Genomic DNA, 126,605 nt, shown 5'->3' on the forward strand with positions numbered 1-126,605 from the left:
GAATAGTGGTACAGGAGAGTCTAACATATAACCCCTAACTTGAGTTCAGTCTTCGCCAATGAGAACCAAGAGGGGCCTAGTTTCGTCCTTCATGACTGGGGATAGGCCTTGATTCTAGGCCGAAGGAAATCCTCCATCCATCTCATTAGATCAGAACAGGATGGATCAACAGTGATTCAGATTACTGGTTTACATCCTAAAAAAAGGTAGTTGTGTTTTGCTGCATTATTTGTCTACCCATACGATGTGGATCATTGTCAGGATATTAGATGTATAAGCTTCCGTAACAAAAGGAAAGCCCTAAAAATTGTCAAAGACTCCTGCCACCCCAGTCCATCCAATGGGGAATACTGAGGGGTGAGGAATGGGGAATACTGAGGGGTGAGGAATAGGGAATACTGAGGGGTGAGGAATGGGGAATACTGAGGGGTGAGGAATGGGGAATACTGAGGGGTGAGGGGGTGAGGAATGGGGAATACTGAGGGGTGAGGAATGGGGAATACTGAGGGGTGAGGAATGGGGAATACTGAGGAGTGGGGGATACTGTCTATCTCACTCCAAGAGTGAGAAGCTTAGCATAAATGAACAGTTATCATTAAACTATGTCGTCAACAAACATCTGTGTTGCATTCCTGCCTTTCTTTATCGCCAGGGCAGCATCAGCTCAGCCTCTCTGCTACCGCACGGCAAGTCTAGGTCCAAGAGGCTTTTAAACAGCTTCTACCCCCAAGCCATAAGACTCCTGAACATCTAATCAAATGGCTACCCAGACTATTTACATTGCCCCCCCCTTTTTACGCTGCTGCTACTCTCTTTATTATCTATGCATAGTCACTTTAATAACCCTACCTACATGTACATTTGACTCTGTACCGGTCCCCCTGTATATAGTCTCGCTATTGTTATTTTACTGCTGCTTTTTAATTTTTTGTTACTTTCATTTCTTGTTCTTTTTTTGTAGTTTTTTTTTCTTAAAACTGCATTGTTGGTTAAGGGCTTGTAAATAAGCATTTCACTGTAAGGTCTACCTACACCTGTTGTATTCGGCGCATGTGACTAATAAAGTTTGATTTGAACAGAACACCATGGTTGTAATAGCACTTGAAACAGGAAGTTTGTAGATGTGTACAATGTGTTTGTTTTGGGTCCACACTGGTAAATTAACTTATATAAATTAGACAGTCACAGAGGATTTTCTTTTGTCACACCCTGATCTGTTTCACCTGTCCTCGTTGTAAATATGTTTATCATTTTATTATAGGCAGTTGGTTATGGTTGCTTGTGTTTCATAATAGACAGGTCTCAGAAAACCTCAGACAGCCTCTAGTCTACTGCAACATATCTCACTTTCACAAGATTATCACTGCTGAGGCCTGATCCCATACCTTCACTGCAGTCATATGGGTTTGCCTTTCTTGCACTAACACTCACACTTGTCTTTTCTTACTAGCATTGACTTTGCTGATATCTGCTTTATTGAGGAAATGTTTTACTTACTATGACTGTGATATGTGGTTGTCTCACCTAGCTACCTTAAGCTACTAACTGTAAATTGTTATTGATAAGAGCGTCTGCTAAATTACTCAACTTTAGAATGTAATGGAGGTTCCCCTCTGCCGTGTCGTGTTTCCACAGGCTGATTGAAATGAGGTTTTATCAACACGGGTTAAGAGGCTGAGCTGATGCTGCCCTGGCGATAAAGAAAGGCAGGAATGCAACACAGATGTTTGTTGACGACATAGTTTAATGATAACTGTTAATTTATGCTAAGCTTCTCACTCTTGGAGTGAGATAGACAGTATCCCCCACTCCTCAGTATTCCCCATTCCTCACCCCTCAGTATTCCCCATTCCTCACCCCTCAGTATTCCCCATTCCTCACCCCCTCACCCCTCAGTATTCCCCATTCCTCACCCCTCAGTATTCCCCATTCCTCACCCCTCAGTATTCCCTATTCCTCACCCCTCAGTATTCCCCATTCCTCACCCCTCAGTATTCCCCATTCCTCATCCATCAGTATTCCCTATTCTTCATCCCTGAGAATTCCCTATTCTTCATCCCTCAATATTCCGCATTCATCATCCCTCAGTATTCCCCGTTCCTCTTCCCTTAATGTTACCCATTACTCATCCCTCAGTATTCCCAATTCCTTATCCCTCAGTATTCCCCGTTCCTCTTCCCTTAATGTTACCCATTCCTCATCCCTCAGTATTCCCCATCCCTCAATATTTTCCATTACTCAGCCCTCAGTATTCCCCATTCCTCATCACTCAGTATTCCCCATTCCTCACCCGTCAATATTCTTCATCCCTCAATATTCCCTGTTCCTCAATATTCTTCATCCCTACATATTCCCCATTCCTCATTCCTAAATATTCCTAATTCCTCAGAATTTCCCAATCCTTATCACTTAGTATTTCACATTCTTCATCCCTCAATATTCCTCATTACTCATCCCTCAGTTTTCCCCATTCCTCAGTATTCCCCATTCTTCATCCCTAAGAATTCCTCATCCCTCAGTATTCCCCATTCCCCTTCCCTCAGTATTCCCCATTCCTCATCCCTCAGTATTCCCCATTCTTCATCCCTAAGTATTCCTCATCCCTCAGTATTCCCCATTCCTCATCCCTCAGTATTCACCATTCTTCATCCCTAAGTATTCCTCATCCCTCAGTATTGCCCATTCCTCTTCCCTCAGTATTGCCCATTCCTCTTCCCTCAGTATTCCCCATTTCTCTTCCCTCAGTATTCCCCATTCCTCATCCCCCGTATTCCCCATTCCTCATCCCTCAGTATTCCCCATTCCTCATCCCTCAGTATTCCCCATTCCCCAGTATTCCCCATCCCTCAGTATTCCCCATCCCTCAGTATTCCCCATTCCTCAGTATTCCCCATTCCCCAGTATTCCCCATACCCCTCCCTCAGCATACTAACTTCTTATACTCAAAGGCTAACAGCTTTGTAACTCTGATCCTACCTGTTTGGCCCTGTCCGGGGGTTTCATCGGATGGGGCCACAGTTTCTCCTGACCCCTCCTGTCTCAGCCTCCAGTATTTATGCTGCAGTAGTTTATGTGTCTGGGGGCAAGTGTCAGTCTATCACATCAGGAATATTTCTCGTCTTTTCCGGTGTCCCGTGTGAATTTAAATATGCTCTCTCTAATTCTCTCTCGGAGGACCTGAGCCCTAGGACCATGCCTCAGGACTACCTGGCTTGATGACTCCTTGCTGTCCCCAGTCCACCTGGCCGTGCTGCTGCTCCAGTTCCAACTGTTCTGCCTGCGGCTATGGAACCCTGATCTGTTCACCGGACGTGCTACCTGTCCCAGACCTGCTGTCCCAGACCTGCTGGAACCCTGCTGACCTGTTCACCGGACGTGCTACCTCTCCCAGACCTGCTGTTTCCAACTCTCTAGAGACAGCAGGAGCGGTAGAGATACTCTCAAAGATCGGCTATGAAAAAGCCAACTGACACTTACTCTTGTGTTACTGACTTGTTGCACCCTCGACAACTACTATGATTATTATTTCACCATGCTGGTCATTTATGAACATTTGAACATCTTGGCCATGTGCTGTTATAATCTCCACCCCGCACAGCCAGAAGAGGACTGGCCACCCATCATAGCCTGGTTCCTCTCTAGGTTTCTTCCTAGGTTTTGGCCTTTCTAGGGAGTTTTTCCTAGCTACTGTGCTTCTACACCTGCATTGCTTGGTGTTTGGGGTTTTAGGCTGGGTTTCTGTACAGCACTTTGAGATATCAGCTGATGTAAGAAGGGCTTTATAAATACATTTGATTTGATTTGATAGGTGTATGACTCCAGAAACTTTACATTGAAAAGGGTCCTTTCATTCACCCAAACAGGCAGTGCCTTTTCTCGATACATCCCCAGTCCGAGCTTTCTGAATCTGTCTGAATCCCTGGTTCAGATATTCCAGAGCTGGCTAAATCGCTGTTCCATCAGGCTCAGTGAAGTCAGTGGGGAATCTACGGGAGGAACAGGAGAGGGAGTAACTCATAGAAATCCAAAATATATTAGCAGACCGTTTACAACATCTTAAAAATGTACAACATCTCTGCTTAGATGAAGCCTGGGTTTCAGAAGCTTCATTTCACACAAACTCTTTTGATAAGGTGTCCCCCAAATGGCACCCTATTCCCTTTAGATTGCACTACCTTTTGACATTCTCTGTTGTACTTTATTGATTCCTGTCAGTGACACTCCGGACACAGTCCTCTGTGTCCCACAGAACGTTAAAAGATCAAAGATCAAAGCACATCTCAGCAAATAACTACTGGACGGGTAGCAGAGAGATTAGTTTATCGCTGTGGTGATTGGAGGGTTGAAATGGTCCAATGATTTCAGACGCTCCACATGTCGCTTTCTCTCAAGTTAATAATTGATGTCTCCTGGGTGAACTCTCTCGGGCTAATCACAGCATCAGTCAGAGACATAAATATACTGTATGTATTGTATAACATTCATTCTTACCGTAGGATAGATGGCTCACCCTCTGTTCGGTCACTACAAAGCTGACACACACACAAAAAAGCCTAGAGTACAAAGTTCACATTGTTGGCATTGGATTTTCTAATATACAACCATCTGTAAACCCTTAAAAAAGATATTAGAAGTTTGACGAAAAATGACAAAAGTGACACATATTGACAAAAGTAAATATGTGACAAAACATATTCCCAGCATTTTGAGTGATCAATTTCGCAACACTGTCAATGACACAAACTTGCCCAGAAACCTGTTGTCCTCTGTTTACTTTGCATTGACTTTGGCAGCATGCAGAAAGCAGTCTGAGCCTATACTCTTGTTATCTCCCTCCTGTTACGGTTAACCATACAGACCGTAGTTTGTATAAATAAGTGCCTCAGGCTGCCGTGCCCCATTATTCAATGTGCGCTACTATGAGGGGACTGGTTATTCTATCCGTCCTGACAGTGTGTGCACTGAACTGTGCCAGTGTGCCAACGCGGGACACCAGTGGACGCCACTGGAGCTGCGATGAGAACGAAAAAGAGCCAGGGGCGAGGTTGGCCATGCTCAGCATCAACAACAAACATTTCCATGGATACAAGTTCCAGCTCAGTAACATAACCTCCAGCACAGTGGAGAAGGTGGGTGCAGGAGGAAGGGGGGGGGGCTGCAAAAGGGTGTAGGGGTCAGGGGTTGATGGTGGGGGCTGTAAAGGAGTGTAGGGGTCAGGGGTTGATGGGGGGGCTGTAAAAGGGTGTAGGGGTCAGGGGTTGATGGGGGGCTTACATGGTGTTTGTTGGGATTGTGGTATCTTTAGACTGGACTGCATCTCAGTACTCTCAGGGGGTTTCCTTTATTAGTTGCCATTCCTTTTTCTGCACTGTGCATCAGACACACTTCAGACCACTGGGACGCCGTCATTGGTATGGGGGCATTTTGGAATGAGAGAAAGATAGGCCTCGTACAGTAGTTTATCTTATTTCTCTTCTCTCAGAACTTGTTGATCTTGATGAAAGTGTGTGAAGAGATGACGAATGAGCTCTTTTTGTCACTAATTTCATGTTCCAAAAGTTTTAAGATGAAAAGACCTCTCTCTCTACTTTCTTCTCCAATTCTTATTTCAGTGTTTTCTCTCCTTCCTAGACATATGGTAACAAGAGTAAGGGAGGAAACAGTATAGTCAACGTATTTTCACTGTGTAACTCGCTCTCTCCATCTCCGCTCTACCCTCTCTCCATGTCTCCTCTACCCTCTCTCCATGTCTCCTCTACCCTCTCTCCATGTCTCCTCTACCCTCTCTCCATGTCTCCTCTACCCTCTCTTCATCTCTCCTCTACCCTCTCTCCATGTCTCCTCTACCCTCTCTCCATGTCTCCTCTACCCTCTCTCCATGTCTCCTCTACCCTCTCTTCATCTCTCCTCTACCCTCTCTTCATCTCTCCTCTACCCTCTCTCCATGTCTCCTCTACCCTCTCATCTCTCCTTTATTCTCTCTCCATCTCCGCTCTACCCTCTCTTCATCTCTCCTTTATTCTCTCTCCATGTATCCTCTACCCTCTCTTCATCTCTCCTTTATTCTCTCTCCATGTCTCCTCTACCCTCTCTTCATCTCTCCTTTATTCTCTCTCCATCTCCGCTCTACCCTCTCTTCATCTCTCCTTTATTCTCTCTCCATCTCCGCTCTACCCTCTCTTCATCTCTCCTTTATTCTCTCTCCATCTCCGCTCTACCCTCTCTTCATCTCTCCTTTATTCTCTGTCCATGTCTCCTCTACCCTCTCTTCATCTCTCCTTTATTCTCTCTCCATGTCTCCTCTACCCTCTCTTCATCTCTCCTCTACCCTCTCTCCATCTCTCCTCTACCCTCTCTCCATGTCTCCTTTATTCTCTCTCCATCTCTCCTCTACCCTCTCTCCATGTCTCCTTTATTCTCTCTCCATCTCCGCTCTACCCTCTCTCCATCTCTCATCTACCCTCTCTCCATGTCTCCTCTACCCTCTCTCCATCTCTCCTTTATTCTCTCTCCATCTCTCCTCTACCCTCTCTCCATCTCTCCTCTATCCTCTCTCCATCTCTCCTCTACACTCTCTCCATCTCTCATCTACCCTCTCTCCATGTCTCCTCTACCCTCTCTCCATCTCTCCTTTATTCTCTCTCCATCTCTCCTCTACCCTCTCTCCATCTCTCATCTACCCTCTCTCCATGTCTCCTCTACCCTCTCTCCATCTCTCCTTTATTCTCTCTCCATCTCTCCTCTACCCTCTCTCCATCTCTCCTCTACCCTCTCTTCATCTCTCCTTTATTCTCTCTCCATCTCTCCTCTACCCTCTCTCCATCTCTCCTCTATCCATCTCTCCTCTACCCTCTCTCCATCTCCGCTCTACCCTCTCTCCATGTCTCCTCTACCCTCTCTTCATCTCTCCTTTATTCTCTCTCCATCTCTCCTCTACCCTCTCTCCATCTCTCCTCCATCCTCTCTCCATCTCTCCTCTACCCTCTCTCCATCTCTCCATCTCTCCTCCATCCTCTCTCCATCTCTCCTCTACCCTCTCTCCATCTCTCCTCCATCCTCTCTCCATCTCTCCTCTACCCTCTCTCCATCTCTCCTTTATTCTCTCTCCATCTCCGCTCTACCCTCTCTCCATCTCTCATCTACCCTCTCTCCATGTCTCCTCTACCCTCTCTTCATCTCTCCTTTATTCTCTCTCCATCTCCGCTCTACCCTCTCTCCATCTCTCCTCTATCCTCTCTCCATCTCTCCTCTACCCTCTCTCCATCTCTCCTTTATTCTCTCTCCATCTCCGCTCTACCCTCTCTCCATCTCTCATCTACCCTCTCTCCATGTCTCCTCTACCCTCTCTTCATCTCTCCTTTATTCTCTCTCCATCTCTCCTCTACCCTCTCTCCATCTCTCCTCTATCCTCTCTCCATCTCTCCTCTACACTCTCTCCATGTCTCATCTACCCTCTCTTCATCTCTCCTTTATTCTCTCTCCATCTCTCCTCTACCCTCTCTCCATCTCTCCTCTACCCTCTCTCCATGTCTCCTCTACCCTCTCTTCATCTCTCCTTTATTCTCTCTCCATCTCTCCTCTACCCTCTCTCCATGTCTCCTCCACCCTGTCTTCATCTCTCCTTTATTCTCTCTCCATCTCTCCTCTACCCTCTCTCCATCTCTCCTCTACCCTCTCTCCATCTCTCCTCTATCCTCTCTCCATCGCTCCTCTACCCTCTCTCCATCTCCGCTCTACCCTCTCTCCATCTCTCCTCTACCCTCTCTCCTCTACACTCTCTCCATCTCTCCTCTATCATCTCTCCTCTACCCTCTCTCCATGTCTCCTCTACCCTCTCTCCATCTCTCCTCTACCCTCTCTCCATCTCTCCTCTACCTTCTCTCCATCTCTCCTCTACCCTCTCTTCATCTCTCCTCTACCCTCTCTCCATCTCTCCTCTACCCTCTCTCCATCTCTCCTCTACACTCTCTCCATCTCTCCTCTACACTCTCTCCATCTCTCCTCTACACTCTCTCCATCTCTCCTCTATTCTCTCTCCATCTCTCCTCTACACTCTCCTCTACACTCTCTCCATCTCTCCTCTACACTCTCTCCATCTCTCCTCTATTCTCTCTCCATCTCTCCTCTATCCTCTCTCCATCTCTCCTCTACCCTCTCTCCATCTCTCCTCTATTCTCTCTCCATCTCTCCTCTATCCTCTCTCCATCTCTCCTCTACCCTCTCTCCATCTCTCCTCTATCCTCTCTCCATCTCTCCTCTACATCTCTCCTCTACCTTCTCTCCATCTCTCCTCTACCCTCTCTCCATCTCTCCTCTACCCTCTCTCCATCTCTCCTCTACCCTCTCTCCATGTCTCCTCTACCCTCTCTCCATGTCTCCTCTACCTTCTCTCCATCTCTCCTCTACCTTCTCTCCATCTCTCCTCTACCTTCTCTCCATCTCTCCTCTACATCTCTCCTCTACCCTCTCTTCATCTCTCCTCTACCCTCTCTCTATTGCAGGGTCAATCTGACTGTAAATTGCACCTGGAACTGGACCTCCAGGAAACAACCTGTCACATCATCAACCCAAAATCTTTTGAAGAGTGTGACATCCGTAAATATTATGAAACGGTAAGCCACTACACAATAATGTCCAACCGGACGTTTAATAATATTAGTGGTACATGCCAGTCCTGTAGAGAGAGACACCTGTAGTGGTACATGCCAGTCCTGTAGAGAGAGACACCTGTAGTGGTACATGCCAGTCCTGTAGAGAGAGACACCTGTAGTGGTACATGCCAGTCCTGTAGAGAGAGACACCTGTAGTGGTACATGCCAGTCCTGTAGAGAGAGACACCTGTAGTGGTACATGCCAGTCCTGTAGAGAGAGACACCTGTAGTGGTACATGCCAGTCCTGTAGAGAGAGACACCTGTAGTGGTACATGCCAGTCCTGTAGAGAGAGACACCTGTAGTGGTACATGCCAGTCCTGTAGAAAGAGGCACCTGTAGTGGTACATGCCAGTCCTGTAGAGAAAGACACCTGTAGTGGTACATGCCCGTCCTGTAGAGGTACATGCCAGTCCTGTAGAGAGAGACACCTGTAGTGGTACATGCCAGTCCTGTAGAGAAAGACACCTGTAGTGGTACATGCCAGTCCTGTAGAGAGAGACACCTGTAGTGGTACATGCCAGTCCTGTAGAGAGAGACACCTGTAGTGGTACATGCCAGTCCTGTAGAGAGACACCTGTAGTGGTACATGCCAGTCCTGTAGAGAGAGACACCTGTAGTGGTACATGCCCGTCCTGTTGAGAGAGGCACCTGTAGTGGTACATGCCAGTCCTGTAGAGAGAGACACCTGTAGTGGTACATGCCAGTCCTGTAGAGAGAGACACCTGTAGTGGTACATGCCAGTCCTGTAGAGAGAGACACCTGTAGTGGTACATGCCAATCCTGTAGAGAGAGACACCTGTAGTGGTACATGCCAATCCTGTAGAGAGAGGCACCTGTAGAAACAGATGACTAAGCAGAAATGTATATTGTGTTTCCCTCATGCAGCAAGTGAATGCCCACTGCAATGTGACCCTGAGCATCACAGAAGGCATTACAGAGGTCTCTAAACACTCCTGCAACACTGAACCAGGTATCTAACGTTACCCTAGTCTACAGCAGCGCACGCCACCAAAAAACACAGTACATGTGTCCTTTTTTTATACGCAGTACAGTAAGTGAGTAAGTCTACCGAGAAAAATGGTTGTGTGCATTTTTTAATCAAATTTAATTTGATTTGATGAAGTTTCTCCTGAGAAGATCGTCAGAATGTGTCCGGACTGCCCCACTCTGCTGCCCCTGCATAGCCCCGAGGGCCTAGAGAGTGTGAAGGCAGGCCTCAGGCAGTTCAACATGGACCATAACTACACCTCCTACTTCAAACTGATGGAAGTAGGGAGGATAACATCTGGGGTATGGTGATGTATTAGGATTCTCTCCCTGTACTTCTCTGGGTACACAATCCAAGTCCTATCTAGTCAAAACCGATCACTGTTTCAGGGATAAGTCTGAAATTATGTAACACACTGCTTAGAGTGTTCAAGGAATCCTACCACTGCCAACAGTGTAACATGCTATTTGGAGTGTTTGTTTGGGAAATCAAGTAGGTCTCCCCTGTCTGTCTAAACCTGTACAGATGTAGGATCCTAATTTGAGCCAGTTTGCTACAGCAGGAAAATAATCCTGCAGCAACAGAAAATGTAAATTATTATGTAGATTATAATGAATGGACATTTTTGTAGAAAAATTAAGTCTGAAATTTCAAAGTGGAAATTACAAACTTCAAATGCCTTTTTAAACCTCAAATACACTACCAGTTTTACATTTCCAGTTCTCCTGCAATAAAGTGATCAAATGAAGATCCTACATCTGTAAGTCATGTCTCTCTCCCTTTCCTAGTACATGATGATGACTGGAATGTACTACAACGCTGAGTTGGCCATCGTGGAGACTGAGTGTAATGCCAAGAGCAGGATAGATACACAGGCCTGCAAGCCACTGTGCCCCGATAAAGCTGTAAGGCAACTAGCTACCCTCCTCCTCATCGTACTCATACTCATCATACTCACTCCTCACGTATTACCATCATCATACTCTGGTCTCCTGTCTCCGCTCTGTCTCTGACTTTGGTCTCTGTCTCTGTCTCCGGTCTCGGTCTCTGACTTTGGTCTCTGTCTCGGGTCTCTGTCTCTGGCCTCTGTCTCTGACTTTGGTAACGGGTCTCTGTCTCTGGTCTCTGTCTCTGACTTTGGTAACGGGTCTCTGTCTCTGGTCTCTGTCTCTGACTTTGGTAACGGGTCTCGGTCTCTGACTTTGGTAACGGGTCTCGGTCTCTGACTTTGGTCTCTGTCTCGGGTCTCTGGCCTCTGTCTCTGACTTTGGTAACGGGTCTCTGTCTCTGGCCTCAGGTCTCTGTCTCTGACTTTGGTAACGGGTCTCTGTCTCCGGTCTCGGGTCTCTGGTCTCTGACTTTGGTAACGGGTCTCTGTCTCCGGTCTCGGGTCTCTGGTCTCTGACTTTGGTAACGGGTCTCTGTCTCCGGTCTCGGGTCTCTGTCTCTGACTTTGGTCTCTGTCTGCTGTCTCTCTCTTTCTCTAGCGCCATGGGCTCTGTAAATCCACACTGCTGGGGAATGGCCAGGTGGATGTCGACTGTGAGATCTATGAAGCTCTTGTAAGCCACTTTTAACACTCACATAAATACATCCCGAAAATATATAATTACAAAATATGGTGCCAGCCCTTCTCTAACGTCTGTCAATTCAAACTTGGTTCCTTTTGTTGTTTCCATGGCAGAACGCCAGTTCTCCCCGTACCCCTGGAAGGGAGTGTGGACACCCACCACACCGCTCCGGACACCACATCCATCCTGGCATCAAACATCACCTCCCTCCCTGGGTACAGAAGCCAGGCAAACCAGGCCCACTACCAGGTTTCCCAGAACGCCCTGGTGGCCCACCTCCAGGCGACGAAGTTCCACCCCCTGGTCCCCATAACCCACCCCCTGGTCCCCATGGAGAGTTCCCCTTCCCCCACTGCCACGGCTTTGTGAAAATCCCCCCCTCTATCCACCCTCTTTGCCCCTTCCCACCCCCCCATCACCCCCACCCATATCCTCGCCCCCATGGCCATGGGCCACCCCCAAGGCACTCTCTACCACCCCACCCTACACACGTTCTGGGCGAGGGTCATCCCCCACATGTCAAGGCATAATGTCAGTATTCCGATAACATTTCTAAATGGAGGATGGCTGAAATCAGGTTGACGTACACATATTCATAAGTAGTTTTGCCACCATGGTTGAAATAATGCCAATAATAAGTACAGTAACTATGTACTTTACTGCAAATTAAATGATCTGTTGTCTTTTCTGGCTTCTACTGCAGTCATGGCATTTCAGCTACGGATTCTCTCTGTTAAAACCAGCTTGAGTCTGTGACATTCTTGGATGACATTTTTTTTATTTTTTATTAATAAACTACTTAGTGACACTAATGTACTGTACTTGATGATACCAATGTACTGAGATATTTATGACTAACTAGAGGACAAGCACAGGCACAGGCACACACACACACACACACACACACACACACACACACACACTAATAAGCTGTTATACCAAGTCCATTAAGGTCATAGTTAGCTTAACCACTGTGGGTCAAAGTAACGGCTCAGTACAATGACACACGGCACATGGCCTTGTTCGTGGGGTAAGCACTATGCTAACATGACATGGAGAAGTTAAGTCACTCCCGTATCTCTAGAAATCAATCAAGTTTATGCATGAAAAGCAATTATCCAGATATGTAACTATCATTTAATCCTCTTGTTTTCGATTGGTGGATCCACTTTCAGCATAGCAAGCTAAAGAACCTCTGAAAATCCTTCTTTATTTAACAAATGAGAGACATATCAGTGTTTGGTAGTAGTGAATGACATGTAGTTCAACTAGTAATTTAACTAGACTTTGCAGTTGCTTGGTGGTAGTTGAACAAAATTTAAACCTTGGTCATTTTTATCAGTAGTTAGTTACTTTTTGTTGCCATGCAGCGGTGTAGCTAACTACTGGAACTACACACAACTTTTTTTTTGTTGCAAAAATAAAATATGGTTGAAGTAGGCAATCATTTATTTTATTTTTGGCTTCAGACCTGCCAAATTCTCACTTGAAACCTAGTTTTGATGTTTAAACCAATTAAGCTTACACCAATTAAACTAGATTTACTGGAAATTACTGATAATATGTTTGCATAATTTCCCACCATTTTGTCAGACCACAACAAACTAGGCAGTTCTAGAACAGAGCTTCTCTGTTAAACGTGTCTCTGGCTCCATCAGGTGGTCGGTTGCATCATTACAATCCATTTTGTCACTTATTTTCCTGCTGGTTGGGGAAACACTCTTCACGGCACTTCGATACCAAAGTTAATTCTACTAACCTGCTAGGAAAAATTAACGTATCAGTTTAGGACTGAGGTTAAGGTTAGGAAAAGGGTTAGGGTTAGCTCTTCTAATCTGCTACGAAAATCACTTTGTATCAAAGTGTCGTGAAAAGACTGGCCATGTTGGAGAGCATCAAAACGACTGCACTACCGACTGACTGATCTACGAATCACCTTGCATCATAAGTAACGACTCATTATTTGTAGATCAGTCAATCAGTCACAATGTACCCATGATACATTGCGGTTTTGACCCTCTCGTATATGCAGTGGTGGAAAAAGTACCCAATTGTCATACTGTAGTAAAAGTAAAGATGCCTTAATAGAAAATGACTCAAGTAAAAGTGAAAGTCACCCAGTAAAATACTACTTGAGTATAAGTCTAAAAGTATTTAGTTTTAAATATACTTAAGTATCGAGACTAAATGTAATTGTTAAAATATACTAAAGTATCAAAAGTAAAAGAATAAATCATTTCAAATTCCTTATATTAAGCAAACCAGATGGCAACATTTATTATTATATATTTTTTTAAATGTACTGATAGCCATGGACACACTCCAACACTCAGACATAATTGACAAACTAAACATGTGTGTTTAGTGAGTCCGCCAGATCAGAGACAGTAGGGATGTTCTCTTGTGTGAATTGGACCATTTTTCTTTCCTGCTAAGCATTCAAAATGTAACAAGTACTTTTGGGTGTCAGGGAAAATGTATGGAGTAAAAAAGTATATTATTTTCTTTAGGAATGTAGTGAAGTAAAAGTTGTCAGAAATATAAATAGTAAAGTAAATACCCCAAAAACTACTTAAGTAGTACTTTAAAGTATTTTTACTTAAGTACTTTACACCACTGCTCGAACACAGCCAGTGTGTCCCCTGCTGGTAGAGGACACAGGGCGCGTTCTAGTGGATCACTTTTGTCAATTGTCACAGCCTTTTAAAGTGTGTTGCATTATGGTAAAAAAAAAAAATACAGACTTTGCGACTACATGTCGACTGCATGAACTTTACACAAATCATGTGATGGAAGGTCATGCAGTTTTTGATGAAGTCACCTTCAAATCGCTGCAGTTGCATCACATCAACATCACCATTCAGCAATCACCTGCATTATGGGAGGTACTATTTGTCAATCATTAGGATGTTTTTGTTTGAACCACACGAACGTGGCCAAAGACATGACTGAAACAGGAACCAACTTTGCTGTGATTCTAAAGCTACAGGGGATACAAATGTTATTTTTATTTTATGTAACCTTTATTTAACTAGGCAAGTCAATTAAGAACAAATTATTATTTACAATGACGGCCTACCAAAAGGCAAAAGGCCTCCTGCAGGGACGGGGGCCTGGGATTAAAAAAATAAAAAATACAATATAAATATAGGACAAAACACACATCACAACAAGAGAGACAACACAACACTACCTAAAGAGAGACCTAAGACAATAAAATAGCAAGGCAGCAACACATGACAACACAGCATGGTAGCAACACAACATAACAACAACATGGTAGCAACACAACATAACAACATGTTAGCAACACAACATGGTAGCAACACAACATGGTAGCAGCACAAAACATGGTACAAACATTATTGGGCACAGACAACAGCACAAAGGTCAAGAAGGTAGAGACAACATTACATCACACAAAGCAGCCACAACTGTCAGTAATCGTGTCCATGATTGAGTCTTTGAATGAAGAGATTGAGATAAAACTGTTCAGTTTGAGTGTTTGTTGCAGCTCCTTCCAGTCGCTAGCTGCAGCAAACTGAAAAGAGGAGCGACCCAGGGACGTGTGTGCTTTGGGGACTTTTAACAGAATGTGACTGGTAGAACGGGTGTTGTATGTGGAGGATGAGGGCTGCAGTAGATATCTCAGATAGGGGGGAGTGAGGCCTAAGAAGGTTTTATAAATAAGCATCAACCAGTGGGTCTTGCGGCAGGTATACAGAGATGACCAGTTTACAGAGGAGTATAGAGTGCAATGATGTGTCCTTTTAGGAGCATTGGTGGCAAATCTGATGGCTGAATGGTAAAGAACATCTAGCCGCTCGAGAACACCCTTACCTGACGATCTATAAATTATGTCTCTGTAATCTAGCATGGGTAGGATGGTCATCTGAAGCAGGGTTAGTTTTCCAGCTGGGGTGAAAGAGGAGCGATTATACAATAGAGGAAGCCAAGTCTAGATTTAACTTTAGCCTGCAGCTTTGATATGTGCTGAGAGAAGGACAGTGTACCGTCTAGCCATACTCCCAAGTACTTGTATGAGGTGACTACCTCAAGCTCTAAACCCTCAGAGGTAGTAATAACACCTGTGGGAAGAGGGGCATTCTTCTTACCAAACCACATGACCTTTGTTTTGGAGGTGTTCAGAACAAGGTTAAGGGTAGAGAAAGCTTGTTGGACACTAAGAAAGCTTTGTTGTAGAGCATTTAACGCAAAATCCAGGGAGTGGCCAGCTGAGTATAAGACTGTATCATCTGCATATAAATGGATGAGAGAGCTTCCTACTGCCTGAGCTATGTTGTTGATGTAAAATGAGAAGAGATTGGGGCCTAGGATTGAGCCTTTGGGTACTCCCTTGGTGACAGGCAGTGGCTGAGACAGCAGATTTTCTGACTTTATACACTGCACTCTTTGAAAGAGGTAGTTAGCAAACCAGGCCAAAGACCCCTCAGAGACACCAATACTCCTTAGCCAGCCCACAAGAATGAAATGCTCTACCGTATCAAAAGCTTTGGCCAAGTCAATAAAAATATCAGCACAACATTGCTTAGAGTCAAGGGCAATGGTGACGTCATTGAGGACCTTTAAGGTTGCAGTGACACATCCATAATCTGAGTGGAAACCAGACTGCATACTGGAGAGAATACTATAGACATCAAGAAAGCCAGTCAGTTGATTATTGACAAGTTTTTCCAAATGAAAGTGATATTTGAGACCTCTCTCTAACCAATGAATTGTACACACGTTATGTTTTCAGTTTGTGAGTGTGTGATATGGAGGTATGGATAGGTTTATGTAGCCCCTTATACAGAAAAACATTTAGAAAAAATAGCAGCTATGAGACACTGCCATGTTGATCTGAGCCTTGCTCAGTCGGGGTCAATTACCTGTTGAGAGTTAGAACAGTAGAATACACACTCTCACTCAGATATCACTAACATGGCATAATGTGTAGAATTGCAGGAAATTTGCTTCAAAACTGAAAATTGCATTACATTTTTTATAAAAAATAATAAAAATGTCTCTCCACCCCATGGCAAAATGTGTAGAATTGCAGGAAATTCACTTTAAAATGTAAATGTTTCTCTCCGTTGTCAAGAGGGGGGGGTACTAAAATGTTTTTCCCGTGAGGTGGTCCAAGCACACCAAGACAGTTGTGAAGAGGGCACGACAATTCTATTCTATTCCCCTTCAAGAGACTGAAAAGATTTGGCATGGGTCCTCAGATCCTCAAAAGGTTTTACAGCTGCACCATCGAGAGCATCCTGACGGGTTGCATCACTGCCTGGAAGGGGCGTTGCCAGAATTTTGGGGCCCTATGAAAAAAAAACTACCGGTCCCCTAACATGGAAATCAGAATGTTTCAGATTAAAATAACGTACTGATCAATATGTGTTATTAAATGTACTAACTTGTAAAGGTCGGCGGTAGTAGTCGGCAAACCCTAGAAACCGCTGCACTTCCTTTACCGTGGTGGGAGTCGGCCAATTACGCACGGCTGAAATGCGGTCACTCTCCATCTCCACCTCTGACGTGGAAATGCGGTACCCTAGGAAGGAGACGGACTGTTGGAAGAACAGACATTTCTCAGCCTTGACGTACAGGTCATGCTCCAACAGGCGACCAAGCACTCTGCGCACCAGGGACACATGCTCGGCGCGTGTAGCGGGGTATAACAGAATGTCGCCGATATACACCACTACACCCTGCTCGTGCAGGTCCTGGAAAATCTTGTCTACAAATGCCTGGAAGACTGATGGAGCATTCATCAACCCGTACAGCATGACGAGGTACTCATAGTGCCCTGAGATGGTACTAAATGCCATCTTCCACTCGTCAGTCACCCTCCCGGATACGCACCAGGTTGTAAGCGCTCCTGAGATCCAATTTTGTGAAGAAGCGCGCCCTGTGCATTGACTCTATCGCACTGGCGATGAGAGGCAGCGGGTAGCTATACCTCAGTGATTTGGTTGATCCCTTGATAGTCAATGCACGGGCGCAGACCTCCATCCTTCTTCTTCACAAAAAAGAAACTCGAAGAGGCAGGTGAAGTGGAGGGCCGAATGTACCCCTGCCCGAGGGATTCGAAGACATATGTTTCCATAGCCGCCGTCTCCTCCTGTGACAGAGGATACACGTGACTCCTGGGAAGTGCTGCGTCTACCAGGAGATTTATCGCACAATTACCACCCCGTCGATGGGGTGGTAATTGAGTCGCCTTCTTCTTACAGAAGGCGAGAGCCAAATCGGCATATTCAGAGGGGATGCGCACGGTGGAGACCTGTTCTAGACTTACCACCATAGTAGCACCGACGGAAACTCCTAAATACCTCCCCGAGCACTCTGTTTCCACAAAATAGTGGGGTCATGACAGGCCACCCAGGGTATGCCCAGCACCACGGGAAACGCAGGAGAATCAATAAGGAAAAAACAAATTCTCTCTCTGTGACCCTCCTGCGTAACCATACAAAAACATGTGAGCAACAGGGGGCTCTGAGTGAGCCTGGTGCCGACTCACCTGCTGTCTCGACTTCCAGAGGAACCTCCCCAGCACCGACCAGCAGTGTGCCCTCTGCGGACACAGATGGTATAGGGAACAGCCCCTCCTCCGGTCGCCCTAAGCGTAGCACCTCCCAGCTCCATGGGCGTCGGAGCGATGGTGCTGGGGGATGGAACTGACAGGCCCCGATCCAGACGTCCGCGGGTAGCCAGCAGGTTATCCAGCCGGATGGACAGGTCCACCAGCTGGTCAAACGTCAGAGTGGTATCCCTGCAGGCCAACTCCCGACAGAAGTCCTCGCGCAGACTGCACCGGTAGTGATCGATCAGGGCCCTGTGATTCCATCCCGTGCTGGCGGCCAGGGTCCGGAAGTCCAAGGCGAACTCCTGTGAGCTCCTCGTCCCCTGCCTCAAGTGGAACAGACGTTCACCCGCCGCTCTACCCTCAGGCAGGTGGTCGAAAACTTCCCGAAAGCGAAAGGTGAACTCCGCGTAATGGTCCAACACCGCTTCTCCTTCCCCCCATACGGCGTTGGCCCACTCCAGGGCTTTCCCTGAGAGACAGGAGACGAGGGCGGACAAGCTCTCACGTCCCGAAGGAGCCGGGTGGACGGTCGCCAGGTAGAGTTCCAGCTGGAGTAGGAACCCCTGGCATCCAGCAGCTGTCCCATCATAATCCCTCGGGAGCGCAAGCCGAATCCCACTGGGACCGGGTGAAGGAGGGGTGAACGGTGGTGGCTGTTGTAGTGGTGCCGTTGGAGGCGCTGGCAGAACTCCTCCTCTTTCCCATCGGTCCATTGTCTGCAGCACGCGATCCATGGCAGTGCCAAGATGTTGCAACATGGTTGCATGCTGCTGGACGCGCTCCTCAACCGCAAAAGGGGGGTTGTTTGCTCCTGCTGACTCCATTTTGGGGTGCATGTTTCTGTAATGGTCTGGGTGTAGCTGGTGCAGAGGAGTCAGGCGCAGGACAGCAGAGATGAGTAAGAAAAGTAACTTCACTCAAAATTACCAAGTACATATAGTAATAACAAGCCCACGCAAAAGGACCGAAATACATAAAACAAACAACCACAAAAACCATGGGGAAAACAGAGGGTTAAATAATGAACATGTAATTGGGGAATTGAAACCAGGTGTGTAAAACAAAGACAAAACAAATGGAAAATGAAAAGTGGATTGGCGATGGCTAGAAGGCCGGCTGAACGCCGCCCGAACAAGGAGAGGGACCGACTTCTGCGGAAGTCGTGACATAACTATTAGCTTCTGCTGCTCTATACTACAATTGTACAGATTCTAGTTTCCACCTTCATCTTTTGCCTACACGAACAGTATTGCAAAAACGTGTGGTTACTAATGTTAACAAAAGCTTTTAATGAATAAATGACTAATGATCCATGTTTCAGATTAAAGAATTTATTAACAATTCTTATAAACAAGGCTACCCCTCTTCTGCCCTATGCATAAATCCTAAATATATGCCTAAATAACATACCCAAAATAACATTTTTTCCTGAACTATGTGGACTGCAGGCATAAATGTGGTACCTACAGAGAACAAGCATCTGTGAAACTACAACTGTAGTGTCAAGACATTATGTGGGCATTCCTGAGTAAGTTCAACAGGAGATAAACCATAGCAGAAAATACTCTGACATTATTTTGCCCATCCCCAGGCAGGCTTGGGTAAAACAGGTTAAGGCATTTGTCCTTGTGTTTGTTCCCTGTAAACAAAACTCAGATGTTACACTGCACCAAGAACCCAGCATCGAACCTTCTTGTGAGCAGACTCATTTATAATGTCTTTAAAGTTACATTTTCTAGCTAACTGGTGTTCATATGAAAGGATGGCAAGGCTGTTCAACCTGTCTTGGCACATTGTAGAGCTTAGATAGTTCTTTATAAGTTTCAGCTTACTGAAAGCACGTTCACCTCCATCAACTGTTACAGGCATTGTACAGAAAATTTGCAGTGCAATGCCCACTTCTCCAAAAATGCTCTTTAGCTGCATCTTGTGGATGGCATTCAGGATTTCTACAGGAGAAAGACCATCTGAAAAAGTGGCACCATATATCGTCTTTATGTCACACTTCATTTTCAAATCCATCTGTGAGATCTTTGGAGTACTTGTTTCTCAATTTGTGGCAAGATACACGAATTTGGTTTTCAGTCATTTTCCTAAATGTAAGTATTGGTGAAAACTCCTTGCATATAGCTGCAATAGTCTGGAACCGCATGTCCAACTGACTGATTATACTATCTAGAGCCACATTAAACACGAAATCCAGTGTCTGACTTCTGTTCATCTGCTATGTCATCTTCAGTCTCGTCAGGGAAACGTTTTCTTTTTTTCTGGCGGCTTCTCTGTTCACAGAGAAACTGAGTAGTACCACCCATTTCATTTGCCACCATGGAGGCTTCTGCCAGAAGAGCGTCCCATTGATTACACAGAGCCTGTATTTCTTCCTGCAGTGCCTTATTGTGAGGTGCTTCAGTGTACAGAGAAATATTTCCTGACTGAAGAATTAGGCTTCTATTCTCAATACACTGCAAATCTTTTACCCAGAAAGTGAGCAGGAAGACTGTCTTGAAAGACATGAAGTAGCTTTTCAGACCTTTTGCCTCAGATTTGGCTTCGTTTGTCAGGCTGCAGGTAGCAAGAAGCATGTCTAGGGCCTTGATGATAGACAGTAAACGAGTTGGTCCACTGGTCCGACCGCAGCAATACGGCACACTCCATCCCATGTCTGAAAGGCGGTTAAAGACAGCAGCCAGTCTTTTCCTTGTGAATGGCCCATCGCTCTGGGCTGGCACTGAACAGATTGTAAAGATTATTCACACAGCCAAAAAAGGTTGACACTTCTGGGAACGACTAAGCTGCATGTACAACCACAAGATTAAGAGTATTGGAGGCACAAGGTGAGTATGTGGCCAGTGGATTCTTTTGCAGTATGGGTGCTTGAACTCCCTTCCCTTTCCCTGACATATTTGCACCATTATCATAGCCTTGACCAGGGCAATCTGCTATGTCAATACCATGCCCTTCCAATGCACTCAAAATCATTTCAGAAATGTCACTGCCTGTCTTTTAAATTCAAGAAAACGTTCAATTATTTTATCTTTGTGTGCTTTTATCTTCGTTTTGGCTCTCAGGGCTGAGGTAATGAGTCAGTCCTTTCTTTTTGTCCCTGACTTCCTGTAAGTGCTGACGTAATAACGGGTCATAATTTGACAACAGTTCCAGTAAGCCTAGGTAATGTCCACTATGCACATCATTAAGATTGAGGGATTTCCCCCAGAATGGCAGATTCCTAGATGCTAAATATCCAAAATCCAAAATCCTGTTTTTATACATTTCTGACTGGATCCGTTTCTGCAGCTGTCTATATCTGATGGATATCTTATATCCATCATTAATATTCAGATAACCTGGCGATGGTTTACTTTGCTGATGAGAAAAAAGAACACATGGAATGCAATATAATGCCTTTACACTTTTACTTTAAATAAGCCAGTCTCTCTGCACCTTTTCTCTTCCATTTGCTGACTTACTGTAGTACTGTAAATAGTTGGGGAATGGCTTGCCTTCTGAGTCTGGGGGCATGATTTTATACAGTTCTGTCTCCTCACCACACCTGTTGGCTAGTCTGCGAACAATAGCTTATCTTTCATGGTCTTGTACTTTCTCTGGCCACAGTGCTGGATCATCTAAAACCTCATCTTCCTCACTTCGAATCTGTCCATACTTTTCCTTTTCCTTATTACTTGCTTGTTCAATCTCTTCTATCAGTCCTTCACTGGCACTGCTGCTACTCTTAAACTCCTCTTCATCCTTCCTGCTCTCCTTTGCATCAGAGTCTGTCTGACAGCTTTCTGCTGAGATTCCGCCTACCTGGGGCTCTCTAGGCACTAGGAAGTGAATAAACAAAGGGAATTTTAGGTTTAATGTTCGCTCCTACAAAAGATTACCATACTAAAAATCTACTACTGAAAGAAAAAATAACGTTTTAATTGTATACATATTACATAGAATACGTATTCAAGTATGTCTAAGTCATCATGTGTCTAGCTTTATAATTTAAAAATGGTCAAGCTTTGCTACTGCTACAAAACAACTGCCTCACCTCCAACGTCCGCTGTTTCAACTTCATGTAGGGGGCACACGTTGGGATATTTGTTTACAGCAGTAGTAGTAGTAGCATCTACAGTATGGATAGGTAAGCTACATGTTAGGTTTTAATTTTAGTCTAGCTAGCTAACATATATCACGCACATATTGGGGAATACAGTTATAATAATAGCTAAATAATAGCTAATTAGCTAGCCATAGCTGGTAGTGGTAGCTCAGCAACATTATGTTAATAATTACTGCTCTGACCAAGCTGAGTGAGTCCACGGTAGGCCGTTACCTGTAGTTAGAAGGCTATCAGGCTAGCTATATTGGCTAGCTAGGCTACTAAGTTCGGCAGGCCGTCTGCACTGACTTACCACTCAAATCCTTCTCCTCGTTTTTTTTTTCTGGGAAAAAAATGTAGTGAGTAATTTTTTTCCAGAATTTTGCTGTATTTGTCTCTGTTTCTTTTCTTTCCCTTTTTGGAAACCCAATTTCGTTTTTGAGGGGGGCATAGTGTTTAATTCTCCTGAATGCTTAGGCTACATGGCGGAGCAACTGTCAGATCAGCGGTATTTCTTATTTCTCCTCGTGGAGAATGGACCAAACCATGTGCATTATGGGGGGTACAAACGGGATGGTTGGGTAGAGATGTCTGATCTGACTATAGTTATAGGTTTTAATTTTCATCACAGATTTATTTGTCTAACATTTTTTAAATGATAAACAAATAATTTTCTCAACATTTAGGGTCCCCTACCAGGCTAGGAGCCATGAGTCATTCATGTTTCCCCCCCTTAACGATGCCCTGCCTGGTATGGCAACTGCTCTGCCTCCGACCAAGCCACTACAGAGGGTAGTGCATACGCCCATCACTGGGGCCAAGCTTCCTGTCATCCAGAACCTCTATACCAGGCGGTGTCAGAGGAAGGCCCTAAAAATAGTCAAAGACTCCAGCCACCCTAGTCATAGAATGTTCTCTCTGCTACTGCACGGCAAGCGGTACCGGAGCGCCAAGTCTAGGTCCAAGAGGCTTCTAAACAGCTTCTACCCCTAAGCCATAAGACAGACTCCTGAACAGCTAATCAAATGGCTACCCGGACTATTTACATTGCCCCCCCTCTCTTTTACGCTGCTGCTACTCTCTTTATTATCTATGCATAGCCACTTTAATAACCCTACCTACATGTACATAATTACCTCAACACCGGTGCCCCCGCACATTGACTCTGTGCCGGTACCCCCTGTATACATTCCTCTCTATTGTTATTTACTGCTGCTCTTTAATTATTTGTTTTTCTTATCTCTTACTTTTTTTTGTTGCATTTTCTTAAAACTGCATTGTTGTAAGTAAGCATTTCACTGTCTACACAAGGTCTACACCTGGTGTATTCGACTCTTTTCATGCCATTCCGCCCAGTGGGCGGTGCTAAACCACAGCGCGCATACGGTTGCACACGGCGTCGAGAACGAGCCGAGCACTCGCTCAAATCCAGATCGTGGATTCTATTCTATACGCTTTACAGGTTGGCTAATGCCACATGTGCACTACACATAGAGAATGATAGAGCCCTCTAGTGGCCAAGGAGGCAATATTAGCATGGGCTGCACCAATGAGTGCTTCCACAACATTAATGTACTCAACTGGGTGGGACTTCCAACTCCATTGCCTGATCCCTCCCGGTGACCCTGTTGGAGTCATGTCCAAACAGGTCATCAAGAGGGATTAGCCAATCGTAAAGAAGAGAATGGACTACTTCAAATTGGAGATAGCCTCAATGGCACTGCCCATGCTGTCACAGACGATATAATGGCACAGATAGAAATATGAGTCCTCTATCTATCTCTATGCTCTGTTGTCACAATATCTACTGTACCTCTATGACACTGCAGGACTTCAAAAAGCCTAACATCTCTGAGCTTCTCACATTAAATGACCGTATTTTCTGTAGTTTTTTTGTTGTTGTCTTGTAATGGATTACTGTTTCATCAGGGAGCCACAAAGATGAAGTAAACAAATGTCATCACTGAATTCACGTTGTTTGCTATTTCATGCAGCCACAGAATAGAAAGAAGCTAAACAAATGATTTTGTATTTTAATTTCGCATTGTTTAAAGTTGAGCAACCTGGTCTCTGAGCATTCCATATGTTTCTGTACGAGACTCTCAATTTAGTATGATATGTTACATTTGGTAGGTTACGTAAGAATGATGGTTACTGATAAGACAAAAAGGAAAGGAGGGTGGATGGGTGGGTTTATTACGCGAACGTCTAGCAACCAGCTGCGAGGTCGAATATCATCAAGGACAACTTTAGCATTTTAGCTAACCCTTCCCCTAACCTTAACCCTTTAGCTAACCCTTCCCTAACCTTAACCCTTCCCCTAACATTAACCTTTAGCTAACCCTTCCCCTAACCTTAACCCTTTAGCTAACTCTTCGCCTAAACTTAACACTTTAGCTAACCCTTCCCCTAACCTTAACCCTTTAGCTAACCCTTCCCCTAACCGTAACCATTTAGCTAACCCTTCCCCTAACCTTAACCCTGTTAGCTAACCCTTCCCCTAACCTTAACCCTTTAGCTAACCCTAACCTTAACCCTTTAGCTAACCCTTCCCCTAACCTTAACCCTGTTAGCTAACCCTTCCCCTAACCTTAACCCTTTAGCTAACCCTTCCCCTAACCGTAACCATTTAGCTAACCCTTCCCCTAACCTTAACCCTTAAGCTAACCCTTTCCCTAATCTTAACCCTGTTAGCTAACCCTTCCCCTAACCTTAACCCTTTAGCTAACCCTTCCCCTAACCGTAACCCTTTAGCTAACCCTTCCCCTAACCTTAACCCTGTTAGCTAACCCTTCCCCTAACCTTAACCCTTTAGCTAACTCTTCCCCTAACGTTAACCCTTTAGCTAACCCTTCCCCTAACCTTAACCCTGTTAGCTAACCCTTGCCCTAACCTTAACCCTGTTAGCTAACCCTTCCCCTAACCTTAACCCTTTACCTAACCTTAACCCTTTAGCTAACCCTTCCCCTAACCTTAACCCTTTAGCTAACCCTTCCCCTAACCTTAACCCTTTAACCTAACTGTTAAACTTAACCCTAACTATAACCCTAACCCCTAGCCTAGCCAACATTAGAGATCTAGCTATTGTCAGCCACCTAGCTAGAATTCGTAACATATCATACATTTTGCCAGTTAGTAACATATTGTACGTTTTGCAAATTTGTGACATATAATACGAATTGTAATTTGTGACATATCATATGAAATGGGTGATGGAGATCCACAAAATAATACATACCATACGAAACGTAACATACCATACTAAATAGAGTGTCTCGGATTTACATACAGAATGATACAAAATGCTCTGAGACCAGGTTGAGTTGAGAGATATCATTCCGCAAAGTTAAGGGACTGTACAATGAGACTGGGTGTGTAAATGGACCTCCAGGATAATATGGTAAAGTTGGCCTCATGGATAGGCCCTCGAACAAATAAATAAGACCAATGACCTCCAAAATCCACCAGATTATTTTTTTTTTATGAAACCAGCAACGCTGATACCAAATAAATGTCCTAGAAGCGTTTCATCAACTTTTAGATTGCTTAGCACACCAGTAAAATGAAATATCCACAGCTAACTGTGAAACATTTATAATACAATCAGCAGTTCACATGATCACAGTCACTGAAAAGGGGAGGGGGAAAGGCTCAATAATCTGATTTTGTTAATCTAAAAGCAAATAATAGATTTCAGTGATTGACAGTATACAGCTATTGTTGCATGTAGACTAAACCAATCTCAGTGAAATTAGATTAAATCTAGTAATGATCAGTTTAATATACTTCATTCAGTAGCCTAAATGTAGTAAATTGGCTTGATAGCAGCATTCATTAATGTTGTTGGTTGACTAGCAAGCAAATCTTGACGTTACACATCGTTGATTTTTGGGAAAACTGGTCCAGCCACTTGATAGCCAGCTATCATTAAAAAAAAAAGCAAAATGATATACTAATATTAAAGTATAAACCCACCATAGTGATGTCGGTTAAAGAGATATGAATGAGTTCCCAGGCAGAGAGTTATCAGATCAAAGTGGACGCGCATCAGACAATCCTTGCACTTTGAAACCCACACCCACGTGACGTATAACACAGCCCAGCGAAGAGTGTCCCCTGCTGGTAGACTTTCTCTTGACACAGAAATGACTATGGGCCCGTTTGAGTGCGAAGCCGAAAGTAGCCGACTGTAGACAGAAGTCGATGAGTAAAGTTGAGGAAGGTACATGTGCACCTGTGGCGAAAGTCGGACAACTTCTGCTGTTTCTAGGACAATGGCAGATATGTCATTCACCTTTGTTATTGGCGATGAAGTGGATGCTATCACAATTCCACTTCTACTACACGACGAAATTAGATACTAGCCCAAGCTCTTTCTAACATTCACAAGAATTGTATGGTGTTTTCTAAAAATATAACCAGGTAGTGAGAATACCAGAATGAGAATACTGTGTTTTTTGCAGCATATAGGATATGCTCTGTTGTGTGTCATTACTTCATGCCCTTGTACCTTACTCATTATTATTTGTGATTGTGTAACATAGAATTGTACCAGATGTGATTAAAATGGAGTCCACAAAGATTCTTACTGTGTGGTCATTGATCGCATGTCAACATCACTAGAGTCTGCAATATTATTTTATTACATTCTCAACCTTTTATGTTGCTTTTTGGTCAGTAAGCATGTAAAGAAACAGAATATGAATCAATCACATGAAGGACAAAACACTCACTGTACAGAAAAGGATTAGACTACATGTACATCAGTTCATGTACTGGGTAAACAATATGAACAGGATTAGACTACATCAGTTCACGTACTGGGTAACCAATATGAACAGGATTAGACTACACCAGTTCACATACATTACTGGGTAAACAATATGAACAGGATTAGACTACACCAGTTCACATACATTACTGGGTAAACAATATGAACAGGATTACACTACATAAATTCACATGAATTACTGGGTAAACAATATGAACAGGGTTAGACTACACCAGTTCATGTACTGGGTAAACAATATGAACAGGATTAGACTAGATGTACATCAGTTCACGTACTGGGTAAACAATATGAACAGGATTAGACTAGATGTACATCAGTTCACGTACTGGGTAAACATAATGAACAGGATTAGACTACACCAGTTCACATACATTACTGGGTAAACAATATGCCAAGCAGTAATATGCACTTGCTATTGACCCCACAACTGGTGTCTTTTATTTTTATATTTAACTAGGCAAGTCAGTTAAGAACAAATTCTTATTTACAATGACAACCTACCGGGTAACAGTGGGTTAACTGCCTTGTTCAGGGGCAGAATGACAGATTTTTACCTTGTCAACTTGGGGGTTCAATCCAGCAACCTTTCAGTTACTAGCCCAACGCTCTAACCACTAGGCTACCTGCTGCCCCAGTGCCTGGAGTACTTGCTCATTAAGGGCCGGTTTCCCGGACACAGATAAAGCCTCTAAAATTGCCAGTGTATAAATCCCTACAGTAACTAGCGTACAGTATGTTACATTTGATTCACACTTAATAAACAAATCGACACATTAGAATGTGTTTGGTGACAACAATATTACAGACAAGATATATTACAGGCTATAACAGTAACATCTAGATAAATACATTAGCTATATTGTCGCAAGTAGGATATTTTATTTATTTATGTTATAAATTTGGATCACATGTAGGCCTATGTAATTAGATTGTAAAGATACAGATGTATTTTAAGCTCTGAATACTCATCCACCCAAAACAGTAAACATGCATTGTTAATAAGTTAATAACCAATTATAGGTGGTGACATCAACCATTTATGAGCATGTTGTGCCTTTTGCTTCCAAAAAAAACTGAAGAAGGTTGTCTCCCACAATGCTTTCCGACTTTTCAGTTGGTGAGGAGCAACAGCAGAAATTTCCAGTCGACTGCAGTCGAAATTTCATGACCATTAATCACGTGATTTTTGTAAAGGTCAACATGTAGTCGCAAGTCTGACAATTTTATTACCCATAATGCAACACACTTTGAAAGGCGGTGACCAACGTTGATCAACTTCTTGACAAGAGTGATCCCGTCAATTCTTTTTGTGAATATGTGCCAGAATTTTGCCAGCCACATGAGATCCGCACAGGGTTTGAGTTGTGTTCATACCTCTGCACTGAGTATGGCATTGGGTATGTGGCCCAACAGTGAAAGTGAAATGGGAGGACCACAACACAGACTCTTTAGTTTATCTTCTCTTATGTTTAAGTACAGCATTTAATAGTAGAGTATCTGAATGAAATTTGGGGACTAAAGCTGGTTTAATGCTGGTTTAGCTGGTTTAATGTAGCCCCACATAAGGTCCGTGTGGGAAGATGTTCCTAAAGCTGATTGTAACTATATATAGACATGTTATAAAGTATGGACAGGCTTATTCATTCACATGTCATGAATTCACTATGACATTGTCATATTTGTATATTGTTTATTATACTTTTATTATGTAATAGATCATATGGGTTGGAAAGTGTTTTTTACTTAGACATAAATAAACTATTCCAAGTGAAAGCCAAAGGTCGTAGCTTTCTTTTTATCTATTTATTAATTTAACCTTTATTTAACCTTTATTTAACTAGGCAAGTCAGTTAAGAACAAAATGTTATTTACAATGGCAGCCTACCAAAAGGCAAAAGGCCTCCTGCGGGGATGGGGGGCTGGGATTAAAATGTTTAAATCAAATGAAAATATAGGACAAAACACACATCATGACAAGATTTCTATAGGGATAATTTTTCACTAAGTATTTTGGGAAAGGGAAAGGATGTAGTGAACTACTTTTTCAAAGTAACTTTAGTTAAGTAAATAATATTTTTCTTAAGGGTAGCTTTAGTGTAGCTTAACTTCTTCCAAGTGTGAAGTACTGTAATTGGTAGCTTGGTCAACTTTATTTTCAGAGTAGCTTCCCCAAACTGAGTAACACCCTTCCAATGACATTCCTACTGGTGAAACCAAAAATCTGTTCACGTTTTTTGATACTTAACACTTAAAAGAGCATGATAAGACATTCCTGGTCACTGTTACCTAAGGCTTCTGACAGGGCTGGGAGTTTCTGGGTAGATTACAATGGGACTGATAGGGGCCCTATGGGACTGATAGGGGCCGCATTCCTTGATAGGATCACAGAGGGGCATCGTGGGGGGGTTAGGGGTCATGTTTACTTGGGTTGGGGGTGGGACCCAGAACAGTGTTGTGAAGAGGGAGGGTGTGTGTGGGGGTGGAGGGGGTACATGGAGCTGTATATATACCAGCCCAACTGAACCATCTCTCCTCACCTCTCCTCACCTCACCAGCCCGTTCAGCGTGTGTGAGACAGCCAGTGGCCCGTCGGACCTCCATCATGATGAAGCAGTGTGCCTTGTTGTTGCTGGCGTGTGTGTATGCTCATGCCGTACCCCTGGAAGCCGGCACAAAGCCCGGGTCGTGCCAGGACGCCGTGGCCCTGGGAGCAGCAGGACAGGCCCTCGACAAGATCAACAAGGACCGCACAGAGGGCTACGTGTTCGGTCTGCACCGCCTCAGCAACGTCAACCAGATGGAGCATGTGAGTTCTGTTGCTTCTATGTTTTTCACTGTAACTCTACATGCGTGGTACTACGCTAAGTTAAAAAGGGGAAATTATTTAGCTACTGTCCTAAAGAAGAATCCTGTAACATACTCTGTTTGTAAATGCAATGTTTTTCAATAGGTTGTCAGTTTTCAGATTTTCACGCAGTGTTTAAATGGAGATAACAGAAATTGGGGTCTAAAAAGTATCATACAATACAATGTCGTCTGAGATATTCTCTATTTTATAGGTAGTGAAAAAGTGATATTGCCTACCGCTAAGACAGATGAGACAGATCCATACATTGTCAGCAAGGCCTTTTCTAAGAGCAGGGGGAGGGGGATTTGACTACAATTTGAAGTTATAGATGGTGACTTCAAAGACGTTTGTAAATAAAAAATAAAAAAATAAGGTATTCTTTCAATCCCCTAGTCTTTGATTTTCAGTACCAGCCACAGGGGAATGAATGTTGACTCCACTGTGCTGATTGGTTTGTATTTCTACCTGTTTCAGGGGGAAACAGGGGTTGTGTTCTACCTGACCATGGATGTGCTGGAGACTGACTGCCACGTGGTCAGCAAGAAAAACGCAAAGGACTGTGTGGTCCCCAAGGCTGAAAACACACCGGTAAGAACCCAACATACATATACAAAACACACACACCAAACACACACACATGCACACCAAACACACACACACGCACACCAAACACACACACACGCACACCAAACACACACACACGCACACCAAACACACGCACACACCAAACTCACACACACGCACACCAAACATACACACACACACACACACACACACCAAACACACACACACGCACACCATACACACACACGCACACCATACACACACACATGCACACACACCAAACACACACACACACACCAAACACACACACACACACACCAAACACACATACACACACACACACACACACACACACACACACACACACACACACACACACACACACACACACACACCAAACACACACACACACACCAAACACACACACACACACACACCAAACACACATACACACACACACACACCACACACACACACACACACACACACACACACCAAACACACACACACACACACACACACACACACACACACACACACACACACACACACACACACACACACACACACACACACACACACACACACACACACACACACACACACACACACACACACAGACAAACATAATGTCTGGAGGATTACTGTATGCCTCAATATTGACTTTACGCAGGGCCTTGGATCAAAATCGGCCCGTGTTTAATCAGTTTTTTGTCTTGTATGTATTTACTCACAGGTCTACGGTCAATGCAAGGCTGTTATCTACATGAACAGAGTCCATAGAGTGGTTCGTCTGTACAACTACAACTGTGTGGTCAGACCAGGTAAAGTCCACGGCTTGGTCCTCTCCAAAACATTCATTACAGCGCTTCCCACTTAACAACAGCACATTGCATCCATCCACCGTGTGGTAGTTGGGTGATGCACTGTCATGTTGTTTGCCATGTGGTTCTGATGACCCTGTGGGAGCATGGTGCTCAATACATTGGAGTTTTGGGTTTGATTCCCATATATGTACCACATATACTGAATATATGTTAAATGTAAATGACTGCGTATAAAAGCGTCTGCTAATAACCATATAACACGCTACATGTTTGACCAATGAAAGTGCCTTTCTAAACAGTGTACCTATTTGTATGTCCTTTCCCAGCGGCTGCGGCAAAAGTGGCTAAGCAGTGCCCAGACTGTCCCTCTGCCATGCCCAAGGACCACCAGGAGATCCTGAAGACGGCCACCCTGTCCATGGAGAAGTTCAACAAGGACAGCGGCTTGGCCAATCACTTCGCCATCCTCAACATCACCCGTGCACGGACATCGGTCAGAACACAACACTACACAGTACATTCCAATATAGCATAATTACGAACCAACACCACAACATAACATAACAATTCAACAAAACAATGAATCCCCTCACAAGCAGCAAATGAACTGGTTTCATATTGTGGTGTAATTATCTTGTTCTCATTACTCACCTCTGTTGTTTGGTATTGCAGATGGGCATGGCAACCTTCTACTTTGCAGAGTTCACCATCCAGGAGACTACCTGTGCCAACACCACCGACCCTTCCGCAGCCTCCAAGTGTCCTCTGATGGACTGCGAGTTTGCAGTAAGTGAATGACAGTACCATTGATATTTTTGTCAAACAGCATAAACCAGGTAGTAGCAGCATTATTACACCTGAATTATAGCCTAGATAGTGTTTAACAGTGTAAAAACTGTAATAACAATGTAATAACAATGTAATAACAATGTAATAACTATGTAATAACTATGTAAGAACCAGCATTTTAATTTCTCCCTGTCTCTTCTCCACAGCACAAAGGACACTGCAAGGGCTCCCACTCTCATGGCATGGGAGGCCAGGAGATTGTCACGGTCAACTGTGAGGTCTTTGAGAACGAGGTCAGGCACTCTCCGTTTGAAACAAGGGTTGAAACGTAGTTTTAGGTGCATAGAGGAAAACTCTAGTAGCTGGCATTCTTGTATGCTCCACAGTGTTCTTGTATGCTCCACAGTGTTATTTTGTGCTCCATCGGGTTCTTGTATGCTCCACAGTGTTATTTTGTGCTCCACAGGGTTCTTGTATGCTCCACAGGGTTCTTGTATGCTCCACAGTGTTATTTTGTGCTCCACAGTGTTCTTGTATGCTCCACAGTGTTATTTTGTGCTCCACAGTGTTCTTGTATGCTCCACAGTGTTCTTGTATGCTCCACAGTGTTATTTTGTGCTCCACAGTGTTCTTGTATGCTCCACAGTGTTATTTTGTGCTCCACAGGGTTCTTGTATGCTCCACAGTGTTCTTGTATGCTCCACAGTGTTATTTTGTGCTCCACAGTGTTCTTGTATGCTCCACAGTGTTATTTTGTGCTCCACAGGGTTCTTGTATGCTCCACAGTGTTCTTGTATGCTCCACAGTGTTATTTTGTGCTCCACAGTGTTCTTGTATGCTCCACAGTGTTATTTTGTGCTCCACAGTGTTCTTGTATGCTCCACAGTGTTATTGTATGCTCCACAATGTTATTTTGTGCTCCACAGTGTTCTTGTATGCTCCACAGTGTTATTTTGTGCTCCACAGGGTTCTTGTATGCTCCACAGTGTTCTTGTATGCTCCACAGTGTTATTTTGTGCTCCACAGTGTTCTTGTATGCTCCACAGTGTTATTTTGTGCTCCACAGGGTTCTTGTATGCTCCACAGTGTTCTTGTATGCTCCACAGTGTTATTTTGTGCTCCACAGTGTTCTTGTATGCTCCACAGTGTTATTTTGTGCTCCACAGTGTTCTTGTATGCTCCACAGTGTGTTTAATGGTTCAAACCACCATTTCAGTTATTAGGTCTTCATCTGGGTTTATATCCTTTGGTGTTAAATTACTAATGAGGTTACTGATCATGTGTATTGATTGATTGATTGATGATGCTGTGACTGATCCCCTGGTTGGTTGTTGTCCTGCAGAACTCAAAGAAGGAGAAGGCAGCTCACCTGTTGGGAGGAGAGACCGACCACAGCCACACCCTTCAGTCTGGAAAACACGGCAAAGACCACACCCATGATGCCTCCGGCGCTCACGACCACGCTCACGACCATGCTCACGACCACACCAAAGACCACGCTCACGACCACGCTCACAACCACACCAAAGACCACAAACACGACGGCGCCCGAGATCATAAAGATGGTGCCCATGGTCGCTCTCATGGCGATAGAGCTGCTGGCGGTCACGACCACGCTCACGCCCACTCTCATGACCACAGTCACGACCACGCTCACGCCCACCACGCCAAGGCCCATAACCACAGCACTGACACCGGACCACACCAGCATCACAACTACAAGCACGACGGCGAGGGCCACACTCACGAGCATGACCATGAGCTAGCCTTGGATCACGACCACAAGCACGCTCACCTGCACGAGCACGAGCACCACCACCATCACCACGAGCACCCACACGGGACCAAGTCCCACCACCCTCCCCAGGGAACCGTGACCGTCCTCCCCGCTCTGGGCCTGCCCATGACCCTGCCATCCTTCCCCGAACAGCCTGTGGGTGAGAAGGGCGCCACTCTGCCCATGGTCCAAGACCCAAAGATCCCTGGGATGAGCCAGCCCACCATCCTGCTCTTCCCCACCACTGTGTCTGCTCAATGCCCTGCTGAGGTCAAGGATGAGGACAACTTCGTGAAGGAGCTCTTTGCTGAGGACCCCCTCTTCAAAGCAGCTGCGTAACCAGTCCCTTGTCTCCAGGGAACTGAAACACAGAACTGATTATTCTCAATACCTACTAATGACCCACTGACACAAACAAGAACACAAAGTTACTTATGATGTTGTTCTTTGGAATTCACAGGGACAGGTTTCTGCATGTCAGATATTTAGCTACCTCTAAACCATTTTCACATTCACCTGTCTGCCTCTCTGTCTGTCTGCCCTCTCTCTCTCTCTCTCTCTCTCTCTCTCTCTCTCTCTCTCTCTCTCTCTCTCTCTCTCTCTCTCTCTCTCTGTCTGTCTGACTCTCTTTGCCTCTCTCTCTGTCTGTCTGTAAGCATCATGTTTGAGACCTGACTGTGTGTTCCTCAGAAAGAAAGGGATTGACAGCATTGTTGTGTATGTTTTTAATACTCTATCTATGCCATGACGGAAGATAGTTGTTGAGGTGGGTGTTGTTCTTAGCCTCAACAAAATAAAATAAACATCACTAATGCATCAATAGACTCCTATTTTTCTACAAGAATACAAGATTAAATGAAAACAAGCTTTATACCTAACAATACAAATCCACATCCAGACGCAACAGTATTGAGGATAAATGTTTCTATAAACCTGACCTCTACATGAAACCCCGCACTCATAAAAACCTAGTGACAGTGCCGGAGGGAAAAGTATACTGAAGTCACCTATAATGGTGCTACAATAATCAGAGCCTAAGTACGTAAATAGTTCTCACTATGTTGGCAGCAGAGCATCGTCTATCACATTCAACAAGATGTACAGTAGGCTATACAATACCTATATAAGGATATTAATGCTTTTATTGCCTAGAATAAGGCAAAACGCATACCCCTGGCTAGAATAAGGCAAAACGCATACCCCTGGCTAGAATAAGGCAAAACGCATACCCCTGGCTAGAATAAGGCAAAACGCATACCCCTGGCTAGAATAAGGCAAAACGCATACCCCTGGCTAGAATAAGGCAAAACGCATACCCCTGGCTAGAATAAGGCAAAACGCATACCCCTGGCTAGAATAAGGCAAAACGCATACCCCTGGCTAGAATAAGGCAAAACGCATACCCCTGGCTAGAATAAGGCAAAACGCATACCCCTGGCTAGAATAAGGCAAAACGCATACCCCTGGCTAGAATAAGGCAAAACGCATACCCCTGGCTAAAGTACCTAGAAGTGGGTTGGGTGGTATAAGCGGCTGCAGGTAAAAAAATAAATAAAAAGAAAAGTTGTGAAACTCTGACCTGAAGATACACATTACTGTTCTTACAATGCCAGGAAAACGTTGCGTCAGATGTGACTGTGAAAAGAAAACAGCATCTGGTCCAAGCTACTGCATGTGTATCTGTATAGATAAACCCTGTTATCTTCACCATGGCACCTCAGAGAATAGCAACAGGAGGATTGGAGACAAATCTAGAGCCATCACCATAACAACCACCCTGATTACATCACAGCTGTATCAATATACCCAAAAGGGGAGATATGTCTGTGTGTGACAGCCGACGATGGTGGAGGTATAAAGGCCCATTCAGGGTTTGAGACAGTGATGTTGAGGTGGGTTTGAGACAGTGATGTTGAGCCGGGTTTGAGACAGTGATGTTGAGCTGGGTTTGAGACAGTGATGTTGAGGTGGGTTTGAGACAGTGATGTTGAGGCGGGTTTGAGACAGTGATGTTGAGGTGGGTTTGAGACAGTGATGCTGAGGTGGGTTTGAGACAGTGATGTTGAGGTGGGTTTGAAACAGTGTTGTTGAGGTGGGTTTGAGACAGCGATGTCGAGGTGGGTTTGAAACAGTGTTGTTGAGGTGGGTTTGAGACAGTGATGTTGAGGCGGGTTTGAGACAGTGATGTTGAGGTGGGTTTGAGACAGTGATGTTGAGGTGGGTTTGAAACAGTGATGTTGAGGTGGGTTTGAGACAGTGTTGTTGAGGTGGGTTTGAGACAGTGATGTTGAGGCGGGTTTGAGACAGTGATGTTGAGGCGGGTTTGAGACAGTGATGTTGAGGTGGGTTTGAGACAGTGATGTTGAGGTGGGTTTGAAACAGTGATGTTGAGGTGGGTTTGAGACAGTGATGTTGAGGTGGGTTTGAGACAGTGATGTTGAGGTGGGTTTGAAACAGTGTTGTTGAGGTGGGTTTGAGACAGCGATGTCGAGGTGGGTTTGAAACAGTGTTGTTGAGGTGGGTTTGAGACAGTGATGTTGAGGCGGGTTTGAGACAGTGATGTTGAGGTGGGTTTGAGACAGTGATGTTGAGGTGGGTTTGAAACAGTGATGTTGAGGTGGGTTTGAGACAGTGTTGTTGAGGTGGGTTTGAGACAGTGATGTTGAGGCGGGTTTGAGACAGTGATGTTGAGGCGGGTTTGAGACAGTGATGTTGAGGTGGGTTTGAGACAGTGATGTCGAGGTGGGTTTGAGACAGTGATGTTGAGGTGAGTTTGAGACAGTGATGTTGAGGTGGGTTTGAGACAGTGATGTTGAGGTGGGTTTGAGACAGTGTTGTTGAGGTGGGTTTGAGACAGTGATGTTGAGGTGGGTTTGAGACAGCGTCGTTGAGGTGGGTTTGAGACAGTGATGTTGAGGTGGGTTTGAGACAGCGTCGTTGAGGTGGGTTTAAGACAGCGTTGTTGAGGTGGGTTTGAGACAGTGACGTCGAGGTGGGTTTAAGACAGCGTTGTTGAGGTGGGTTTGAGACAGTGATGTTGAGGTGGGTTTGAGACAGTGACGTCGAGGTGGGTTTAAGACAGCGTTGTTGAGGTGGGTTTGAGACAGTGACGTCGAGGTGGGTTTAAGACAGCGTTGTTGAGGTGGGTTTGAGACAGCGTCGTTGAGGTGGGTTTGAGACAGTGACGTCGAGGTGGGTTTGAGACAGTGTTGTCGAGGTGGGTTTGAGACAGAGTTGTTGAGGTGGGTTTGAGACAGTGTTGTTGAGGTGGGTTTGAGACAGCGTTGTTGAGGTGGGTTTGAGACAGTGTTGTTGAGGTGGGTTTGAGACAGTGATGTTGAGGTGGGTTTGAGACAGCGTCGTTGAGGTGGGTTTGAGACAGTGACGTCGAGGTGGGTTTGAGACAGTGACGTCGAGGTGGGTTTGAGACAGAGTTGTTGAGGTGGGTTTGAGACAGTGTTGTTGAGGTGGGTTTGAGACAGAGTTGTTGAGGTGGGTTTGAGACAGTGTTGTTGAGGTGGGTTTGAGACAGAGTTGTTGAGGTGGGTTTGAGACAGAGTTGTTGAGGTGGGTTTGAGACAGTGTTGTTGAGGTGGGTTTGAGACAGAGTTGTTGAGGTGGGTTTGAGACAGTGTTGTTGAGGTGGGTTTGAGACAGTGACGTCGAGGTGGGTTTGAGACAGAGTTGTTGAGGTGGGTTTGAGACAGTGTTGTTGAGGTGGGTTTGAGACAGTGTTGTTGAGGTGGGTTTGAGACAGTGACGTCGAGGTGGGTTTGAGACAGAGTTGTTGAGGTGGGTTTGAGACAGTGTTGTTGAGGTGGGTTTGAGACAGAGTTGTTGAGGTGGGTTTGAGTGGTTTTGTATGAAGATGAGCATAAGAGTGATGAAGATAGTACATGTGATGGATGTGCCTAATCCACTTCATAAACCTTTGATATGGATAGGATGCAACTTTGTTATTCAGACAGCCTTACTGGAACTGCACAGAGCAAAGCAATTACACTGTGCTGTTGAGGGAACATCCCTAATGGGCTTCCTCAGCCATTAAGCCTTTTCTGCATTTAACTACCAGTATACAAAAGATAAAATCACTGCATGGCATTGTTTGTCAATAGAATGACAAGTTCACTATTTAAACAGAAAAAGACTGGCACCCAGGCTACATGTTTCATTATTTGCAAACACGTTTTACGTTCCACGCTGGAAAACAAACACGTTTTACATTCCACGTTGGAAAACAAACACGTTTTACATTCCACACTGGAAAACAAACACGTTTTACATTCCACGTTGGAAAACAAACACGTTTTACATTCCACACTGGAAAACAAACACGTTTTACATTCCACGCTGGAAAACAAACACGTTTTACATTCCACGCTGGAAAACAAACACGTTTTACATTCCACGCTGGAAATCAAACACGTTTTACATTCCACGCTGGAAATCAAACACCTTTTACATTCCACGCTGGAAAACAAACACGTTTTACCTTCCACGCTGGAAAACAAACACGTTTTACATTCCACGCTGGAAAACAAACACCTTTTACATTCCACGCTGGAAAACAAACACGTTTTACATTCCACGCTGGAAAACAAACACGTTTTACATTCCACGCTGGAAAACAAACACGTTTTACCTTCCACGCTGGAAAACAAACACGTTTTTTCTTCCACGCTGGAAAACAAACACGTTTTACATTCCACGCTGGAAAACAAACACGTTTTACATGCCACGCTGGAAAACAAACACGTTTTACTTTCCACGCTTGAAAACAAACACGTTTTACATTCCACGCTGGAAATCAAACACCTTTTACATTCCACGCTGGAAAACAAACACGTTTTACCTTCCACGCTGGAAAACAAACACGTTTTACATTCCACGCTGGAAAACAAACACCTTATACATTCCACGCTGGAAAACAAACACGTTTTACATTCCACGCTGGAAAACAAACACGTTTTACATTCCACGCTGGAAAACAAACACGTTTTACATTCCACGCTGGAAAACGCTGGGGGAAAAAACACTAACACTGAGATGCACTGTACAGAAACAGTTACACCCAGAGTTCCTGATCCATAAAGACACAATACAATACAATACTTGTATACAATACTTATTGGTCCATTTGCATGGAAATACTTAATTTTTTTTATTTTATAGTACCCAACCTGCCACATAACAGGCTGTGGCAGAGCATGGGACTGTGGCAGAGCATGGGACTGTGGCAGAGCATGGGGCTGTGGCAGAGCAGGGGCTGTGGCAGAGCATGGGGCTGTGGCAGAGCAGGGGCTGTGGCAGAGCAGGGGCTGTGGCAGAGCATGGGGCTGTGGCAGAGCAGGGGGCTGTGGCAGAGCATGGGGCTGTGGCAGAGCATGGGGCTGTGGCAGAGCATGGGGCTGTGGCAGAGCAGGGGCTGTGGCAGAGCAGGGGCTGTGGCAGAGCAGGGGCTGTGGCAGAGCAGGGGGCTGTGGCAGAGCATGGGGCTGTGGCAGAGCAGGGGCTGTGGCAGAGCATGGGGCTGTGGCAGAGCAGGGGCTGTGGCAGAGCATGGGACTGTGGCAGAGCATGGGACTGTGGCAGAGCAGGGGCTGTGGCAGAGCATGGGGCTGTGGAGTACTTAGGTTTATTTGCTTAAGGTCACAATGGCGGTAGGTAGTATTCCTGCAGATTTCCCAACAGGCAGCTCGAGGCTACCGCCGCCCCCATTGAGTGAGGGCAAATATTTGTCTATTTCCACACCGAGCCCACCCCTCACTCAATGTTTAAATGTACGAAAAGTAATTGGTCAACTGCAGATAAAGCTGTATTTGCATGTCCTCTGGGGAAGAGGGCAAAGTTGACTAGCTGAGTCCCAGTAGGGGCCTTGGACTACCTCCCCTCCTCCCCCTCTCAGTCTGCATATAGTACGGCCCTGGGACACAGCCCAGGCGTCTTTAGCCTCGTTTCCTCATTAGCATTTGCGACCAGGCTAACACGGGGTGCTGTGTACAGTAAGGATGTGGGTCTGTGTGTGGCTGGTGGCCCTGTGTGTGTGTTGGCATGGGGGTAGCCCCACCCCGGTGACCCCTGCGGTGGGGTGCCAGGGCCCGGAGGTCCTGAGGGCGGCGGAGGAAGGCCTGGACCAGATCAATTCTGACCTCACCGAAGGATTCATCCTCAGCCTCAACAGAGTCTATGATGTCAGCCAGCAGACAGGGGTGAGGCTAGTCAACTAGCTACTGTATTGAACTGTACTACTCTTCCTGTTTAATAAAAGGGTTTTTCTAGTTAATGGAACAATGCAAGAGTTTTTTATTTTCCTGTCTTTTGAGCACAAATGTTACAGAAAAGATAGAGGTGAGTAAAGGTGCTGTGTATAGTTGTATAATTTCTGTTTTTACAAAGCACAACAGCGTGTATGGTTCTCTATTAGTAATTGATACTGCCCTCTAGTGTCCAAGAGAGGCAAGTTCTAAAGTGTTTGCGAAATCCTCTACTACCCGCCTAAAGTAAATACATGTAAATTGGTCAGTTATGAGAGTATTTGACAAATGAGAATATTTGAGCTGTTAAATTGCTATTGCACGCATTTTTGGGCTTTCCACTCCTTTAGTGGAGTATCTGCCTCCCTACCTCCACCTCTCTCCCCAGGAAGGAGCAGTGCTGTTCAACCTGACCATAGACGTGCTGGAGACAAAGTGTCATGTGATCAGCAGGAAGCCGTGGAAGAAATGTGAAGTAAAGGATGTAGATGACGTACCAGTAAGAAGTTTACCATATAGGGATGTATGGGTTTGTAGGGACCGGGGAGTTAGACTTATAGGGACCGGGGAGGTAGACTTATAGGGAGTAGGGAGTTAGGCTTATAGGGACCGGGGAGTTAGACTTATAGGGACCGGGGAGTTAGACTTAATGGGACCGGGGAGGTAGACTTAATAGGACCGGGGAGTTAGACTTATAGGGAGTGGGGAGTTAGACTTATAGGGACCTGGGAGTTAGACTTATAGAGACCGGGGAGTTAGACTTATAGGGAGTGGGGAGTTAGACTTATAGGGACCGGGGAGTTAGACTTATAGGGAGTAGGGAGTTAGGCTTATAGGGACCGGGGAGTTAGACTTATAGGGACCGGGGAGTTAGACTTATAGGGACTGGGGAGTTAGACTTATAGGGAGTGGGGAGTTAGACTTATAGGGAGTGGGGAGTTAGGCCTATAGGGAGTGGGGAGTTAGACTTATAGGGAGTGGGGAGTTAGACTTATAGGGACCGGGGAGTTAGACTTATAGGGACCGGGGAGTTAGACTTAATGGGACCGGGGAGTTAGACTTAATGGGACCGGGGAGTTAGACTTATAGGGACCGGGGAGTTAGACTTATAGGGAGTGGGGAGTTAGGCCTATAGGGAGTGGTGAGTTAGACTTATAGGGAGTGGGGAGTTAGACTTATAGGGACCGGGGAGTTAGACTTATAGAGACCGGGGAGTTAGACTTATAGGGAGTGGGGAGTTAGACATATAGGGACCGGGGAGTTAGACTTATAGGGAGTGGGGAGTTAGACTTATAGGGACCGGGGAGTTAGACTTATAGGGACCGAAGTTAGACTTATAGGGACCGGGGAGTTAGACTTATAGGGAGTGGGGAGTTAGACTTATAGGGACCGGGGAGTTAGACTTATAGGGAGTGGGGAATTAGACTTATAGGGACCGGGGAGTTAGACTTATAGGGACCGGGGAGTTAGACTTATAGGGACCGGGGAGTTAGACTTATAGGGACCGGGAGTTAGGCCTATAGGGAGTGGGGAGTTAGACTTATAGGGAGTGGGGAGTTAGGCCTATAGGGAGTGGGGAGTTAGACTTATAGGGAGTGGGGAGTTAGGCCTATAGGGAGTGGGGAGTTAGACTTATAGGGAGTGGGGAGTTAGACTTATAGGGACCGGGGAGTTAGACTTATAGAGACCGGGGAGTTAGACTTATAGGGAGTGGGGAGTTAGACATATAGGGACCGGGGAGTTAGACTTATAGGGAGTGGGGAGTTAGACTTATAGGGACCGGGGAGTTAGACTTATAGGGAGTGGGGAGTTAGACTTATAGGGACCGGGGAGTTAGACTTATAGGGACCGGGGAGTTAGACTTATAGGGACCGGGGAGTTAGACTTATAGGGACCGGGGAGTTAGACTTATAGGGAGTGGGGAGTTAGGCCTATAGGGAGTGGGGAGTTAGACTTATAGGGAGTGGGGAGTTAGGCCTATAGGGACCGGGGAGTTAGACTTATTGGGACCGGGGAGTTAGACTTATAGGGAGTGGGGAGTTAGGCCTATAGGGAGTGGGGAGTTAGGCCTATAGGGAGTGGGGAGTTAGACTTATAGGGAGTGGGGAGTTAGGCCTATAGGGAGTGGGGAGTTAGACTTATAGGGAGTGGGGAGTTAGACTGAATGCCAGTCATGGAGTTGTCATGCCAAACTTGACAATGGAGTAGGCAAAAGCATAAACAGATCTGGCACCAGCCTAGTGGAGAGTGGGATCTGTGAATTAAACAACTCTTACCACTCCACAGGTGTATGGGCATTGTGTGGCGTTTATCTCTGTTGGGAAGAGTGTGGAACTGCGCAGCTATAAATGTGCCATCCAACAAGGTAGAGTCTGTTTATATAGACTCAGTAGGGCTTACTTTTTCCTGGTCAGGTCATGAGGTCAGGAACAATATACAGTAGCTACTGTAACCACAAAAACCTTTCAGTTCAATGACTTACTGGTGCATTGAACCTTTGGTTTGACCAACGTGTAGCGATGACCTGTAGTGAACTGTAACCCCTAACCTTTGACCTTGTGTTCAGTGCCTGCCACGGTCATCGTCGACACGTGTCCAGACTGTCCAACAGTAGTGCAGCTGGATGACCCCATCATAGCGGAGACGGCCAATCTGATCCTCCAGAAATACAACAGAATGAATCGCCTGCCAAACTACTTCACCCTCCTCAACGTAACAGGAGCTAGCATGCAGGTCTGTGAGACCGTTGTATGTTGTAGACCTACAGTTGAAGTCGGAAGTGTACATGCACCTTAGCCAAAAACATTTAAACTCAGTTTTTCACAATTCCTGACATTTAATCCTAGTAAAAATTCCCTGTCTTTGGTCAGTTAGGATCACCACTTTATTTTAAGAATGTGAAATGTCAGAATAATAGTAGAGATGATTATTTATTTCAGCTTTTATTTCTTTCATCACATTCCCAGTGGGTCAGAAGTTTACATACACTCAATTAGTATTTGGTAGCATTGCCTTTAAATTGTTTAACTTGGGTCAAACGTTTCGGGTAGCCTTCCACAAGTTTCCCACAATAAGTTGGGTGAATTTTGGCCCATTCCTCCTGACAGAGCAGGTGTAACTGAGTCAGGTTTGTAGGCCTCCTTGCTCGCACACGCTTTTTCAGTTCTGCCCACAAATGTTCTATAGGATTGAGGTCAGGGCTTTGTGATGGTCACTCCAATACCTTGACTTTGTTGTTCTTAAGCCTTTTTTACCACAACTTGAAATATGCTTGGGGTCATTGTCCATTTGGAAGACCCATTTCGACCAAGCTTCAACTTCCTGACTGATGACTTCAGATGTTGCTTCAATACATCCACATAATTTTCCTTCCGCATGATTCCATCTATGTTGTGAAGTGCACCAGTCCCTCCTGCAGCAAAGCACCCCCACAACATGATGCTGCCACCTCCGTGCTTCACGGTTGGAATGGTGTTCTTCAGCTTGCAAGCATCCCCCTTTTTCCTCCAAACATAACGATGGTCATTATGGCCAAACAGTTCTATTTTTGTTTCATCAGACCAGAGGACATTTCTCCAAAAAGTATGATTTTTGTTCCCATGTGCAGTTGCAAACTGTAGTCTGGCTTTTTTGCTGGGTGTCCTTTCAGGTTATGTCGATATAGGACTCGTTTTACTGTGGATATAGATACTTTTGTACCTGTTTCCTCCAGCATTTTCACAAGGTCCTTTGCTATTGATCTGGGATTGATTTGCACTTTTCGCACCAAAGTACGTTAATCTCTAGGAGACAGAACGCGTCTTCTTCCTGAGCGGTATGATGGCTGCGTGGTCCCATGGTGTTTATACTTGCTTACTATTGTTTGTACAGATGAACGTGGTACCTTCAGGCTTTTGGAAATTGCTCCCGAGGATGAACCAGACTTGTGGAGGTCTACAAAATGTCTTGGCTGATTTCTTTTGATTTCCCCATGATGTCAAGCAAAGAGGTACTGAGTTTGAAGGTTGGCCTTGAAATTCATCCACAGACACACCTCCAACTGACTCAAATAATGTCAATTAGCCTATCAGAAGCTTCTAAAGCCATGACATAATTTTCTGGAATTTTCCAAGCTGTTTAAAGGCACAGTCAACTTAGTGTATGTAAACTTCCGACTTCAACTGTATGTCAAATATGAAATGTTTTGCTGTTTAAATAAAATAGCACTTTGCTATTGGAGAGGAGTAGAAGGTAATCCACCAACATGAGACGGTGAAACCAAAAATCAGAAGAGTAATTTGAAGGGAACAGATGTGTCATTCACAATTAAAAACTTGATGTTGTGTAAAACTACATTGAACAAAAATATAAATGCAACATGCAACAATTTCAAAGATTTTACTGAGTTACAGTTCACATAAGGAAATCAGTCAATTGAAATAAATTAATTAGGCCCTAATCTATGGATTTCACATGACTGGGAATACAGTTATGCATCTGATGGTCACAGAAACCTTAAAAAAAAGGTAGGGGCGTGGATCAAAACCAGCCAGTATCTGGTGTCACCACCATTTGCCTCATGCAGCGTGACACATCTCCTTCCCATAGAGTTGATCAGGCTGTTGATTGTGGCCTGTGGAATGTTGTTCCACTCCTCTTCAATGGCTGTGCGAAGTTGCTGGATATTGGCGGGAACTGGAACACACTGTCGTACACGTCGATCCAGAGCATCCCAAACATGCTCAATGGGTGATATGTATAGTGACTTTGCAGGCCATGGAAGAACTGGGACATTTAACTTCCAGGAATTGTGTACAGATCCTTGCGACATGGGTCCGTGCATTATCATGCTGAAACATGAGGTGATGGTGACAAATGAATGGCACGACAATGGACCTCGATGGCAATCAAAATGCCGTCGATAAAATGCAATTGCGTTCGTTGTCCATAGCTTATGCCTGCCCATTCCATAACCCCACCACCACCATGTGGCACTCTTTTCACACTGTTGACATTAGTAAACCGCTCGCCCACATGACTCCATACACGCTGTCTGCCATCTGCCCGGTACAGTTGAAACCGGGATTCATCCGTGAAGAGCACACATCTCCATCATGCCTGTGGCCACTGAAGTCAGTTACGATGCCAAACTGCAGTCAGGTCAAAACCTAGTGAGGACGATGAGCACGCAGATGAGCTTCCCTGAGACAGTTTCTGACAGTTTGTGCAAAATGTATTTGGTTGTGCAAACCAACAGTTCAGTCAGCTGTCTGGGTGGCTGGTCTCAGACGATCCTACAGGTGAAGAAGCCGGATGTGGAGGTCCTGGGCTGGCGGGGTTACACGTGATCTGCGGTTGTGAGGCCAGTTGAACGTACTGACAAATTCTCTAAAATGACGTTGGAGGCGGCTTATGGTAGAGAAATTAGCATTACATTCTCTAGCAACAGCCCTGGTGGACATTCCTGCAGCCAGTATGCCAATTTGAGACATCTGTGGCATTGTGTTGTGTGACAAAACTACACAGTATAGAGTGGCCTTTTATTGTCCCCAGCACAAGGTGCACCTGTGTAATGATCATGCAGCTTAATCAGCTTCTTGATATGCCACACCTGTCAGGTAGATGGATTATCTTAGCAAAGGAGAAATGTTCCCTTACAAGTATGTAAACAAATTTGTGCACAAAATTTGAGCTAAATAAGTTTTTTGTGCGTATGGAATATTTCTGGGATATTTTATTTCAGTTTATGAAATATGGAACCGACACTTTATCTGTTGCGTTTATATTTTTCTTCAGTATATTTCAAGTTCAAAGTATACTGCTTCGTCTTCACAGTGGGTGGTGGGTCCGGCCTACTTTGTAGAGTTCACCATCAGAGAAACAGTCTGTGCTAAGGACACTCCTGACGTCGATCTGACCCAGTGTAAAATGATGGACTGTGAATTTGCAGTGAGTACAGTACCACACTACATCTACACACTGTCTATCACATGTTTTGAAATAGGGAAAAAGGAAAGAAAATCATGATTTGTATGTGGCAAGCTGACAGCTATTCAGCGGAGGAAAGCAGACTACTGTAGAACCACATCAGTCTCAGTGAGATCACTAGCATATCGTGTTTCTCTATTTGAACAATCCTATTCCGTTTTCTGTCACCTAGCACAAAGCCTTTTGCACAGGCTCTCACACCACTCTGGATGATGGCACGTTTCAGACCAAACTCTACATCGAGGTCAAGTGTGAAATCTTTGAACCAGAGGTAGGAATCTTCCACAACAGTGCCATCACTGCCATGCCACAATGAAACCTCAGTAACTGAGAGACCAGCATAGTAGTCATAGAAACCTCAGTATCTGAGAGACCAGCATAGTAGTCATAGAAACCTCAGTATCTGAGAGACCAGCATAGTAGTCATAGAAATCTCAGTAACTGAGAGACCAGCATAGTAGTCATAGAAACCTCAGTATCTGAAACCAGCATAGTAGTCATAGAAACCTCAGTAACTGAGAGACCAGCATAGTAGTCATAGAAATCTCAGTAACTGAGAGACCAGCATAGTAGTCATAGAAACCTCAGTATCTGAAACCAGCATAGTAGTCATAGAAACCTCAGTAACTGAGAGACCAGCATAGTAGTTATAGAAACCTCAGTAACTGAGAGACCAGCATTGTAGTCATAGAAACCTCAGTAACTGAGAGACCAGCATAGTAGTTATAGAAACCTCAGTAACTGAGAGACCAGCATTGTAGTCATAGAAACCTCAGTAACTGAGAGACCAGCATAGTAGTTATAGAAACCTCAGTATCTGAAACCAGCATAGTAGTTATAGAATCCTCAGTATCTGAAACCAGCATAGTAGTCATAGAAACCTCAGTAACTGAGACCAGCATTGTAGTCATAGAAACCTTAGTATCTGAAACCAGCATTGTAGTCATAGAAACCTCAGTATCTGAAACCAGCATAGTAGTCATAGAAACCTCAGTATCTGAAACCAGCATTGTAGTCATAGAAACCTCAGTAACTGAGACCAGCATTGTAGTCATAGAAACCTCAGTAACTGAGACCAGCATTGTAGTCATAGAAACCTCAGTAACTGAGAGACCAGCATAGTAGTCATAGAAACCTCAGTAACTGAGCAGGAGACCTCTGCAATGCAGGCTTTTGTTCCATCCAGATCTGACTAAATGGTGGTCTAAATTCAAGCCCAAGACTATGTCTAGGTCTGGGGGAAAGGGGTTGATCTGGGAGTGGGCATACCATTTCAAAAGCATTTTACAAATAAAGTTATCATTATTATGTCCATCTCTCAGGGTGCCAAGGCAGAGGAGGAGGCCCATGTCAGAGGAGACAGTGGGCATCAGAGTGAAGATGAGGACCATAAACACGCGCACACACACCTGCACCCCTATGAGCACCACCACCACCCCCCCAACTCCAATCAGGCTTCCCCCAGACTGAAGGGCTCGTTGGGTATAGTGGTGGTTCTACCTCCCCCTCGTGTGCCACCACCTCCAAGAGCCTCACCAGCAGCAAGCAACTGTCCAGCCAAGAGGAAAACTAACCTGGGACTGGATAGGTTTCCAATTTGATTGATAAACATCTTCCGTTACTGCAATAACAGCTTATTAACACTTTCCTGAGATACAAAGCTACTTTGGTAACAAAGGAAAACTGAAAGAACTATGACTCAAAACACTTCCCCTATTTTGCCCTGGCTGGACAATGTTCACCTTTTTTGTTGTTGTTGTTGCTATCTCAGTTCACATATGTAAAGAATTTTACAACATTGTACTGTTTGATAATAACTATGATAGCTAGTAAATTTATCAGAGCAATAAATGTATAGTTTAGTCTACAGTGGATACAGTAAATCTTCAGTGGTTATAATAATGTATTGTGTGATTGTAGCCAAGTCAATATACCATGAAAAATGTTTTCATCTGATGAGAATATCAACTGTGTGTGTTTCAAAAACATCATGTCTTCCCTGTGGCTCAGTTGGTAGAGCATGGTGTGTGCAACACCAGGGTTGTGGGTTTGATTCCCACAGGGGGCCAGTACAAAAAAATAAAAAAATGCATGAAATTAAAAAATGAAATGTATGTATTCACTACTGTAAGTTGCTCTGAATAAGAGTGTCTGCTAAATGATGTAAAATGTCAAACAAATTACTCTCAAAAATATTTCATAATTTGCCAGTGTAGTATAGCAGATGGCCACAACATTCCATCTGCTGTACTACACTGGCAAATTATGAAATATTTTTGAGAGTAATTTGTTTGACATGCTTTTGAAACACACACAGTTGCTCTTCTCATCAGATGAAAACATTTTTAATGGTATATTGAATTGGCTACAGTTTGTTTGTGGTAAATACCACCTTACCACTTGGTTATGAAGTCCCATACTGTTTTTAATGGGCTTCAAGCTTATATCATCAAAATCCTGAAAATGTCATTTAAGATATATGTACATTTATATTCATATTTTTGGATTCATGCACTTCTACGTGATGCCATTCATGAAGATTTTCAATTGCATTTTTTTTGTAATCAAAAACCTTAATTAAAGGCCATTGGGTAAAGGTAAATTAATCTGCAAATACAATTGGACATATTTCTTAAATTGCCACGTTTTCAGGAATTTGACGATATAAGCTTGAAGCCCATTAAAATCTGTATGGGACTTCATAACCAAGTGGGAAGGTGGTATTTACCACAAACGACTGGTAAAAATTCACTTGAACGCCTCTCCAACTCGTAATACCCTATGAAAGTCCTTGCAAGTTCCTGGTTCCTGTACCCTAAGGTTTTTCAATGGGCTTCAAGCTAATATCATCAAATTTACAAAAATTAGGTCATATAAGATATACAGTTGAAGTCGGAAGTTTACATACACCTTAGCCAAATACATTTAAACTCAGTTTTTCACAATTCCTGACATTTAATCCTAGTAAAAAATGTTTAGGTCAGTTAGGATCTCCACTTTATTTTAAGAATGTGAAATGTCAGAATAATAATAGAGAGAATGATTTATTTTAGCTTTTATTTCTTTCATCACATTCCCAGTGGGTCAGAAGTTTACATACACTCAATTAGTATTTGGTAGCATTGCGTTTAAATTGTTTAACTTGGGTCAAACATTTTGGGTAGCCTTCCACAAGCTTCCCACAATAAGTTGGGTGAATTTCGGCCCATTCTTCCTGGCAGAGCTGGTGTAACTGAGTCAGGTTCGTAGGCCTCCTTGCTCACACACACTTTTTCAGTCTGCCCACAAATTTTCTATAGGATTGAGGTCAGAGCTTTGTGATGGCCACTCCAATACCTTGACTTTGTTGTCCTTAAGCCATTTTGCCACAACTTTGGAAGTATGCTTGGGGTCATTGTCCATTTGGAAGACCCATTTACGACCAAGCTTCAACTTCCTGACTGATGTCTTGAGATGTTACTTCAATATATCCACATAATTTTCCTGCCTCATGATGCCATCTATTTTGTGAAGTGCACCAGTCCCTCCTGCAGCAAAGCACCCCCACAACATGATGCTGCCACCCCCGTGCTCCACGGTTGGGATGGTGTTCTTCGGCTTTCAAGCATCCCCCTTTTTCCTCCAAACATAACGATGCTCATTATGGCCAAACAGTTCTATTTTTGTGTCATCAGACCAGAGGACATTTCTCCAAAAAGTACGATCTTTGTCTGCATGTGCAGTTGCAAACTGTAGTCTGGCTTTTCTATGGCGGTTTTGGAGTGGTGGCTTCTTCCTTGCTGAGCGTGCTTTCAGGTTATGTCGATATAGGAATCGTTTTACTGTGGATATAGATAATTTTGTACCTGGTTCCTCCAGCATCTTCACAAGGTCCTTTGCTGTTGTTCTGGGATTGATTTGCACTTTTCGCTCCAAAGTACGTATTTCTAGGAGGCAGAACGCTTCTCCTTCCTGAGCGGTATGATGGCTGCGTGGTCTCATGGTGTTTATACTTGCGTACTATTGTTTGTACAGATGAACGTGGTAATTTCAGGCGTTTGGAAAATTGCTCCCGAGGATGAACCAGACTTGTGGAGGTCTACAATTTGTTTCTGAGGTATTGGCTGAGTTTCTTTTTTTTCCCCCATGATGTCAAGCAAAGAGGCGCTGAGTTTGAAGGTTGGCCTTGAAATTCATCCACAGACACACCTCCAACTGACTCAAATAATGTCAATTAGCCTATCAGAAGCTTCTAAAGCCATGACATAATTTTCTGGAATTTTCCAAGCTGTTTAAAGGCACAGTCAACTTAGTGTATGTAAACTTCTGACCCACTGGAATTGTGATACAGTGAATTATAAGTGAAATAATCTGTCTGTAAACAATTCTTGGAAAAATTACTTGTGTCATGCAGAAAGTAGATGTCCTAACTGACTTGACAAAACTAAAGTTTGTTAACAAGAAATTTGTCGAGTGGTTGAAAAATGAGTTTTAATGACTCCAACCTAAGTGTATGTAAACTTCCGACTTCAAATGTATATTAATATATATATATACTATTATATTTGTCTATCGATTTGTTCATACCCGATGCCATTTATCAAAATGATTGACGCTCAAGAAGCAAAACACATCGGCGAAAGTTACAAAAGTCGCATTTGAACTACAACTCCTGGAGCCTCGTTAGCATGCTCGGAGCGTGCCTGCTCGAGTTGAGGACTCACAGGATGGTAAAAACCTGTTAGTTCCCGTTCGGTTCATGTTTCAAGTTTTATTAGTCGTATGTACGGGATACGCATTGTATTCACCATCCAAAGAAATGCTTACTTGCAGGTTCCTTCTCGACAATGAAACAACAATAAGAAATAAGAAAAAATAAGAATACGAACATAAAGTAAATGTCAGTAGAATAGAATTCATATTTTAGCGTCAGTATAATACAGGAAGGCACAATTTATAGTACAATATTTACACGTGTATTGGGGAAGAGGGGGATGGGGGCAAGGGTATAAACTGAGCCGTATAATAAGAATCTGGTAGTAGCAGTTGTGACGTGTGCTAAGGTGTGGAGAATTAGAGCAGTTGTTCAGTCCAGTTCAAGTGTTCAGCAGTCTGATGGCTTGATGTGTTTTATATTAGATTACGGTGGGGATTTTTTACTCAACGTTGCCAGACAGTACTTTTTTTAAACGCAGACCGCCACGCTGTCGAATGTACGACATAAACAGCTGGTTGGAGTTGTAGTTTGTGTTTGTCGTTCTAATGAAACGGTTATAAGTTTTTTGGCTTCGTGCCTCTTCTTGGCCCGTCAAATAAATTGAAAACCGGCATTTGGTAAGTAAATTCACTCGTGAGTAGTAGATCTGTGCCAGCACAGAGGGTTAGGTCAGTGAGTGATATATGCTTTAGTAAGGTTGAATTCTTAGCGTTCATAGCTAGGGTTATCAACTGTACAGCAGAGGTGGAACGTAAGTCACAGAAAAAGAGAAGTATTTGGGGGTACAAGATTTGACTTTAGAAGAGTTACAGGTCGTGTTGAGTGGTGGTGTCCTGTCCGCCGTTGGCCGGAGATCATTTAGCTATTTCATTTTACATTTTAGGACCCCTTTAGGTATAAATTAAAAAAGTATTACAAAATTATTTGATGAAATATTGAACTTTGTCTTTACTACTATAGCCCATAGAAACACATTGAATGACACATTCATAAATTGCACAAAAAAAAGACAGTCAAAAAATAAATCATAAGGAATAAGGTTTTGAAGAGTCTGTCCTATATCTAGGAGATATAAGAAAGATCAGGATTTAACCCGTTATATTTTTTGGCACAAAACAACCTCCATAGTTCTGTTCATTTGTATGGGTTACTTTCAGTCCCGTGACACTTGTGGGAGTCTCCTCTTTCCTAGAGTGGTCACATTCATTTGAAAGTCAAACCGTTCGGACACTACAGATGTTTTTGTGAGAAGACCGATTTTCTGGATGTCTCATGGTCTGACAAACACCACTGTAGTTTAGCCACACTCCACCGACATAGGCGGATGTTTCTGATTGAGACGCAGCCAATGCCCCAGAAAATCTTAAACTGACGGATTCTGATGGGGATTTTTTTTATTATGTTACTTAGATTGACGCACTCATAGACTCTTAAGGATGAATGAGTGTAGGGTTTTATTTGTATTGATTTTTTTTTTTTATCTCAATTTTGTGGATCAAAGTATAATGTATTTATATCCCAGTCTAGTCGGTAGTAGTCATAGAAACCTCAGTATCCAACATAAATTTAATAAAAACCACCATTAAACCTCACCGAAGAAGAAGAAGAAGGAGAAGAAGGAAGAAGAAGAAGGAAGAAGAAAGAAGAAGAAGAAGGAAGAAGAAAGAAGAAGAAGGAAGAAGGAAGAAGAAAGAAGGAAAAAGAAAGAAGAATGTAGGCAGGACTTTCAACTGGTATTGAACGACGGTGCGCCTTACTGACAGGGAACTCAACCAATCAACCCTGGAGGTGGGGTTGTTATTTCTAGTTGTCACTTTCACAGCATGACTTTCTGTTTCACATTACTTTATGATTTCTGTGTAGATGGGGGACTTCGAATGGCAGAGGAAGTGGAGTAAATTTACCATAGACTGGGTAGAAAAAAAAAACTTTTCGAGTTCAACGGATTCTGCCTGCTCATCACAAGACGGCGGGGCATGTGATTTAGATTAAGTAATCTAGCTAGCTAGCCTCGGGCTGTTGTTCACTAACCGCGATAGAGACAGTAATACCACATTATATTTGGTAACAAGCCCCGCACAGGGACAATGTAGTTAGCTTGGTGTATACATCGTTTTTCTCGACGTAATTTACGAAAACAAGTAAAGATGGTTCACGTATACAACTGCCACCCCTTCGCGTCCCAGCAAATCGTGCCAACCGACCAGGAACCGGGGTTGGTGTGCTGTGGCGGGGGTGCCCTATTCGTGGTGTCCGCTGGAGGATGCAAGATCGAGGCTTTTCAACTGGGTGAAGATGGATGTCCTCTCATCTGCCGCTTCGCCACTATGGGGACTGTGCAGAACATCCTACACAGTGAGATAGGTGTGTCACTTTCTTTCTCTCACTTCTTCTTTCCCTATTTGCTCAGTTGTTTACTGCTGAGTGATTGAGGTGCATCTAATTACTAGAGGGGATTTGTCATGAACCCTCAAAGTTCCAGAATGGTGTGAAAATGGCAACCTTATTGGTCAGGGAGAAATCCAAGCCAGTCGAATTGAAATGAATGGCAGTAGAGGCATAATCCTAACCTTCCTCGGGGGTTGCATTATTTTCCAGAGAACGCATATAACCAGGAGTTGATTATGCCATTTATACCATGGCTAAAAATGTTTTCAACATCCACTGAAGTACACTACATGGCCAAAAGTAGGTGGACACCCCTTCAAATGAGTGGATTCTGCTATTTCAGCCACACCCGTTGCTGACGGGTGTATAAAATCAAGCAATCTCTATAGACTAACATTGGCAGTAGAATGGCCTTACTGAAGAGCTTAGTGACTTTCAACGTGGCACAGTCATAGGATGCCACCTTTCCAACAAGTCAGTTTGTAAAATTTCTGCCCTGCTAGAGCTGTCCGGTCAACTGTATGTGCTGTTATTGTGAAGTGGAAACGTCTATGAGCAACAACGGTTCAGCCGCAGTGGTAGGCCATACAACCTCACAGAATGGGACCGCCGAGTGCTGAGCCGTGTAGCATGTAAAAATCGTCTACCGAGTTCCAATGCCTATGGAAGCAACGTCAGCATGACCCCATGCACAAAGTCACGTCCATACAGAAATGATTTGTCGAAATCGGTGTGGAAAAACTCCATATTAATGCCCATGATTTTGGAATGAGATGTTCGACAAGCAGTTATCCACATACTTTTGGTCATGTAGTGTAGCTAGCAAGTTTATTAGATAGCTACAGTAGTTGCCTTGGTAACCAAACAAACAGATTTACTGGGTTAGCTAACCAAACCATTAAGTATGCTTCCCAGCCTAAACGATTCAGATGTTTAAATATTTTCTGACGTTTTGGAGTAGATTTTTTTTGGGGGGGGCTGTTCGGGCACACAAGTTCGGCGCCGAGGTCTATGCCTCTTCGTCGGTAATTTGTTAACAGTAAGGATTCTTGAATAAAGTCTTTGTCATTCAACGCGAGACGATTAGTTTTCATGCACATTTTCAAAATGAGTGACAGATTTCAGTTAGATTTATTCTGACTATTTTTAGTGGCTACGGCATCTCAAAATGGACAAATAGTACTATTGGCACTTTTTTTCTTGTTTTTCAAGCTAAGGTTTTTTAGAGGAAGTATACGAGCACGCTCGTTTGGTTGGCCTAGCCGACTTTGGCTAGCTGCCAGCCGAACTGAAGCATGCTGACGCCTTTAGTCTTAGCTTGCTATTATGAAAATCGAATTCAACAATGCCAGTAATGTTTTCAATTCAACTTTTGCTTTCAAAAGCAGCTCGAACATATGAGAACGAATCATAGCCATTGAATTATACCGTGCAAATATACTGCGCGTTATAGGGAAATAATGCACTCTCTAGAACGCCCTTCAAGCCAATCAGAAATGAGTATTCAACAATGCCATGGCATATTTAAAGGCTCTGCGTGGTCAATCTAACGTCTGAAGTGGCTGTACAGTATTTACTGTGACGCAGCCTCCACAGACATCAGGGCTTTCATACTTCATGTGCTTAGCGGAGCAGAGGAGAGCTATTGTGAAGGAAGTTGTTAAAAAAGTGAGTTTGTACAGGATGTACTGCCCCCACCTACCGTGGAGCTATATAAAGCTTCCGATCACATTTTTTAATCAAGCACAAATTGTCTTTTAAGCAACGCCGAGTGCCTGGATACAGCCCTTAGCTGTGGTATATTGGCCATATACCACAAACCCCCAAGGTGCCTTATTGCTATTATAAACTGGTTACCAACGTAATTAGAGCAGTAAAAATACATGCTTTGTCATACCCATGGTATACGGTGTGATAGACCACTGCTTTCAGCTAATCAGCATTCAGAGCTCGAACCACCCAGTTTATAATGTCATAATAATTATAAATGAAGTGTTTATTCAGGTTCTGTATAGCCTGTACTATATCTGTCTATCAGACCAATACATGTCTGTGTTGGCTGCTGCTATTTGGCATGAGGACGAAAAGGGCGGTTACAGCAGTCACTTCTTCTAAACCTGAAAAGGCACTTCTTAATGTTATGCATCGAAAATAGCCAAATAAATCTACAATGCATTCGTAAAGTATTCAGCCCCCTTGGCTTCTTCCACATTTTGTTACGTTACAGCCTTATTCTAAAATGTTATTACAATTTTATTTTATTTTTTTGTCAATCTACACACAATACCCCATAATGACAAAGCAAATACAGGTTTATAGAAATGTTTGCAAATGTATAAAAAAAAAAAAATGTATTTCACATTTACATAATTGTTCAGACCTTTTACTCAGTACTTTGTTGAAGCACCTTTGGCAGCGATCACAGCCTTGAGTCTTCTTGGGTATGATGCTACAAGCTTGGCACATCTGTATTTGGGGAGTTTCTCCCATTCTTCTCTGCAGATCCTCAAGCTCGGTCAGATTGCATGGGGAGCGTCGCTGCACAGCTATTTTCAGGTCTCTCCAGAGAAGTTTGATCAGATTCAACTCCGGGCTCTGGCTGGGCCACACCTGCGTTGTCTTCGCTATGTGCTTAGGGTTGTTGTCCTGTTGGATGGTGAACCTTCGCCCCAGTCTAAGGTCCTGAGTGCTCTGGAGCAGATTTTCATGAGGGATCTCTCTGTACTTTGCTCCTTTCATCTTTCCCCTGATCCTGACTAGTCTCCCAGTCCCTGCTGCTGAAAAACATTCCCACAGCATGATGCTGCCACCACCATGCTTCACCGTGGGGATGGTGCCAGGTTTCCACGCGTGACACTTGGCATTCAGGCCAAAGAGTTCTATCTTGGTTTCATCAGACCAGATAATCTTGTTTCTCATGATCTGAGAGTCTTTAGGTGCCGTTTGGCAAACTTCAAGCAGGCTTTCGTGCCGTTTACTGAGTAGCGGCTTCCGTCTGCCTACTCGACCATAAAGGCCTGATTGGTGGAGTGCTGCAGAGATGCTTGTCCTTCTGGAAGGTTCGCCCATCTCTACAGAGAAACTCTGGAACTCTGTCAGAGTGACCATTGGGTTCTTGTTCACCTCCCTGACCAAGGCCTTTCTCCCCCGTTTGTTCAGTTTGGCAGAGCGGCCAGCTCTAGGAAGAGTCTTGGTGGTTCCAAACTTCTTCCATTTAAGAATGATGGAGGCCACGGTGTTCTTGGGGACCTTCAATGCTGCAGACATTGTTTGGTACCCTTCCCAAATTCTGTGCCTCGACACTATCCTATCTCGGCGCTCTACGGACAATTCCTTCAACATCATGGCTTGGTTTTTGCTCTGACATGCTCTGTCAACTTTGGGACCTTTTTATATAGACAGGTGTGTGCCTTTTCAAGTTGCAGAAACATCTCAAGGATGATCAATGGAAACAGGATGCACCTGAACTCAACTTAGTCTCATAGCAAAGGAGTTTGAATGCATATGTATAATTAGACTTTATTAACCACACTGTGGGCCTGTTACAATGTCAATCATGATGGATTTACCAAATATCCATTTTGTTAGATTTGTTGAATGTTGGCCAATCCTGTGTCTTCCTTCTATCGCCCCACGGTCTGCGTTCTGTTGACCTCTTTACTGCATCTGAGTGTATATACGAGAGATCAACATGATATCAGAATAGACATTGGGTTCCCTGCATGGCGGTGCTATGTATTTACAAATCAGTAATCGCATACTTAACGTAAAAAATCGACTTTCCAATAATATGAACCGTTGTCAATGTTGCATTGCTATTTCGTGGTGTAATCGCAAAATAATACAGCAGAGGGCGGTAGTGAGTCTCTACCTCCATTATCTTGCTATGGGAGATTAGTGTGTGACGTCAAACTATTCTGTTTGCAATAATAGAGCAATAATATGATAGCTCGTTCTTTTGTGTTTCTTCCATTTGCGAATAATCGCACCAACTGTTGTCACCTTCTCACCAAGCTGCTTGGCGATGGTTTTGTAGCCCATTCCAGCCTTGTGTAGGTCTACAATCTTGTCCCTGACATCCTTGGAGAGTTCTTTGGTCTTGGCCATGGTGGAGAGTTTGGAATCTGATTGATTGATTTCTTCTGTGGACAGGTGTCTTTTTTACAGGTAACAAGCTGCGGTTAGGAGCACTCCCTTTAAGAGTGTGCTCCTAATCTCATCTCGTTACCTGTATAAAAGACACCTGTGAGCCAGAAATCTTTCTGATTGAGAGGGGGTCAAATACTTATTTCCCTCATTAAAATGCAAATCAATTTATAACATTTTTGACATGCGTTTTTCTCGATATTCTGTCTCTCACTGTTCAAATACACCTACCATTAAAATTATAGACTGATCCTTTCTTTATCAGTGGGCAAATGTACAAAATCAGCAGGGGATCAAATACTTTTTTCCCCCACTCTATATCCACCAACCAATGGCAGTTCTTAAAATAGGTTTAGGTGAACCCTGGCCACTAGAGGGATATTTTAAACTTACAAATTCAAAGTTTACGTTTGTTGTGTGCCAATATTGCAAAAGATGCATCCTCCCGAGTGGGGCAGCGGTCTAAGGCACTGCATCTCAGTGCAAGAGGCGTCACTACAGTCCCTGGTTCGAATCCAGGCTGTATTTCATCCGGCCGTGATTAGGCGGCGCACAATTGGCTCAGCGTCGTCCGGGGTAGGCCGTCATTGTAAATAAGAATTTGTTCTTAACCTACCCTAGTTAAATAAATCCTTGACAAGGCTACTACTAACGTTGGACAACATGTTTACCTTTTTGCATATGACAAAATCCCATGTTTCTGTTTCACACACATCCATGTGCTTTTATGGAAAAGGTATATCTGGTCATTACATCTGGTTTATTGAAGAGCCTTATGGATTTGTCAAATAGCAGTCATGTAAGTTATTGTTATTATAATCACTTTTAAGAGGCACATGCTGCTAGAGTGGTTGACTCGTAATGGATAGTGAACTTCAACTTCGAGCCCCCTTGCATAACAAGCTTTTTTGGGGGGTGGTTTCAATGATGGTCCTTGTTGCTTGATTCAAAATGCACGTGACAAAGTAAATTATTATAATAATGCATAGCCTATAAAACAGGTTACACTTACATGGAGGCCTACATACGAATATACTAGTGACAGCCAAGTGTCTTCCTACACTGACTGTCCATTTTGAGTCCTCCAGACTCGCAATAAACTTATTTTAAAACAACTGCAACACTGCCTTCTGTAGGATAACTACAATCCTACTGTATAGTCTAATGCTCATCCTCCTCAAGTCAAATAACATACAGGATATAATCATTTTCTGTGTGTAACATTTGCTACTAGCAAGCAGGCAACTAGTCCAAACTTGGTAGCCGGTTGGCTAGCAGAGGAAAACAACGCTCAAATTATATTTCGACATGTAGGCTATGCCTTATGCCAGAGAGGTAGGCTAGCTAGTACACTTTCTGATAACCTCGTAGCCTCAGCTCATCAACTCGCGTATGGCAGGCTATGAAAGAGATTGGAAACACCTAGAAACTTTCTGATTTGGTCTACATAGCTACAGTTGAAGTCGGAAGTTTACATACACTTAGGTTGGAGTCATTAAAAGTCATTTTTTAACCACTCCAGAAATTTCTTGTTAACAAACTATAGTTTTGGCAAGTCGGTTTGGACATCTACTTTGTGCATGACGCAAGTAATTTTTCCAACAATTGTTTACAGTGAATTATAAGTGAAATAGTCTGTCTGTATCACAATTCCAGTGGGTCAGAAGTGTACGTACACTAAGTTGACTGTGCCTTTAAACAGCTTGGAAAATTCTAGAAAATTATGTGATGGCTTCAGAAGCTTCTGATAGGCTAATTGACATTATTTGAGTCAGTTGGAGGTGTGTCTGTGGATGAATTTCAAGGCCTACCTTCAAACTCAGTACCTCTGCTTGACATCATGGGAAAATCAAAAGAAATCAGCCAAAACCTCAGAAAAGAAATTGTAGACCTCCACAAGTCTGGTTCATCATTGGGAGCAATTTCCAAACGCCTGAAGGTACCACGTTCATCTGTACAAACAATAGTACACAAGTATAAACACCATGGGACCATACCGCTCAGGAAGGAGACGCGTTCTGTCTCCTAGAGATGAATGTACTTTGGTGCGAAAAGTGCAAATCAATCCCAGAACAACAACAAAGGTCCTTGTGAAGATGCTGAAGGAAACAGGTACAAAAGTATCTATATCCACAGTAAAACGAGTCCTATATCGACATAACCTGAAAGGCCGCTCAGCAAGGAAGAAGCCACTGCTCCAAAACCGCCATAAAAAGCCAGACTACGGTTTGCAACTACACATGGGGACAAAGGTTGTGCTTTTTGGAGAAATGTCCTCTGTTCTGATGAAACAAAAATATAACTGTTTGGCCATAATGAGCATCGTTATGTTTAAAGGGAAAAGGGGGATGCTTGCAAGCCGAAGAACACCATCCCAACCGTGAAGCACGGGGGTGGCAGCATCATGTTGTGGGGGTGCTTTACCGCAGGAGGGACTGGTGCACTTCACAAAATAAATGGCATCATGAGGCAGGAAAATGATGTGGATATATTGAAGCAACATCTCAATACATCAGTCAGGAAGTTAAAGCTTGGTTGCAAATGGGTCTTCCAAATGGACAATGACCCCAAGCATACTTCCAAAGTTGTGGTAAAATGGCTTAAGGACAGCCAAGTCAAGGTATTGGAGTGGCCATCACAAAGCCCTGACCTCAATCCTATAGAACATTTGTGGGCAGAACTGAAAAAGTGTGTGCGGGCAAGGATTCCTACAAACCTAAGTTACACCAGCTCTGTCAGGAAGAATGGGCCAAAATTCACACAACTTATTGTGGGAAGCTTGTCGAAGGCTACCTGAAACATTTGACCCAAGTAAACAATTTAAAGTCAGTGCTACCAAACACTCATTTAGTATTTGGTATATGTAAACTTATGACCCACTGGGAATGTGATGAAAGAAATAAAAGCTGAAAGAAATAATCATCTCTACTATTATTCTGACATTTCACATTCTTAAAATAATGTGGTGATCCTAACTGACCTAAGACGGGGCATTTCTACTTGGATTAAATGTCAGGAATTGTGAAACTGAGTTTAAATGTATTTGGCTAAGGTGTATGTAAACTTCTGACTTCAACTGTAGCTAATGGAGTTAGTTGAAATGCAATCAACAAAACAAAACGAGGCTAGTTTGGATCTTTAGTGTTAAAGGGATATGTCGTGATTTTAGCATCGAAGCTCTTTATCTACATCCACCAGAGTCAGATGAACAACGAGGCTCTTTATCTACATCCCCCAGAGTCAGATGATCTAGTGGATAGCATTTTTATGTCTCTCTGTCCAGTATGAAGGAAGGTAGTATTGGCTTGGAAAACTACCTCTGTCATGACAATCTCCTCATAAGTAAGCATTTCACTGTTAGTCTACACCTGTTTGTTTAGGAAGCATGTGACAAATAAAATTTGTTTTTGACCCTCCTCCCCTTTCCACCTAATCCTCCCAACTCCCCCGACTTCCCTCCCTCCCCTTGTCCGCCCCTCCCTCCACAGGGGACTACCTGGTGACCATCGAGGAGAAGAACAACGCCCCCTACCTCCGCGCCTACACCAACTGGCGCTACCAGGCGGCTGAGAAGACACGCGTTGGGGTGCGTCTGCTCGGTCATTTCCTGCGCGGCTCGTCCATGCGCGGGGCTCCCAAGGAGCAGATGGAGATCATTGAGATTCCACTGTTTGAGCGTCCGCTGTGTGTGGCGTGCTGTGGGGTGACCGGAGACCTGCTGGTGGGGTGTCCTAAGAGCCTGGTGCTGTTCAGTCTAAAGAGACAGGCCCTCAACGACAAGCTCTCCATCCTGGACTTTGAGCGCTGTCTGATCATCCACCTCCCGGGACTGTCGCCCCAACAGGTAGGGATGGGATAGGATGGATGTAAGTTAGGGGTTGGGATTTCCGTAGTCTCTTTTACCACCCAGTTATTTAAAGTAAAACATTTTTTTTATTCCCTGCGTGGACACTGAAATACATACAATGCATTCAGAAAGTATTCAGACCCCTTGACTTTTTCCACATTTTGTTAGGTTACAGCCATATTCTGAAATGGATTAAATGCATTTTTTGCCTCATCAATATACACACAATACCTGATAATAACAAAGCGAGAACTTTAAAAATGTTTTTATTAAATATTAAAAAACAGGTACCTTATTTACATAGGTATTCAGACCCTTTGCTATGCATTACATTTACATTATGCTATGCGACTTGAAATTGAGCTCAGGTGCATCCTGTTTCCATTGATCATCCTTGAGATATTGATTGGAGTCCACCTGTGGTCAATTCAATTGATTGGATATGATTTGGAAAGGCACAAACCTGTCTATATAAGGTCCCACAGTTGACAGTGCATGTCAGAGCAGAAACCAAACCATGAGGTCCAAGGAATTGTCTGTAGAGCTCCGAGACAGGATTGTGTCGAGGCACAGATCTGGGGAAGGGTACCAAAAAGTGTCTGCGGCATTGAAGGTCCCCAACAACACATTGGCCTCCATCATTCTTAAATGGAAGAAGTTTGGAACCACCAAGACTCTTCCTAGAGCTGGCTTCCTGGCCAAACTGAGCAATCAGGGGAGAAAGGCCTTGGGAGGTGACCAAGAACCTGATGGTCACTCTGTTAGAGTTCCTCTGTGGTGATGGTTGTCCTTCTGGAAGATTCTCCCATCACTGCAGCACTACACCAATCAGGCCTTTATGGTAGAGTGGTCAGACGGAAGCCACTTCTCAGTAAAAGGCACATGACAGCCCGCTTGGTGTTTACCAAAAACAAAAAACTCTGACCATGAGAAACAAGATTGAATCATAAACTCTTTTGCCTGAATGCCAAGCATCACGTCTGGAGGAAACCTGGCACCATCCCTACTGTGAAGCATGGTGGTGGCAGCATCATTCTGTGGGCATGTTTTTCAGCGGCAGGGACTTGGAGACTAGTCAAGATCGAGGGTAAGATGAAAGGAGCAAAGTACAGAGATCCTTGATGAAAACCTGCTCCAGAGCACTCAGGACCTCAGACTGGGGCAACGATTCACCTTCCAACAGGACAATGACCCTAAGCACACAGCCAAGACGATGCAGGAGTGGCTTCGGGACAAGTCTCTGAATGTCCTTGAGTGGCCCAGCCAGAGCCCGGACTTGAACCCTATCGAACATCTCTGGAGAGAACTGAAAATAGCTATGCAGCGACGCTCCCTATCCAACCTGATAGGGCTTGAGAGGATCTGCAGAGAAGAATGGGAGAAACTCCCCAAATACAGGTGTGCCAAGCTTGTAGCGTCATACCCAAGAAGACTTGAGGCTGTAATCGCTGCCAAAGGTGCTTCAACAAAGTACTGAGTAAAGGGTCTGAATACTTGTGATATTTGTTTTTTATTTTTAATACATTTGCTAAAATTTCTAAATGGTTTTTGCTTCGTCATTATGGGGTATTGTGTGTAGATTGATTAGGGGGGAAAAAACGATTTAATCAATTTTAGAATAAGGCTGTAACGTAACAAATGTGGATAAAGTCAAGGGGTCTAAATACTTTACGAGTGCACTGTACTTGTCAGCAACCATAGCTTATGAAGTCACTGAAACCCTTAACAAGGAGTTGCAGTCAGTTTTGGAATGGATGGCCAGTAATAAACTGGTCCTGAACATCTCTAAAACTAAGAGCATTTTATTTGGTACAAATTATTCCCTGAGTTCTAGACCTCAGCTGAATCTGGTAATGATTGGTGTGGCTGTTGAACAAGTTAAGGAGATTAAATTAGTTAGTGTTACCTTAGATTGTAAACTGTCATAATCAAAACATATAAACTTAGCAAAAAAAGGAATGCCCTCTCACTGTCAAATGCGTTTGTCAGCAAACTTAACATGTGTAAATATTTGTATGAACATAACAAGATTCAACAACTGAGACATAGAACTTGTTCAGTTTACAGAAATTGAATAATGTGTCCCTGAACAAAGGGGGGGTCAAAAGTAACAGTCAGTATCTGGTGTGGTCACCAGCTGCATTAAGTACTGCCGTTCATCTCCTCCTCATGGACTACACAGTTCTTGCTGTGAGATGTTACCCCACTCTTCCACCAAGGCACCTGCAAGTTCCTTGAGATTTCTGGGGGGAATGGCTCTAGCCCTCACCCTCCGATCCAACAGGTCCCAGACGTGCTCAATGGGATTGAGATCCGGGCTCTTTGCTGGCCATGACAGAACACTGACATTCCTGTCTTGCAGGAAATCACGCACAGAACGAGCAGTATGGCTGGTGACATTGTCATGCTGGAGGGTCATGTCAGGATGAGCCTGCAGGAAGGGTACCACATGAGGGAGGAGGATGTCTTCCCTGTAACGCACGGCTTTAAGATTGCCTGCAGTGACAACAAGCTCAGTCCGATGATGCTGTGACACACCGCCCCCGACCATGACGGACCCTCCACCTCCAAATCGGTACCGCTCCAGAGTACAGGCCTCCTTGTAACGCTCATTAAATTCGACGATAAACGCAAATCCAACCATCACCCCTGGTGAGACAAAACTGCGATTCGTCAGTAAAGAGCACTTTTTGCTAGTCCTGTCTGATCCAGCGATCAGACAGGCAGTTGTTGCCATCCTGTACTTGTCCCACAGGTGTGATGTTCGGATGTACCGATCCTGTGCAGGTGTTACACGTGGTCTGCCACTGCGAGGACGATCAGCTGTGTAAAGGAATGAATAAGAATATGTACATAAAAATATATGAAAGTGCGATGGCCGAACGGCATAGGCAAGATGCAGTAGATGGTATAGAGTACAGTATATACATATGAGATGAGTAATTTAGGTTATGTAAGCATTATATGAACTGGCATTGTTTAAAATGGCTAGTGATACATTTATTACATCAAGTTTTCATTATTAAAGTGGCTAGAGATTTGAGTCGGTATGTTGGCAGTAGCCACTCAATGTTAATGATGGCTGTTTAACAGTCTGATGGCCTTGAGATAGAAGCTGTTTTTCAGTCTCTCGGTCCCAGCTTTGATGCACCTGTACTGACCTCGCCTTCTGGATGATAGCGGGGTGAACAGGCAGTATCCCGGGTGGTTGTTGTCCTTGATCTTTTTGGCCTGTGACATCGAGTGGTGTCCTGGAGGGCAGGTAGTTTGAGTGTGAGGTTATTTTCTTGACACCACACTCCGAGGGCCCTCACCTCCTCCCTATAGGCCGTCTCGTTGTTGGTAATCAAGCCTACCACTAGTGTCGTCTGCAAACTTGATGATTGAGTTGGAGGCGTGCATGGCCACGCAGTCATGAGTGAACAAGGAGTACAGGAGAGAGCTGAGAACGCACCCTTGTGGAGCCCCACTGTTGAGGATCAGTCGGGTGGCGATGTTGTTACCTACTGTAGGACCAGGACCCAGTTGCACAGGGCGGGGTTGAGACCCAGGGTCTTGAGCTTAATGAAGAGTTTGGAGGGTACTATGGTGTTAAATGCTGAGCTGTAGTCGATGAACAGCATTCTTACATAGGTATTCCTCTTGTCCAGATGGGTTAGGGCAGTGTGATTGCGATTGTGTCGTCTGCTGACCTATTTGGGCGGTAAGCAAATTGGAGTGGGTCTAGGGTGTCAGGTAGGGTGGAGGTCATATGATTCTTTGATTGAATATGTCTGTAAACACACCAGCCAGCTGGTCTGCGCATGCTCTGAGGACACGGCTGGGGATGCCGTCTGGGCCGGCAGCCTTGCGAGGGTTAACACGTTTAAATGTTTTACTCACGTTGGCTGCTGTGATCATTTGATCTTATGTTGACCACATGGCTGGACAATAATCAAGTGCTGCAAAGAAAAGACCGAGTTAAGCTGCAGCTGGCCCAGAACAGAGCAGCACGTCTTGTTCTTCATTGTAATCAGAAGGCTGATGGTAATACTATGCATGCCAGTCTCTCTTAGCTAATAGATGAGGAGAGACTGACTGCATCACTTCTTTTTATGATAAACATTAATGTGTTAAATCCCAATGTGTTAAATCCCTGCCTGCCTGCACACAGGCAGGCAGGCAGGCAATGGCATCTAGGATTTGATACCCTCCTGTTGCCAGCTCACTTCCCGGCAGTTTTTTTCCCCATCGGACCTGGGATTCGAACTTGCAGCCCTCCGGTTGCTGGCTCACCTCTCTAACCGCTAAGCTTCCTGCCGCTCCTACGTTAGGGAAGGTTATTCTGTCATGCAATCTTTGCGTAGAAAATGAATGCCCTCCCTGCCTGCAGGTGGCGATCTGTGCAGGGTACATTGCCCTGCAGACAGAGCTGGAGGTGCTGGTGGTCAAACTGGAGAGACTTCCTGGTGCTGCTTTTACCCAGAAGTCAGCTGACAAGAAGCCCCAGGACCACAGTCTGGTCCCCCAAGATATGATCACTGGAGCAGAACACGACAACGAGACGGGTAACACTCTACACATGAAAACAGACGCTACAGATACTACATACTGTACTTCACAGTACATGGTGTGATTTGCATATTCTGTCTGACTAGGTTGTGTTTACACTGTCTTGTATTCGCCAGAGGTGAGGAGAGAGGGTCTGGCTGGTCACCGTGACCAGGATGACTTCTTCATTTTCCCCAAGCACCAAGAGCTCCTGGGGGACAGGGCTAAGGACTGTGGGGTCAAGGTCTCTCTGGAGTGGACAGGCATGGAGAGTGAGGCCGGGGGCAATCTCATCATCACCTATATCTTATACAGGTGTGTGTGTGTGTGTGTGTGTGTGTGTGTGTGTGTGTGTGTGTGTGTGTGTGTGTGTGTGTGTGTGTGGTGTGTGTGTGTGTGTGTGTGTGTGTGTGTGTGTGTGGGGTCTCATCATATTGAGTCTCCCCTGTCTAGACGTTTTGCTCCAGACTTCTTCCAGGACTGCAGTGTGGAGGAGACACGCCTTCACTCCCTGCAGTTTCACCCTGTGTTCACCAGTGAGTCAGAACCTCATTACACTGTCCCTGCCCAGAACCGTATAGAGTTGGGCCAACTTTTAGAATTGAATTGTTCTCATTCTAGACATGCAGTTTAAATAGTATTGTTTAAATATTCCCCATGTAATGTTAATGGGGAGCTAACACATTGTCTTACTTCAGATAGCACCCCATTTCCACCTCCACTGATCAGTCTCCTATCGCGTAATGGGATAGCTCAAAGTAGTTTGTGCTGTCTAACATTTCAACAGTATTACCTAGGTGACATTGGTGAACCCCATTTTTGCCTCAAAACTGTCTGAATTAATCTAAAACGATAAAAACTGTGCATTCGGAAAGTATTTTTCCACATGTTTGTTACGTTACAGCCTTATTCTAAAATTCATTACTTTTTTTTCTTCTATCTACAAACAATAATGACAAAGCAAAAACATGTTTTTAGCAAATGTATAAAATCACATTTTACATAAGTATTCAGACCCTTTACTCAGTACTTTGTTGAAGCACCTTTGGCAGCGATTACAGCCTCAAGTCTTCTTGGATATGACGCTACAAGCTTGGCACACCTGTATTTGGGGAGTTTCTCCCCATTCTTCTCTGCAGATCCTCTCAAGCTCTGTCAGGTTGGATGGGGAGCGTCGCTACACAGGTGTTTTCAGGTCTCTCCAGAGATGTTTGATCGGGTTCAAGTCCGGGCTCTGGCTGGACATTCAGAGACTTGTCCCGAAGCCACTCTTGTGTTGTCTTGGCTGTGTGCTTAGGGTCATTTTCCAGTCTGAGGTCCTGAGTGCTCTGGGGCAGGTTTTCATCTAGGATCTCTCTGTACTTTGCTCCTTTCATCTTACCCTCGATCCTGACTGGTCACCTAGTGCCTGCCACTGAAAAACATCCCCACAGCATGATGCTGCCACCACCATGCTTCACCGTGGGGATTGTGCCAGGTTTCCTCCAGACGTGACCCATGGCATTCAGGCCAAAGCGTTCCATCTGGGTTTCATCAGACCAGAGAATCTTGTTTCTCATGGTCTGAGAATCTTTTGGTGCCTTTTGGCGGACTCCGAGCAGGCTGTCGTGCATTTTACTCAGTAGTGGCTTCCTTCTGGCCACTCTACCATAAAGGCCTGATTGGTGGAGTGCTGCAGAGATGGTTGTCCTTCTGGAAGATTCTCCTATCTCCACAGAGGAACTCTGTCAGAGTGACCATCGGGTTCTTGGTCACCTCCCTGACCAAGGCTCTCCCCCCCGATTTGCTCAGTTTAGCCGGGCGGCCAGCGCTAGGAAGAGTCTTGGTGTTTCCAAACTTCTTCCATTTAAGAATGATGGAGGCCACTGTGTTCTTGGGGACCTTCAATGCTGCAGACATCTTTTGGTACCCTTCCTCAGATGTGTGCCTCGACACAATCTTGTCTCGGAGCTCTACAGTCAATTCCTTTGACATCATGGCTTGGTTTTTGACATGCATTGTCAACTGTGGGACCTTATATAGACAGGTGTGTGCCTTTCCAAATCATGTCCAATCAATTGAATTTACCACAGGTGGACTCCAATCAAGTTGTAGAAACTTCTCAAGGATGATCAATGGAAACAGGATGCACCTGAGATCAGTTTTGAGTATCATAGCAAAGGGTCTGAATACTTATGTAAATAAGGTATTTCTGTTTTTGTTATTTCTAATACATTTGCTAAAATATCTCAACCTGTTTTCGCTTTGCCATTATGGGATATTGTGCTTAGATTGAGGAATACAAATTATTGAATCCATTTTAGAATAAGGTTCTAACGTAAAAAAGTCAAGGGTACTGAATACTTTCCGAATGCACTGTATGTCAATAATGTTATGTTGGTGAGGATTATTTTGCTTCAATGAACAGTATTTCTAAAGTTTGACAATGGGCACGAAATTTAGCATAAATGTGTCCAACATTAGCTTGCTAACGTTAGCTGAAATCATCTACCTACGTAGTGCTGCACACACAATGTTAAAACTTCCAACAAAAGCTGGCTAGCAAGCTACTGTAGTTAGCTAGTAGTGCTAATTTATGCTCACATTGTGATGAGTTTTCATGAAGCAGTTGTTCATGAGTCATTCCACCAGCCTCCTGAGTTAGCTGCTATGCTCAGCTGACCTCAACGATACAATTGCGGAGAAACATGCTGATCTATGGACCGATTTTTCTGTTAAGTCACTTCTTCTTAATTGTGGGGCTGCGTGTCTACAACTTAAGGATAATTTAAACAGGCTATGCAAGCTTTCCATGTTAGTTAGTGAAGGAAGAGCTAGCTAACTGTGTCAGTAAGCTAGCTACAACAGTTAGCTACACAGCTGATCAAGTCACTGCACTGGCGACCAACATCCTGGCACAGAATTTGTACAGGAGATGTACAAACCACCGGTTTGTTTAAATTGTTTCACAATGGCAAACTATTAAATCATTGTCACAATGTGTGTAGTAATTTAGCTAACTAGTTATTCTGCCTATTTCATAGAGTCATATGAGAGCACAGTGATATCGAAAATGAAGGACTATGTTTTCATTTTTTGAATGGCGGATGCTCATTATTCCAATTTCATTATCAGTTCCACGTCCTACAAGACTGATCGGTTGAGGGAGGAGTGACGCCATCTGACGTGAGACAATGCGGTAGCTAACATTGCTGCCGTAGAATGTTGTAGTGTCATGTTAAATGCATCATAATGTAGAAACCTCAATGTCCCAACTCTCTAAATACATGGCTCTTTCCCTACCTATGGAACCAACATGTAGTGTAAATGCATATGTATGAGGGACACTTAAACTAGGAGCACCTATATTTTCTACATTCCCATCTGCTTCACATCTCATCCCTCTCTCTTCCATTGGTCTCCTCTTCCTGACAACCAGGTAACCAGGAAGTATGTGTGGAGGGGGGTAGAGGGGTGGAGCCGACGTGTTTGTTCTGTTTCTTCTCGTTGCCCAAGACGGGCTATTTGTACAGCGTGAGGGGCGGGGTTCAGATGGTCTCAGCCTATCAGTATCCAGAGAAGGCCCAGCAGGCTGTCCTCACTGACCTCTTCCTCCACATAATCACAAAGTAAGTACAGGACTGGGCTGGGCCTCTCGAGACGGTAAAGGAAGTCCATGAGACCAGTCTTATCTGACTTCGGTGATACCCCGCTATACGGTATAAACAGTATTTTTCAAAATACTGACGGTGGGATTTTCAATACAGGAAAAAATATATACTTTTTTTGGGGGGGGGGTCGGTAATACTGTATACCCTGGTATGGTACAGAAACATCTGGATACCGCACGACCCTACTGTGTTTACGCAATCATGTGACATAGCAAGATTTTATGCTGTATTTGAAGCTTTGTCCAGAAATGAGAATTCCACCAAAAATGAAAGCAATTGTCTGGGGGTTGCTGGACCATGTGACATGAAAAGAAAAGGGGACAGTTTGATGAAAACGCTTTAAATAAAGGTTCAAATCTAGGCATGTCACATGATCTCACAAAACCCAGGGCCCTAATTTCTACCTCTTTTTGTCAGGAATGCTCTCCAGTGCTTCTCAGTGAGGTGTGCAGCAGTAGCAGCCAGAGCTGAGGACCCTTACATCGATACCACCATGAAGGTGAGGAAGCTAATGGAAGACGGATCGACCCACGGCCGGACCCCTAGGGAGCTCTTTGTAGATCTGAGGACCGGGAAAGCTTTTAGTTATCCGTCAGGCTTGGTGGAATTTTCACCATATCTACCCCCTATGCCTTGGACATCTTCATTATTGGTCTTAAGGATGCTTTGACTGAGGCTTCCCCTCGTGTGGGATTGGTTGTGCCTCGGTTGGGCTCTGATTGGCCCTGCTACACAATAAGACAGGAAGTCATTAGAGTGGATCAGAGTTTCTCCAGAAATACAGATAGCTGTCTGCTTGGCTCAGATCACTGCGTTAGATTCACTAAGATGGTGGAGCTGGAAAGGGCTCAAAATGGCAACCACCACTTACACAGTTGCATCTGGTGACAAGAGTGTCGTTGTTTTGTGCAGTGTGTCTGCATGCGTGCGTGTCCAACAGTGACACAGTGGAATCTGACTAGCACCTTGTAAGGCTGGGCAGCAGTCTCTCTGGAATGGTAATTGAGAGCCTAAATGTGATTGGTCTGCACATGCTGGGAGGTCCATTTTTAAAAAATTTAAAGTGGAATCTTCATTGTGAGTGGCTGCTTACCGCCCCTAGGACCCATATTCCACCCGTCGGTTTCCCAGAGTAAGATCATAATATCTGTAAGAAACAGTTCTCAATGGATATCCACTTGACATGTAGCAGCAATATCATTATTTTAATAAATCCCAAAGATACAAAAGTATAATTGTGAGGTAATAACAATGTAATTACAATTTCACCAACTTAACAACCACCAGGTAATAAAAAGTGTGTGTGTGTGTGTATGCGCGCGCGCAGGCCTGTCCTCCCATCACCATGGAGTTGTGTGCTCTGCGTATTCAGCTGTTCATTGGTCTGAAGGCTCTGTGTCACTACCAACACCACATCGTCCTGCTGACCACAGCAGATGTGGAGACCAGGGAGGACACGGAGAGGACCGCACGCAGAGTCATGTAGGTCACACGCACACACTTAGTCACTGTAGTCATAGCTAGAAAAATATTGTGAAATTATATTTTGCCCTTATCTAATCCTATACCCATGGCCAGAGCATTTTACTGTGTGTCACAAGTAAAGCAGCATTCAGACAATACACACACCCATCATGTATTAAGCACTGGAAAGGACACTTTATTAAGCACTGGAAATACACTTTATTAAGCACTGGAAATACACTTTATTAAGCACTGGAAATACACTTTATTAAGCTCTGGAAATACACTTTATTAAGCACTGAAAGTACACTTTATTTCTTCACATTTGTGTTTAAAAGATGTAATTGTTAATTTATAGGATTTTAAATATCTGAATCTTCCCTCTCTTTGTCCTTCAATTGTACCTGTAACTCTTATTGTAGAGAATACAAAGATCACAAAACCCTTAGGGGGATTTTCCTAGCAGTAGGTATAGAGCCTTCCACCACGCCGGCTCTGGAGCGTTTTCTGGCTCACTCCTTCCTGTAAGTCTCCTGGCCCCTTGATGGTGTGTCCCTCTGTAGTCCACCTGGAGTAGTCCATCTGGAATAATCCCCCAAACCCCCAACCCTACTAAAACAACACCCTGTGTCTCTCGTCACTAACTGATGGACTAAACAGGACATCGTATCAGTGTGATGATATCACCTACTGGACATAATATCATGTCATTCATGTGGTGGTCCTATGTAGCTCAGTTGTTAGAGCGTGGCGGTTCGATTCCCGGGACCACCAGTATGTAAAATGTATGCAAGGATGACTCTAAGTCACGTTTGGATAAAAGTGTTGTGATATATTATGTACTGTGAGCATTAACGTCTGAAAACCCAGTACGCCTGATTAGACTAAAGCATGATGGAGCCAGAGATTGGAAGACTACATGACCAGTAGAGGCCCCCGCAAGGCCAGTAGAGGCCCCCGCAAGGCCAGTAGAGGCCCCCGCAAGGCCAGTAGAGGCCCCCGCAAGGCCAGTAGAGGCCCCCGCATGACCATGCATTCACAGACGAGAAGGTGGGAAACATGCAGAAAATACCATTCCTTCACCAAGCTGAACTTTTTTTTATCCAAATCACACACAGGGGCTTTGTTATCACATGAGACTGCTTGACACTGCAGCGTGTTTCACTGGCTAAGAGCATCAGGTCTGTTATTAGCTGTCGCTGCTACAGGCTGTACTGGACAGAGAGCCGATAGAACACACACACACACAATGTGTTCAGCACATGGGTCAGTAGGCCTTGTGTGTTAACATGTGGAGTCATGAAGAAAAGCATGCAACGTGTCTGATTGACATTAACGCCCAAAACCCCTGCCCTCAATAACATCCTCTGTTGATTGGTTTGCATTGGTAGGTAGTCAGACTAATCTCTAGGGAGAAGTGCTAGCACTTACTTTACTAATAGCTACTATGTTATGTGGTTGTCTCACCTAGCTCCCTTCACTAACACTAAGTCACTCTGGATAAGAGCGTCTGCTAAATGACTAACATGTAAACTGGAACTAAAACTAAATGTTTGGTGGTCTTTGAGCTCATAGGTTTGTGTCATTCATGTGAACTCCAATTGAACTACACGCTTTCGGCATTCTGCATGGTCCTGCCCAGGGGCTATTGTAACCTTTTTGAGCTTGATGTTATGGCAGCTGAGCTGTACAGTTGTGGCCAAAAGTTTTGAGAATGACCCAAATATTAATTTCCACAAAGTCTGCTGCTTCAGTGTCTTTAGATATTTGTCAGATGTTACTATGGAATACTGAAGTATAATTACAAGCATTTCAAAAGTGTCAAAGGCTTTTATTGACAATTACATGAAGTTGATGCGAAGAGTCAATATTTGCAGTGTTGACCCTTCTTTTTTCAAGACCTCTGTAATCCGCCCTGGCATGCTGTCAATTAACTTCTGGGCCACATCCTGACTGATGGCAGCCCATTCTTGCATAGTCAATGCTTGGAGTTTGTCAGAATTTGTGGGTTTTTGTTTATCCACCCGCCTCTTGATGATTGTCCACAAGTTCTCAATGGGATTAAGGTCTGGGGAGTGTCCTGGCCATGGACCCAAAATATCGATGTTTTGTTCCCCGAGCCACTTAGTTATCACTTTTGCCTTATGGCAAGGTGCTCCATCATGCTGGAAAAGGCATTGTTCGTCACCAAACTGTTCCTGGATGGTTGGGAGAAGTTGCTCTCGGAGGATGTGTTGGTACCATTCTTTATTCATGGTTGTGTATTTAGGCAAAATTGTGAGTGAGCCCACTCCCTTGGCTGAGAAGCAACCCCACACATGAATGGTCTCAGGATGCTTTACTGTTGGCATGACACAGGACTGATGGTAGCGCTCACCTTGTCTTCTCCGGACAAGCATTTTTCCGGATGCCCCAAACAATCGGAAAGGGGATTCATCAGAGAAAATGACTTTACCCCAGTCCTCAGCAGTCCAATCCCTGTACCTTTTGCAGAATATCAGTCTGTCCCTGATGTTTTTCCTGGAGAGAAGTGGCTTCTTTGCTGCCCTTCTTGACACCAGGCCATCCTCAGTCTTTGCCTCACTGTGCGTGCAGATGCACTCACACCTGCCTGCTGCCATTCCTGAGCGAGCTCTGTACTGGTGGTGCCCCGATCCCGCAGCTGAATCAACTTTAGGAGACGGTCCTGGCGCTTGCTGGACTTTCTTGGGTGCCCTGAAGCCTTCTTCACAACAATTGAACCGCTCTCCTTGAAGTTCTTGATGATCCGATAAATGTTTGATTTAGGTGCGATCTTACTGGCAGCAATATCCTTGCCTGTGAAGCACTTTTTTGTGCAAAGCAATGATGACGGCACGCGTTTCCTTGCAGATAACCATGGTTTACAGAGGAAGGAACAATAAATTCCAAGCACCACCCTCCTTTTGAAGCTTCCAGTCTGTTATTTGAACTCAATCAGCATGGCAGAGTAATCTCTAGCCTTGTCCTCGTCAACACTCACACCTGTGTTAACGAGAGAATCACTGACATGATGTCATCTGGTCCTTTTGTGGCAGGGCTGAAATGCAGTGGAAATGTATTTTGGGGATTCAGTTCATTTGCATGGCAAAGAGGGACAGTCATCTGATCACTCTTCATAACATTCTGGAGTATATGCAAATTGCCATCATACAAACTGAGGCAGCAGATTTTGAAAATGAATATTTCTGTCATTCTCAAAACTTTTGGCCACGACTGTAGTTTCTGACCACCTAGATAGAAGCTGTAATGTCCGCCATCTGTGGCCGTTTTTTTTATAGAGATGAGCTGACTGTACTTCCTGCTTCTCTGACCCAGGAACAGGAAGTCACACTTCACTAAGCCCCAGAATCCCAGTGAGATGGGTCACGGCTGGAACCTGTACGTGGTCAACACCGTCCCCCCGCTCCAGCTCTACAACGAGATGGTAACGCACAATGACAACAATAGCCTTACTGTTATGACACCTTACCTCATTTTACCATAATCTTTTCTTTGGCCTTTGTTGGTTGTGCTGAACCATGCATTCAACAATCCATTTATAGTGTTTAACCTTGCATTCAACAATCAACCATTTCTCTGGGCTAGGTGGAGTACAGTAAGACGTATGAGGAGACCAACCCTCTGTCTCAGAGCTGTCTGCACCTGCTCAGTGAAGCCCACCTCCTCCTGAGAGCCACGCTCCTGGACCCCCGGGTTGGAAACCCTGTAGAGCGGCCTCAGACCACTGGTCAGAACCTAGCCCAGGCCCTGGGATATAATACAACACGCACCGCAGAGAGACAGGAGCTGCAGCAGGCCTTTCAGGAGAGCTGCGCCCAGTTAGGAGACTGCTTTAGCAGGTCAGTGGGGTCAGATCACATTAACATCAAGGTTGATGTGTTGGTGGACTGATTGATGTGTTGGTGGACTGATTGATGCGTTGGTGGACTGTGGACTGATTGATGCGTTGGTGGACTGATTGATGCGTTGGTGGACTGATTGATGCGTTGGTGGACTGATTGATGTGTTGGTGGACTGATTGATGTGTTGGTGGACTGATTGATGCGTTGGTGGACTGATTGATGCGTTGGTGGACTGTGGACTGATTGATGCGTTGGTGGACTGATTGATGCGTTGGTGGACTGATTGATGCGTTGGTGGACTGATTGATGTGTTGGTGGACTGATTGATGTGTTGGTGGACTGATTGATGCGTTGGTGGACTGATTGATGCGTTGGTGGACTGATTGATGTGTTGGTGGACTGATTGATGTGTTGGTGGACTGATTGATGCGTTGGTGGACTGATTGATGCGTTGGTGGACTGATTGATGCGTTGGTGGACTGATTGATGTGTTGGTGGACTGATTGATGTGTTGGTGGACTGATTGATGCGTTGGTGGACTGATTGATGCGTTGGTGGACTGATTGATGCGTTGGTGGACTGATTGATGCGTTGGTGGACTGATTGATGCGTTGGTGGACTGATTGATGCGTTGGTGGACTGATTGATGCGTTGGTGGACTGATTGATGCGTTGGTGGACTGATTGATGCGTTGGTGGACTGATTGATGCGTTGGTGGACTGATTGATGCGTTGGTGGACTGATTGATGCGTTGGTGGACTGATTGATGTGTTGGTGGACTGATTGATGTGTTGGTGGACTGATTGATGCGTTGGTGGACTGATTGATGCGTTGGTGGACTGATTGATGCGTTGGTGGACTGATTGATGCGTTGGTGGACTGATTGATGTGTTGGTGGACTGATTGATGTGTTGGTGGACTGATTGATGCGTTGGTGGACTGATTGATGCGTTGGTGGACTGTGGACTGATTGATGCGTTGGTGGACTGATTGATGTGTTGGTGGACTGATTGATGTGTTGGTGGACTGATTGATGCGTTGGTGGACTGATTGATGCGTTGGTGGACTGATTGATGCGTTGGTGGACTGATTGATGTGTTGGTGGACTGATTGATGTGTTGGTGGACTGATTGATGTGTTGGTGGACTGATTGATGTGTTGGTGGACTGATTGATGCGTTGGTGGACTGATTGATGCGTTGGTGGACTGATTGATGCGTTGGTGGACTGATTGATGCGTTGGTGGACTGATTGATGCGTTGGTGGACTGATTGATGCGTTGGTGGACTGATTGATGCGTTGGTGGACTGATTGATGCGTTGGTGGACTGATTGATGCGTTGGTGGACTGATTGATGTGTTGGTGGACTGATTGATGTGTTGGTGGACTGATTGATGCGTTGGTGGACTGATTGATGCGTTGGTGGACTGATTGATGCGTTGGTGGACTGATTGATGCGTTGGTGGACTGATTGATGCGTTGGTGGACTGATTGATGCGTTGGTGGACTGATTGATGTGTTGGTGGACTGATTGATGCGTTGGTGGACTGATTGATGTGTTGGTGGACTGATTGATGTGTTGGTGGACTGATTGATGTGTTGGTGGACTGATTGATGTGTTGGTGGACTGATTGATGCGTTGGTGGACTGATTGATGCGTTGGTGGACTGATTGATGCGTTGGTGGACTGATTGATGCGTTGGTGGACTGATTGATGCGTTGGTGGACTGATTGATGCGTTGGTGGACTGATTGATGCGTTGGTGGACTGATTGATGCGTTGGTGGACTGATTGATGCGTTGGTGGACTGATTGATGCGTTGGTGGACTGATTGATGCGTTGGTGGACTGATTGATGCGTTGGTGGACTGATTGATGCGTTGGTGGACTGATTGATGCGTTGGTGGACTGATTGATGCGTTGGTGGACTGATTGATGCGTTGGTGGACTGATTGATGCGTTGGTGGACTGATTGATGCGTTGGTGGACTGATTGATGCGTTGGTGGACTGATTGAGGTGTTGGTGGACTGATTGATGCGTTGGTGGACTGATTGATGCGTTGGTGGACTGATTGATGCGTTGGTGGACTGATTTGTGTGTTGGTGGACTGATTTGTGTGTTGGTGGACTGATTGATGCGTTGGTGGACTGATTGATGCGTTGGTGGACTGATTGATGTGTTGGTGGACTGATTGATGTGTTGGTGGACTGATTGATGCGTTGGTGGACTGATTGATGCGTTGGTGGACTGATTGATGTGTTGGTGGACTGATTTGTGTGTTGGTGGACTGATTTGTGTGTTGGTGGACTGATTGATGTGTTGGTGGACTGATTGATGCGTTGGTGGACTGATTTGTGTGTTGGTGGACTGAATGTAAAGTGCGACCATCCCTTCCACTGATGTGTAGGTTTGATAAGCGTGACTGCCACTTGGCCCTGCCCTACTATAAGATGTCAGGCCTGTCTCTGACAGAGGTGATCTCCAGGAACAGGGGTCTGTCTAACAGCCTCTGTGGCTACGGGAAGGGCTTCCTCTTCTTCCTCAAACACTCCCTCTATGAGGAGACCCTGGAGCTGCTCACTGAGGTAACTTTCACCAGTCTTTGGAGACCTCCAGCCATTCCAATACAAGCTCTTCTGATTCAATAGCCACACTGTTGAGATTCAGTGGTTGGTGTCTGTGTGTGTTGTAGGAGACAGCCAACGAGGTGCTGGATATCTTCGGTATGGCCGAGCCGTCCCAGCTTCCCCATGTTATAGCCAGCCCTTCCATGGCCAGAGCCAGCCCTGACTGTGGCCTGGCCCACCTAGAGCGGCTGGAGTCCATCGGCGCCCCCTCCGTACCCCTCACCCTGTCCAAGGCTTCCCTGGCCCTACGCATGGCAGACCTGCAGCTCTACAGGCAGCACATGGGCCAACACACAGAGGTCCGATCATGTTTGTGTATGGTGGTGGGGGAAGGAGAGAGTGTGTGAACAGTGTATCTGCTCTATGCCCCGTCCCAGATGCTGCAGGTGTATGGGTTCATTGAGGAAGCCAAGCTGCTGCTGCACGGCAGAGGAGATGCGGTGGTACCTACTCTCCTGGCTCGCCACCTTAGGGACAACCAGGACGGCCTGCTGGTGGCAGCCATGGTGGCGCTGCACGAGAACGACAAGGTCAAACTGGACGAGGCTGACCTCTTCTTCCAGGTTAGGGTTACTGTGTGTGTGTCATTCCTCCAGGATTCCTGTAAGATTTCCTCCAGAATTCGATTCCAAAATGTGACAATATGTAATGCGTTTCATTGTGAGTGTGTTTCCTGTAGGAGCTGTGTGGGGATGTGTCAGGGCCCCAGGGAGGCCCTCAGCTGCTGGTTGACTTCTGGGAAGCCTTGCTGATGGCCTCGTCACAGGAAGCTGTCATCCAGGAGCTGCTGTTCCGCCTCACCACTGTCTACATCGATCGCGTCACACGCCGAGACGGCCGCGGATTCAAACCGCTCAAGAGCGCAGACGACCTGGTGTGTTTTCTGTGTGTCTGTAGCGTGTTTTCTGTGTGTCTGTAGCGTGTTTTCTGTGTGTCTGTAGCGTGTTCTTCGCACTAAGGTGTGATGTTCCATAGGGCTGGAGTCTAGGAGGTAGTGGAGATCCCTGGGTGACTGTTTCTGTGTTACAGATTAACTGGTGTTCCCACTACGGCGTGTTGCATCCCTGGGTCAGCATCCTGACTCCAGCTCACGTCAACATCATTACAGAGGACCTCCACAAACTACAGGTCAGTCTCTCTGCATCATGTCCGTGCTATTTATCAATTTATCAGTCAGACATGGAATCAATCAACCAACCAATCAACTTGTAAAATAAAGCTTTTTTTTTAACCCTTACATGTAAATGTACCACTATGGTGAACAAACAATGAATCATCCAGTCCCTGCTGTGCGGTCCCACCCTGGACGCGTCATCCATCCTGCCCCTGTTGGAGCAGCTGCCAGACGGGGACAACGCCGGGCTCAGTGTGCACGTGCTCTGTGCCACCAAGCTGGGTCACTACGAGAGCTCCATCGAGAGGTTGCTAGACCGCTGTCCTCAGGCCATCATCCCTTATGCTAATCATGAGCTGCAGAACAACAACATGGTGGGTACTGTGGAAATGTCATGCTTCTGTGAAACGTATATGCATTGCCCCAACTCCTTTGCCCCTACTGTGGATCTTACCCTATCCGTACTTACATCCTCATAACCTCAGTCCTACGGTCTGAATGCTAAGGGATAGATTCAATCAGTAGTGCGGAAGTTCCATGTAGCAGCGCAAATTTTCAAGGTAATTTCCGATTTGAGCCGACGTATGCAGCTTTTTATAGTGAATGCGGTCTCTGTGAACACGGGAACATTGCCTTTTTCTATATTTCAATGGTTCTATAGTGCATATCTTTCTAATGGATGAATGTGTTTTTGTTCAGGCTCTGTGGTGGCAGAAGCTGTTCCCTGAGCTGTGTGAGAGAACCAGGGCAACACAGGGAGAGAACACCATCCTGCTGGCTGCACTCAAAGGTACACTCACAGCAAAACTACACTGTCATCGCCACGTCTCTGTAACGTCGTCTATGAGACATGCTATACCGCACGCGAAAGCAGTACGTCGTCTGCGATGCGAGTCTCTCTTGACGCAGTGTAGTTTTTACGCTTCCAGTTTATTTTCCTCGGCAGCGGGAGCGTTACAAAGATGCAGCTGCACAGAAATAAACACATAATATCAGATATAAATTCACAAATAATCTCAATAATCCTAAAACTAAGTAGGAAAATAGCAAAAATCACCATGCACACATTGAAAGGTTTGGTATAGCATTTTAGGTTAAATGTTGAAAAATCTAAATGTTTATATAACTACTTCAAATAATTTTAATTACAACAAACATTTGTTGCTGAAGTTGCAAGAATATCCACCGTTGTGAAGCGTGACCGACATGTAGGCGGTGCTGTAATATCCTCCCGTTGTGAAGCGTGACCGACATGTAGGCGGTGCTGTAATATCCTCCCGTTGTGAAGCGTGACCGACATGTAGGCGGTGCTGTAATATCCTCCCGTTGTGAAGCGTGACCGACATGTAGGCGGTGCTGTAATATCCTCCCGTTGTGAAGCGTGACCGACATGTAGGCGGTGCTGTAATATCCTCCCGTTGTGAAGCGTGACCGACATGTAGGCGGTGCTGTAATATCCTCCCGTTGTGAAGCGTGACCGACATGTAGGCGGTGCTCTAATATCCTCCCGTTGTGAAGCGTGACCGACATGTAGGCGGTGCTGTAATATCCTCCCGTTGTGAAGCGTGACCGACATGTAGGCGGTGCTGTAATATCCTCCCGTTGTGAAGCGTGACCGACATGTAGGCGGTGCTGTAATATCCTCCCGTTGTGAAGCGTGACCGACATGTAGGCGGTGCTGTAATATCCTCCCGTTGTGAAGCGTGACCGACATGTAGGCGGTGCTGTAATATCCTCCCGTTGTGAAGCTGTGACCGACATGTAGGCGGTGCTGTAATATCCTCCCGTTGTGAAGCGTGACCGACATGTAGGCGGTGCTGTAATATCCTTAATATCCTCCCGTTGTGAAGCGTGACCGACATGTAGGCGGTGCTGTAATATCCTCCCGTTGTGAAGCGTGACCGACATGTAGGCGGTGCTGTAATATCCTCCCGTTGTGAAGCGTGACCGACATGTAGGCGGTGCTGTAATAGCCTCCCGTTGTGAAGCGTGACCGACATGTAGGCGGTGCTGTAATATCCTCCCGTTGTGAAGCGTGACCGACATGTAGGCGGTGCTGTAATATCCTCCCGTTGTGAAGCGTGACCGACATGTAGGCGGTGCTGTAATATCCTCCCGTTGTGAAGCGTGACCGACATGTAGGCGGTGCTGTAATATCCTCCCGTTGTGAAGCGTGACCGACATGTAGGCGGTGCTGTAATATCCTCCCGTTGTGAAGCGTGACCGACATGTAGGCGGTGCTGTAATATCCTCCCGTTGTGAAGCGTGACCGACATGTAGGCGGTGCTCTAATATCCTCCCGTTGTGAAGCGTGACCGACATGTAGGCGGTGCTCTAATATCCTCCCGTTGTGAAGCGTGACCGACATGTAGGCGGTGCTGTAATATCCTCCCGTTGTGAAGCGTGACCGACATGTAGGCGGTGCTGTAATAGCCTCCCGTTGTGAAGCGTGACCGACATGTAGGCGGTGCTGTAATAGCCTCCCGTTGTGAAGCGTGACCGACATGTAGGCGGTGCTGTAATATCCTCCCGTTGTGAAGCGTGACCGACATGTAGGCGGTGCTGTAATATCCTCCCGTTGTGAAGCGTGACCGACATGTAGGCGGTGCTGTAATATCCTCCCGTTGTGAAATGTGACCGACATGTAGGCGGTGCTGTAATATCCTCCCGTTGTGAAGCGTGACCGACATGTAGGCGGTGCTGTAATATCCTCCCGTTGTGAAGCGTGACCGACATGTAGGCGGTGCTGTAATATCCTCCCGTTGTGAAGCGTGACCGACATGTAGGCGGTGCTGTAATATCCTCCCGTTGTGAAGCGTGACCGACATGTAGGCGGTGCTGTAATATCCTCCCGTTGTGAAGCGTGACCGACATGTAGGCGGTGCTGTAATATCCTCCCGTTGTGAAGCGTGACCGACATGTAGGCGGTGCTGTAATATCCTCCCGTTGTGAAGCGTGACCGACATGTAGGCGGTGCTCTAATATCCTCCCGTTGTGAAGCGTGACCGACATGTAGGCGGTGCGCTTACATTCTATCTGCATATCACAAGAAGTTAATTTTGTAGCCACGCATCTCGTCACACTCCCAGAGCAGCACCGTGAAAACCATGTTGAGGGAGATATGACGGTACACTCTCGTCACGGTGTCACTATAGTTTCACCGTTAGACTGTAGCCTGTGTTTTCAAGCATAGGGTTTAACTCCAGAATGTCACCACCTTTGCTGTGGTTAAAGGGGCAATTTGCAGTTTAAACAATAACAAGGCCCACCCCACCACTGTTTTGGGTAACAGCTTAGGGATGGGGCTGGATAAGTATAACCAGTCTCAAGTGATTATAGAGTTATGGATGCAAGGACTGACCATCCATGCTATCAAAATGTATAGTTTTAAACATGTTTTGAGTGTATACAGTGTGTGTTAACCATTACAATGTTTTCCAAACAGTGGAGTAAAACATGCTTCTATTTTGGTTTCTGATGGGTTACGACAGTTGACCTAAGATCATGTGGCGTATAGATGTTTTACACCGAACAAAAATATAAACGCAATATGTATTTCATGAGCTGAAATAAAAGATCCCAGAAATGTGACAAACACACAAAAAGCTTATTTCTCTCAAATGTTGTGCACAAATTTGTTTACATCCCTGTTAGTGAGCATTTCTCAAGATAATCTATCTACGTGACAGGTGTGGCATATCAAGAAGCTGATTAAACAGCATGATCATTACACAGGTGCATCTTGTGCTGGGGACAATAAAAGGCCAGTCTAAAATGTGCAGTTTTGTCTCACAACACAATGCCACTGATGTCTCAAGTTTTGAGGGAGCATGCAATTGGCATGCCGACTGCAGGAATGCCCACCAGAGCTGTTGCCAGAGAATTAAATGTTAATTTGTCAGTACGTCCAACTGGCCTAACAACTGCAGACCACATATAACCACGCCAGCTCAGGACCTTCACATTTAGCTTCTTCACTGGTAGGATCGTTTGAGACTAGTCGCACCGGACAGTCCTTTTGTGGGGAGAAACTCATTCTGATTGGCTGGGCCTGACTGGGCGGGCCTGCCTCCCATGGCTGCGTCCCTGCCCAGTCATGTGAAATCCATAGATTAGGGCCTAATGAATTTATTTCAATTGAGTGATTTCTTTTACATGAACTGTAACTCACTAAAATCCTTGAAATTGTTGCATGTTGCGTTTTATTTTTGTTCAGTATAGATTCTTCAAGAATTATTGGATGAATATAATTCATTTAAAAGTAAAAAAATGTATGTATAGTATGAATTGCAGATTGCTCCTTTATTATTCAGAGTTGGGCCATAACATCTGCATTTTCCCTGACAACAGAAACGCTGGTGGTGGTTGCCATGGAGCTGAACCCCCTGGAGTTCCTGGACCTGTTGCCTGACGACGGGACGGTCCACTTCTTCCTGCCTCACCTGCTGGAGTGCAGCCAGAGACACCTCATGATGTGAGGAGGAGAAGCCGTAGAATTACAACTAGTAGAACAGACATACAGTAGTTCTAAAAGCCACTTTTATTTCACGGTCCATCCAATATGGCAGATTAGTTGAATTTGACATTTCTGCCTAAGTAGAACAGGTTCGTTAGTGTCCATTTTAAGCATTCATTCCAAATGGTACGCCCAGTACAGCAACTGATGCAACGGACCGCTGGTTTGAATGGAAATGTCCCTTCTACTGATTCTATTTCTATGGAGGATCCTAAACCTGGAAAGCGCTGGACAATCAACCACTTAGTGTGGAGTGAGCCTCTCAAAACACTACTACTGTAGAGCCTTATGGAAATGTTACCCATACAAAACCACCATTTGTAGTCCTATTTGTCAAATTAATATGAACAGAGAATTTTGCTGTGCAGAGATATGACTATTTTCTGATTTTTAATAAGGAAATCCTGAATAATTTTTTTAACCTTTTTTTTTTCTTTTTCTCTGACCTCAATTTTTCTATTACTGTTTAGTATTGTCACGTCGCTAGTCATGCAGTGGTACAAGTCCTCTTCTGTGTGGACTTGTGGATACCCCTGAGATCTTTATTACTGAGTATTAGGAACTGGATGTTGAGTTATACACTGGACTAATCTTTCTGGTGTTCATTGGAAGAAGAGATAAGAAAAGGTGGTTGAATAACGTGGAAGGAAGGAATTTCTCTGAGAGGTATAACCTCACTACTGTGAAACCCAGTATATAATCTATTCCCAGTGTTTGTTTTGCTTTTATCAGTTTTTTTTTTTTGTTGGTTCACTGCGTTTAATAAATGCTCTCTAAAAACATTTCATGTTGGTTCTGCTCCTTTCACAAACACATTAGCAATATATTGACGTGTACACCCACCGGGCCAGTTTATTATTAAACCCATCTAGTACCAGGTCGGAGTCCCCTTTGCTTCCAGAACAGCCTGAATTATTCGGGGAATTGATTCTACAAGTCGGAAATGTTCCATAGGGATGTTGGTCCATGCTGACACCATGGAATCTCCCAGTTGCTGCAGATTGGACGGAGGTACACCACCGCCTCCGGCCTGTACCGTTGACACCAGGCAGGATGGGTCCAGTGTTGGTGATCGCGTGCCCTCTGGAGCCGCTTCTTCTTGTTTTTAGCTGATAGGAGTGGAATCCAGTGTGGTCGTCTGCTGCAATAGCCCATCCGTGAGAAGGACCGAGATGCTGTTCTCCATACTACTGTCGTACTGTGCCATTATTTGTATGTTTGGCCCGCCAGTTCGCTTTCACGATTCTTTCCATTCTCCTTCGACCTCTCGTCCACAGGACTGCCACTGACTGGATGTTTTTTGTTTGTCGCTCCATTCTCTGTAAACCTTTTAGACACTCGTTCGTGCCAATGTTGGACAACATCAGAAACAACATCAGGGAGGATTTTATATTTTCTTTATTCAAAATGTATTTTAGAGCATTGACATTAGACATTGTTCATTGCTTTTTTATTTATTTCACCTTTATTTAACCAGGTAGGCTTAAACCCTGTATTAAAGCCGTTTAGTTAATTCATGCATTGTCAGTGGTCACGGTGCTCCTTATGTGGAATACGAGGTCAATGTGTAATTACTGAAGAGATGTGCGTAGCTTTTATTCGCTGTTTGTGTTAATGCTCCGCGTTCATCCAAAAAAGCCCTTCTTTTCTGAAGACACAAAAACACAGAGGTTAGTTGTATAAACATTCACAAGTGGGAGTAACAGCTAAATTATAGAGTGTAAACACACACACGGTAACCCACACTTCACACACAGTGAACCAAACCCACACACTCCTTACCTTTCTCAGTGACTTTGTAGACTGTTACCATGCCGGCCTTGATGTGGTCTGCGACGTGGCAGTGCAGCAGCCAGGAGCCTGGGTACTTAGGTCTCATCTTCACCGTCTGGAAGGTGCCTGGGAACAGTTCAAACACGTCTGCACGGTGGGACCCTCCACTCAGCTGGGGAACACAGGACCAGAGAATATATGTAACCATTTAGTTAAGTCAGATTCAGATGTATTAGTCCTAGGCTAGAAGAGCAAGGGCTCGATTGAGTTTTATAGTGTGATTTGGAATTAAGGTCATTTCCGATTTGAGCCATCCTATGCAGCGTTTACTGTGAATGCAGTCTCCGGCTAATGCGGGAACATTTGCCTTTAAATTTCTATAAGGCTGTAGCCACACCCTGTGTTCCCAAGACAACCGTGAAGAAAAAGAAGATAAAGTGTATGCATACTTGACTGACCGCCTACATCTGGGCTTATGGTCCATAATTCAATGTGGTCTTCAATGTGACCTCTCTGTTCTGTTTTAATTTTTTTAAATAAAAGTTCTGATGATTTAGAGCTTCATACACTTAAATTGGAGGAAAGTTATGCTGCTTTGAAAGTTTCCAGGAAAGATTGAGGAAATGTACACCTAATGATTATAATTTTTTTTTTTATATGGTCAAATGGGATCTTACCTTATAGTCAAAGCTGTGCCCGTGGAAGTGGGCAGTGTGGATGTCTATCTCGTTGCCCATCCCCATCAAGTACCAGTACACCTTGTCCCCCACTTCCATGTTCAGTCCCAGCAGGTTTCCATACAGCTGCCCGTTGATGCCTACAGCAGAGATATGTCAGTGACAAAAACATCAATTTATCCGGGGCAGTATTTATCAAGTGCCTCAGAGTAGGAGTGCTGATCTATAAAAGGCAAAAACTGATCCTAGATCACTCCTGTGAATAGGCCCTGGTCCCACTTTAAACAAACAATAGCTTTTTAAGGCCTATTAATGAAGGCTTAATAAACCCCTTTTTATAAGGCCTATATAAATGCTTCAGAAATCATTAAGCAAAGGCTTTCCTATTAACGGTGGCAAAATAACATACACCCCTTTCTTTCCCCAGCCTCACCATGCATTTTATTGCTTTCAATGAAGTCCTCATCCTCTTTGATGTTCCTGGTGGGGGTCTTGATGTTTGTTTTGATGTTGTCGTCCAGGTACCAGGACTCGTTCTCATCAAACACCATGAAGAGGAGAGCAAACTCTTCCACTTCCTTCTTCAGTCCAAATGATCTCGCATAGCTGCGTCTACATATCACTAGGGGACCAATTAGACCGCTGTACAGGTCCTGGGGGTAGACACCAATATGTAAATATGTGTGTTAACGTATATGTATTTATATGTATCCTATATATACAAAAGTATGTGGACACCCCTTCAAATTAGTGGATTCGGCTACTTCAGCCACACCCGTTGCTGACAGGTGTATAAAATCGAGCATACAGCCATGCAATCTCCATAGACAAACATTGGCAGTAGAATGGCCTTATTGATGAGCTCAGTGACTTTCATTGTGGCACCGTCATAGGATGCCACCTTTCCAACAAGTCAGTTTGTCAAATTTCTGCACTGGTAAAGCTGCCCTGGCCAACTGTAAGTGTTGTTATTGTGAAGTGGAAATGTCTAGAACAGAGCTGCACAACCCTCTTCCTGGGGATCTACTGTCCTGTAGGTTTTCAGTCCTACCCTAATTTAGCATATCTGATTCAGCTAGTTAAGGTTTTGTTGAGCAGCTAATAAGTAGAACCAGGTGTGTTAAATTAGGGTTGGACTGAAAACCCACAGGATGGTAGATCTCCAGGAAGAGGGTTGGGCAGCCCTGGTCTAGGAGCAACAACGGCTCAGCCGCGACGTGGTAGGCCACACAAGCTCACTGAACGGGACTGCCAAGGGCTGATGCGTGTTGCACGTAAAAATATTCTGTCCTCGGTTGCAACACTTATTACCACATTTCAAACTGCCTCTGGAAGCAACATCAGCACAAGAAGTGTTCGTCGGGAGGTTCATGAAATTTCCATGGCTGAGCAGCTGCACACAAGCCTAAGATCACCGTACACAATGCCAAGTATTGGCTGGAGGGGTGTAAATCCCGCCGCCTCTGGAGCAGTGGAAGCGCGTTGATGAATCATATTTCACCATCTGGCAGTCCAAGGGATGAATCTGAGTTTGGCGGATGCCAGGAGAACGCTACCTGCCCCAATGCATAGTGCCAACTGTAAAGTTTGGTGGAGGAGGAATAATGTTCTGGGGCTGTTTGTCATGGTTTGGGCTAGGCCTCTTAGTTCCAGTGAAGGGAAATCTTAATGCTACACCATACAATTACATTCTAGACGATTCTGTGCTTTCCTATTTCAGTGTAACAATGCCCCTGTGCACAAAGCGAGGTCCATACAGAAATGGTTTGTTGAGATCGGTGTGGAAGAACTTGACTGGCCTGCAGAAAGCCCTGACCTCGACCCCATGAAACACCTTTTGGATGAATTGGAACGCCGACTGCGAGCCAGGCCTAATTGCCCAACATCTGTACCCAACCTCAATCATGCTCTTGTGGCTGAATGGAAACAAGTCCCCACAGCAGTGTTCCAACATCTAGTGGAAAGCCTTCCCAGAAGAGTGGAGGCTGTTATAGCAGCAAAGGGGGACCAACTCCTTATTAATGCCCATGATTTTGGAATGAGATGTTGGACAAGCAGGTGTCCACATACTTTTGGTCATGTAGTGTACAGTTGAAGTCGGAAGTTTTCATACACCACAGTCAAATACAGTTTTTCACCATTTCTGACATTTAATCCTAGTAAAAATTCCCTGTCTTTGGTCAGTTAGGATCACCACTTTATTTTAAGAATGTGAAATGTCAGAATAATAGTGGAGAAAATTATTTATTTCAGATTTTATTTCTTTCATCACATTCCCAGTGGGTCAGAAGTTTGCATACACTCAATTATTTGGTGGCATTGCCTTTAAATTGTTTAACTTGGGTCAAACGTTTTGGGTAGCCTTCCACAAGCTTCCCACAATGAGTTGGGTGAATTTTGGCCCATTCCTCCTGACAGAGCTGGTGTAACTGAGTCAGGTTTGTAGGCCTCCTTGCTCGCACACACTTTTCTATAGGATTGAGGTCGGGGCTTTGTGATGGCCACTCCAATACCTTGACTTTGTTGTCCTTAAGCCATTTTGCCACAACTTTGGAAGTATGCTTGGGGTCATTGTCCATTTGGAAGACCCATTTGCGACCAAGCTTCAACTTCCTGACTGATGTCTTCAGATGTTGCTTCAATATATCCACATAATTTTCCTGCCTCATTATGCCATCTATTTTGTGAAGTGCACCAGTCCTTCCTGCAGCAAAGCACCCCCACAACATGATACTGCCACCCCGTGCTTCATGGTTGGGACGGTGTTCTTCGGCTTGCAAGCCTCCCCCTTTTTCCTCCAAACATAACGATGCTCATTATGGCCAAACAGTTCCATTTTTGTTTCATCAGACCAGAGGACATTTCTCCAAAAAGTACGATCTTTGTCCCCATGTGCAGTTATAAATCGTAGTCTGGCTTTTTATGGCGGTTTTGGAGCAGTGGCTTCTTCCTTGCTGAGCGGCCTTTCAGGTTATGTCTATAGGACTCGTTTTACTGTGGATATAGATACTTTTGTACCTGTTTCCTTCAGCATCTTCACAAGGTTCTTTGCTATTGATCTGGGATTGATTTGCACTTTTTGCAATTATGTTCAGCTCTAGGAGACAGAACGCGTCTCCTTTCTGAGCGGTATGACGGCTACGTGGTCTCATGGTGTTTATACTTGCGTACTATTGTTTGTACAGATGAACGTGGTACCTTCAGGCGTTTGGAAATTGCTCCCAAGGATGAACCAGACTTGGGAGGTCGACAATTTCTTTTCTGAGGTTTTGGCGGATTTTTTTTGATTTTCCGATGATGTCAAGCAAAGAGGGACTGAGTTTGAAGGTAGGCCTTGAAATACATCCACAGGTACACCTCAGAGAGAATAAAGGAGACGGCATCGGTCAAAATCGTGATTTATGACCCTATGCGTCTGATTTATGACCCTATGTCCGGCTGGTTCGTACATGCACAAATAAGGGCATCCGGTCTGGACATCCTGGCGGGAAGGTGTCACGTGGTTAGGGTCATATAGTTTTATCCTGTTCTGTCACGTGTTAGAGTGTGTGTTATATCTATATTGCATCTCTTTGAAGTTGTCATGATGATTGATGTGTAGGGCCCTCATTGAACTGGGGGGGTTGTGTTTGAACATTTCAAAGAGGATGACCACACACCCCCCTATTTTATTGCTCTTAGGGTTGTTGTCTATGAATTAGGAATGTCCGGGGGGTTATGTGTTGGAGGCACACGTCTTATAAATAGCCCCAGACACACATGCGGCCCCAGAACACTAAACAAGATTTTAAAAATAAAAACCCTGAACATTAAACAGAAAATTATGACTCCTAGGCCAATTCTCGGGGTACTATGCGTCTCTTGTCGCGAACCCAATGATAAAAGCATCGAGGATCTTTGGGGTGAGGCCCCAGAATGTTTTAAAGAGTTTTTGGATACTAGTGATGGCCACATGACATATATGTTCAAACCTGAGGATTCAACGGTGAAGATTTTCACAGACAGAGGCCCCAGACCCCTTTATCATGCAAAAGTCGGGAGTTTTTCTCCTGCACTGCGTATGAGAGAATGGCTTAAGATACGGCTAGCGCTCTGTCAAATTAAACAGGCCCTGAGTGGTACAGCCGTGCCAGGTTATGCTATGGAAGAGAGGGTGGAGGGTCGCTATGATTTACAAGCCATCAGGATCTCTTCAATGGCTTATAGCCCCGACTCCAAAGTGACAATTTTAGCATGTGAACAATTTGATAGTACAAATGCTACCAAGTCTGTAAATTCATATGTATTATCGAAAGCCTGCAAGGATGTGAATTTTTTTATGCCTGTGTTTAGCTTTAAATGGAGGGATTACCCTATATTCATAACCCTGATTTGTACTATCAAATTGTTCACATGCTAAAATTGTCACTTTGGAGTCGGGGCTATTAATACATTGTTCCCCTAGCCTGAGAGGATGGAAGTTCAATATGAGGCTAGATATAGTAGGTTAATGTTAACTAGCTGACTCATCGTTGCCCATGAAAGGAAGTTAGGCTAGCGAGCAAGCTTTTTAGCCAGGTTGCCCAGGACAACAAAAACTAAAAGTGTGTACTGTATGACAGTCATAGACCATTTCATCAACATGAAAGAGAGGATGGCATTGGCATTTCTCTACAAGTAGGGTGAGTAAATGTATTTTCTACGCACACACACACACCAGTGGAGGCTGCTGAGGGGAGAACGGCTCATAATAATGGCTGGAACAGAGCCAATGGAATTGCATTAAACACATAGAAACCATGTATTTGATACCATTCCACTGATTCCGCTCCAGCCTTTACCACGAGCCCGTCCTCCCCAATGAAGGTGCCACCAACCTCCTGTGATACACACACACACACACACACACACACACACACACACACACACACACACACACACACACACACACACACACACACACACACACACACACACACACACACAGAGAGAGAGAAATCAGAACTACTGAAAACAACATCATATTTAGCTTACGTTGATTGGACTAAATAGTTTTTGGTATCTTTTAGTTGTCACTGTATTAGACTACTCATAGGTGAATTGATCATGTTGAAATAGTGGAGGCAGCTCCTGTTTTCTTTGAAACTTGCGGTAACTCTCCGTGGTTCTAAATCAATAGTTTTGGAGAAGGTGGGAAACATTAACTTGTTTGACCATGCTGTAGGTCATGTAACTGTTTGTTACATGCAATATGCTTTGTGGACTTCACCGGACAGAGGTTAAGGTCCAGATTTGTGATGAAACAAAGGTGTGGTTGAATTTATTCTGAACTAACAGGTTATAGAGCAAACGCAATTATCACAACACATACAACACATACCTTGACTTTTTACACATTTTATTACGTTACAGCCTTATTCTTAAATGGATTAAATCGTTTTTTCTCTTATCAATCTACACACAATACCTTTTTAATTACAAAGCAAAAACTGTTTTTTAGTACTTTTACAAATGTATTAAACAAAAAAAAATGAAATGTCACATTTACATAAGTATTCAGACCCTTTACTCAGTACTTTGTTGAAGATCCTTTAGCAGCGATTAGCAGCAATTACAGCCTCAAGTGTTCTTGGGTATGACACTGCAAGCTTGGAACACCTGTATTTGGGGAGTTTCTCCCATTCCTTCTCTGCATATCCTGTCAAGCTCTGTCAGGTTGGATGGGGGGCATCGCTGCACAGCTATTTTCAGGTCTCTCCAGAGATGTTAGATTGGGGTCCGTGCTCTGGCTTGGCCACTCAAGGTCATTCAGAGACATGTCCCGAAGCCACTCCTGCATTCTCTGGGCTGTGTGCTAAGGATCGTCCTGTTGGAAGGTGAACCTTCACCCCAGTCGGAGGTCCTGAATACTCTGGAGCAGGTTTTCATCAAGGATCTCTCTGTACTTTGCTCCGTTAATCTTTCCCTCGATCGTGACTAGTCTCCCAGTCCCTGCCGCTGAAAAACATCCCCACAGCATGATGCTGCCACCACCATGCTTCACCGTAGGGATGGTGCCAGGTTTCCTCCAAACATGAAGCTTGGTATTCAAGCCAAAGCGTTCAATCTTGGTTTCATCAGAACAGAGAATCTTGTTTCTCATGGTCTGAGAGTCTTTAGGTGCCTTTTGGCAAACTCCAAGCATGCTGTCATGTGCCTTTTACTGAGGAGTGGCTTCTTCCATTTAAGAATAATGGAGGCCACTGTGTTCTTGGGGACCTTCAAAGCACCAGAAATGTTTTGCTACCCTTCCCCAGATCTATGCCTTCACACAAACCTGTCTCTGAGCTCTACGGACAATTCCTTCAACTTCGTGGCTTGGTTTGTGCTCTGACATGCACTGTCAACTGTGGGACCTTATATAGACAGGTGTGTGCCTTTCCAAATCATGTCCAATCAATTGAATTTACCACAGGTGGACTCCAATCAAGTTGTAGAAACATCTCAAGGTTGATCAATGGAAACAGGATGTACCTGAGATCAATTTCGAGTCTCATAGAAAAGGGTCTGAATACTTATTTAAATAAGGTTTTTCTGTTTTTATTTTTAATACATTTACAAACATATCTAAAAACCACTTTGTCATTATGGGGTATTGTGTGTAGATTGATGAGGATAAACATTAATTTAAACAATTTTAGAATAAGGCTCCTGAGTAGCGCAGCAGTGTAAGGCACTTCATCTCAGTGCAAGAGGCGTTACTACAGTCCCTGGTTCAAATCCAGGCTGTATCACATCCGGCCGAGATTGGGAGTCCCATAGGGCAGCGCACAATTGGCCCAGCGTCGTCCGGGTTTGGCTGGGGTAGTCCGCCATTGTAAATAAGAATTTGTTCTTAACTGACTTGCCTAGTTAAATTAAGGTTAAATAAAAAATAAGGCTGAAACGTAACAAAATGTGGAAAAAGGGAAGGGGTCTGAATATTTTCCAAAGGCACCGTATGTTGTAATATGGCTTTTTGTTTTGACATGTTTTGGCTTCCCCAGTGATTTTACCCATGGGCGTCAGTTAAACTGCAATACCAGGTCAAAACTGTAGGAGCAGTGAAACCCGTGTTTTAGACCGGAACCTTGGCCCCTTGGGCTGAATGGCACCAAAAAATAGTTAAGGATCATAGTGAAAGTGGCCGTGACTAGAAAGTTTTTTGTTTGGCAGTTCTGCTAATCGTAATTTACATAGGCTTTCCAGGGCTTTTGGCAATGCTAGGTTGCTATGCAGTAGCCAACCAGCAGAGCTCGTGACTTCACGCTCCCAGACCGGACACTGGGGGCCGAGTCAGACATCTTGATTCTATGTTTAGCGGAGATCTTCTGTGACTAAAGTGACTCGGGAGGGGTAAAAAAAAACAACTTTAGCTTCTGTACGTGTGGTCTGGATCACTCGTAGATGTTTTTATGTGTGTAAGTCTGGGAAACACCTTGGCTACTAAAGATAGATAGTAAGAAGGTTCTAACGATGATCTCAACGCTACTAAAGGCTCTGGGGAAACCCGACCCTGATCTTGAGATTGAGCTTGTGGCTCAGTTTGTGGTATCTCATTTACCTTGATGACGTTGACTGTGGAGTAATAAGCTCCCACACTGCATGTCTCCTGTTTGTCTGTAGGCCCAGCTGTCTTGGGGACATACCATGTGTATGTCTGTGTTTCACCTGTATGGGACAACTCTGCTTTAGGAAACTAACTCTCACTCACTACAAAGTTATTATTCTGTAGAACAGGGTCATGAAATATATATGAGTAACCATAGTAATAAAAGATAAGTGACACACATAGGTTTTTGTAGCGATTAAAAGTACTTTCTGCTATTGAAACTACTACATATCACTATCACAAATCCAATGTCTATATCACTAGCTGGTCAAATCCAACATCTATAACACTAGCTGGTCAAATCCAATGTCTATAACACTAGCTGGTCAAATCCAATGTCTATAACACTAGCTGGTCAAATCCAATGTCTATATCACTAGCTGGTCAAATCCAATGTCTATATCACTAGCTGGTCAAATCCAACGTCTATAACACTAGCTGGTCAAATCCAATGTCTATATCACTAGCTGGTCAAATCCAATGTCTATATCACTAGCTGGTCAAATCCAATGTCTATAACACTAGCTGGTCAAATCCAACGTCTATAACACTAGCTGGTCAAATCCAATGTCTATAACACTAGCTGGTCAAATCCAATGTCTATAACACTAGCTGGTCAAATCCAATGTCTAAAACACTAGCTGGTCAAATCCAACATCTAAAACACTAGCTGGTCAAATCCAACGTCTAAAACACTAGCTGGTCAAATCCAACGTCTAAAACACTAGCTGGTCAAATCCAACGTCTAAAAAACTAGCTGGTCAAATCCAACGTCTAAAACACTAGCTGATCAAATCCAACGTCTATAACACTAGCTGGTCAAATCCAATGTCTAAAACACTAGCTGGTCAAATCCAACGTCTAAAACACTAGCTGGTCAAATCCAACGTCTAAAACACTAGCTGGTCAAATCCAACGTCTAAAACACTAGCTGGTCAAATCCAATGTCTATAACACTAGCTGGTCAAATCCAACGTCTAAAACACTAGCTGGTCAAATCCAACGTCTAAAACACTAGCTGGTCAAATCCACCATCTAAAACACTAGCTGGTCAAATCCAACGTCTAAAACACTAGCTGGTCAAATCCAACGTCTAAAACACTAGCTGGTCAAATCCAACGTCTATAACACTAGCTGGTCAAATCCAACGTCTATAACACTAGCTGGTCAAATCCAACGTCTAAAACACTAGCTGGTCAAATCCAATGTCTAAAACACTAGCTGGTCAAATCCAACGTCTATAACACTAGCTGGTCAAATCCAACGTCTAAAACACTAGCTGGTCAAATCCAACGTCTAAAACACTAGCTGGTCAAATCCAATGTCTAAAACACTAGCTTTTCAAATCCAATGGATTATGGGTGTTGTTTATTTTACCTGGCTTAGTTTCTTTGACTTGTGGAACGTCTGTCTTCACCCCATGTGCATGAATAGAGTAAGGTCTTGTGGCCATGTTCTTGAAGACTATATTGACTTTGTCACCAATGTCTGCATGGATCATAGGGCCTGGGGAAAGAAACAAGTGGGGTCATCAATCAGGATTCATAACAGGTCAGTTTAATAATGAAAATAATGTAAAGTCATCGCTTGGTCCCTGGGAAGTAAAGTATGGCGATTAAATTCCATATGTTATGTACGTACTAAGCCTACTGTACCGCCAAACCCTTTATACTACAACTTACCCAGAATCAAACCCTTTATACTAAAACTTACCCAGAACCCAACCCTTTATACTACAACTTACCCAGAACCAAAACCTTTTTACTACAACTTACCCAGAACCCAACCCTTTATACTACCACTTATCCAGAATCAAACCCTTTATACTAAAACTTACCCAGGATCCCCAGGTGTTGCATGTCTGCTGATCTCTCCTTCTGTTTGGTGAATTTATTGTTGGTGAACTCCCTGTAGACAACTTTCTTGTAGATGGAGCCGATGAACTTACCCTGTTTATCAATGAAATCATTTCCTGGACTGGAGACAAAGAAAACATACTGATGTATTGTAGATCCATGTCTCAAACATGGAACAGGAATGTTTCTAGGGTTATGGTTATGGCCGGGGTTAGGGTTGAGCTGGGGTTAGGGTTGAGCTGGGGTTAGGGTTGAGCTGGGGTTAGGGTTGAGCTGGGGTTAGGGTTGAGCTGGGGTGTAAACATGAAGCTAGGGTTATGGCTGGGGTTAGGGTTGAGCTGGGGTTAGGGTTGAGCTGGGGTGTAGACATGAAGCTAGGGTTATGGCTGGGGTTTGGGTTATGGCTGGGGTTAGGGTTGAGCTGGGGTGTAGACATGAAGGTAGGGTTATGGCTGGGGTTAGGGTTGAGCTGGGGCTGTGGACATGAAGCTATAGTTAGGGTTAGGGTTGCAGAATTCCTGGAACTTTCAATAAATTCCCTTGTTTTCCAGAAATCCTGGTTGGAGGTTATAGAATCAGGAGAGAATATAAGACATGAAGCTAGGGTTATGGCTGGGGTTAAGGTTGAGCTGGGGTTGTAGACATGAAGCTACGGTTAGATTACCTATGTATGAGGCCATGGTACATCTCCTGCTCCCAGGTCCGGTTGGGGGAGTAGTCCCAGTCTATCTCAATGGCAGCAATGTAGTAGGTCTTAGAGTGGAGCATGATCTCTGACTGCCTGCTGAACATACTACACTTCTGCACAGTGTAGTTGGCCCTCATACCTCCCTGGTAATGGTCTGTCGTCTTGCACACCACCTCAAACTGACCTGGAGGGGGGAAACAAATCCATTGTCTGTCATTATAATTCGTTTTAATTGATTTTCAATTAGAACAGAAGTAAACATTTACGATTCTGTCTGCCCCTCCATCCATCCATCTGCCCATCCATCCATCTGCCCATCCATCCATCCATCCGTCTGCCCATCCATCCATCCATCCATCCATCCATCCATCTGTCTGCCCCCCCATCCATCCATCCATCCATCCATCCATCCATCCATCCATCTGTCTGCCCATCCATCCATCTATCCATCCATCTCTCCATTAGTCCATCCATCCATCCATCTATCCATCCATCTCTCCATTAGTCCATCCATCCATCCATCCATCTATCCATCCATCTCTCCATTAGTCCATCATCCATCCATCCATCTATCCATCCATCTCTCCATCCATCCATCTGCCCATCCATCCATCTATCTCTCCATTAGTCCATCCATCCATCCATCTATCCATCCATCTCTCCATTAGTCCATCATCTATCCATCCATCCATCCATCCATCCATCCATCCATCCATCCATCCATCCATCCATCCATCCATCCATCCATCCATCCATCCATCTCTCCATTAGTCCATCCATCTCTCCATCCATCCATCCATCCATCCATCCATCCATCCATCCATCCATCCATCCATCCATCCATCCATCCATCCATCTATCTCTCCATTAGTCCATCCATCTATCCATCCATCTCTCCATTAGTCCATCCACCCCTCCACCCATCCGTCCATTCATCCATCCATCCACCCGCCCACCCACCCACCCACTCATCCACTCATCCATCCATCCTTCCATTCATTCCTCCATGCATCCCTCCATCCATAATGTGTCCTACCCATGCTGTCTGGCTCCATCATGACAGTGTGGGAGATGTGAGGGAACACGTTCATGACGTCTCTGCGTGTCTCTCTGTAGATGAACCTGTTCCCTTCAAAGTATAGGCCGTGGATATCAGCCTCAGAGCCCAGGCCAGACAGGTGCCAAGACACCTTGTCCCCCTTACACATGGTCAGCCCTGGAAGGTTCCCATACATGTAGCCATTTATTGCTGTGGGAACAAGACATGGAAAAGTTAGTGCCCTACAGAAGACCAGTGAGAGGTTGAAATGTGTTAGGTTGTTGGTAACTGCTGTGTTTTGGTGTTTACTTTTTTTTATCCATAGGGAAATCCCATTACAGTATAGGCTTTTTGAAAGTAACTGAGAAGGAATGAGTTTAATTGCAACTTTGCCAAAGAAGAATTGACATGTTTTGTAGCTGAATTAGCATCACAGTTTAACAAGTTTCCATGATAGATCAGTGTTCTAAGGCTGTATTTACACAAGCAGCCCAATTCTGATCTATTTCCACTAATTTGGTCTTTTGACCAATCAGATCAGCTATTTTACAAATAGTTGGGTAAAAGACCAGCACTGGACTGCGTGTGTAAACACAGCCTAAAAGACTCACAGTGCATTTTGTTAGATTCCTGGAAGTCCTCATCCTCCTTGTTGACAGTTTTAGGAGCCTTGGTAAACTGGTTAATGTTGTCATCCAGGAACCAGCTCAGGTTCTCATCAAACACTGTAGCCAGCATGTGGAACTCCTTGTTCACGTTTTTCTGAAATGGGAAATAAACGTGAAAATAATTGATGTGAGTGCTCTGTCTGTATTTGACCTATGTAATGCCGAGTCAGCTGATGAACACATTCCAGATTCAATATTTCAACACACTGACAATAAAGGTATTCAACCAATTCCAATTCCATTTCTTTACCTGTTTCCCTTTTTTGAGGGTCTTTTTTTTGCAGACCAGGAGGGGTCCAACAAGGCCGGAGCTGGTGTCTTTGACAGGGTCCACGGCTGAGTAGTAGAAGTATGTAATGCAGTCTGCATCGTCCGCCACCGGCCCACCATCCTTAGGGACCACCCACTCATAGGTGTGTGTGGTGCCTGGTTTAACCAGCGCTGCCGGGGGAGGGGTTACAGTTCCTGGAGGGTAGGGGTGGAGGTCAATAAGATAAAGATTCCATGGCTTGGTGATTAGTTCAATAAATGGTCTGTGTTACGGCAAAAACATGCTATCCCGGCAAACATGCCCACATTGGCACTGTCTCCTGACCCCTCCTGTCTCAGCCTCCAGTATTTATGCTGCAGTAGTTTATGTGTCGGGAGGGCTAGGGTCAGTCTGTTATATCTGGAGTATTTCTCCTGTCTTATCCGGTGTCCTGTGTGAATTGAAGTATGCTCTCTCTAATTCTCTCTTTCTTTCTCTCTCTCGGAGGACCTGAGCCCTAGGACCATGCCTCAGGACTACCTGGCATGATGACTCCTTGTTTGTCCCCAGTCCACCTGGTCGTGCTGCTGCTCCAGTTTCAACTGTTCTGCCTGCGGCTATGGAACCCTGACCTGTTCACCGGACATGCTACCTGTCCCAGACCTGCTGTTTTCAACTCTCTAGAGGCAGCAGAAGCGGTAGAGATACTCTGAATGATCGGCTATGAAAAGCCAACTGACATTTACTCCTGAGGTGCTGACTTGTTGCACCCTCGACAACTACTGTGATTATTATTATTTGACCCTGTTGGTCATCTATGAACATTTGAACATCTTGTCCATGTTCTGTTATAATCTCCACCCGGCACAGCCAGAAGAGGACTGGCCACCCCTCATAGCCTGGTTCCTCTCTAGGTTTCTTCCTAGGTTTTGGCCTTTCTAGGGAGTTTTTCCTAGCCACCGTGCTTCTACACCTGCATTGCTTGCTGTTTGGGGTTTTAGGCTGGGTTTCTGTACAGCACTTTGATATATCAGCTATAGAAGGGCTATATAAATACATTTGATTTGATATTGATGTGCTGGGCTTGGTGTGGGCTAGCCCGTGCTGGGCTTGGTGTGAGCTAGCCTGTGCTGGGCAGTTGTAGGCTAGCTGTGTTGGGCTTGGTGTAGGCTGGCCCGTGTTGAGGTGGTGTGGGCTTGTCTGTGTGAAAGGTTGGTGTAGGCGATCCCGTGTTGGGCTGATGTGGGATTGGTGTAAGCTAGCCTGTGTTGGGCTTGTTGTGGGCTAGCCCAATGTTGGGCTGGTGTGGGCTAGCCCGTGCCCATCTTGCCCACCAAATAGCCACATGGGGCCAATTGGGTCATGTTTGCTGGGTATCTTTCTCTGATTCTGCTCTTCTCTGTGTCACTGAGGCTCTCTGCATTGCCAAAGCTGACTCTCTATCCTCTGCTCTTCTCTGTGTCATGGAGGCTCTCTGCACTGCCAAAGCTGACTCTCTCTCTTCTGTTCTCATCCTCCTAGATATATCTGCTGCCTTCAACACTGTGAACCATCAGATCCTCCTCTCCACTCTCTCAGGGCTGGGCGTCTCATGCTCTATCAGATCCTCCTCTCCACCCTCTCAGGGATGGGTGTTTCAGGCTCTATCAGATCCTCCTCTCCACCCTCTCAGGGCTGGGCATCTCTGGCTCTATCAGATACTCCTCTCCACCCTCTCAGGGCTGGGTGTCTCAGGCTCTGCACATTCTTGGATTGCATCCTACTTGGCAGATCTCTCCTAGCAGATGATGTGGAGAGGATCTGTACTCTCACGTGTGGTATTCCCCAGGGCTCGGTTCTAGGCCCTCTCCTATTCTCTCTATACACCAAGTAACTCGGACCCATCATACCTTCACATGGTGAGGAATACCTTTCGTGAACTAAGGCTTTACTTTTGAGTTTTCTTCTTACTTGCTCTGACTTTGCTGATCTCTACTTTATTGTGGAAAAATGTCCTTACTATGACTGTGATATGTGGTTGTCCAACCTAGCTACTGTATCTTAAGATGAATGCACTAACTGTACGTCACTCTGGATAAGAGTGTCTGCTAAATGACTAACATGTAAATGTAAAATAGGCCTACAGTCATAATAGGTTCTGTGCTTATTCTGGAGTGATGTAAATGTTGTGTGTACACTGCCACCAGGGCTCAGTAACTAACCAGCCACTACTGTAGCTAATGTCCTAGGTTCCACTGTCAGACCACTGAATATAGACTTTTAGACTTTACACTGTGGATGTCTATCATCACTACCTAGCAAGAGAAAATTAAGTGACATTGTTTAGTTTTATTTGGACTGTGTTTGGTAAGAGAAAGACCCTGGTGACCAAACATAAAACATCCCTGGCCAGCCGGCCGGGTCCCCACCTCCTCCTCAGTGTGGCTAAACATCTGCACGAACTGGATACCAGGGTTGGGGTTCAATTCTATTTCAATTCCAGTCAATTCAGAAAGTAAGGGCTTGATTCAATCCATAGTGCTGAAGATCCGTGCTGTTTAAAGGTAATTTTCGATTGAGCTGACATATGCAGCGTTTACAATGAATGCAGTCTCCGCGAACGATGGCACACTGCCTTTAAATTTCTATCACGCTGTAGTGCTGATCATTAGTGCTACGGATTGAATCGGACCCATTGAAAAGCTTTCAATAAAATTGGAATTCCAATTGACTGGCATTGAAATGGAATTGACCCCAACCTTGCTGGGTACTGTAGTTATATAAGAAATAGGTATAAATGAGCATACTTACTCGTCTCCTTCTTGATTTCTCTGAGTTTTTTGGCAGTGTAGGATTCTGTGAAAGCATTAGGAGCGTTAATTGATGGTATGAGACATCAGAAAGGAAAGGAAACTTTTTACTACAAAAATAATGTTAACGGTGTTGTCTTGAAAATGAAAAGGAGCTCAGATGCAATATTTCATCACCTAATATCCAATGTTTCAACAGACAAGCTGTCCTCATCAGGGTGTTGACTTAACATGTAGTAAATAATCATCACTCAATATGTTACTACTTCTAACCTTCCAGTTCATTATAGTAGAGAGTCCCTGACTGCTCGACGCTGTACTGCACCCCATGTGGCTGCATGGAGAACGGACGGCTGGCCTTGTTCTTAAACACCACCTTGATGGTGTCTTCTTCCTCAGCCCTGATCACAGGACCTGCAACACACACGGCAGCCATTCAGTCATTAATACATTTATAGAAATATGCAATTTAGCAGTCGCTTTTATCCAAAGTAATAAAAAGTATGCATGCATCATTTTTTTTTTTTTAAACGTTTGGGTGGTCCCGGGTATCGATCCCACTATCCAGGTGTTGCCATGATCTACCATGTATTATAAACTGGGTGGTTCGAGCCCTGAATGCTGATTAGCTGACAGCCATGGTATATCAGACTGTATACCACGGGTATGACAAAACATATTTTTTTTACTGCTCTAATTACGTTGGTAACCAGTTTTATAATAGCAATAAGGCACCTCAGGGGTTTGTGGTATATGGCCAATATACCACAGCTAAGGGCTGTATCCAGACACTCCGCATTGTGTTGTGTGTAAGAACAGCCCACAGACGTGGTATATTGGCCATGTACCACAAACCTGCGAGGTGCCATTGCTTAAATCGACAGAGGACCCACTACAAGACTAGGGAGATAGATCTCCTACTCCCGGAGCAACAGAATTAACCTGCAGTATGAATGAACTACAGTGACTAGTGAAAGTTGAAACATCCATTGCATAGTCTTCACATTTTAAAATGACCTCTAAAATGGGATTCAATTGGATTTACAGAGTTAGAGGCATAAATATCATAGCCCCAAAAAATGCTAACCACCCCTGTTATTGCTGAGAGGTTGTTTTCGGGGTATGATCTTTGTGCCTCTAACTTTCTCTCTCATCATTATTAATGATTCATTCATGAGTATCTGTAATCAGCGTAGCATCCACATTAATGTGAAAGCGTTCAGAAACATATTCTGTTCTTATTTAAATAAAAAGTGACTCCAAAATGACACAATTCATTATTTACCATTAATTTCCATTTTAATTTATTTTGATTGAACCTTTATTTAACTAGGGACGTCAGTTGAGAACAAATTATTATTTACAATGACGGCCTACCAAAAGGCAAAAAAGGCCTCTTGCGGGGACGGGGGCCTGGGATTAAAAAATAAATAAAAATACAATATAAATATAGGACAAAACACACATCACAACAAGAGAGACAACACAACACTACCTAAAGAGAGACCTAAGACAATAAAATAGCAAGGCAGCAACACATGACAACACAGCATGGTAGCAACACAACATAACAACAACATGGTAGCAACCCAACATGGCAGCAGCACAACATGGTAGCAGCACAACATGACAACAACATGGTAGCAACACAACATGGCAGGAACATAACATGGTACAAACATTGTTGGGCACAGACTACAGCACAAAGGGCAAGAAGGTAGAGACAACATTACATCACACAAAGCAGCCACAACTGTCAGTAAGAGTGTCCATGATTGAGTCTTTGAATGAAGAGATTGAGATAAAACTGTTCAGTTTGAGTGTTTGTTGCAGCTCCTTCCAGTCGCTAGCTGCAGCGAACTGAAAAGAGGAGCGACCCAGGGACGTGTGTGCTTTGGGGACCTTTAACAGAATGTGACTGGCAGAACAGGTGTTGTATGTAGAGGATGAGGGCTGCAGTAGATATCTCAGATAGGGGGGAGTGAGGCCTAAGAGGGTTTTATAAATAAGCATCAACCAGTGGGTCTTGCGGCAGGTATACAGAGATGACCAGTTTACAGAGGAGTATAGAGTGCAATGATGTGTCCTATAAGGAGCATTGGTGGCAAATCTGATGGCCGAATGGTAAAGAACATCTAGCCGTTCGAGAACACCCTTACCTGACCATCTATAAATTACTTCGCCATAATCTAGCATGGGTAGGATGGTCATCTGAATCAGGGTTAGTTTGGCTGCTGCGGTGAAAGAGGAGTGATTACGATAGAGGAAACCAAGTCTAGATTTAACTTTAGCCTGCAGCTTTGATATGTGCTGAGAGAATGACAGTGCACCGTCTAGCCATACTCCCAAGTACTTGTATGAGGTGACTACCTCAAGCTCTAAACCCTCAGAGGTAGTAATAACACCTGTGGGGAGAGGGGCATTCTTCTTACCAAACCACATGACCTTTGTTTTGGAGGTGTTCAGAACAAGGTTAAGGGCAGAGAAAGCTTGTTGGACACTAAGAAAGCTTTGTTGTAGAGCGTTTAACACAAAATACAGGGAGGGCACAGCATTAGGCACAACATAATCCAAAGCACAACCAAAACAAACTGCAAATGCTTCCAACAAGTTTGTAGAATCACATGCTTGATGTGTATTTAGTCATTGCGTGCTGGGAATATGGGACCAAATACAACATTTTTGACTACTACACTATAAGTGAATTTCTCTGAATAGTAATGACACCTGCAAATGGGGGACATAAAGTGCTTTCATTTCTAAAGAGCAAAAAAAGATATGTAAGAAAATACTCTGAAGTTAAAGGAGTGTCCATTGTTTTCATCAAAATTGCTCAATACATTTGGTTGGGAATTATTGATGGACAGAAATATTCAAACTCTGTCTGTAATTTTCAAGCAAATTTAAGTCAGGACTGAGTCCACTCAGGAACACTCAACAAGAGCATAATAATTGATTGGACTAAATTGTTTTTGGTATCTTTAAGTTTGTTTTCAGTGTATTAAACTAAGCATATATAGCCTTGTTGATTTCATGATGTTTAAGTTGAAATGGTGCTGAAATAGCGGATTCAGGGCTCGTGTTGTCTTTGTGCTGACTTGTAGTAACTCTGAGCTTGTAAATCAGTAGTTGTTCAGTAAACTGTCGCAAACATTAACTTGCTTAACCATGCTGCAGGTCATATAACTGTTTGTTACATGCAATATTTGCTTTGTGGACTTCACCACAGATGTTTCTCTCCGGTTTTGTGATGAAACAAATGTATGTGTAGTTGAATTGATTCTGCCACTGTGTGACTGTTGTCTTTTTGTTGTCGCGGCCTTATTGTATATCACGGTGGCATGTGAATGAATGGGTTGTAGAGCAAACAACGCAAATATCACAACAGGTTTAATATGGCATTTTTACTGGCTTGGCTTGGCTTCCTTAGTGATTTTACCCACGCACCGCTACTGCCAATTTACACCTTTTGGAAAGCCATTCTGGTGTGTCTTTGTCATAAAAATTGGTGTAATTGTCCCTGGGCTTTGCTCCTTTCATATTTCTTCTGATCCTGACAAACTCCCCAGTCCCTGCAAATGACAAGCATACCCATAACATGATGCTGCCACCACCATGCTTGAAAATACAGAGGGTTTCCCGTCTTGTGGCATTATCATGTTATGGGTATGCTTGTCACCAGCAGGGGAGTTTGTTAGGATAAAAATAAATATGGAAGGAGCAAAGCCCAGGTAAAAAGTTAAAACCCGCCTCAGTCTTTTGATTTTGAAAAAATCAATGAATATATGTTTCCCTAAGAGTTTGTCGAACATTATTCAAAATTATTCACAGCCATAATGGCTGTCAACAGTTCTTCCACCAAGTATTAACTCAGGGGTGTAGACTAACAGTAAACAACAGGTATAGACTAACAGTGAAATGCTTACTTATGTGCCCTTTCCCAACAATACAGAGAGAAAGAAAATAGAAAAATAATAGAAAAGTAATAACTCATAATAATAAATACACATTGAGTATAACTTGGCTCTATACATGGGTTACCAGTACAGAGTGGATGTGCAGGGCTACGGGGTAATTGAGGTAGATATGTACATATAACTAGGAGTAAAGTGACAGATGATAAACAGTAGCAGCAGCAGATGTGATGAGTTAAAAAAAGTAAAGTGCAAAAACGGTCAATGCAGATCGTCTGGTTAGCTATTTGGTTAACTATTTAACTAACTGTTTAGCAGGCTTAAGGCTTGGGGGTAGAAGATGTTCAGGGTCCTGTTGGTCCTGCATTGGTACCACTTGCTGTGCGGTTGCAGAGAGAACAGTCTATGACTTGGGAGGCAGGAGTATTTGACAATTTTTAGGGCCTTCCTTTGACACCACCTGGTATAGAAGTCCTGGATGGCAGGGAGCTTGGCCCCAGTGATGTACTGGGCCGTACGCACTACCCTCTGTAGTGCCTTGCCAAGCAGTCACCATACCAAGCGGTGATGCAGCCAGTCAAGATGCTCTCAATGGTGCAGCTGTATAACTTTTTGAGGATCTGAGGGCCCATTCTCAATCTTTTCAGCTTCCTGAGGGAAAAGAGGTTTTGTCGTGCCCTCTTCATGACTGTGGTTGTGTGTGGACCATGATAGATCCTTAGTGATTTCGACACTGAGGAACTTGAAGCTCTCGACCCGCTCCACTACCGCCCGTCGATTTGAATGATCAATCAATCAATACATCCTATTATGTATTTTTTACTAATATGGACAGTTTTATATAATTTTTCTTTCACTTTGAAAATGTGGAGTAGGTTGTGTAGATCGATAGGAAAAGAATAGAATGTAATCCCTTTTTAGATTTAATTTCAAGGCAGCATAATGTGAAGACTGTGCAAGGGGTGTGTAGTACATTACCCAGAATCCCTAGGTGCAACTCCTCAGGTGTTCTCTCCTTTTGCACGGTGAAGGTGTTGTCTGTGTACTCCTTGTAATGGACCTTTTTATATTTCCCCCCAATACGATCGTTACCTCTCTGGAAGAACGTCTCTGAATCACTGAGGACATTCAGGAGGGACAAAGAACATGGCAACAGTCAGATCAGCACCAATACAAGGCCAGAAAACAACCACCCAGTCCCTTTCTATATTTTTTGGACCAGGTTTAAATTGGTAATGGGCAATAGTTACACACTCAAAAATCCCTTTTCAACTTAAAACAAGTGCGCCCAAACCACAGACGACAGTGATGTTACTGACCCATCTGTGTTCAGAGGTTTCCCTGTGCCGTGGTTGACCTGTGAGGGGGCATAGTCCCACAGCACCTCCTCGGCAGCGATGAAGTACTCCCTCACCTCCCCGCTGGGCCGCGGCTTGTGGACGGCCGGGAAACACTTCTTTACCTCAAAGAGGGCCTGCATGCCCGCTGAGGTGAGGAAATCAGAGGAAGACAATCACTTTATCCCATCAGACACAGACGTCAGTTTAACATTTGATTGAGTTGTCAACTAACGTGAATTCATTGTGAAATCAACCAAAAATGTCTACCATGTCATTGAATTTAGGTTAAAAGTTGGGTGAAGAAAGGATATTCCTTTACACGGAGGAACTTTTTGCAAATCCAATCAGTTTTCCTCGTTGATTCAACGTTATCACATTGAATTGTTTGTTGAAATAATGTAGAAACAGCGTTGATTCAACCTGTCTGTGCCCAGTGGGATGTTACATTAACTTTGACTCTGGCAAAAAAAAATTCACTCTGTGACATTGTCTTGTAACTTGTTGGGGAGTTGTTGTACTACCTTCTGATTGGCTGTCTATCTGGGCCCTAAGAATCTCGGAGTAGGTGATTAATTTTAACCTTCTAGATCGTTATTACTAATAGCATATGGCAAGGGAACACCTGGTCCTACAATGGATCAGCACCCTATTCTCTGACATGCTTTTTGGATACAGTCCTTGGCTTGTAAAATACATACCCATCAGGTGGTCGTTGACCTGGCAGCTCAGCAGCCAGTGACCAGGGTTGTCAGCGGTCATCTCCACATTGGTGAATGTGGCTGGGAACAAGCTGACTGCGTCTGTGTGGTGACCAAGGTTGGTCAGGATTTGGCCGTGAAAGAACACTGAATGGATGTCCACCTCATTGCCCATGCCAATCAGGTGCCAGTGGATCTTGTTTCCGACACACATGCTCAGGTCAGGCAGGTTGCCGTACACAAAGCCATTGATCGCTGCAAGACAGTGGACACACTGTGTTAGTGACCTATGATCGTGCGCGCGCGTGTGTGTGTGTGTATTAGTTTTATTTATGTTAATAATCTCACAGTGCATCAGGTTGCTCTCCTGGAATGCTTCATCCTCTTTGTCTACTTTAGTTGTGGGCTGTTGTGGGCTATTGGCTGCTGTTGATGGCTGTTGTGGGCTGTTGGCTGCTGTTGATGGCTGTTGTGGGCTATTGGCTGCTGTTGATGGCTGTTGTGGGCTGATGGCTGCTGTTGATGGCTGAGTGCAGTAGGTCTTGATGTTGTCGTCCAGGTACCAGCTCATGTTCTCGTCCGACACAGTGAACATCAGGACGTAGGAGTAGTCTGCTGCCTTGTCACCATAGACATCCAGGGTACCTGCGCATCTCAGAAATAAACATCCATGTACATGAAAACATACTATGGCCTTTATGACACAGGGAGATGGTGTGTGTACTCTCTTCTCTAATCTCAGGATCACTGTTCCTCCTTAATCGCCACAATGGGCTAATAACACTATACATAAAACTCAAACAGTTCATTGTTTACATTTTTGTATTTTTATTTAACCTATATTTAACTAGGCAAGTCAGTTAAGAACAAATTCTTATTTACAATGACAGCCTACACCAGCCAAACCTGGACGACGCTGGGCCAATTGTGCGCCGCCCTATGGGACTTCCAATCACGGACGGTTGTGATACAGCCTGGAATCGAACCAGAGTGTCTGTAGTGATGCCTCAAGCACTGAGATACAGTGCCATAGATCGCTGCGCCACTCGGGAGCTCCAGTGGTGCAACATGATGTTGTTCTAAACCAGATCAGACCTACTGTTCATAACCAGCGTTTAGGTGCCCGATAAAAAGCCTGTACCTTTTTTACAGATGATGAGGGGTCCTACAAGTCCTGAGGCGATGTCTTGAGGTGCGTGGAGGTGGGAGTGATAGACGCGTGCCAGGCAGTTGGTGTCCTCCTTGGTGGGGGCGTGGGTGTCGCTCAGGACCCACACGTAAGTGTAGCTCTTCCCAGGATCCACCCGGTCGTCATGTTTCTCCGCATCCGTCGTCTCGTCCGGGTACAGAGCACCTGGCAATATGGGAGTTATCTGGATCAGTGACTGACTTCCATTTGTCTTGGGGGGGGATACAGGCAGGTGGGAAAGGTGGACGCAGGGACTGAACCCCGGTCCCCATCATGTGACTTGTGCCAGGAGTATTACCCACCCTACTCACTCACTACAGTCATAGGATTCACATTAGAGGGTGTCACTCCACTCACTACAGTCATAGGATTCACATTAGAGGGTGTCACTCCACTCACTACAGTCATAGGATTCACATTAGAGGGTGTCACTCCACTCACTACAGTCATAGGATTCACATTAGAAGGTGTCACTCCACTCACTACAGTCATAGGATTCACATTAGAAGGTGTCACTCCACTCACTACAGTCATAGGATTCACATTAGAAGGTGTCACTCCACTCACTACAGTCATAGGATTCACATTAGAAGGTGTCACTCCACTCACTACAGTCATAGGATTCACATTCCATCATCTACAGATGGCTCCACACTCCATAATTAAAAGGGCAACACAATCCATAATTAAAAGGGCAACACAATCCATAATCTCTGTTGCCTGCAGTTATGGCAAATGTCCATTTGTCTTGGAGGTTACCTTGATAATTATAGGATATTCTTTCCTCTATTCTACTATTCTAGACATCTATTCACATCCACTCACCCTCACTGGTCTTGTTGTACATGACTCCATGGGAGTGGATGGAGTAGGCCCTAGTGGCCATGTTCTTCAGATGGACCTTGATCACGTCCCCTTCCTCAGCCGACATCACAGGGCCCAGGAAGCCCAGCCACTTGGGCTTGGTTATCTCCTTTGTGTAGGTGGCGTCAGTGTACTGCAGGTAAACTGCTTTCTTGTACACACTGCCGATCCGCTGGGGCCCACGCTCCAGGAACATAGCAGCGTGTCTGTAGTGGAGTGGAGGGGGTTAAGAGAAGAGACACAATTAACATTTCTACAGACACACAGGGACTATGGAATGGATTCATCGCAAAAAAAAGTCTACATAGTATACAGTCTATATTACTTTAAAAATATATATATAAATAATAATCTAAATATTCTTCCACTTTTGACAGTATTTTGCATAGATCAATGCCAACAAAAAAATACAATTAAATCAATTTTAATCTCACTTTGTCACACAACAAAATGTGGAACTAGTCAAGAGGTGTGAATACTTTCTGAAGGCTCTGTATAATGTAGATTTCACTGTAGTATATCATATCAATACTGTGTTCAACTAATTCTTAAAACACTCCTACCATAACTTCCCAAAACTTCTACATATACAGTCTGTGTGTGAATATATATATATATAGTAGGCCCTAATATATATTATTATTTGTATTTTATTACTTCATCATGACAGTTGTACTGAATTACTCACTCATCTTCCTTCAGCAGTTTGTTGAGGATGATGTTTTTCCCAGCGGGAGCATAATCCCACTGGATCTCCTGAATCCCGATAAAATATTCCCGTGTGATACAGAACCCAGTGGTGAAGCACCCCAGTAGAAGGAGCAGGCTCGCTGTAGAACTCTCCATTTTGGCTCCAGGCAGGCAGATTACTTTTGTACAGAACTCACAACCTTTTATAGATACTGGGGTGATGGGTCCACACAGCCAATCACAAACAGGCAATGTGACCTCACTCAAACACACACAGATGCAGAATCTCCAGACCTCTGACCTTTGACCTGGAGAAGGCCATCACTTATTTTCCCCAAATGGTATGTAGTACCTTATGTCTATCTGACTGCTAAAAGCACATACACACACATTGGTTTTACTCTTCAAGTGGGGACCAAATAAACGTATTCTCATTCAAAATCCTATTTTCCCTAACCGAACCTGAACCCCAAACCCCTAACCCTAAACTGAATCCCTAATACTAATTCTAACCCTAAACCTTAACCCCTGAGCCTAAATTATAATTTTTTCCTTTTGGGGTCTGGCAAAATGTCCTCATTTTTTTGTTTGTTTTTGTTTTACTATCCATGTGAGGACTTTTGGAACCCAAAAGGATAGTAAAGTTAGACCACAAACACACACAAACACTGGCCACTGTGTACATAATTCTACCCATTGTTACTTTGTCTACCAAATCCACAAAGAGAGCTTTATTTCTGACAACAATGGCCAATCACATCGTAGGACAATGAGTTGCTTCAGTCAATCACTGGTAAACAGACACTATTTACATAAGACCCAAAAGAACACAGAGCATGACGATGTGGTTTCCTAACTCGGAGCGAAAATCAACATGGTTTACGGGAATAGTCAAGGGAAATGTAGTATTCTTTCTAACAAAGATATCTACATATATTTTAAGATGTTGGGTATCCCTGGAAATAGTTGTTTTAACATAGCTTGTCTCTTAGCACAACTCCCCCGGGTATGAGGTAAGTTGCGCCAGAGGACAGGGTGAGTTAAGCCGCCTACAAATTTCTGTACTAAATTCAATTTTACCACTTCCTTTTTAAAACATGTCTATTTTTATTTCCCAAACACAATTCAACACAATCACAATAGCTGTTTTGTCTTTTAATCATTTGAAGCATCTTTTAACACAGGCTTAACACCTAACAAAACACTATGTACTTTTTAAACACTTTTAACATAGGCCCTGTGGTTACTGCATATCACAGAAATAATGATTTGCGTTATGCCTTGGAAGAAAACACTTCAATTTGCTTAACTTGCCATTGGCTTAACCATTGGCTCAGCTTACCCCAAGACAAACAATTTGACTATATTTGCCAACACAGGAACAAGGATGCACTTTCATGCTAGGTTTAGGACATCATATTGAAGGTTATAGAGACCCCAACTGATGTATAGAACAATCTTAAAATTATCTACTTTGGTTTGGATACAAGCATCATGAAACCTCTAACACAATAAATTAATTTGACTTGGTGAAAATTAGTTTTCTGGACCTAACTTGCTTACCACTTTTTCCCATGTGGCTTCTTCTTTCACAGACGCCATGAAATTATGACCTTTTCCTAAATATTTGGTCACATGATTCATTTTGCGTTTCCTAGAAACAATGGTGGCTCAAATTACCCTTTTGGCTCAACTTACCCCACTCTCCCCTACGGGAACTCCAGCATGTCCTCACCATAGGCTACTGAGGGTCAACCAGTGACGTGAGGGGACAACAATGACCTCTCAGTAATCTAAGGTCATGCAACAACAAAAAATCCCAATTAGTCAATGACTCTTCCCCAGACTAAAATGGGTCCGGCCCAATCTAACTGGTCAATGACAATAACCAAATCTACTTTTTGCTCTTGACCAATGGTTGTAGCCCAGCGTATTCCAAGTGGTGTTAAAATATTGTAGTTCTACATTTGAGCCAGATAGTGGGAGTATAACATCAGAACTATGGAAGTCTATGGAATGATGTGACAGTATGGCCCTGTACCAAATCGACCTCTAAACCCTATGCCCTATGCACTTGTCGAGATATGAGAGGATTTGACAAGGTTAGCATATTGTAACAGCTCCACCTTTCCTTCTGATAGGCTAGGTGGAAGTTTCAGCATATTGATTAGAAATTGAGTGTAGGATTTAGGGGTCGATTTGGGATTACACCTATGACTTTAATAGCTGTCCATTGGTAAATACTTACTCAAATAGGTATCAAAGTATACAACTTTGACAAATATAGCATGTTTACTATAAAACAAAATAGGAATAATCAGAACAATTGAAATGGAAAATATTTATTTATTTAAGACAGCACAAATGTTATAAAAATATTACAAATGCACTAAATATATAAAATTGACTTATCTTAACATCTAGAATCTGTGAGACAATCATTTACAATACACTTAAAATGAAAACATTAATACAAAAGACAAAACTCTCATACATTGACATAATTTCAGCAACAAAAAATCTATGTGATGACGTTCAATCAACGTGGAAAACTGATTGGATTTGCAAAAAATATTTTTATCCACCAAACTTAAAACATTTTAGTGCAGTGAGCTAAATCAAGGTCACAAGGTTGGTGTTTCTTGGTAGTCTTAAACAAATCTACTTTGAAACAAAAGTATACACTTCAAACACATGGTTATGGGTTTAAAAAGAAGACACCTGTACCATGTCAGATATAGAGTTTAAATGTATTACATTTGAGTTTGCAACCCAATATGACACTTTAGATACATCACAGAAGACTGAAATATAACAAAACTGTTTGACAGAGAAACACCCAAGAAAAAAAAAGAAATTGCTGTTTTTTTTAAATAGTGTTTATTAATTATGACCCATTATGACTTTTTGTTGATTTCATGTAAAATTCGCCTTAGTTGACAACTCAACCAAATGTAAATCAAAACTAGACGTTGAACTGACATCTGTGCCCAGTGTGTTAAGACATAATATAAAAAATACAGACATAAAAAAGGCTATTGTTGCAGTCTATATAATACAAACGGTGTGTTTATAATACAGTGCTTTGTAATGAATACTATAAATTAACTGAACATTCAGACAGGTATCTCTCCCTCATACAGAGATGAGGCAGCATTCGCTTGAAAAATCACACTTCCTGATTAGAAACCAATAAGGAGATAATAATGAGTGTCTAGGAAGCAATGTTCCCCCAGCTGGTAATGTACACTCTCCTGTTTTATGTGTCATTTCATGGGTATGCCAGTGGATCTTATGTTATATGCGTGTGTGTGTGTGTGTGTGTGTGTGTGTGTGTGTGTGTGTGTGTGTGTGTGTGTGTGTGTGTGTGTGTGTGTGTGTGTGTGTGTGTGTGTGTGTGTGTGTGTGTGTGTGTGTGTGTGTGTGTGTTTATCAGGCGTTGAGGGTATAGTCCTGTTTGTAGCAGCAGGGTCTGCAGACAGCTGTCACCAGTCCATTGATGACCTGTAGGAAACAGATGATAAACTCCAACCCACTGAGACCCAGCAGGATGGACAGCAGAGTCACGTTCCACTCCACGATGCTGACGGGATATAAACACTTAGACCACGTCTCCTGCTCAAGCAGGTACCTGTAGACAAACACACGGGGAAAGTTGTAGTTTTGTGTATATTGTAGTTTTGTGTATATATTCTGTAGTATTGGGTAGTATCGTGTAGTATTGGGTAGTATTGTGTATATTAAGTTTAGAAGTTGTGAGGTGTTAAGAACAGGCTGTTATTTCATAACTCTGAACCAGTGTTGGAGTAGTAAACTACATGTAGTTAAACATTTAACTCCATTTTGCAGTAGCTTGCTGGTAGTTAAACTACATTTACATTTTAGTCATCTAGCAGACGCTGTTATCCAGAGCGACTTACAGTAGTGAATGCATACATTTCATACATTTTTTTTCTCCGTACTGGTCCCCCGTGGGAATCGAACCCACAACCCATGGCAAACACCATGCTCTACCAACTGAGCCACACGGGACCACCAAACTACATTTAAACCTGCGTAGTGTTTTCAGTAGTTAAATACTTTTCTGCCATGTAGAATTGTAGCTAACTATTGGCACTACACACTACTTTTTTTTGCAAAAAGAAAAGACAATACCCACATGAAAAAATGCTATAGTATAATATGGTAGAAATACTATACTATTTACTGTAGTGTTTTTGCAGACTTTACTGTAGCATTTACTGTTGTGTTTTTGTGGACTAAAGTCTGTAGATACACTACAATGAATACTGTAGTAGTTACTGTAGTATACTGTAGTATTTAAAGTTAACTATAGTATAAATACTGTAGTAAAAGAAAACTGTAGTATAAACTATAGAAATTCATTTTTTGTTGTTGTTGCGGATTGTAGTATAATGTTGTATTTGCTGTCGTGTTTTTGCAGACATTACTGTAGTATTTACTATAGTGTTTGTGTTTTCTTATATTTTAAATAGAAGTCTTTGTCCTTCAGGAAACCTACTGGAGAAATACTAAAAGAACACATTTTCTACCACCTGTAGGGAGTTAGGACTGGGGTCTGAACAGATAGTTCAGAGATTCTGCTCTTTTCTACAACCTGTAGGGAGTTAGGACTGGGATCTGAACAGATAGTTCAGAGATCGTGTTCTTTTCTACAACCTGTAGGGAACACAATATATGATCTATACTTGGCATGTAGGTTTTTCACTTATGGTTGCCACAAATTACGATATGTGGGAGGTGAATGGACAGGGTATATGTAAATGAAATGCCGTTTTTTTTCGCGGATAATATTGTAGTATTTACTAGAGTGCTTTTTTGTGTGGATAGTATTTACTAAAGTGATGTTTTTATTCCATTTTATTTGGAATGGTAAACCAGACAAAATTAAACATGCCTATTTATATAATGAATTTGAATTCGGAGGGCAGAAATGATTTCATATTTATATTATTAGACCTCTCACTAAAGGCTTCAGTCATACAAAACATACGCTTAAATCCCAACTGGTTCTCTAACAGATTAAGAATGGCTCATTCCTGTTCAAGAATGGCCTTTTCCCATTTATTCAGATTACAATCTCTCACTTTCAGTTATTTGAAAATGAAATAATCTAAAAAAATATTGCTATTTTTAAAACAAGCCATAGAAAGTTGGTTGCAATTGCATTTTCATCCACCATAAAAAAACGAACAAATATTACAACAAATGTTATGGTTAAACTCGAATATACTAATTGATTGCCACGGGGGACCAGTGCGAAAAAAAAAAGAGGGGAAAAAAGTATATAATGTATGCATTCACTACTGTAAGTCGCTCTGGATAAGAGCGTCTGCTAAATGACTAAAATGTAAATGTAAATATACTAATTGATTGTGGGGCGGCAGGTAGCCTAGTGGTTAGAGCGTTGGACTAGTAACCGAAAGGTTGCTGGAGCGAATCCCCGAGCTGACCAAGGTACAAATCTGTAGTTCTGCCCCTGAACAAGGCAGTTAACCCACTGTTCCCTGGTAGGCTGTCATTGTAAATAAGAATTTGTTGTTAACTGACTTGCCTAGTTAAATAAAATGTTTTTTAAAACATTATATTTGGGGGGGATGGATATAATAAATAGGACTGGTGGAGTTATGTCACACATGCAGCTATATATATATGGAAATATCTGCTCTATCCAAAATTACAACCAACTAATTACAGCATTACCGCAAAAATGGAAGAGGCAAGTGGTAGGGGGAGAAGATAAGGAACTTGTCTGTCGGCCCTGCATTAAGGACCAAAATTGGTTAAAGAAAATTGTGATAAATAAAAAAGTATACCAATTTATTGAATTGAATTTATTCAACTGAAATGTGTCTTCCGCATTTAACCCAACCTCTCTGAATCAGAGAGGTGGGGGGGAGGCTGCCTTAATCAACAGCCACGTCTTCGGTGCCCGGGGAACAGTGGGTTAACTGCCTTGTTCAGGGGCAGAACAACAGATTTTTACCTTGTCAGCTCAGAGATTCGATCCACACACAACAGAAAAACACAGACATTTGTTTCTAATTCAGAAACTAAACGAAGCTTTAATAGCTAGAATATTTCCAGAATAAATTATTATATATTATTATATATTGTTATATATTAGCATTTCCTTTGAATCGAGGGTGGAACTAACCTTCCTCCCTCGTTGGCGAAGGGATAGGACCATCCCAGAGCGGTGGCACACTGAGGTCCCTCCAACATGGCCATGGCAGAGATGACGAAACAATACCCTGACCCGGCCAACCCAACTAACGCTGCCGTGACTGATCCACACATCTGGAATACACACACACACATCTATAATACACACACACACATCTATAATACACATATATAATAAAAATCTACAATACACACACACACACACACACACACACACACACCACATCATACACATCAAATAATACACATCAAATCAAATGTATTTATATAGCCCTTCTTACATCAGCTGATATCGCAAAGTGCTGTACAGAAACCCAGCCTAAAACCCCAAACACCAAGCAATGCAGGTCTATAACACACACACATATTTATATATAATACACATCCATAATACACATATACAATACACATCTGCAATACACATATATAATACGCATCTATAATACACATATGTAATACACATGTATAATACATACATATATAATACATACACACATATAATACACATATATAATACATACATCTATAATACACATATATATATAATACACATATATAATACACGCATATAATATACATCTATAATACACATATATAATACATACATATATAATACACATCTATAATACATACACACATATAATACACATCTATAATACACATCTATAATACACACATATAATACCCATATGTAATACACACACATATATATATATATATATATATATATATATATATATATATATAATGCACACACACACATATGTATATAATAAGCATCTATAATACACATATATAATACACACACACCAACACCTCTGTAATACACACACACATATATATATATATATATATATATATATATATATATATATATATATATATATATAATAAACATCTATAATACACACACACACCTCTGTAATACACACACACATACACATCTATAATACACATAAACATCTATAATACACACATACACGTGTATATAATACACATATAATACTCATATATAATGCGCCCACATCTATAACACACACATATAATACACATCTATAATACACATATATAATACAAATCTACAATACACACATATAATACGCATCTATAATACACATCAGCAATACACATCCACAATACACAACTATAATACACATATATAATACACACCCATCTATAATACGCATCGATAATACACACACATAATACACACATATAATACACATATATAATACACATATAATACACATCGATAATACACTTATATAATCACGTATATAATACACATGTATAATACACACATACATGTAATACACACATATAATACACTTATATAATACTCATATATATACACACATCTATAATGCACATGTATAATAACCATCTCTAATACACATCTATAATACACATATATAATACACACATATATATATATATATATAATATATATATATATATATATATATATATATATATTATATATATATATACTGTATATACACACACATACACTACCGTTCAAAAGTTTGGGGTCACTTAGAAATGTTCTTGTATTTGAAAGAAAAGCACATTTTTTGTCCGTTAAAATAACATCAAATTGATCAGAAATACTGTGTAGACATTGTTAATGTTGTAAATGACTATGGTAGCTGGAAACAGCAGATTTTTAATGGAATATCTACATAGGCGTACAGAGGCCCATTATCAGCAACCATCACTCCTGTGTTCTAATGGCACGTTGTGTTAGCTAATACAAGTTCATTTTAAAAGGCTAATTGATCATTAGAAAATTATTTTGCAATTATGTTAGCACAGCTGAAAACTGTTGTGAAGGTTAGTAATAAAACTGGCCTTCTTTAGACTAGTTGAGTATCTGGAGCATCAGCATTTGTGGGTTCGATTACAGGCTCAAAATGGCCAGAAACAAAGTACTTTCTTCTGAAACTCATCAGTCTATTCTTGTTCTGAGAAATGAAGGCTATTCCATGCGAGAAATTGCTAAGAAACTGTAGTGCAACGTTGTGTATTACTCCATTCAAAGAACAGCACAAACTGGCACTAACCAGAATAGAAAGAGGAGTGGGAGGCCCCGGTGCACAACTGAGCAAGATGACAAGTACATTAGAGTGTCTAGTTTGAGAAACAGACGCCTCACATGTCCTCAACTGGCAGCTTCATTAAATAGTACCTGCAAAACACCAGTCTCAATGTCAACAGTGAAGAGGCAACTCCGGGCTGCTGGCCTTCTAGGCAGAGTTGCAAAGAAAAAGCCATATCTCAGACTAGCCAATAAAAATAAAAGATTAAGATGGACAAAAGAACACAGACACTGGACAGAGGAAGATTGGAAAAAAGTGTTATGGACAGACGAATCTACGTTTGAGGTGTTCGGATCACAAAGAAGAACATTGGTGAGACACCAAAAAGATGCTGGAGGAGTGCTTGACGCCATTTGTCAAGCATGGTGGAGGCAATGTGATGGTCTGGGGGTGCTTTGGTGGTGGTGTCGTTCTCCACTAACATCAAGGCGGTGACCCGATCCTGTAGGTTCATGCTCTACAACATTTGCAGAGTACGACCCTGCCTCACACAGGAAGCGGCGCAGGTCCTAATCCAGGCACTTGTCATCTCCCGTCTGGATTACTGCAACTCGCTGTTGGCTGGGCTCCCTGCCTGTGCCATTAAACCCCTACAACTCATCCAGAACGCCGCAGCCCGTCTGGTGTTCAACCTTCCCAAGTTCTCTCACGTCACCCCGCTCCTCCGCTCTCTCCACTGGCTTCCAGTTGAAGCTCGCATCCGCTACAAGACCATGGTGCTTGCCTACGGAGCTGTGAGGGGAACGGCACCTCCATACCTTCAGGCTCTGATCAGGCCCTACACCCAAACAAGGGCACTGCGTTCATCCACCTCTGGCCTGCTGGCCCCCCTACCTCTGAGGAAGCACGGTTCCCGCTCAGCCCAGTCCAAACTGCTCGCTGCTCTGGCACCCCAATGGTGGAACAAGCTCCCTCACGACGCCAGGACAGCGGAGTCAATCACCACCTTCCGGAGACACCTGAAACCCCACCTCTTTAAGGAATACCTGGGATAGGATAAAGTAATCCTTCTAACCCCCCCCCCCCCCCCTTAAAAGATTTAGATGCACTATTGTAAAGTGGTTGTTCCACTGGATATCATAAGGTGAATGCACCAATTTGTAAGTCGCTCTGGATAAGAGCGTCTGCTAAATGACTTAAATGTAAATGTAAATGGTAAAGTTTGTACAGGGTAAAAGGGATCTTGAAGAAGGAAGGCTATCACTCCATTTTGCAACTCCATGCCATACCCTCTGGACGGCGCTTAATTAGAGCCAATTTCCTCCTACAACAGGACAATGACCCAAAGCACAGCTCCAAACTACGCAATAACTATTTCGGGAAGAAGCAGTCAGCTGGTATTCTGTCTATAATGGAGTGGCCAGCACAGTCACCGGATCTCAACCCTATTGAGCTGTTGTGGGAGCAGCTTGACCGTATGGTACATAAGAAGTGCCCATCAATCCAATCCAACTTGTGGGAGGTGCTTCAGGAAGCATGGGGTTAAATCTCTTCAGATTACCTCAACAAATTGACAACTAGAATGCCAAAGGTCTGCAAGGCTGTAATTGCTGCAAATGGAGGATTCTTTGACGAAAGCAAAGTTTGAAGGACCCAATTATTATTTCAATTAAAAATCATTATTTATGACCTTGCCAACGTCTTGACTATATTTTCTATTCATTTTGCAATTATTTTCATGTATATTTTCATGGAAAACACAGAAATGTCTAAGTGAACGGTAGTGTGTATATATGTATATATATATATATATATTATCTCTCTTACACACACACACACACACACACAGAGAGAGAGATAGTGTTCAGGCCTGCCTGTTACACCCAGAACAGCTGCATAACAATCCCCATGAGAGGAGTGTGTGGGTGTGTGAGGAGAAATGCTGGCTATTACAAACATCTTATACACAGATAAGGTTCAGCTCCTCTTCTCGGCCCAGATGCTTTGTACTCCCTGATGCTGAAGCCTCCTCCTCATATCATTAGTGTACCCACTAATAGTGTTACAATATGGCCCTATGTTTAATTAGCTAAGCATAGCCTACCTAGTTTTTGCATTAGTTTAGCACAAGTGTTAAAATTGACCTTTGTAATATCAGTGATTATATTAATAGGATCAAAGCCAAAAAAGCGGTGGACAGTTTGATGAAAAAGCTTGAAATAAAGTTTAAAATCCAGGCATGTCACATGATCTCACAAAACACAAGGCCCTAATGACGAGACGTAACCAAAGCATCAGTACTCACCACGAAGCGTTCATTCCAACAGCAGCCTGTACATTTCCCCAGGCTGATGAACACGCCAGCAGGCAGGAACATCTACAGAGACACACAACAGGGGAAAATCTCAGGTTCTGCCGCTGTATGATATTTCAGTGCATCAATCCATCATCTATAGACAGTATCCTCAAGAGCTCTTTTGTTGTAGCACTGTATTGTACTGAACTGTACTGTAAAACTATCGCTAATCACAACAACAACAAAAAGATGGTCCATAGGACAGGTTCATAAAAAGGTGGCTATTTCCCCACTCTACTGTAGGTGTCTGGTAAAATAAAACTCCTAGGGTATGTTGGAGGAGGAGCTGACAACCATTTCCCTTTGTGTCCTATTGTATCTCCACAGTTAGGAAAACAGCTGAGGGAAGGTCGAAGGTCAAAACATCCAGGATACAGCCATGTAGCCTCAACCCCACTCTTACAAAAAACAGCAAAAGATCAATTCCTTACACACATGGATTTACTAAAATCAGATTAGGACCTGTGTCAGATTAGCACCTGTGTCAGATTAATACCTGTGTCAGATTAATACCTGTGTCAGATTAGCACCTGTGTCAGATTAGCACCTGTGTCAGATTAGCACCTGTGTCAGAGTAGCACCTGTCAGATTATTAACCGTGTCAGATTAGCACCTGTTTCATATTAGCATGGGTTTTTATCAGAAAGGAAATACAAGACCAAAATATGAAACTGTTCCCTAAAGTTATCTTAATTATCTTGATCTTTTATTCTACCTTTTGTTCCCTGAACCGCTTGTTAACCTGACCCCTAAACCGTCAACTCAACAGTACTACAACTGTAGCCGGTGTAGTAACAACAGGATGATATATACTGTAGCCGGTGTAGTAACAACAGGATGATATATACTGTAGCCGGTGTAGTAACAACAGGATGATATATACTGTAGCCGGTGTAGTAACAACAGGATGATATATACTGTAGCCGGTGTAGTAACAACAGGATGATATATACTGTAGCCGGTGTAGTAACAACAGGATGATATATACTGTAGCCGGTGTAGTAACAACAGGATGATATATACTGTAGCCGGTGTAGTAACAACAGGATGATATATACTGTAGCCGGTGTAGTAACAACAGGATGATATATACTGTAGCCGGTGTAGTAACAACAGGATGATATATACTGTAGCCGGTGTAGTAACAACAGGATGATATATACTGTAGCCGGTGTAGTAACAACAGGATGATATATATCCTGCCTGTTTGGCCCTGTCCGGGGGTATCATCGGATGGGGCCACAGTGTCTTCTGATCCCTCCTGTCTCAGCCTCCAGTATTTATGCTGCAGTAGTTTATGTGTCGGGGGGCTAGGGTCAGTCTGTTACATCTGGAGTATTTCTCTTGTCCTATCCGGTGTCCTGTGTGTATTTAAATATGCTCTCTCTAATTCTCTCTTTCTCTCTTTCTGTCTTTCTCTCGGAGGACCTGAGCCCTAGGACCATGCCTCAGGACTACCTGGTATGATGACTCCTTGCTGTCCCCAGTCCACCTGGCCGTGCTGCTGCTCCAGTTTCAACTGTTCTGCCTGCGGCTATGGAACCCTGACCTGTTCACCGGACGTGCTTGTTGCACCCTCGACAACTACTATGATTATTATTATTTGACCATGCTGGTCATTTATGAACATTTTAACATTTTAACATTTTGACCATGTTCTGTTTTAATATCCACCCTGCACAGCCAGAAGAGGACTGGCCACCCCTCATAGCCTGGTTCCTCTCTAGGTTTCTTCCTAGGTTTTTGGCCTTTCTAGGGAGTTTTTCCTAGGGAGTTTTTCCTAGCCACCGTGCTTCTTTCACATGCTTTGCTTGCTGTTTGGGGTTTTAGGCTGGGTTTCTGTACAGCACTTTGAGAATATCAGCTGATGTACGAAGGGCTATATAAAAATAAATTTGATTTGATTTGATTTGATTTGATATATACTGTAGCCGGTGTAGTAACAACAGGATGATATATACTGTAGCCGGTGTAGTAACAACAGGATGATATATACTGTAGCCGGTGTAGTAACAACAGGATGATATATACTGTAGCCGGTGTAGTAACAACAGGATGATATATACTGTAGCTACTCACCAACGCGCCTCCCCCTCCGATGCCCATCATGAACCAGACCAGCTTGGACAGTTTCTCCTGTTGCACGTATTGGGTGTCTCCTCCAGGGAAGAACAGCAGAACGTTGGCCACAATACAGCACACCGCCAGGGGCAGGAGGGCAAAGCCCAGCGACCGCACAAAACCCGTAGAGCACATCGCCCCTACCACACAGGAGGACGAGGAGGAGAGGAATGGAGAGGAGAGGAGGAGTGGAGCGGGGATCACCAAGGAGACCAGCGAGTGGAGAGAGGAGTGTAAAAATGCAGAGAGCGGGTTAGAGGATCTGTGAAGTGAGGAATGGAGGGTAAGAATGGAGAGAGAGAGAGAGAGAGAGGGGAAGGTCTGGGGTCTGTCCACAGCTGTAATCCAGGAAGGAAACTGAATGGTTTCCCTAGTGTGTATGGGTTTTAACTGAACCCTCCACCTCCTGAGAGTCTGAGGCTGATGACGCAACCAGCTCCATTTTAGGGCGAGGGGCCGAGTGGAACGGGCGCCACAGGAAGAGAGAAGGGTGAGGGTCTTGAGCCCTGACCAATCCCTCAGGGCCGGAAAGCATTCTGTCCGAAAAACTATGAAAAATCCCTTAGGAATTCAGAGAGTGGGGGGGGGACAGAGAGTAAGAAAGAAAGTGACAGAGGGAAGAGGGAGAGAAAGAGAGACAGACAGAGACACAGAGAGCGATAAAAAGGGAGTATGTGTTTTGATGTGATTCCCCATTGACAGCTAGTCTTACTGGGGTCTGACACGACTAAAAATGCATTACAATTGACATATATTTATGGAACCTACTACACAATACTCCAGGGGGCGGTGAACTGTGAACGCCCTGACAAAGTTAACCAACAGGTCAACAGACCACCACAAAGAATATACAGTATGAATAGTAGAGGATTTTGGTTTGTAAAAGCAGATACAATTCCTTTTACGTATTTCTTTGAACAATGAAGCTAAAACAATGGCTGCCCTCCAGGACATCTACAGCACTTGGTGTCACAGAGAAACCAAGAAGATCGTCAAGGACCTCCATACAGTGCATTTGTAAAGTATTCAGACCTCTTGACTTTTTCCACATTTTGTTACATTACAGTCTTATTCTAAAAAAAAAATATGATTTTTTTAATCCTCACCAACCTACACGCAATAGCCCATAATGAGAAGGCAAAAACATTTTTTTTTATATTTATGCAAATGTTTGAAATTTAAAAAAACATACCGTATTTACATAAGTATTCTGACCCTTTGCTATGAGACTAACAATTAAGCTCAGGTGCATCCTGTTTCCATTGATCATCCTTGAGATGTTTCTACAACTTGATTGGAGTTCACCTGTGGTAAATTCAATTGATTGGACATGATTTGGATTTGTCAGAACAAAAACCAAGCCATGAGGTTGAAGGAATTGTCCGTAGAGCTCGGAGACAGGATTGTGTCGAGGCACAGATCTGGGGAAGGGTACCAAAACATTTATGCAGCATTGAAGTGGCCTCTATCATTCTTAAATGGAAGAAGTTTGGAACCACCAAGACTCTTCCTAGAGCTGGCCACCCGGCCAAACTGAGCAATCGGGGGAGAAGGGCCTTGGTCAGGGAGGTGACCAAGAACCCGATGGTCACTCTGACAGAGCTATAGAGTCCCTCTGTGGAGATGGGAGAACCTTCCAGAAGGACAACCATCTCGGCAGAACAGCACCAATCAGGCCTTTATGGTAGAGTGGCCAGACGGAAGACACTCCTCAGCCTGCTTAGAGTTTGCCAAAGGCACCTAAAGACTCTCAGACCATGAGAAACAAAATTCTCTGGTCTGATGAAACCAAGATTTAACTATTTTTGTCTGAATGCCAAGCGTCACATCTGGAGGAAGCCTGGCACCATCCCTATTGTGAAGCATGGTGGTGGCAGCATCATGCTGTGGGGATGTTTTTCATCGGCAGAGACTGGGAGACTAGTCAGGATCGAGGGAAAGATGAACGGAGCAAAGTACAGAGAGATCCTTGATGAAAACCTGCTCCAGAGCGCTCAGGACCTCAGACTGGGGCGAAGGTTCACCTTCCAACAGGACAACAACCCTAAGCACACAGCCAAGACAACGCAAAAGTGGCAGTGCAGCAACGCTCCCCGTCCAACCTGACAGAACTTGAGAGAATCTGCGCAGAAGAATGGGAGAAACCCATCAAATACTGGTGTGCCAAGCTTGTAGCGTCATACCCAAGAAGACTCGAGGCTGTAATCACTGCCAAAGGTGCTTCAAGAAAGTACTGAGTAAAGGGAAAGGGGGATACCTAGTCAGTTGTACAACTGAATGCATTCAACTGAAATGTGTCTTTCGCATTTAACCCAACCCCTCTGAATCAGAGAGGTGGGGGGGAGGCTGCCTTAATCAACATCCACGTCTTCGGCGCCCGGGGAACAGTGGGTTAACTGCCTTGCTCAGGGGAAGAATGACAGATTTTTACCTTGTCAGCTTGAGGATTCGATCCAGCAACCTTTCGGTTACTAGGCTACCTGCCGCCTCACTGTCTGAATACTTATGTAAATGTGATATTTCAGTGTGTTTTTTATTTTTAATAGCATCAAATCAATGCGCCTGGCACCTACTATCATACCCGGTTCAAAGGCACTTAAATCTTTTGTCTTGCCCATTCACCCTCTGAATGGCGCACTCACACAATCCATGTCTCAATTGTCTCAAAGCTTAAAAATCCTTCTTTCACCCGTCTCCTCCCCTTCAGCTACATTGATTGAAGTGGATCTAACAAGTGAACAATAAGGGGAAATAATATTAGATCTGATTAGATTATTAATTTGTCTCTGTACTGTACTCCAGTATTTTTGATTTGAGATCAAATGTTTTATAGGGCACTTTTTATTTGAGGGTATTTTCATACATATCTGTTTTACAGTTTAGAAATGAAAGCACTTTATGTATCTAGTCCCCCAATTTTAAGGTGTCAAGTATTTGGACAAATTCACTCATAGTGTATTAAATTTAGTCAAAATTGTAGTATTTGGTCCCATATTCTTAGCACGCAATGATTACATCAACTATGTGATTCTACAAACGTGTTGGATGCATTTGCAGTTTGTTTTGGTTGTGTTTGGAATTATGTTGTGTGGGCCATTTCAGTTTGTCCGTGATGTGTACACTGAGGAACTCAAAACTTTCCACCTTCTCCACTACTGTCCCGTCGATGTGGATAGGGGGTGCTCCCTCTGCTGTTTCCTGAAGTCCACAATCATCTCCTTTGTTTTGTTGACGTTGAGTGTGAGGTTATTTTTCTGACACCATACTCCGAGGGCCCTCACCTCCTCCCTGTAGGCCGTCTCGTCGTTGTTGGTAATCAAGCCTATCACTGTAGTGTCGTTTGCAAACTTGATGATTGAGTTGGAGGCGTGGGCTGAGAACACACCCTTGTGGGGCCCCAGTGTTGAGGATCAGCGGGGTGGAGATGTTGTTTCCTACCCTCACCACCTGGGGGCGGCCCGTCAGAAAGTCCAGGACAGTCCTGCATAAGGCGGGGTTGAGACCCAGGGTCTTGAGCTTAATGACGAGTTTGGAGGGTACTATGGTGTTAAATGCTGAGCTGTAGTCGATGAACAGCATTCTTACATAGGTATACCTCTTGTCCAGATGGGTTAGGGCAGTGTGGTTGCGATTGCGTCGTCTGCTGACCTATTTGGGCGGTAAGCAAATTGGAGTGGGTCTAGGGTGTCAGGTAGGGTGGAGGAGATATGATCCTTGACTAGTCTCTCAAAGCACTTCATGATGATGGAAGTGAGTGCTACGGGGCGATAGTCGTTTAGCTCCGTTACCTTAGCTTTCTTGGGAACAGGAACAATGGTGGCCCTCTTGAAGCATGTGGGAACAGCAGACTGGGATAAGGATTGATTGAATATGTCTGTAAACACACCAGCCAGCTGGTCTGCGCATGCTCTGAGGACGCGGCTAGGGATGCCGTCTGGGCCGGCAGCCTTGCGAGGGTTAACACGTTTAAATGTTTTACTCACGTTGGCTGCGGTGAAGGAGAGTCCGCAGGTTTTGGTAGCGGGCCATGTCGGTGGCACTGTATTGTCCTCAAAGCGAGCAAAGAACTTGTTCAGTTTGTCTGGGAGCAAGACATCGGGGTCCGCGACAGGGCTGGTTTTCTTTTTGTAGTCCGTGATTGACTGTAGACCCTGCCACATACCTCTCGTATCTGAGCCGTTGAATTGCGACTCTACTTTGTCTCTATACTGACGCTTAGCTTGTTTGATTGCCTTGAGGAGGGAATAGCTACACTGTTTGTATTCGTTCATGTTTCCGGTTGCCTTGCCCTGATTAAAAGCAGTGGTTCGCACTTTCAGTTTTGCGCGAATGCTGCCATCAATCCACGGTTTCTGGTTGGGGAAGGTTTTAATAGTCGCCGTGGGTACAACATCACCGATGCACTTGCTAATAAACTCGCTCACCGAATCAGCGTATACATCAATGTTGTTGTTTGACGCTATTCGGAACATATCCCACTCCACGTGATCGAACCAATCTTGAAGCGTGGAATCAGATTGGTCGGACCAGCGTTGAACAGACCTGAGCACAGGCGTTTCCTGTTTAGTTTCTGTCTATAGGCTGGGAGCAACAAAATGGAATCGTGGTCAGATTTGCCGAAAGGAGGACGAGGGAGGGCTTTGTATGCGTCGCAGAAGTTAGAGTAACAATGAACCAGAATTTTTTCCAGCCCGGGTCGCGCATTCGATATGCTGAAAAAATGTAGGGAGCCTTGTTTTCAGATTAGCCTCGGTAAAATCCTCAGCTACAATAAATGCAGCCTCAGGATATGTGGTTTCCAGTTTACATAGAGTCCAATGAAGTTCTTTCAGGGCCGTCGATGTGTCTGCTTGGGGGGGATATACATGGCTGTGATTATAGTCGAAGAGAATTCTCTTGTTAGATAATGCGGTCGGCATTTGATTGTAAGGAATTCTAGGTCAGGTGAACAAAAGGACTTGAGTTCCTGTATGTTGTTATGATCACACCACGACTCGTTAATCATAAGGCATACACCCCCACCCTTCTGTACTGTTGCCCCATATGATTTTTTTGTTGTTGTCTCAAATCCAAAATGTTGGCGTATAGAGGCAAATTAAAAGTTTTAGCTTCACTGTACAAATACATATGTAGGAGAGTTTATTTCAAACCTTACACAGATGCAGCAATGTTTTAGACAAACAGCTGAACTATTCATCCAAAGTAAACCCGTGGCATGACAGACATTCTGTGGTATCAGGTTATATGACCTTGAGTTTATTGACAGGACAGGTGGCTGTGAACTGAGCCAGT

At 43.9% G+C, this 126,605-nt stretch overlaps 6 protein-coding genes across 9 annotated transcripts; 4 read left to right on the forward strand and 2 right to left on the reverse strand.

The window, feature by feature from the left end:
* The first annotated feature begins 4,882 nt into the window (after positions 1 to 4,882).
* ahsgb (alpha 2-HS glycoprotein b) lies at positions 4,883 to 12,020 on the forward strand. Its single transcript, XM_014123620.3, has 7 exons — positions 4,883 to 5,129; positions 8,502 to 8,612; positions 9,539 to 9,623; positions 9,777 to 9,943; positions 10,430 to 10,546; positions 11,129 to 11,203; positions 11,326 to 12,020. The coding sequence occupies exons 1-7, from the start codon at positions 4,908 to 4,910 to the stop codon at positions 11,740 to 11,742; spliced, it is 1,194 nt and encodes a 397-aa protein (XP_013979095.1). The 5' UTR covers positions 4,883 to 4,907; the 3' UTR covers positions 11,743 to 12,020.
* A 17,176-nt stretch (positions 12,021 to 29,196) lies between these two features.
* fetub (fetuin B) lies at positions 29,197 to 34,305 on the forward strand. Its single transcript, XM_014123621.3, has 7 exons — positions 29,197 to 29,486; positions 30,003 to 30,116; positions 30,829 to 30,916; positions 31,246 to 31,412; positions 31,592 to 31,705; positions 31,915 to 32,001; positions 33,051 to 34,305. The coding sequence occupies exons 1-7, from the start codon at positions 29,283 to 29,285 to the stop codon at positions 33,822 to 33,824; spliced, it is 1,548 nt and encodes a 515-aa protein (XP_013979096.2). The 5' UTR covers positions 29,197 to 29,282; the 3' UTR covers positions 33,825 to 34,305.
* Positions 34,306 to 39,387: 5,082 nt separating this feature from the next.
* On the forward strand, positions 39,388 to 47,573 carry si:ch211-284e20.8 (CY domain-containing protein). Of its 2 annotated transcripts, none has more exons than XM_014123622.3 (7): positions 39,388 to 39,694; positions 40,128 to 40,238; positions 42,026 to 42,104; positions 42,306 to 42,472; positions 45,515 to 45,667; positions 45,879 to 45,977; positions 47,029 to 47,573. In XM_014123622.3, exons 1-7 carry the CDS (start codon positions 39,494 to 39,496, stop codon positions 47,305 to 47,307), a joined length of 1,089 nt encoding a protein of 362 aa, XP_013979097.1. In that variant the 5' UTR covers positions 39,388 to 39,493; the 3' UTR covers positions 47,308 to 47,573. The 2 variants fall into 2 exon arrangements, with proteins under 2 accessions (XP_013979097.1, XP_013979098.1); XM_014123623.3 differs by having other exon boundaries at positions 39,391 to 39,694; positions 45,554 to 45,667.
* A 4,490-nt stretch (positions 47,574 to 52,063) lies between these two features.
* Positions 52,064 to 83,328, forward strand: LOC106560592 (HPS3 biogenesis of lysosomal organelles complex 2 subunit 1). Of its 3 annotated transcripts, none has more exons than XM_014123627.3 (19): positions 52,064 to 52,190; positions 60,425 to 60,780; positions 65,156 to 65,330; positions 65,451 to 65,628; positions 65,767 to 65,849; positions 68,732 to 68,921; positions 69,381 to 69,462; positions 70,291 to 70,445; positions 70,850 to 70,951; positions 73,764 to 73,872; positions 74,034 to 74,287; positions 76,697 to 76,874; positions 76,982 to 77,215; positions 77,294 to 77,479; positions 77,596 to 77,790; positions 77,946 to 78,044; positions 78,198 to 78,404; positions 78,730 to 78,820; positions 82,381 to 83,328. In XM_014123627.3, exons 2-19 carry the CDS (start codon positions 60,559 to 60,561, stop codon positions 82,506 to 82,508), a joined length of 2,868 nt encoding a protein of 955 aa, XP_013979102.1. In that variant the 5' UTR covers positions 52,064 to 52,190; positions 60,425 to 60,558; the 3' UTR covers positions 82,509 to 83,328. The 3 variants fall into 3 exon arrangements, with proteins under 3 accessions (XP_013979102.1, XP_013979100.1, XP_013979101.1); XM_014123625.3 differs by lacking the exon at positions 52,064 to 52,190 and adding an exon at positions 52,197 to 52,766; XM_014123626.3 differs by lacking the exons at positions 52,064 to 52,190; positions 70,850 to 70,951 and adding an exon at positions 52,197 to 52,766.
* Positions 83,329 to 83,928: 600 nt separating this feature from the next.
* On the reverse strand, positions 83,929 to 108,776 carry cp (ceruloplasmin). Its single transcript, XM_014123624.3, has 20 exons — positions 108,589 to 108,776; positions 107,862 to 108,106; positions 106,989 to 107,201; positions 106,196 to 106,492; positions 105,848 to 106,102; positions 105,129 to 105,294; positions 104,788 to 104,927; positions 100,169 to 100,309; positions 99,897 to 99,941; positions 97,107 to 97,321; positions 96,800 to 96,950; positions 96,186 to 96,398; positions 95,126 to 95,333; positions 94,443 to 94,582; positions 93,983 to 94,111; positions 92,558 to 92,664; positions 85,430 to 85,649; positions 84,997 to 85,136; positions 84,329 to 84,491; positions 83,929 to 84,194 (listed from the first exon to the last, which is right to left on the reverse strand). Exons 1-20 carry the CDS (start codon positions 108,744 to 108,746, stop codon positions 84,172 to 84,174), a joined length of 3,369 nt encoding a protein of 1,122 aa, XP_013979099.2. The 5' UTR covers positions 108,747 to 108,776; the 3' UTR covers positions 83,929 to 84,171.
* Positions 108,777 to 110,916: 2,140 nt separating this feature from the next.
* On the reverse strand, positions 110,917 to 121,687 carry tm4sf1 (transmembrane 4 L six family member 1). The gene is made up of 4 exons (XM_014123629.3): positions 121,272 to 121,687; positions 119,142 to 119,213; positions 114,769 to 114,911; positions 110,917 to 112,221 (listed from the first exon to the last, which is right to left on the reverse strand). Exons 1-4 carry the CDS (start codon positions 121,446 to 121,448, stop codon positions 112,023 to 112,025), a joined length of 591 nt encoding a protein of 196 aa, XP_013979104.1. The 5' UTR covers positions 121,449 to 121,687; the 3' UTR covers positions 110,917 to 112,022.
* Positions 121,688 to 126,605: the final 4,918 nt, after the last annotated feature.

Source organism: Salmo salar, chromosome 10, assembly GCF_965601325.2.
Source record: "Salmo salar chromosome 10, fSalSal1, whole genome shotgun sequence".
NCBI classification, from domain to species: Eukaryota; Metazoa; Chordata; class Actinopteri; order Salmoniformes; family Salmonidae; genus Salmo; species Salmo salar.

Excerpts from the sequence above, each read along its gene's own strand:
- ahsgb (XM_014123620.3), top strand. The coding sequence starts at position 4,908 with ATGTGCGCTACTATGAGGGGACTGGTTATTCTATCCGTCCTGACAGTG. Across the intron at positions 8,613-9,538 it reads TCCGTAAATATTATGAAACG|CAAGTGAATGCCCACTGCAA; the intron begins GTAAGCCACTAC and ends TCCCTCATGCAG. Across the intron at positions 9,624-9,776 it reads CTCCTGCAACACTGAACCAG|TTTCTCCTGAGAAGATCGTC; the intron begins GTATCTAACGTT and ends GATTTGATGAAG.
- fetub (XM_014123621.3), top strand. The coding sequence starts at position 29,283 with ATGATGAAGCAGTGTGCCTTGTTGTTGCTGGCGTGTGTGTATGCTCAT. Across the intron at positions 29,487-30,002 it reads ACGTCAACCAGATGGAGCAT|GGGGAAACAGGGGTTGTGTT; the intron begins GTGAGTTCTGTT and ends TACCTGTTTCAG. Across the intron at positions 31,706-31,914 it reads TGATGGACTGCGAGTTTGCA|CACAAAGGACACTGCAAGGG; the intron begins GTAAGTGAATGA and ends TCTTCTCCACAG.
- si:ch211-284e20.8 (XM_014123622.3), top strand. The coding sequence starts at position 39,494 with ATGTGGGTCTGTGTGTGGCTGGTGGCCCTGTGTGTGTGTTGGCATGGG. Across the intron at positions 42,473-45,514 it reads TAACAGGAGCTAGCATGCAG|TATATTTCAAGTTCAAAGTA; the intron begins GTCTGTGAGACC and ends ATTTTTCTTCAG. Across the intron at positions 45,668-45,878 it reads TGATGGACTGTGAATTTGCA|CACAAAGCCTTTTGCACAGG; the intron begins GTGAGTACAGTA and ends TCTGTCACCTAG.
- LOC106560592 (XM_014123625.3), top strand. The coding sequence starts at position 52,550 with ATGGTTCACGTATACAACTGCCACCCCTTCGCGTCCCAGCAAATCGTG. Across the intron at positions 68,922-69,380 it reads TTCCTCCACATAATCACAAA|GAATGCTCTCCAGTGCTTCT; the intron begins GTAAGTACAGGA and ends TCTTTTTGTCAG. Across the intron at positions 77,791-77,945 it reads TCAAGAGCGCAGACGACCTG|ATTAACTGGTGTTCCCACTA; the intron begins GTGTGTTTTCTG and ends TCTGTGTTACAG.
- cp (XM_014123624.3), bottom strand. The coding sequence starts at position 108,746 with ATGGAGAGTTCTACAGCGAGCCTGCTCCTTCTACTGGGGTGCTTCACC. Across the intron at positions 108,107-108,588 it reads AAACTGCTGAAGGAAGATGA|ACACGCTGCTATGTTCCTGG; the intron begins GTGAGTAATTCA and ends ACTCCACTACAG. Across the intron at positions 105,295-105,847 it reads GGTCAACGACCACCTGATGG|CGGGCATGCAGGCCCTCTTT; the intron begins GTATGTATTTTA and ends TCCTCACCTCAG.
- tm4sf1 (XM_014123629.3), bottom strand. The coding sequence starts at position 121,448 with ATGTGCTCTACGGGTTTTGTGCGGTCGCTGGGCTTTGCCCTCCTGCCC. Across the intron at positions 119,214-121,271 it reads TCGGAGGGGGAGGCGCGTTG|ATGTTCCTGCCTGCTGGCGT; the intron begins GTGAGTAGCTAC and ends GTGTCTCTGTAG. Across the intron at positions 114,912-119,141 it reads GTTGGAATGAACGCTTCGTG|ATGTGTGGATCAGTCACGGC; the intron begins GTGAGTACTGAT and ends TGTGTATTCCAG.